This window comes from Anguilla anguilla, chromosome 13 (assembly GCF_013347855.1).
Source record: "Anguilla anguilla isolate fAngAng1 chromosome 13, fAngAng1.pri, whole genome shotgun sequence".
In the NCBI taxonomy this organism is placed as follows: domain Eukaryota; kingdom Metazoa; phylum Chordata; class Actinopteri; order Anguilliformes; family Anguillidae; genus Anguilla; species Anguilla anguilla.
Window position 1 is genome coordinate 22,865,498 of NC_049213.1, and position 110,178 is coordinate 22,975,675.

Genomic DNA, 110,178 nt, shown 5'->3' on the forward strand with positions numbered 1-110,178 from the left:
ACTATAATATGTTTTAAGCTCACACACTGTCAACACAAAAACATTAAACCAAGTTTGCACAGTCCCAATATCCAAATTTTACATGGGCGTGACACCCAGGGGTGTCTTTACCAACAGCTGTGTTCAGTGGAATCAACATGACACAGAGGTGTTTTTAAACACACCAATGCTCACAGCTCGAATGCCATCTCCACTCTAGTTTCTGCGTGTCGTCACCATGAAAAACATTCAGTCAGCCAGTAGACTGAGATGAGAGCATGATTTTCAGTGCAAGAAGTATTCAGGTCAAGAGAAAAACGAAACCCTCCAGTTAAAATCCCGCTTCTTTGACTGAATAGTTTCATGTTATTCATTAAAAGTCAAGCAGCTCAACACTAACCAATATAATGGAAGACAGGTAAAAGATAATAAACAATATTTAAAGGATTTGGTTAAAACTACAGATACTGCTATTTGTAATAAATGGTCACCTTTTCACACATTGTTGGTTCTGAAGGAAAACAGCTACTATCATCTGTTTGTGGCAAGCTATTACCTGTTGCCATAGAAACAGACAAGAGAAAACTTCCAAATGCAGTTGTAGGCTGAAAACAAATACAGTGCATTCCATAAGTATTTGTACAGTGACAATTCTTGTGGTTTTGGCTCTGTATTCCACCACATTGGATTTGAAATGAGACCAGTAATATGAGGTTAAAGCGCAAACTGTCAGCTTTAATTTGTAGGTATTTACATCCATATTCCTTTTTTTATGCGTGGTCCCCCCATTTTGGGCAACCAAAATTAATTGGACAATTGGCTGCTCAGCTGTGTGTTGTTGCATCATTAGTTCAGGCACAAGGAAGCAAATAAAGGGTCTAGAGTTTATTCTATGTGTGGCCTTTGCATTTGGAGTCTGTTGCTGTTGTTTCAAAACAGGAGGACCAAAGATGTGTCAATAGCAGTAATGCAGGCAAACCATTGGGTGTGTCAAAATAAACTGTGTGATGTTAAGGAGCAACAATGCCCTGGTCAGTTCAGCAACAGTAAACAACCATGGAGGACCACTGTAATGGATGACAAAAAACACTATCAATTGTGAAGAAAAAAACTTTTTCAACTGTCGAACAGATCAAAAACACTAAAATAAAGAGAAGTCAACAGTATAACCACAGAGGGTTCACTGCAAGATGCAAACCACCGGTAAACCTCAAGAACAGAACAGCCAGGTTAAAGTCTGCAAAAAAGTACATTAAAAAGAGTTGTATGTCTGTACAGATGAGATGAGTATTAATGTGTACCAAAGTGTTGGAAAAGAAAAGTGTGGATAAACAAAGGATTTGCACATGATCCAAAGCATACCACCATCATCTTTGAAACATAGTGGATGTAGTAATATGGCTTGGGCATGTATGGCTGCCACTGGAGCTGGCCTGCTTGTTTTTATTGATGATGTGATTTCTGAGGTATACATAAATATCTGCTCAGTTTCAACCAAATGCCTCAAAACTCATTGGACAGTGCTTCACCTTGCAGCAGGACAATGACCCCAAACATACTGCTGGCTTCTCATGGATTTGGAGTTTGCTGGCTAACGTGGTATCTAACCTGACCGTGTGTATGAATGGGGAAACCTGGGTGTTTTTCCTAAGTCGGCTCTTGGTTGTTATACCCCTGCTTGGACTTATTGGACTGGGTCGCATGATTTACTGCACTGGACTGAGTCACATTTGTCGTTTTAACCTTATCTGTCCTGTACATTCCTACTGTGAGTGACGGCTCCCTTCTGCATCGCATCTGAACTTAAACTGCAGGGCCGGCTTCCTTTTGTTGTTTACCACTAGGCAATATTCTCACTGTGGATCACGTTGCAAACTGAATACAAACATCGCCGCCAGTGGTGTCCAGCCCATTCAAATTGAGGGGTCAATTTGCATTTACTGCAATTATAGCAATAAACAGCAGTAAAACAAAAGGAGCCTCCCCATCCCGATTGCTTATTACACACTAAACCACATCATAAATGTGTATTTATTTTTTCATGCTTTCTACAGTTATGCTGTCTCATTTAGTTTTGCAGCGGCCGATTGCGATATCAGTTGTTAGTGTCTTGTTCAGGTTCAAAATGTTCCATCAGTGTTAATCAATGGAAAAATTTTTCGATTTAGCTTTGAACTAGGTGAAACTAGGTTTCGCTACTAGCGAAAATTGGTAGGTCTTACTGAAAAGCTGTAGGAGGAGTAGCGTGCTGAAAATTGATATGGAATAAAAATATATAATAATGAGACCACTAATTTTGCTTTTTCAGTAAATTTACATGCCCACCAGCCAGCCTGTCCCTCTATCAAGACCACACTATTCAGGCAGTACTCTACTTTCCAGATCTGAATGTAATACCTCTAATTCAGATCTGCTTTTTCAACTTCATTTAGTTCTGTCACAGTGTAAAACCTTTTTTTCCAATCCAACATAATTATAAATATATTTTATAGCACAATATTAAATTTTATAGCACAATATCAAATTGCTTCAAGAACTATCTTGCTTCAGTCTGGGTGCGCTCTCTGCTTGTCAGCACAATCTACATTATGCTTGGGGAGGGGCGGGGGGGGTGTGAGGTGCAGATATGCACTTAAATTACTCATAAATGGCTGGACCTATACACACTAATGAGGGCTCATTTGAAAGGTTACAGTCTACAGTTTAATTTATATTTTAACTTAATTGACTTAAAAGTCAATCTATTGCTTTTCAGATAACTAAATATCTGTTGAAAAAAAATACTCCTGTATGTAAAGAGAACATTGGATGGTCAGATATACCAACCATGTTCTTAGAGGACGCTTGTTGGATTGAGTTGAAAATGGCATATAACCTAGAAAACAGCTTCAGCTTGAATACGAGCAGAGGCATTTTAGATTACAAAAAGATTTATATGGACAAAAAATCATAAAGACCCAAGTACTGGATATGACGAAAGAGAATATAAGTACATTACACATGGACATTTAAAACTCTTTTCTGAATGATTCATTCGCAGGCACTGCTCTGAAAGAGTATATGATTTTTATTTTTCATGCTAAAATAAATGAGACAGCATAACTGTAGAAAGAATAAGATTTATGATCTTAAAAACTGTTAACTAATTATGGAAATGGAAAAAAACCTGCAGACCTGGCAGTTGTCCAAGATCAGAGTTGAAGGCTTCTGCACTGAAGTAAATAAGTAATTATCAGACAAGGAAATACAACTGCTTCAGTAAGCATTCTTTTTATTCATAAATTTCATACACTATATTATGCAGATTTGAATCAATCTTAAGTTGTAACTCAGTTACATTATAATTACTGCAGCCTCAGATTTGGTAGCAGGACACATGCTAAAGCTGAAAAGCTCAATTTTAGCTATTTAAAACAATTTTCACTCCACTTGTCACTGAATGGTATTACCCCTTCTTAGCCCACTGCTGCCAGATCGGTGTGATTGGTGCTTTCTTGTTGGAAGTAAGGATGGTGATTATGGAGGTCATTGGTCAAGTGGAGTATTCGGACATTCACAGTAAACATCCTTTCATTTAGCAAATGTAAGCTTTTTGTAAGACTTGTAATCACCAAGGTCAGCTATTTACATACCCCTGAGTATGACGGGTAGCTGAGCAGACAGTAAGAAAACAATGTAACTAGATATGTCTATGTTCAATATTGCAAAATGAGTTTTGAAAGCTAACATTTGAACAAGTTTTCAGTTTTCTGTACTAACTACCTAACATCGGCTTACTCATACTATCTGAAGTCATACATAAAAAAATCCTACACATGTAAAATCGTACTGTGATGCTTCCTGCTTGAATTGAATACAGTGTGTATGTTCAAACTTGGTAATTATGTAAGTATTAACAAGAGAAGCTAGGAATTCAATTAGAACACATAGATTTTGCAACTACCTCCTGGACTGATTTTATAATGTAAAAAAATAGGTACGGGACCTCGCTGTAATAGCTTTGGAAGGCCCACAAATTTTACATTTATTCACATTCCTCCAGTTGTACTTAAAATTTTCAGTGTATAACTAAAGCATTTCCTGTTCTTTAAACTGCTCAAGGACATGGTGAGTGCCAGGAGAATCAGCTTCCGGTGAATCCTAAAATGGAGAATATGCATGTTTTTTAATTCACAACATTTGGCTATCAACTGACACATATTTTAAAAATGTATTTAATTCATTCATACATTTGAGCTTTGCACAGTTATTTCATATCCTCCTTTCATATCTTTTATGGTATTCAGACAGAAGGAAATTAGGAAGGATTACAGATAGAGATGGGATCATACCAAAGAAAGCAGGATCAAATCCTAAACAATATTGGGGGGATCTGTATTTGGCTTGAGAGCTGGCCACCCTATGGCCTTGCGACACACGCTTTGGCACAAGTGTGTGTCGCAAGGCCATAGGATGGCCTTGTGACACACTGTCTGTTTGGATTAAAACATGCTTTGATGTAACTATTGTTATAGAAAAGAGTACTTACTCCAAATGGTTCTACAAAAGCACTGTAGCCAGTGTAGAGAGGATTAGGGATGGACACCAGAGAAGAATTCCCTTCTGTCCAGCTGGGGTTGCCTTCGTCATCATCATTCTGTGGCAGGAGAAACACAACCACCACATTTTATCTGACTGAAGTAGAAGAGCTATCTTTCATACAAATTACATTTCCATGAATGTTCCCTCATACAATAAAATATGCAGTATTTTCATTTAGTGACACATATACTGTAATTAATTGAATAACATGTTGAAAAATATGGAGACATTTTCTTCAGTACCTGTCATTGTCATTTTATGTTCTATTGTCATTTTAAAGAGCGCTGGCTTTACTTTAGTCTTCCAAGCTTCTCCGCTACCTTTGCAGAAGCTTAGCTCGGAGTGACAATATAGCATCCATGATACATATACTTGGGACACTGTAGCCCATTCAAACACAAGACAGGCCATGGACTATCTTTGATAGCAGAGATAATACAGTGAATCTGTGGTACTTATTCTCACTCTTGGAGAGCAGCAGGAGGAATATTAATTTATTTGTTTGTTTTTCCCTAAAATCAACGACAGATTCAGACCCAATAAACTCGGTGAGGTTCACCAATTAAGTACCGAGTCACAATGAAAAACTGTACTCCCTTCTGGGCATGAGTGAACACCACTGTATCAAATCAGGCTTGCTTGACACTTATTTACCTTAAAGTACTGAAATCTGAAGGCATTATTCCTGTGCTTAAGAAAGTAGTATCCCAGGCCAGCAACAACAGCGATGAGAAGAAGCACAATGAGGACAGAGGCCACGGCACCCGTTCCAGACTGTGCATGTGATGCGGAGGGCATGGGCCGCACCTGTACAACGCAGGATTTGGCTATGACCCACAGCACTCTTTCAGATATGAAATATACTGAAAATATATTGGGGGTAAAAAATATTACCAAGATATTGTGGCATTTCGTATAATATATGTACACATTTATTGCAGCTTTCAGATACTAATGTGTTTTTTTTTTTCAAATACAGTCCAGTGAAATATATTTGTTATTTTTAAATTACACATATTTACAGTATGTTGCAGTATATTCCATGTGGTTAGCCTTCTGCAACATGGTACAGACCATGCTGCTCAGAGAGGGAGGTCAGGAGAGCACACATATTAATCATAGGTCATTCACCCTCTCACTCTGTCCAGGCTGCAACTAGCTACACCTAGCTACACCACACTTTTACTAGCAAAAATTCTTGTGTTTCATAAACAAATAAAATTATGTACAGTTTTCAGAAAGTTTGTAGCAAACAGCACCAAAACACCAGGGCTTAAAAACAGGTGAACTTCCAGTGGTCACTGCCTCTGACTGGGCCAATGGCAAATCAGGCCAAGGGAGTACATTGTCCGATGAGCTGTCAATGTACTTACAGGTTTGGGAGGGGCCTTCAACGGCCCCTTAATGATATGGATGATTCCATTGGTTGCGGGGATATCCCAGTCTATGATCTGCTTTCTGTTTACCAGCTTGAAAAGTTGTGAACTCTGTGTGAGGAGGAAGCATCTTACATTACACAAACCACCATGAGCTTAATATTGTTTATAAGAAAGCTTCTTGCAATAGTGGCCCACAAAGAAATTGGTTATTTTGTGCAGTGACTAACCTCTTATTAGAAGGTATCTTCAGTGTTTGGAGTTAAAATATTTTAACATATATGTCAAAACATTTTCAAGTTCACTGTAGCTACTACCATACATATAACAGGTACAGAGTTAACCTGACTGGTGTGAATGTCTATGGAAAGTGTATACAAGTTGTCTCACAAGCATCTCACCACCTGCCTTAACTCCTGCCATGACTCCACCAGTGTGTTCTTACCCACAGTTTAGGCACAACTCATTAGTAGTGCAGGTTACTCACATCAGAAAGTGTTGTGTTGCCTGGAGTTATGGTCACTGAGAGGTTATAGCCCAGGCGAGAAGGGATGACTGCACCATGCTTCAGGTCATTATAGAGGTGAATACTGTTGTTGGTAGAGATGTGGTACTCCACGTCCCTCCACGATAAACTCTGTAATATATTTCATGACCATCATAAAACATTCTTCAATTAGCCTTGATTTGGAAAAAAAACTGGAAAGCATTCTTCACAATGATCTGACAAAATCATTACCTCATTTCCATAAAATCCAGCATTTTCTGGGACAAACAGTGTTACAAATGTTGAGCGCTTTAAGAGGTAGTTCATCAGCCTTTCTCCATCTTTTGTGGAGTTTGCGTAGCTCAGCAGTGCCTGGGGAATGGGAGAGTAGGATGATTAACACAATATAAAATGAGCTGACTTTGCTTTTATAATATTTACTGTGTTTTACGATGAGGATAAAAACTAGCTAAACAAGATAGTTAGGAATGCCGGTGCCTTATTACTACTTATTACTAATAGTAGTAGTACTAGTCAGAAAGATGCCATACTCACCCTATAGAACACAGAGAAATTTGAATTGGTGGCAACAACAGTAACTAGGTTTCCATTGCAGTATTCCCCATTACCAACATAATTGGATCCACAGTCACAAGATACATCTGAAAAGAGAGTCCACACAATGTCAGTTAATTAGGAAAACACCCCAATAAACTCTATTAATCAGTCATAACCATGTATTATGTTACCTTTCACTCTGTGGCAGTAAGTGTCGTATTTGCTGCTGGGGTCGACAGGGTTTTTGTAGAGCACAACTCCCACGTGGTTGTCACCGCATTTAACAGAGGGAAATCTGATTGGATAGCCTACCTGTTTCCCATCTATCCACCCTGCAACGCACGAGTGCATCCCCAGCTGGAAATAAAGTTGACATTTCTCTTTAGTCCTAGTTTTACTTTTACTTTCAGTTTTAGCTTTTTTTGGTGTAGTTTTGGTTTTAGCTTAGTGTAGCTTAGTCTTAATGCTCGTCCAAAAATTTAACTATGACATCAATAAAAAATATGCATTAGCCAAAGAAATGCCTAGGAGCTTGTAGATGATCAAACTAAACATAATTGTAATATAAACACAAATACAGCCAGACTAGTTAACTAGTAAAGGAATGTCACCAATTATTACCATGTCTTTCTATCAATATAGGAGACATTACATAACTTGTAGCTGATAACATTCAAAATCTTCTGCATCTGCATCTTGGGTCTCCTCCAATCCTTACCCTCTAACACTCCTACTTTTTGTACTAGTTGATGTTATGGTCTTTTTAATGATTTTAGTTTTTTTTCTTTGGGCTTGTTATCGATGCTGATATTGGCATTAGTGCTTCAGTGATTACATATATAGATACTCATTAGTGCTTTAGTGATGATATGTATACATACTCGCTGGACTGGGAAAGTTGTTAGTCTGGCACTATTTCTCATTCTAAGTTGTTCCATGGATGATAGCACATGCTAAAGGAATGTGATGTAATGTGAAGTAAAAATCAGGACATGATTTGCACTGGCCGCTGGGCTTACCTGCTGGGCATCAGACAGCTGTGAGAAAGTGGCCATGGTAGCCTCCTCGGCCTGGCAGGCTGTCTCAGCGTCTGTGTAGTTCAGCTTGTATTTCCCCAAAGGTGACCTCAGATGGAACACTCCGGCAGTGTTCTCTGAAACGCAAAGAAAACCACTATTTCTTACAAGAGCAGGTAGAGTGACGCACCTATTCCATGTAAAACCACCAACAAACTTGGCGCTCTAAAAAACATCATAACCCTGTGTGGAGTTAATACCAGGGGTGGGTCAATTTGAAATACTTTAACCCTTTAAACTGCAGGCTACTTACAGTTTTGAACAAAACATATTCTTTCACCAATATTCAGAACAAAATTCTTCTTTAATATTACTGTTCTGGTTAATAGCATGCTTCACTGAAAATTATCAGGGTTCTCAGAAAACTGTTCCCATTTTAATTGCATGTAGGGTTACATAATTTAAAATATGCATTTGATGAACCTCTGATAAACAAGCTATACGTTTTTCTCTACCATTGCTGAAGATGCTATTAACCACTTAGCTCAAATAACCACATTCACTATCAGGTTTATAATTCATATAAATATAGTTTATAACTTACTAGGAACATACTGGCTCCTTGTCAAGTGTGTAGAAAAAAAGTAAAACAAACAGCCACCTCAAAATCTCAAGAGTCAAAATACACGCCTTGCAGAAGGCCAAATATAACAGCACTGACTACGATGTTATCCCTCACCATGAAAGTGTAAGTCCTTGCAGTCTGCCTTTGGATCACAGTCTCCATTGTTCTCCAAACAGCGATCGACTGGGGGAACAACCTTTTCCAGGCACTGGATTCCATTTCCCACGTAGCCAGGTAAGCACGTGCAATCTCTCTCATTCTGCCAAGTCCAAATAAAACAATTTATGTATTCTTTCCCTTTTCTATCCAGTCTGAACAAAGAATAAGTCTAAATAACATAATTTCTGTATTTTATTCCCCATATGACTGTGTACATATGTTATTTTTGTATGTACTATACCAGAGGTAACCAACCCTGTTTCTGGGGATCTACCGTCCTGTTGGTTTTCATTTCAACCCTAATTGGGCACACCTGCCTCTACTAATTAGTAGCTCAACAAGATCTCTAGCTGTTGAATGAATTGTGCTGTTATTGTTGAAGTGAAAATCTACAGGATGGTAGATCTCCAGGAGCAGGGTTGGTTACCACTGTACTATACTGTCTTTGTGCCATTTTGTTTTGTGAAAGGCCTATACACAAGCTGGGACTTAATGCTTTTCCCTGCCAACTTTCTTGTCAGGTCCTCAACCCAAAGAAATGTTCTGGTGAAATAAATAAAACTGTAACTCTCTGGTGGGCTTCTTCTTACCGGACCTGTGAAGAGACATGTGGCAAAATCACTGCAGCCACCATTTTCCTCCTCCACACATCTGTCTATGGGAGAGCAGAAGTAGCCATCTCCCGTGTACCCGGACAAACAAGTGCAGGTGACGTTGATGCCAGTCTGATTACAGTCTGCATGCTGATGGCAGCCTCCATTGTTCTCGCTGCACAAATCAGGAGCTGTTGGAACACAAGGACAATGACATGACACACTCACCCCTCAAAGCCTGGTACCTACCCTCAAAATACTAAAAATACAAATATTGTTATGGTTTAGTCAAAATAAGACAAAACTTACCGGTACAGTTTCTTCCGTCCCCTTCATATAATGATTCACATACGCAGACATTATCAGGTTGGCACACTGCATTAGGATGGCATTCAGGCGTGCAGGTGGGTTTCACTTCTGTTGAGCAGCAGATTAGACATATTGCCCAGTCTGGTCAGTGTCCATCCCATTACCAACCATATGGAACTGCTAAGGACATTTACGAGCATGTTCAGTGGAACTCTTATGATGAGCTGGAAGTGCGTTCATTCAAACTGAAGACAAGTTGGAAATAGGTTCAGTGAAACTGAGGACAATTTGGAAATAGGTTCAGTGAAACTGAGGACAAGTTGGAAATAGGTTCAGTGAAGCTGAGGACAAGTTGGAAATAGGTTCAGTGAAGCTGAGGACAAGTTGGAAGTGAAGCTGAGGTGTTGGCGGTGTGTTCTGCGGTAACTCTGAGGATGAGTTGGAGGTTCCGTTACCCAGTTTTGATTCACAGCGCTCTCCAGCCCAGCCCTCCTTACAGAAGCAGCTCCCATCTCCCTCCAGCCCATCCTCGCACTTTCCGTTCTTGGTACAGGTACATTCTGCCGAAGACAAGAGTGGGACAGCCATTTCATAACCAATTCAAACTGAGCATCAGACTGGATTACAAGTTGACTGTGGAATCAACATCAGAACATCAGATATGATTCCAGAGTCAGCTGCTGGACAGGTCACCATGTAGTTTGTTTTATCTATTTTAAATACATTATTTGATACTATTTATTAAAATAAAGAAGGGCCCTGAAATAATCTTAAAGAATCCAGTTTGAGAGTGAAACTGAAATGTTGTTTTCTGAGAGTTCCTTTGTGGAAAGTGGTGGAAAGCTACGTACTTGTGCAGTTGGAGCCATAGTAGTTCTGCACACACAGCTCACAGGCTGTTCCTTCGAAGCCAAGGTTGCAGTGACATGTTCCTTTCCCTTCCATACCATCAACGCATTGCCCATGATTACTGCACACTGCCTCCAAACCCCCAGGACACACTGAAACACACGGACACAGTGTCAGTGTCCAACTACTCCTACTGTTTAAGGCAAATTAATTTCACAGTGATTTCAGTGATTCTGCAAAGTAAGATTAGAGACAGCACACTCACCCTGGCAGTCTCTGCCAAAGTGGTTTTTGCAGCATCGGGGGGTCCAATCAACTTTGATGCAAGTCCGCTGACAGCCTGTCCGCTTGCCTCGGTATGGTCCAATTGAACGATAGGGTACGGAATAAGGGTAAAAGTCATATCGCCGTTGGTACGGAGAGAACGAGGAGTACCTGCTGTATATGCATGAGGTACTTTCATCCTGGGAAAAAAAAACAGTGGCACAAATTTAAACACTGATTTTTTGTGACATTCAAAATGAATTCAACAATGTACTTGTAATGTACATTGCGTTTGGAAAGTTACCGTGTTTTTTTGGCCAAAGAAACACAGAGGGGGTGAAAAGCAGCTTCCACACCTGCCCTGAGGATACAGAATCATTTTTCAAATTAGGAAAAAAAAAGAGCCATACGATTACTCTTTGCTCATTTGTTTAGTTTAAAGTCTGGTCAAGGTTCTCACTTGACTCTTCACTTCTTCAAAAACATCACAGCGTGCTCCCATGCTGGGTGGCTCCAGCAGCTGGTCGATCCCATAAGCAATACCCACATCAAACATCAGGTGGCGCTCAATTAATTTAGCATTTCCATCATCAACCAAAATATCCCCCTGAAATAAAAAAGTAAACATTGATCTACAACATTTTTTTAAAAGCTGTATTGATAAACAACAAAACAGTAGTGAATTTATGTATTATGTTAAACAGATTATGATAGAAACAATATATAATGCTATAGCAGAATACAGCATTATGCAATCTCCAAAAGTAAACAAATGATGATACCAATAACAAATATTGAAGAAGATACAAACAATGTTCAATACTTACAACCCTGTCTTTATCACAGGCGAACGACAAAGTAGAACCATACATTGTTCTGACAGTGTTTTGATGAGGTAGATTGACAGCCAGGAGCTGTAATTACCAGGAAGAAAGCATTATTTATCTTATCTAGCATGTACAGTAATGGCCATTTATGTGCTGTTTGAAAATGTTCTATGTTTAATCTCATTGGCTAAAGGTACATTCTGGAGAGAAGGCAGCAAGCGACTTGCATTGAGGTCCTGATTCCCTGTGCCCATTAGATACCCTGGCACTATGGCCCTGGTGTTCTTCCCACATTCCCATGAAACTGGCACGACCACCCAATCACTCCCCTCCCTCCACATACAACTAGCGACACAATCCCTCGCATTCCCCACCCACATTGATTCCCCCAGTAATTACTGCAAAAGATAACTGATTTGTCAGTAAGCCTGCCTGGCAAATAAAGGTAAAAATAAAATCTAAATGCAAAGGTCTTTGAAAGAGGAAGAGTCACTCACTTCGGTGTCCCGAATAATGTGCGCTTTGAGGTAGGCTGCCAGTTTGTCCTGATGATCTTCACTGTACAGCCACTTTTTCCTCTCCTCAGGCAGAGAGCTGAAAACCTTGTCAGTTGGCCAGAGCATTGTGAAGGGATGGTGGAAGGAGTTCTCGACCATGCTCATCAGGTTAGAGGACTGGGGTCAACAGGAAAAATCATTCACTGCTGTATCTGTTCAAATCCAACAGCACTTGCCACCTCAGACAGACACAAACTTAACCTTTGACCATATGACATCTCTTTACTTACAAACTTCAAGTGAGCTTACAGTGTGGAAATGTGTTCTAAATTACAAGTCCATGTGTGCCGAAATGTAAAATAAATTACATACAGTATACAGTATACAGTACATGCAACTGACAGGTGGACAGACAGATGTGCAGAAAAAATACAATTCATGCTCTAAAGGTCAGACTGTGGGCACCCAGACAGGCCCATCTGTACCTACCTGGAGCAGTTTGCTGAATGTGGTATATCCATATGCCTCTGCAGCAGATGTCACATTTAACTGAAATTGGAAACATATTGTATAAATTGTATAAGGGCATATCTGCACCTGTCCATGAATAGTTTCAACCATTAAGAAACACTGATGTTTGACTTGTCTTTATGATAGACAGTTCAGAACAAAAACATACCGTTGGGACCAATTTACTTCTGTTGCTCAGATCATATGGGGTGAGGACCTTATCAATGAAATGTATCACCCCATTTGAGGCTACATAGTCGCTGGTAATTATCCTGGTATCGTCGTTGATGTACAAAACGCCCTAAAACAGACGAATAATGTTAACAAGAAAACATTCCTTTTCAATTACGATTTATTTTGTTTGTTTATGAAGCAGTTACATTTCACAGAGCAATTCCACCCAGAAGCCTCAAGACTTCCTGAATGCAAACATCCTCCTGTCTCAGGTTACCTCTCGGTAGGTGAAGCGCAGTACATGTCCTGAGAGGGAGACCACCTTTCCGATGGACTGGAGGTCTGACACAAGGAGTTGTTCACAGCCCACTAGGTGGTACCTGAGTAAGTCTCCCACCCTGCTCGAATTCTTCCACGACTCCACCTGCACACATTAAGGACCATCAGAGGTTGGAATGCACAGCTACCAGGACACCCGGGGAAGTCTCCTTCATGTTGCAGTAGAACCTCTGAGCTACAGACTGACTGTTCAACTGAATGGGTTATGACACTGAAAGTAGTATGCACAGTTGCACTTTATCAAGATCCTTATTATCAATGTTCACCACAAAGGTAAGCTTTAAATTGAGTCACAGTTTCCATTGATAAATATCATTTTATCCATCCATCCAAATACCCGCTTATCCCGGGCAGGGTCGCGGGGGGTGCTGGAGCCTATCCCAGCGTGCATTGGGTGAGACGCAGGAATACACCCTGGACAGGCCGCCAATCTATCACAGGGCACACACACCATTCACTCACACACTCATACCTATGGGCAATTTAGAGTCTCCAATTGCTACCCAATGCACCACCGTGCTGCCCCCATATAATTTAATATTACATTACAGGCATTTAGCAGACGCTCTTATCCAGAGCGACTTACATAGCATTTTACATTGTATCCATTTATACAGCTGGATATATACTGAAGCAATTTCAGTTAAGTACCTTGCTCAAGGGTACAACGGCAGTGTCCTACCCGGGAATCGAACCTGCGACCTTTCGGTTACAAGCCCAGTTCCTTACCCACTGTGCTACACTCCGTCCTACATATAATATATAATATAATATATATAATAATATAATCATATATAGTTTTAAAATATCTCTACAGTGATGTAAATAATAATTACAATCAACTGAGAAATGATTCAGCTTGTCCAAAACATAAATTTTGCTATCACTATTAATGTTAGCAACATTTCAAAGTTCAAAATGACCTCTGTTCCTGATAATTTCATATTTACAGGGTTCTAATGTACTCAAAGCAGCTATACAAATTAATGAATACTAATTATTTAATTACATATTCTCCAAACTATAACTGATATATCAAAATACAATCTATTTAAAGGAAAACATGAATATGGATTCAGAGCCACTTCTAAATACAATAGAAGAGTATAAATAGAAATGAAACACGTACCGGAAAATTGGTGGTAGAGTTTTTGTGAGGGACAAACGCTGTCAAAGGGCCCTTGGTCAATGCATCATTGACTTTGGAAATCTACCAAACAAACGATTCAAACGTCATTAACTATCAAAGTTCATTCATATTTTAAACTTAGTTCAATTTATTTGAAATACGTATATCAAATAATTTTCAGTTTCAATTTACCATCAAATTTCTGTTGAACCATGAAGCATCAGCATTCCGTAGGATCTCCTAGAATAACCAATTGTAAACCAAATTTGCCCAATGAGAAAGGAGGTAAATAATCTCTTCATCTTAAAGGATCTTATTTTAGGATGAAGCTCACAGATTTTACGGTGCCTCTGCAGGTGATGCCGTTTCCTATGTAGTTATATCTGCAGGTGCAGTTTCGTTTCCCGGGACCCACATATTCACACCTCGCATTCCAGCTGCAACCGCCATTTTCCTGGAGCACAGAACAAGATTGAGAGGGACTGAAAATATAAGGCAGCAGCCATAGGACCCTGTTCCTTTCCCATGCTGAACTGCTGAAGCTTAAGGCTAATGGAGGGCAGGGGTTCATCCTTTTAAGGCAATGTTCTATAACCTGGAAGGGCCCCACAGACATTTAGGGATTCTAAAGCAAGAAATTACACTTCAAGTAACTCCAAATTAGTATAGTAATGCTTATATTTTCAGATGCTTTGTGTGTATATTTCCCAATTATTTGACAAAGTACAATTACATTTGCTATGGTGGAAGCAGGGATTGTGAGAAAATGCTAAATTAATGTGAACATATTAATTTTATAGCCCCTATACCAGCCATTGTAAAGCCAGCCAGTTATCAGAATCTGTAAGATATCATTCACTGCATATAAAAAACTGTCTGGGCCAATGAAAACTAAAGTTCTAAAACTGAAATATTTTAAAACCCCAGAAAGTGAACTCTCTTAAATCTGATGCCCTGAATCACTTTGGTAAGAAAAAATATCCAAATGCATTTTTCAAAAAAGTTGGGGTGTTAACCCCAGTGTCCAGGGCAATTCTCCATGGAACTGACTCTCCACATCTGGCCAGCTGATAATCTGCATCCACCTTTGCACAATCCCTTGCATTCCATATTCACACTGATTTCCCAGGTCATCACTGTACCAGAGAACTGATTTGCCTTACCTAAGGTAAAGTAAACAAGAAATAAATAGTCACCCAGCAACAGAAACACAGACTTAAGCATATGAGTAGCTTACCGTCCTACATGGGTTCACTGGAAAGCAGAAGTGGCCATTTCCAGAATACCCATCCTTGCAGATACAGGCGACCTGTCAAATATATACATGAACAATGAGGGCATGCCATGCTAATCACATTCAGCTTTAAATCTCAATCAGCAGAGGTAAATGCTAATGCAGGTGGTGGTCTCTCAATCAGCAGAGGTAAATGCTAATGCAGGTGGTGCTCTCTCAATCAGCAGAGGTAAATGCTAATGACAGATGGTGGTCTCTCAATCAGCAGAGGTAAATGCTAATGACAGATGGTGGTCTCTCAATCAGCAGAGGTAAATGCTAATGACAGATGGTGGTCTCTCAATCAGCAGAGGTAAATGCTAATGACAGATGGTGCTCTCTCAATCAGCAGAGGTAAATGCTAATGCAGGTGGTGCTCTCTCAATCAGCAGAGGTAAATGCTAATGCAGGTGGTGCTCTCTCAATCAGCAGAGGTAAATGCTAATGCAGGTGGTGCTCTCTCAATCAGCAGAGGTAAATGCTAATGCAGGTGGTGCTCTCTCAATCAGCAGAGGTAAATGCTAATGCAGGTGGTGCTCTCTCAATCAGCAGAGGTAAATGCTAATGCAGTTGGTGCTCTCTCAATCAGCAGAGGTAAATGTTAATGCAGGTGGTGGTCTCTCACCATGTTTGGCCCAGTCTTGATGCATTCGGCATTCATGTGACATCCGCCATTATTTTCAGAACAGCCGTCGATTTCTGAAAATTCAAAAGAACATGGTAGCAGATGCCAGTCGTGTATCACCATGCAGGGCTGCCAGGTACAGTCAGCATTTGCATGATTCAGATTTGAGAGCACACCGTGGGGCTCATCCTAGCACTGCCTTAAGAGCCCTCCAAGCAGCCAGACCCATCGCACCCTCCCCACCTTCTCCCACCTTAGGATGCCCTCCATGTGCTACATGAATACAATAAATATGCAAATAACTTGTGTGCCCACCAATGACAGTTCATCTGCCCTGCCCAAGACTGAACCCTAGCGACTGGTCTTACCCGAACACACAACGCCATCTCCAGTGAAACCCTCATGACAGGTGCAGGTTCTTTCACCAGGATTTGTCTTTGTGCAGTTGGCATTCTTTGAGCAGTGACCATTATCATTGTCACATGGATTAATCTCTGCAAGAGAACACTTTTTATGTTTTATATATATATTTTATACAGAACAAAATACGTACGGAATGCTCATCAAACCAGACCCACTTGGTGTTAAACCACTGCTAAAGCACTACTAATTAAGTAAAATGGAAAGTTTTGATTTTAAAAATGTTCAAAAGAGTAAATAAGTTAAGCTGCAGTTATGCCTCTGCTTACCTTTACAGAAGGTACCGTTCCCTTGGTAACCAGCTATACAGGAGCAGGTGGGCGCTGTCCCCTCGGCCCCCGTGAGGCAGCTGAAAGAGAAGGTTAATTACGCAGCTGATTTGCCCTGAAAATGAAACAATAAGGGAGAAAGCATAGAGATATGGGCGTCTTCAAACTCCTAACTCCATCAGTGTTCTGAGCTGTGGATCTCTATCGTCTCTCTGCTCTTATCAAGTCCTCCTGAAGACTTGTGTCTATTACTGCTGTTGCAATTGTTCACCACTTACTTTGCATTTACGTCACAGACACCCCCGCAAGCATCCATAACAATTTCTGCAAAAAGAACAGAACAATTTTTGCCGATTTCAACAGTCTGACAAGTTCATACTCCCAGAAATTCTGAAAGGCCAGATTTATAGAATTTCCAAAAGGAAATGTTCTATAAATGTTCTGAAACTGGATGAAGTGTGATTTGACTGACATTGTGTTTTCCCCCTGCAGAATTACAAATTGCATGGTGCATACTAGATATAAATCATATATATATATATATACACAACCATAGCTACCAAAAACAGATTAGATGCTGTGGTTTAAGGCTAAGCTAGTATACAAAATTCCATCAGCATGGTCACATGCAAGGTACAGTACATGCGTTCAATTACATTGCTTTAAATGGGGGAAAAAATACTACAGGAAACAAAGGTTCAGTGGAAAATATTTGATGAAAAAAACACCAAATCACCTGATTTGAGACAGATTTCATGCAGTTACTTAATTTTCCCATGCAGAGAATAATGCAAGCAAACAAGACAACATGTGCACAATGAACAACAAATGCTCAATGTTGGACAGTTCCTATTGCACAGTACTTACCGTCAGAACAGGTATTTCCCCTCCAGCCCTTATAGCAAAGACATTTTCCATTGCCGTCTATACCATCCACGCACTTCCCATGGACACAGTTGCACACTAACAAGCAAAAAAAACCCTTTAATTAAAGCTGAGATTCAGCACTTTAACTACATAGTAATTGTATAGTATAAAATGATGCAGAGTCACAAAGCCAAAGCATGGCTTTGTCCCAATCATTATGGAGCTCACACATGTGAGATCTATACAATGGTGACAGTCTCTTTGACTGGCACCCAGCATCATGAAGATGAGCAAGAAACATCTTATATAAGTCTGGCTTCTTCATATATCACTGCATATACCAACAGTACCTGACTTGCAGTCCTTGCCATATTTTCCTGGCTCACAGTCCTCACATGCAGTCCCATGGAAACCCTCATTGCACAGACACTCTCCACTCCCCAGGATACCATCCTGGCACTTTCCATTGTTGGAGCACCAATTGTCAATCTTCCCTGGGCATTTAAAGCAGTGATGCCCAAAATAACCCGGGCAACAGGAAAGGTCCTTTTTGAACAAGAAGTACACATTGATTTAAATTAAAAAATGTTTTTTTTGTTCATGAAACATTCGGGCATAATCCATACCACAAATTCCTACTGCTTTGACACAGCCGCCATTTTCACATTAACAATAACAGCATTAATAAAATCCGTAATTTATATATGTACATATATATCCAAAAATGTCTTTTTAATTATCCAAAAAGGCAGTTCCAAACAGTTCCCATGGCAGATTAGTAAAAAAGTGAGAATGAATGAAAAACATCTTTTCTCAATGATAATCTTCCAGTTCTCCAAGGGAAATGGCTGCCTATTTGTGTGCCTTATTGGTGTGTGATGTGTGATATTTTTAAGCATCAATATTAGCACAATTACAGCATTAATGTGTCGTTTTCGTAGGGTATATAATAACAGAACATTTACTTCTGAATACCGAAAACAGTCCATGACGCAGCCAGGCATCGTTCTCCTCCTTGCTCCAACTCGCTTCCTGTACTTGCAGTTTGATTTCATATTTGCAGGAAATTCCTTCTGAACCTAAAGATGAAGACATGATTAAAATGGCCCGCCAGTGATTAAAATGACCTGTCCATAGGTTTTGCGAAGATGATACAATGTGAAAAAAGATAATTTTATGTGATTATGTATTTAAAAAATGCATGCATTCATTTAAAATAATTTCATTAAAATGTTCGAATAAAATTTGTGTATTTAGCATATAGATTATTGAGATTGTAATTACCTTATTGTAAACAAGCATGCACACTTGATAAGTACATGTGATATGAATGGATGTAGGTCAAGATAGAAAACAAAAACAGAAATATTACAAGCAAAAGGTAAAAGTCTGAAGATTATCTTACGGGTTTGCTTCTGAAGGAGCATCTTGGCTTTGATTTACAATCAGTGCACAACCCCTAAAACACATGCACAACATTACCCATGACACTCTGATAATGGTCTGACTACGTTCACATCACATTACATCACAGGAACTTTACAGATGTTTTTTTCTTTTTGTAGCAGTTGCAGTGCAGATGTACTCACAAACCATCACTGACCATAACTTTTACAATGAACATAACTAAAAATGCTTTGGAATTTGCAAAAATAAAAAATAAAAAATAAAATAGACATTAACAGTGTTCAGGCTATATTGAAGATTGAACAATACACACAAACATACAGTAAATAAATAAATAGACTCTTACTGGGGACTTTAAGATGATTTCTTTGTTGCAACGATTTTTGTGCAGTTCTAAAATGTGTGGAATGGGTATCACAACCCCTTTGAAGGTTTCACTTAAGTTTCCACTAAGAATAACTTCATTGGCCAGTGTCTGTAAATTAGGGACAAACAACACAATTTTAGAACTCAGACTTAAAATATTTTCTAGGTCTTTGCAATCCATACATTTCAAAACCATCAAAACCCAGATTTTTGTTTCTTTTCAGAGAAATTATAATGCAACCAAATAAATGATACCGTTTGCAATAACGGATTATAATAACTAAAAAACTAATAACTGAGTTTTTCTTAGAATACTGTACCTTATTTTCACGATCAAAATGGAACAAAATCTGGAAGGAGGATCCAAGCAATGTGTTTTTGCTCATACCATGGTCCAAATGTTCAGGATAGACACGTACATCAATAAGTATGTGATACTTGAATAAATCTTCACCCTGCCAGGAGTTCAGAACAGCTTCAGTTGTGTTTCAATAGCTGATCACAAAGAACTAGGAAAATCAATGTTGCCGAGGTCTCTCCACTGAAACCTATTTATGCATGCAGTGAAGTATTTAATTCGTCCAAAATGATTCATGCACAAAAAAAAAAACTTTCACAAAGGTCAATGTTGCTTTGTATATCAAATGAGAATGTACCAGTTCTGTAGAATTTGTCTTTTGCAAATGCTCCTTGATGGCCGCATCGGTTGGCATGAGAACAGTATACTCTTTACCTCCGATAATGTTTGTGAGATTATAAGCCTGTTGGGAGAAAAAAGATTTTACTCGAGATGTAACAGAATGTTTGGCTTACTGAATAAGCCTCGGCGAATAAGTGCAAGACACACCCAATCACAGCAGGAAATGATTGACTCCCCATTTCGATCAAGATAAAAGCTTAACCTTTGCTAATCTGTAATGTGAAGTACATGAATGGGAAAAGCAAGGAAGGCAAAGGGCTTGCTATTATGTAATTAAGACATATAACATAAAAAAGGTTCTTGAACCATGTTTTGATGTCTGGACTTTGTGCGGCAGGTCACTTTTTTTTGTTTGAGAACCAGTTTAGCTGACCAAACATTAGAGAGAGTGTTCAAGGCTGCAAGTGAAGTTAATACATTTGTTTATGAATGCAATCTCAAGTCTTTTATTAGATATACATACATATCTTATACAGCACCTGATACTCCTGCACCTTTCCCCTAACCCTGCACAATATGCAGTTAATCATGGAAATCAACATTTCTTATTGAATGAGGCTTCCCATTTTCTCTCCGATTTGGCAGTGATCAATCATATTCTCCTAATTTGCAGTGTCTAATTGTATTCTCCCAAATTAGACGGCCCAATCATATGCACAAGCCATGCTCATTGCTGCAACCTCCATTATCACTTCTGAAAAGTGACATCAAACTGCTGCTTCTTTTACAACCATAATCCAAGCTGAGCTTTACACAGGCATGAGTCAGAGGAGGACACATGATGAGTGACTTTTACTCCTTTATCACTGTGAGATTTTCATTCTAATATGTGCAGATAAAATGCATTTAATTACTCCAACATTCCAACACTATGGCAGACGTCAGAGCACACACAGCTTACCAGCGCTGCCTGTCTGAAGAGACTGAAGGTGGGGGTGCGGTTGAGGAACTCCATCAGAGTTGGTGGAAGGGGAGGGATGTCGGAGAGGGGTGGCTTCAAAACCTGGAACAGAACATATCAGTGTCTCATTCAGCATGTATTGAATAAATGCAAACTTTTTTCTGTTCATCACAAACATTAAGCAATTTTTAGATATTGGCCTGAAAACATCTACTTTTGCCCAGCAAACAAAAATGGCTGCCATAGAAGAACATGCCAAAAGAACAAGGAAGATTTCAATTATTTGGGTATAAATATCAGAGATTTACCACACCTTTAGAAATGTCTTCATGGTTTACGCAGTTTTAATGTAAATAATAGGAATGTCTACAAATGTGTGCAATACTGGGATCGTTATAGGTATTCCACAAACTGATTCACAGTGCTGCCCCTAGTTACCTGAAGAATTGCTTTTCGAGAGTCCATTTTCATACCAAACATCATCAGTGTTGGCCTCTACATATTTAAGAGCATGATTGGGAGTGTGCTTTTTATATAAAGCTAGAGTGGAATAAGCTGTCGTTTGAAATTGACAGATCTGAGGAGTTTTAAGCATAAATTGTTAGTTGTTGTGCAATGTATGTAATTGTGCTTCGTAATTTTTGCACGAGGGAATATTTATTCACTGATTTATTAACCTATTTATCTTTGATCTGTTTATATGTACTGTCATTTATTTTTTTATCATTTCCATGAAATATATTCTTGCATGATTTTCAATGTATTCTGAGAATGCCACATCATCTGGCCAGGAAGAGGAAAGTGACTTCATTGACTAATCCAAATAAACAAATTAACAAATAAAATACAGGGAATAGCAACGTTGCTAACATGGAGGAGCATTACCTGATCGATGACGTGGATGTAACCGTTCAACACGGGAATGTCTGGACTACGGATGGTTGCATTTTGGATCTTGACCTCCTGTTATGGAAGGGGGTGGGGAGGTAGAACCACATTAAATTAAACCCATTAATAAAATCACCAGTAATGATGACCACAAAGACCCATCCTGTCACTCTCCCTTCCTGTCTATAAATAAACCTTCCCTGGTAAGGTATCCTCCTGCCATTGCCTCTGGCCAAGGCACTGGCCTCAAAGCAGTGGGCAGCCACAGTGCAGCGCTCGGGGATCAGCTCCAGCTCTGAGGCCAGTGCCTTGGTCAGACGCAATGGCAGGAGGATACCTAACCTGACGTGCACGGCTTTTGGTGTGGGAGTAAACTGGTGTGCCCACGCAAACACAGGGAGAACATGCAAACCCCACGCAGAGAGGATCCGGCCGGGCAGAAGCTGCATTTGGAAGCTACAACTGGAGAAACTGCTCTTAGGCAGGGTGGGAATGTTTGAGTGAGCATAATATCTGGTCTCCTTACCCCACTATTGTTCCTTATTTCCCATTTTGTCCCTGGATTTAGAGTTGCTAATTCCTTGTTGAAATTCTGCTTCAGGTCCTCCAAGGTGAATATACCAACCAAAAAGTGCGCTCTGGAACATATACATACTTATATTCAGCCAAACAAAACATAGGGCACGTTGAAGAAAAAAAGTGCATTGATGCATTGATTCCGTGACTCACTTTAATAGGTGTGGCAGCACGAATGGATTTAACCAAAAATCCTTTTCAGCTCCTTTAAGAAGTCTTAGAGCAGCTGGGGAAGGCACCAGTGCAGTTACATTGCCATCAAGGTGCAAAGAAGGGACTTTCTATTTCCAGGGAGAGAAAAAAAATCAATAAAAATGAAGTATTTTCTCTTTTTTTGGCATGTATTTTTAACACAAAGCATACACTAATAAAAAGAGAAAGTGACCTGTAATATCCTGTTAAAGGCATAGAATTCCCAGTTCCCATCCAGTTCCTGAACAAACACATCAGAGACATATTATTGTGATTCATGACACAATACTTGACCCTGTGGTTGTAATAACACAAAAAGAGCAGCCATTTTTTAAACTTTTTTTAAACTTTTATGTCATGTTTCTGGAGCAAGTTTTTAAATTTCAAAGTGTGAGATGCACGCGTTAAAAGGGTCTTCACCTCCATTATGTTGCCGTAGCATATCTTCCCATCACCTCCAAGGCCCTCGGGGCATTTACAGACATGCCCTCCCCCTTCCTGCAGTTCACATTTGGCCTAATGAGGAAAAACACAGCAGGCTTTAAAAGAACATTTTCAATGCATGCTATTCTGGAAACATTCATTATAATGCTATGACAACTTATAGCGTTATTTATATGCATTTTTTTAATTTTCACAAACCAGCGTATGGCAGCCTCCGTTGCCAGACAAGCAAGGGTTAATCAAGTCACAGACTTTGCCATTTCCCATGAACCCAGTCTTGCACATGCATTCATTCTGGATGGAGGAAAACAAGTTTGGATTTAATGACTCATAATATGGACTGTCTGTACCAGAGATTCAGCACTGCAGCTGACATGCGTCCATGCATACAAACTCATGAATGTGGGTGGTTGAGAGAAGGGACCCCTTCACTGTAAAGCACTAAAAAACCTTCAGATCATGAGATTAAATCTGCTATATAAATGCATCATTCATTTATTTATTTCATTTATTTATTTATTTTAATTAAATGAACATGTACTGTTAGAGTTAAGAGGACTTTAAACACATGACTTCACCTGTCCAGGCCCTATAAATATGCAGGTGGCGTTGCCATCGCAGCCGCCTCGACTCTCCAGGAGACAGTTGTTAATTTCAGCACACACCAGCCCATCGCCTGTCCAACCCTCGTTGCAAACACAGGAGACGTTACCCGGGCCCGCGTACACACACTGAGCCTGGGGGAACAGCACAGGTCAAATAATCACACAAAAAACCGGCTGGTGCTCCGGCACCATTACCTCAAGCCTGCATGTAAATGTATGTATTTCTGTTAAAGAGTGCAAAAATGGAAGGGAAAAAAGAGGGTTGAGCGCTTCCTCCTGCAGTGGGACTTACGTTGGAGTCACATCCTCCTCGGTTAGGTCCGAGGCAGGGGTTCACAGCCGAGCAGGAGTGCCCGTCCCCCTCGTACCCCGACATGCAGACGCAGCTAGAGGGGTACATGCTCTCTGTCAATTAAAGCTCGACAAACACATCACTCCAGCACATTTTATCATTCAGTTGACCTTGCCACAAATCACTGGCATGCAAACAATCCATCCTATTTCTTTATTTATATCACAATTTGAAAAAGAATTATGGGTGGTTTCAACTAGTGTGGGTGCTTTCAATTTATTTAACAGAAAAATAAGCATTTTTAATGTTAAATGTGATTTTTGAGTTCATTCCTAAATCCAAAGTACTGACTTTGTGTGGACCCCGTCATAGTTGCAGTAGGCGTGGATGTGGCAGTGCTCGTATGTGCCGTCGGAGTCGCAGGGCTTGGCCTCTTTGTCACAGAAGTCCCCAGAGTATCCAGCCAGGCAAGACCCCGGTCTGCATATCCCCATACTGCCTGGTCTGTTGTCACAAACACCGTGCACACAACGGCAGTCTGGGGAAAGAAATACCACAGGTCACCACAAGGGGCCGACACTAGTAGCGTGCTAGTTGTGGTAGTTGAGTGGTGGTGGTGGGGGGGTAGGGGGTGGTTAGAATGGAGGAGGCATGACAGTGCAATTTTGCCCTGATGAGCGATGTTTGGAAAGTCCAAGTTGTGTTTATTCGACTGGATGTAATATTTAGAATTACACTGAACTAGTTATATAATTTCATTTATGTAGATATTTCATTTTTGTAGATATGAAGAGTTCAAACCTTAATACATTAAATAGTACATACATAGCAATTAATAAAATTTTTGGTATTGGCAATTTGGGGTTCAAACAAATCGATGTGGAATTCTGGAAATCAGATTTGATTGAAAAAATATGACCTCTGGCTTTGGCTCATCTTGTGTGTTTGAATGTGAATCTCACCCACCCTCATCACAGTTCTCCCCATACTTGGTTGCACCAGAGCAGATGTGACAGGCCACGCCCTCGAACCCAGGGTTGCATCTGCATGTGCCATTTCCATAAATGCCATCGAAGCACTGTGATACAGGAGAGCTGTTACACTTTGCTCACAATCCATAGAATTGCTTTTTAAGTGATTAAGCACAACACTGAACACAACACAGAACAGGACATCACATACAGCTCAGCATAACTATAACTATTACTCTTTAGATGGTGGCCAAAATTGGGAAGATTAGTGATATCATTTTGAAAACATATTATGAAGAAGACAAAATTGCAGTCACACGAAGAATTATTTTGTTCTGAACACTGGAGAAAGTCATATGTTTTAAAATGCTCAGCAATCAGCAGGCATATCACTACTGCCTAAAGGGTGAAAGAATTTCAAATAAACTATTTGACCTTGAGGGCTGGTACTTAGCAAGTTAAAATGGCCACATCAAACATTCCTGCTCTAGAAGATGGAAATGGAACTCTCTGGAACAAACTATCTGAAGTGGTCAGAGCAGCAAAATCAGTGTCCTTATAAAACCATTTTAACAACATTTTACATGTGCATAAGCTTTGGCCCCTGATTTTATTGTAGGTGCTTGGGCTTCTGTTACAGTTTTTTCAGCGTTTGTTTTTTTACTGATTACATGCATTATCATTATTATTATCATTGTTATCTATTATTATAATTATCATTATAATTATTATTATAATTATTATTATTATTACTCACAGTCCCTTTTTCGTAACAGGGGTGCTGGAATCCGCCTATGCAGGGCTTACAGTCTGGTCCATAAAAGCCTTTGCAGCATTCAGCTCTCTGAAATGGGCAAATAGAGATGTGACTGAGGGTAGGGGGCTGGGGGCCAGTCGGGCCACAGACCGCGGTGGTGCAGTGGGGACTACTGAGCTGCGTAGGGGGGTGCGGCCGGAAGCATGCTCACCGTTCGAGTGACGTTACAGTACTTGGCACAGCCCTTGCTGCTCAGGACTGAGCTCAGTGGTGAAGACTGATACTCACAGTCCTTTAAATGAGCGTCCTGTGGAGAAAAATAAACTGTCACTCTGTTTCATCTGTCACTTCGACAGCAAACAACACTCACTGTCAGCCTTAGTGTTCTTAAATATTAAAATCCATATAAACGGTATAGTGGTATTATAATGTAATATGTAATTCAGTGCAATGAGACAATAAACTCTCCAACGACAACTTGTTTGGATTGTGCCAAAAATTTAACTGGCTCAATAATTCCTCTCTCTTTACCCAAGTTAATGAGATGAAAATCTAAAATCATGAGATGACAAATAGATGTGATTTATTATTGTTGTTGTTGTTGTTGTTAGTAATATTAATAATAATAATAATAATAATATGTCATCCTGTACATGTATGCCTGATTTTACCAGTTCTTTACTTCCAGGTGGGCAATCAGTCTGATACAGGTAGCTGCACCTCACACAGGGACCCTGCAGATAAGACATTCAAATGTTTCATTTCATGCAGTAATGCCTTGCAGTTGGAAACTTGTACAAAAACTATTCAGAAGTTCCCCTTCCTGGCCTGGACACAGCATTTTGGTATTACATTTGTACAATATGCACTTTCTGTAACCAAATGTAACAGTATTAAATTACAGTTAATCCTTTTCTAGTTCTTTATGTTGCTGTTGAGTACTGAGCGAGAACAGCTTTACCTACCACAATAATCGTGCTCATATTGACATCACACCTGTGAGGCAGGATGGGAAGGATGGAAGGTGGAACTAGAACACCATCAATTGTATGAATAACCCCATTGGATGTAAAGATGTCTGTCGATTCTAAAAGTATTCCTTTCTCTCCTAGCAATACTTTCCCCTGTTTGAAAAAAAATACATAGAGAAATAAAAAAGATCATATATGACCAAGAGGGCAAAGCATTTTTTGGGAAGCCTTCCTGAATTATAATTTAACAGCTAAAATCCCAAAAATGTTTGAATGGTGGTTAACATTGTTAAACCCAAGGAGATTGGAGGATGAGCAATGAAATTGATAAGTGTGTCTGTCAGTCAGGTAATGTAATGAATAGAACTGTATGTTCAGAAATACAAGGGAAGACATTTGAAAGTAAACTAGCAGTATGCAGTCCCACCATCATGTAATTATTAATGAATTATCTTTGCTAAAAGAACAAATGAGTATGCACAGCCGTAAAAGAGGAAGGCAATTAATACAGCAAGATAAAATGAAATTTTACATAACTCACATCACTGGTGACATTAACTCCTACAACCTGATTGGCCATTGTTTGAATCTCAGACATGCTAGCGATCTGATCCACTGTAATCTGCAGAGATTAGGTTGACATCAGATGATGCTGCACACCTAGACATACAACTGCTGAAAAAGGTATCAATCCATAATAGAAACGGTGATTATATCACAAACAACTTGCAAGATCCTGTTATTCCAGTTTGGCTATTTCCAGCTAACATGGCATGAAGACCATAGAAATCATTAATCATGCCATATAAGGTATGGTGCAATCGGTCTAAGGCAGGGGTGTCCAGAAAAGGGCCAGTTTGGATGCAGACTTTTGTTTTAGCCCAGCACTATGACACCTGATTCACCTGGTTAACTACTGATTCAACTGGTTAACAATCAAAAGCCTTGACAAGTTGAATCAGGTGTGTTAGTTCTGGGCTGTAACAAAAGCCTGCATCCATACCCACTCTTTTGAATAAGACTGGAGACACCGCTGGTCTAAGGTTTTACAGCCAAAGCATTTTACTCCAGATCTGCTTTCTCACAAAATAAAAAGGCCAGAGAGTTTCTGAGCATGACACCCTTACCGCTGCGGATGAGAAAATGTGGTGCCTCAGCAGCTCCTGAAGCTTGTGTCTGGCCTTAGGAAAAATGAAACAGTGGCATCTTAAAAGTTTGATACTTTCATACATGTCACAGGTGTCTGAATTAGGCTTTGGTCAAATAATGGCTTGAAATATTCACCATTTAGACAGCAGTAACATTTTAAAGGATACTGCTGATGTTTTAAAAAATATATGCATCATCTAAATAATTAATCTGATAAGAGATGATGTTTCTCAACATCTTTTGTGGTTGGGTGAACGACTGTGTTTAATGTCCGATTCCAACTCACATTATGGCCTACATGCTTCTTAATTGAGGTTTACACCTTCATGCCACTTGCAATCCACAATTTTTATTGAACGATTCCACAAGCAGAAGGGATTGCAGCACAGATTATCATCTCCATCATTGAACAGCTTCGTAAGATTCTGTACTTCTCCCTTTTTACTCTATTATGAAGCACTTGAGGCGCTCGTTTCCTTGTATAAAAGGAGCTCTATGAATAAGACTGAGGATGAGCACACTCACGTCTGTCAGCATGTACATTAGACTGCCGTCCCGGAACCGGTCTATGGCATTGTTGGTCGGGAGGAACACTGTGAGAGGACCAGGACCCCTGAAAGGCATGGGCGCCCCACAGTTCTGTGGAGACAAACAGGAACCGGGCATTTTGCTGAAACCACTGACCTGTCTCTACCAATAGTATTCAAAGTATACAATATTTACTACATCATATACACAGCAGATTTACTAAAAAAAACGACGGACATCGTGAAGGTTCTAGAATGAAAAAATACTAAACAGGTTTTTATTTTTTATTTTTTTATTTTTTTTAAATATTGAACTGTGGCTTTCATCTTGTTTAAATCATGCCACAGTCCAACTATTTTACAATTATTTCTCAGAGAAGGACACTTACATCCACCAGTGACAAAAATCTGTTGTATTTTGGATCCTTTGCAATGAATTCTCCAATGGTCATATTGACATGCTGAAAATCAAATAAAGGCAGAAGTTAGTTGCTGCAGATGAAATTGGTTGTTTAATATCTGAGCCAATATTTCAAAAGCATTACCTGCTCATTGCCAGAATTGGCAATATTTGTGATTGGCAGGTCAATAATGTGGATAATCCCATTGGCTGCAGCAATATCACTCTGGATAATTGAATACAATGTGTCTGGATCTTTCATGAAGATGAATTTCTACCCCAGCCAAAAAACAACAACAAAAACAACAAAAAAAATCATAGAGTTAGACAAGTCAAGCTATATTTCTCAGTCTGTTAAAATGATGCATGAGCTGAATTTTCACATTCTGCACAATAAAGAAATAACAATGAATTAGGTCTACTTCTGTAATGATTGTCCAGTAGTGTACCTTATTGCCTTTAAATCTAACTGCCTCACCACCCAACGTCCAAAAGTCATTGTTTTGCAAATCTTTGTAAAGACGCTGTCCCAGGATGAGGTGATGCTTGCACAGAAATCGCTCAGAGATACCCTTAAGGTACAAAAAATAAAAAGAGAGGATTTCAATGAACAAATAAATAAGACTCATGATTCAAATAAACAGCCACAAGGAGATCTAGGCTGGTGAAAAATTTCTGTTGGGGTAGTAAGGTGACACAAAGTTTCTACTTACTGACAGTGGCAACTTGAGAAGTGGGAGGAGGACTGTGAAAGGGCCATGCTTGCTCATAGTAAGCTCACAGCCCTTTTCTAGAGTGGAGCAGACCAGTTATTAAAATCCGTAATGAGGAACTCATGGAGGTTTAAAAAAACAATATCTCTGATGCATAGCGTTTTCATTGGTGAGTTAAATACTTTCAGATACAGAAATGGCAGAGCACCAATCTAGCACTGGCATTCACATTATTTCCCACTGAAATACAAAATGTAGAGCCGCATTCTATTAGATGACTATCTAACAAATGTTCAGTTGGTAAAAAAGTAGGCTATCATATTGAAATGAGTTAGCCTTTTACTCCATAGTGTCTGCCCATACAGATGCACAAAGGAAGAATATTTTCTACGGAATATCATGGAAATACAAAATTTCAGCTCAGTGCTGTATTGCTGCTGTCAAAATGAAGAGCACAATCCCCAGTCAGGTGAAAACACTTTACCGAATAGTGTGACAGATCCAGTCAGCTTTCCTTTATGATCTCCATCTCTGTTCAGCTCCAAGACTCGCTCCATGATGTTGCCATAACAACGTCGGCCATCGCCAACCTGCTGTGCATCACAGCTACACCTGAAACACAGGGACCCACACACACAAACATTTACAGCTGCACACAAACACAGAAGACCTGCCAAACCTGGTAATGAGTTCACACAAATATTTTATGAATATGCTTTTGCAAATACATAATTAAATAACAAAAAAGCATGTTCTACAGCTCTTAGCTGTAGCTCAAAATAAAGCTGGCATCTCCTTGGTTGGAGAAATTTATGAAAGTCAGAACTGAAAAGGATTGCCCCCCTCCTTCCACATGCTTCACATACCTGGGTAGCCCATCCGTGTCTGTCTGGCAGTTAGCAGTCCTGTCACACGTGCTGTCGGTGCAGGCAGATTTTAGACGGCAGCCCGTGGGGGGAGAAGGGCCCTCCATCCCCTCCCTGCACTCGCAACGAGACTGAGGAGCGCACACACAAGACAGGAGACACACAAACCCAGTCAACTTCACCTTAAAAACCTTTTTTAATAAAACATTTTATTTTCATTCATATCTTTCTCATTTATTTATCCTTTTTTTTATCCAGGCGAGTCCCATTGAGATTGAAATCTGTTCTCTGATCATAGATGGACTATGCCACTCCATTGCAAAGTGCAACTGACGATTCAATCGGTAAGGGGGTCAGTGTTTCATCGATATCCAGCAATCCCCGTAGATCCAGGGTCTGCTTGCCAGTGCTGCAGGTGAAGTGACTTCCTCACTAAAACTTAGATCAGTGAGAATTTGGCCTATGGGCTGCAGTGTGAAAAGAAGCAGGCTGGTGAGCAGGCTAGTCTACGGTCTCCTGAATCAGGCATAGGGATTGCAGCATGAAAGTGTAAATAGCTATTTGGACCTTCCAAACTAGGGAGGGAATTGGGTATGCCAGATTTATATAAAAATTGTTTATTCAAAGCCTAAAATGCAACACAATGCAGTACAATAATAATGAAAGAATAAGAACCAAAAAAACGAAACAGTCATATTTACCCTACATGTCAACAGCACATTGTCTCTCTATCTATTACTTCATAGTTCTTGTAAAGACATACAACATGGAACAAACTCAAATTTTGTGAAGAAAAGATAGTTCTCCAGAAGAGTAAGTCACTCTTTCTTCATTATTACAAAATGTTCAGAGCTATGAGCAGAATTTATGGCAACTCGACTCCACACACACTTTAGTGTTTGACTTTGGTGCTCTCGGGGAAATGGTTCACCTTGCCTGGGCCCGTGTACACGCAGATAGTAGAGTTTGTGGGGCAGCCCCCATTGTCAGTGGAACAGGGATTCACAGGGATGCAAACTCTGCCATCTCCTTCATAGCCTTCTTTGCACTTGCACTGAAACTTCCTCGCTCCCAAATATGCACATTCAGCATTTGGATCACAGGTATTTTTTGAGCAAACACCTGAAAAGAAAATAACTCCAAATAAATAATAAAACATTTCAAATAAAATTAAAAAAACTGTCCAATCCTTATGTCTAAAAAGGTTGTATTAAAATACACGTTGGGCAACCTCATATGCAGCATGTTGAGTGCAAGCTGTTATTGATACCTGTGCAAATGCGTCCCACTTTCTTAAACCCTGGAAAACACACACAGGTTGCCTGGTCTCCTTCCCCTTTGCAGTAAGAGTAGGCGGTGCAGTTTGAGCAGGAGGCTGTCACTGAGTGATACGAAAATTGTGCTGAGTCAACAAAGAGATCACGGAACACTTCAACACACCCTGCACAATTCACTCAGGAATTTCTTTGTAAAACAATGTTTTTTAAACACATGCTTTATTGGTAAGTGTTTACAAAACTACTTTTTTGTATAAAATAAGCTCATGGCGGAGCTGCTCACTGTTCTGAAGTATCGAACCTAGACTGTGTTGGTGCCGACTGAGGCCAGAGTCCTACATCTCACGAGTTGAGCTTTAGGAAGCACATTATTGCAATCACTATTATATATTATAGAATATATATTATATTTTTATATATTATAGAACCACCGACTATACTCAAACTAGTACTGTCATGGCTAAATGACCCGCTCGCAGAGCTAACATCTTCACTAGCTGAGTTGCCTGGGGAAGCACAACATTGCTTCAGTTTCATTGCTAAGTTCATGAATTCCAAATTGACAATGCAGTCCATATTACCAGCTAGATATGGCACAGGTGCAGCATGCATCAAACACGGAGTAGTGAGACAGGCAAGCACGTACCTTGGTCACACTTGGGTCCTGAGTAAGGAGACTGACAGAGACATTCGCCAGTACCGCTGGGACTGTTGTTACACTCCCCATGAACACAGGTGCACTCTAAAGCCAGACAACAGGAATACTCATTTACATCTAACACCACTCAAACAGGGATGTCCACACCGACAGGGCAGTGCACCATACTGAGAAGACTCATTTACATCTGACACCACTCAAACAGGGATGTCCACACAGACAGGGCAGTGCACCATACTGAGAATATTCATTTATATCTGACACCACTCAAACAGGGATGTTCACACAGACAGGGCAGTGCACCATACTGAGAATACTCATTTGGCTTACACACTGCTTTCATTTTTAACAAAAGGATTAAAAGCAATTATCAAATTGTTATTACCAAGATATCATTAAAATACAATAGAAACTTTTTTAGATATCTGCAAGTCAAACAGAGGATCATTTACTTGATTTGCAGTCTTCACCATAAGCGTTCTTACTCTTACACTCATGGCACGCAAACCCAGTGAATCCCTCCTGAACAAAGCAAAAGGACAAAGAACACAGTTATTTCACAATGAGGTGTTATCCTTTTTTAACCTATGGTTGAGCTTAAAATTTGCGAAACATCTCTATCATAGCCTTTGGGTAGTTGCAGATACCTATGTCTGCTTTACATGCTTATCTGTGATTTACATTCAGAAGTGTAGTTTAGAATGTTCTATAAATAACCCAGATAAAGAGTGCCTGCCATAAAAATAAATAACTGAATGAGAAAATACGAAAATAGGAAAAGAAAATAAGCGAATGAACCAATTAAATATCAAACACTTCTTACTACTTAAATATCAACTCATTTTTGGCCACCATGTGACTAGCTTTCAGTAGTGCTTCTAAAAGCATATTGTGCTCTGTGAAACAGGTCCACTTACATCACAGACACAGGTTCCATTCCCTGTATTTCCATGCTGGCAGGTACCGTGCCAGTCACATGGTCTACCATCCCAGCTGGGGCAGGCTGGGAAGAAAACATGCATAAACACGACACCTGCTGAATCTACGAGTGGAGCTGTCACTGCAGGGAAGGAAGATGAGAGGGCTACTCACGCAAACACAATGGACCCCAGAAGTTAGGGCAACACCTGTGATCCGTCACCTGCTTTTCACAGACGTGCCTGCAGCCAGGGAGGGAGACCAGCCGCCCGGCGATATCCACAGTGTAACTGGAACACACACAGAGCTTGGGGCAGTTGGTAAGGCTGGCAGAGGGTATCCAGATCTGGCCTTGTAACTAGTCCTTTAGAGTAGTATGTTCATGGAAAACTGCAATCGGCACTTTTTTGTGAGGCATTTAAGTACAGCCATCCAGTCATCTTTGCACACACAGAATGAATTAGAAAACAGCAAAGTATACAAATGTGAAGAGAACTGGGACATCTTCTGCGTTGGCTGGAGAGCTAGGCTTGTAACTGAGAAGTTGTGGGTTCAGTTCCCAGCTGGGACACGGCCATTTTACCCTTGAGTCTGAACTGCCACATAAAAATATCCAGCTGTATAAATGGATTGTGTGTTTAAAAAATCTAATCTATGTAGGTCACTCGGGATAAGAACATCTACAAAATTTAAATGAAAAAAAAAGTTCCTTTCTTCACAAATGAGATAATGAAATGGTACTTTTCTAATAAAATGGAATGCTCATGGCTGGGCCTTGATTAATTCATATAAATTTGGCCACCCCGGTGGCATTTGGGCCATCCTGCATTAGGATACTGAACAGTAACATGCTCAGTATTAATTTAACGCCAGTAGAGTTCATGAGGGTTCAAGTACACCCTGTCAGAATCAACACTGAACCATGTGCTTGTAAATGGATAGCTGGGTAGGCGGCTGGGTTGGCACAGTACCTGCATTCAGCGTTCCCCATGCCCGCGGTGGCCCTCCTGAAGCCCTTGGGACACAATGAAGCAGGAGAAGCGGCACAGCTGGTGCACAGAGTGGTGAGGCTGACTGTGCGTGGAGCATCACAGCGGTTCACTAGGGTCTGCAATGAAGGGTTCAGCTCAGATCAGGGGTCTGCTAACTGTGAGACAATTCCTACATGAAAATAGACCATGTAAAATATGCAAATAATGTTCTCTAGTATTCATTAATGTTTCCATATAATGCGTATTTCAAACTAAATTTAGTCATCGATTAAAGCTGTGAAATTATTGTGTGATTACAGAAAATGCATGCAATTATTTATAAAATTTAAAAAACAAAGTTTTGTGATGAAAGTAAAATAGTTTCTAAAAAGCACTACCTCAATAAAAAGGTTGCTCACCTCTTGCTGTGTACAAGACACCATGAGCCCCAGAATGAGAAAGAAACGCATGTCTGTATCCTGTGGGTGCAGTGCCTGCTTTTCCCAGTGTAGGCAATAGATAAGAAGTTTTGCTCCACCTTCGAGAGAAGCTCTAATCTCGTGCTCTCAGAGACATGACAAGCAGGCAAAAGCTGGAAAAAAATCTCTTCTGCACATTCGCACACTAACAAAAGATTTCAGATGGGATGGTCTAATGCCCAAACATATTCAAGTCCAATTTCGGGAATGCAGAAGGTGAAAAGAGCTTGGTGCAGAGCAGAGAGGTGTGTGAGAAAAATATCTGTTCCTGACAGGAAAACCAGCGGATATCCCCCTTGAACCGCCTCCATGGTTGGCCGGACATCCTCATGTGTCAGCTGACCACATTGCTGGATTCAGCACTAAAACAATGAACGATTACAAAACAATTAGCAGAATTGTCATCATACGTGTGTCCAAGAACTGTTTTATTGTAAAGGCCATTGTAAGTAGGCACTGGATCTGATTTAGCAGATTTTTCATAATTAGAGAAGGGACTAATATACCTATTGTGTTTATTAATGGGAATGATTTATGAACACACACATGCCACCTACAACCAAGCTTAACTGCACCCACCCAGAAGATACAGCATACAGTAACTGGCTATGCACAAGGCTTTAATGTAAACCACTAAAGAATTTACCAGCTATAAAAGCTATACACAATTACCCTTCTTCTCACTAAAAGTGAAAAAAACCATGAAAGCGCAATAACCATAAAAAGAGCAAAAAAACGACATTTTTTTGCATTCAGAGCATGCTCAAAATAATTAGTGACCCATATATGTACATAGCACAAAAGTGCTGCTTCATCACATTTCTGGATGCGGCTATTTCCTTCTATTATGCACGTGTCTTTAAACGCCATTGTTTCCAATTTGGAAACGAGAGCCGGAGAAAAGGGAAAAGCGGCCATCTTCACACTGTCATTAGAGACATCTGCTTCAGGAAACACACGGGATGCTTCTGTGAGCTCAGAGGTGTGGGAAAGCAATTTAGAATACTCGGAAAATAAACCACTTCCTCACTTCATTTGAAAACTTGCTCGACACATTTGAAAAGACTTTCTGGAACTGTTGACCGAGGATGTGAAAATCGTGTGATTCATGAACTTTCAAGACAAAGTTTAGTATTTCTAGGTTACCGAAATTAATAGGCTACTGGTAAATGTTTTGGAACTGCACTCCACGTACATTGGTTCTCCAGTGTGAGCACTAAATTTTCGTTAGGACACGAGGCTCAGGCAAGCACTCAGCTCTGTCAGCATCGGCCTGAGAGCCAGCTCTCAGGGCCAAAACCTCCACAAGCTGCCCCCGTACATAACCCCAGTGCACATCTGACCTGCAGAAATGAAAGGATGGGCAGACCAGTCACAGAGAGTACAGATAACAGGACTGGGTCCCTGAAACGATCTGTCTAATCATCACATTTCAGCATTTACGGCACAGTACACACCAGTTAAAAATAATATTCCTGAAACAAGAGGAATAGTCCTGCGGGGAAGCATACTGCATAGATCATTCTGACAAAACAAAGACGTGAATAAAAATGAATTTGTGTTCTTTGACAGGTCCATTTCCTGGACTATTCCCGTAAATCAGCGACGGTAAGCCTCTTTACATCATATTTCATTCCATTCCTCAGTCATGTAAGGTTCATAAATACATATTTCTTTTCAAATTTCTAAATTCCATATGCACGTATATTTAAAATCAAGAATACCATGGGCTAAACTTTTGATCTTGTAAAAATAAAGAATGAAAACTTAGTTTATAGGGTGTCTTTGTTTAGAACAAATCTTCATATAAACCAATTCTTAAGAACAATACATTTTTTCCCACAAATGCAACTTTACGGCTTAGTCATGTTTTCAGTTTTGCACCAACTTTATTAGTTGCTGAGTTGACATTTACAGTACATGGATGAAAAAACTCCACGACAAGAAATGGACATACAAGATTTCTGCATGACACCCAGCGATATATTGTAAAATAACTGCAATTACAATTATACACATAAATTCACCACTGCACTTCTAGAATTCCCATTTGTACTGGTAGAGAACTGATTTAAAAGTGACACTCCAAGATTTATGCCAATCAGAAAAGGACAGTCCAGTAGATTTTGTGCACCAGCCAAGAAAGACCAAGACCAAGAAACCACTGCTTTCAGTTCTTGATATTCGTGTAATCTGTATTCTAAAAATGACCAATAATCTCACGGGTGTTTCCATATTCCATTGGCTGGCTGGTTTTTCTTAAGAATCGGGGTGGTGGCCTCAGCAAATCCTTCCCTGGAAGAGCCTCACCGTGCAAGAAGAATGTGCCTATAATTGTTTTATTGACTTTGCATTTCTTCATATTTAGAATAATTTTGCAGCCATTTCTGTTTCTGGTATACGAGACATAAAATAGACATAAAAGCTATCACTTCTTTAAAATTTTTGTCTTCTTATATGATTATAACCTGATATATGCCAAGAAGGAGAAAATTCCAAAATGTATAAAGTCTATTTACTTTTTAAAGTCATTTAAATGAAGTACTTGGTTTTGTGTAAGGAAAACACAAGCTTTTTCAGCTTTTAAATGAGACACAGCACTGCTGGTGTGAAGACCATGAAATATCCAGACGTTTCCTGCAGCAGCGAAATCAGGCAACCTGGTAAGAGAGGTTGGTGGACATGTGTCTGTTACGTCTCCCCGACTTCCCTAGCTGCCTGCAGTCTCACCAGCAAAGAGGAAAAACAGGAAGTGGTAAGGTCAGCGCCAACAATACTGCAAGCTGGTCACTCCATCTACCATAGAAAAAGTTTTTTTTCCACCCGTTTTCAGTTCTGTTCAAAAGCCAAATCATTACTATAGCTTGTCCAATTATCCAATCTCCGCATTTCCATGTACAAAATGTGAGCAGAAGCGGTGTGCAAAGATATTATGACCTTCCTTTTACACCCTGACAGACAAGAGGACACCGAACGCCAGAGGCATGCCACATCAGCACAGACTGTACAGCCCCCGCACCGCCCGCCGCCTGCCCTGTGCCCGAGATAACAAAGACTGCTTTCGCTTCTCTGTTCTAGAACATTCCTGTGCGCAGATCAGGCTTTATTTATCAACAGTAAAAAAAACAGGCATTTTAAATTCCTTATTAATTCAGCCATTATCATGGATACATCATCTTCAGAACCACAGACCTAAAATATAACCACCTAACCAACTCCTTTACGTAAACACATGAAAAGTTGCTTTCCATTGGTAGTTTTAATACATTTAAGAATAAACCTGTAGAGGTGAGCTGAAAAGTTCCTTGGTAACATAAAATACAAAGCAAAAGTTCTGATGACAACATTTTCAAACACAGATGTTTTTCCTTAAAAAAACAAAATTTAACATAAAAAATAAGGGTTGAGACACCAACCTTCCTTGAGTCAAAATATAGATAAGTGTACTTCATTCAGACTAAAATAATGCTGGTCTACAGAAATACAATGTAACACACAGACAAAACATGCCCTCTTGTAATCATTTACATATTGCAGATTGTACACAGCAGCGATATATTACGTAGATATGAAGCAGCAAGCTATCAAGAAGCCAAAGACAGCAATAAATATCAAACTCTTGTGGATTCTTTGTTTAAAAAAAAAAAAGAAAAAGAAAAAAAAATCCCAGGATGCACTGTGAGGAAATGTCACATAAAAAATTTGGAAGTCTAGTGAAAAACCATTTGGGCATTAATGCCCCTTTTGTTTGCTTTGCTGTACTTTGCTGTACTGTGTGCCGTCTGTGTGCTCTGTGGGCGGTCCCTCAGCCTGTCAGCTCCACAGGCAGCTCTCTGCTGCACAGCGCCTCCCACTGGCGAGCCAGCAGCGATATCAGCCGCTCCCTGCAGTCCGCCCCGGGGACGAAGACGCACCACTGCACCTCGCCCTGGTCCCCGCCCCCGCCGGGCCCGCCCCGCGCCCTCTCTGCCCCGCCCCGCTCGTCCGCAAAGTGGTCCATGGTCAGGTGGCACAGGAGATCCGGGCCGGGCACGTCGTCGAACACGAGCGTGAGCGCCTGCGGGTACGTCTGGTATCCCATCAGCACCCGGTCCAGGTCGCGGATGCGCCGGGCGTCCGTCAGGCGGTACTTGTCCCTCTGGGGCGGCTCTTTGGCAAAGGTGGGCAGCGGGTAGCTGATGTAGTCCTCCTCCAGGAGGAAGATGTCGGAGCTGGTGAGGATGAGGGTCCTGGGCTGCAGGAGCTGCTGGGTTTCCTTGGCGACCAGCCCCAGGTCACTCTGCACTTGGAAGGCCAGGACGTAGAACAGGATGTTGCAGGACAGGGAGTGACCCGGCGCCCCCTTTCTCTCAGCCACGATGAAGGTCAGGTCCCCGATCTCCTCCTCGCTGGGGTACACAAACTTCACCTTGCTGGAATGGACCAGCTCGTAGTTCTCCATTTTACCTGCAGAAAATGAGAAACCCAATTTTCGCTCTATAATTCGTAACGAACAGTTATGCTCACGCTGCAGCACATATCGTCACCCTTGCTGTCGACAAGCACATGCTCTCCTCTGAAGTATGCAACGTCAGCTGTCACTATTTATGACACTGAGGTTTGGCTCACACAGATGCATGCAAGTTCATCTGGGACCTCAATTGTCTGGGGATCGGCTAGTTAGCAAAAAGTCAGTAAGCAATTCAGTTAGCGACCGTGGGGCCCATTCATGCATTAGAACCGTGCCTTATCAGGGTGAGCCACCCAGCAGCCCCAAAAAAGCGCATTTTTAACCCCTTTTACATTACAAACTTGAAAGGCAGCATCAATACTGAAATAAACAAATGCATAGGAATCCTGCAGATTACTGACAATTTTAACAAAAAAATAAAAAAATCTAAATAATGCATTCACAAGTACAATTTGGCTAGTAACATTATCAAAATTCCCAGGGATCTTTCAAAAATTTTACTTAAAGAATTAAAGTATTTCAAATGCGTATTTGGCCCAGGCGTACATGTTAAGCACTAGCAAGGTAGCACAGCAGTAGCATATCAAAATAAACTTGCATGCATGCATATACACTCAGAATAATGATTCAAGGCATTTACTGGAATTAAGCAAGCACAAAAGTTATGTTTTCAAATTAATTACAATGAATATAAATCTGCTAATTCTCAAACGAAATGAAGTCAATCAGTTAAAAAGTATGAGAATGGTTATTTTCAGAATTAGCCATATATAAACCAATGTAATTAGTTAAAATCTGTGAATGGTTCACAAACTGATTATTTATAGTTACTGTAGAAATATTATTTATGTATATAAAACACATTGGATTTACTTATAATGATTACATAAATCTGGTTAGTATTTATTTCATTACATAAATTCGCATCACATGAAGTGTATCATTTGGCTTACTTAAAAACGACAATATAAATTAATGGAAATTTCATATACATTTAAAATGTATAAATGGTAAATATCAGGCCTAATATTCCTTTGAGTGTACAAAAGGGTTCCAGCGGATGCTGTGCACATGCCTGTGCTCTTGTTGCCAAACTGGGAGTAGAAATCTGGCTCGGAGGGCTCTGGGGAGGGCAGTTTTTCCAGTAAAGATAACACAGTCATCAGCTGCTGCAGGAAATGGTGTGTTCCGTAACTGTCGCGGGTCAGACATGAGATGATATGATCTGCTGACGGACCTGAAAACACAGAGCAGGTTTGCCCAAAAAAATAAAAATGTAATGATGTTTCAGAAGTTTTTAATCTCATTAACTCCTGAGGGCTATCATTCGTTGAAGCATAAAAATGAATTGTACATTTGCAAAAAAAAAATGTTTTTTTAAATACAACATACATTATGTATTCATTTATTTTTTATACATTATCATGAACTGAGCAAACAGGCCATTAGAAATACCACTTCTGTACAACTTCCCCAATTATTCGACACGGTGGGTAACATTCAGTCCAAAGACATACAACACACTGTAGCACTGGCCTGCCCCTCAGCCAAACAGCAAATGATCACTAACGGGAAGGAGTGCTGGCTTATGGAGGGAGCGACTGCTTTCCACAGCACTGAGAGAAGACCCAACAGACTTTGGGAAGACCCAACAGACTTTGGGACATCGTTAAGGCATATCTCAATACAAGCAATGACGTTTCTTTGTGTATGGTTATATAATTGTGTAGGGGGCCTGTCAGTCACATGCTCTGCTCCTCCTCTTCCCCTTAACAGTAAAAAAAAGCCTGGGCGACTCACCAACCACTCTGAAGTACTGGTCGAACAGCCCAACGTTCACACTCTGCAGATCATTTAGTTTCATGGCGAAACAGTAGGAAATGATGAAGTCTGTCTCCTCGTAATTTGAAGGATTCCAGTTCCACAGCACTGTACGGAAACACAGAAGCACCACACTGTAGGTCATGAACCAACCTTGGACAAGGAGGTAAAGAGATTTCTGTATTCCACAGCTGGTGCTTGTCTTACATGCTTGATCGCTGAGCGTGGACGCGGTGTCGTCCAGGATGAAGTAAATGGCTTTGGTGGAGAGCATGATACAGGCCGTCATCTCAACTTCAGGAGATTTGTAAAACAGCACAGAGGACCAGAGGATGTGTTTCAGCTCCTCGTTCTCCACCTGCAGTTTGCACAGTCTGAGTCAATGCCATTTCCCCACTCTCCTCCATTTCACCTCCACAAGCTCCACAAGCACTGGCATGGCACACACAAAACATGGCCAGTAGCCGGCCAGTAGGGCAGCAGTGTAGTATGATGGGTAAGGAGCTGGTCAATGTAAATGCTAAAAAAAAGATCTGTGCAAGTTGCTCAGGATAAGAGCATCTGCGAAATGTGATGTAATATAAAGTAGCCCTGTTTTCAATAATTTCATAAAAAGTCATGTCTGACCAAAATCCTCAATAGCTCTCCAGTACTGCTACATAGTTAAACATAAACCCAATGCTTTGAGTAGTCTCAACTTGAAATGGAATAAAAAATAGAGAAATTAAAAGTTAAAGACCAGTGAATACTTCAACAGATTGTCAGATTCCTCAAACCATTTGGCTAAACTGAGCTTTTACTCAGTTTTACAATGACTGCTCTATGCATACCTGCTCTCTGTAAGCCTATCTGCGTGCGCTTTGCCAGTCTCCCTGACTAAGGTGGCCAGCTAAAGGCTTTGATGTTACTGTAAACCCAAAGGCCGCGCCTGTGTGACTGTGTGGAGCGTGTTTTCCAGACTACCTCAGCGATGTTGCTGTAGAAAAACTCCACCAGGTCGCTCCCCCTCAGGTCAGAAAGGAAGTGCAGGGAGGGAGAGACAGACAGGTGAGACGGACACTGGTTCTCGTCGGACAGCTTCTGGATGAGGGGATCGGCTGGGTACAGCAAGGACAGGGTTAAATGAGGCCTCTGCAGTCCCTGAGGAACGCTTCAAAGAGGAAGAAGAAAGGGGAGGAGCAGGAGGAGAAAAGGAGGGTCATTCTATTTGGTGGAATTTGCAATTGAAAGTATCAGCTTATATGCAAGGCCTCACCCTTCAAATCAATGAAGAAATATTCTGAAGCGCGTCATTTTAAAAGGTCAGGCATTATTACTGTATTTTTTAATTACAGTTTACAGTAGTGGAAATGTACAAGCCAGTGACCTAGTTTGTTAGCACTGCAAGGCGTGACATTAAGTGAAATCAAGCTATTGAGTTGGAATGAAGTTTGATTCACTTCACTTATTGTAAAGGTCTTTTTTAATTGGCTAAGTTCCCCAGACTTTTCAAGGACAGTGGGATATAAGTTGTATTACTTTTTCCATGACTTTTTCTTTTTCAAAGACCATGGGGAACCCATATTGATATATTTTTTCCCTTTACTTTCTGGAGCTGCCCTTGAATGAAGCAGGAAACAAAGTGTAACCTAAGATTTCAGGCCATCAAAACGTGGAAACATTGACAAAAGACTCTGTGAACAGTCGAACTCCAAAAACAAAACATTTGTGGAAAATGCTGAGCTCAGGTTCCTGTACCTGCTCAACGGCTCCCTCTGGGTAACTTTGGAGGGGGTCGGGTGGCTGTTTGTCTTCCTATGACAGGGGCCCGCCTGCGGGAAGGCGACGGTCTTTATGTCCCTCAGGCTGGAGCGGAGCTGGCCCAGGAGCCTCAGGAACAGGAACTTGTCGTGAGGGAGAGGGAAGACGGCCGTGACGAACTCATGGCCCGCCATGAGCTCCAGGACGTGGCCGTCGCGGAACCAGTGGCCCGGCAGCGAGGCGGCGCCAGGGCAGCCCCGCTTGGGCCTCAGGAGCACGGCCGCCAGCGGGATGCGGGTCAGCCTGGCGCCGGGCCGCGCCCGCGGGTCCTCCGGAGGCTCCCTGGCCAGCGCGGCGAAGTCCAGGTTTAAGACGCAGAGGTGGCGCAGTGTGAGGAACAGGAAGCAGGGGAGGCAGCGGGGCCTGCTCTTCTCCGTCTCGGCGGCGCATACGTGCGACAGGATGTCCAAGCGCGAGGAGCCCTTGGGCGTTCGGAGGCCGTCTGGGGAATGCTGGGTAATGGAGTCCATCATGGCGGGGTCTAAGAGGTGGGCGGAAAAGGCCCCTTTTACCATGCAGTCGCTCTCCTCATCAGTACTGAACTCCCAGGAGGGCAGCAGCTGCCTGAGGAGCTGCTGGGGCGTGGCCGGCCAGCCCGCCGGGGGAGGGGAGGGGTCCGGCGAGGCCGCGGAGAGAGAGGAGCGCATTTCGCTCAAACTCTGGGAGTCTGAGAGGAAATACCACCGTGTCTCGCTGGACCTCACCTTCAGCGAGAGGCACATCTCCGGAACGTCGAAGCGGACGTCCTCCACCTCCGCGTACGGCGCGAGCACTTCGCTCTCCAGGCTCCCCGCCAGGTCCTGGGCGCTTCTGGGCAGCTCTCCGTCTGGAACGCGGAAGGCCGCCAGCAGGCTGTCTGTCAGAGCCACGCAGACTGGCACCTGCGCCACGCCCTTCCCCACCCGGATGCAGTGCGCCCAGATCACCCTGGCGACGCGGATGACCTCCACCCCGCCGTCGGCGTCCTCCGGGGCTTCCGGCGGGCCGTCCGAGGAGGCGGAGCAGACGGAGCCCTCCTCGCCCTGACTGAGGCCCATCTCAAAGTAGCCGTCCCCCGAGCTCTGGCTGCCCCGTTCGTCCTTCCCCCCGTCGCGGTGTGCCTGCTCACGCTGCGGAGGACCCTTCCCCTCCGCCTCCGACGCCGTCCTGCCCACCAGGGCTGCCAGCTGCGCCAGGAAGTCCAGGTTGCCCGTGGTGTAGGCCGCCAGGGAGAAGGGCAGCACGGGGGTGACCCCAGAGTCTGCCCACGCACCTCGGTCCTCCGCACAGCAACAGCAGCTACAGCACAGGAACACAAATCAGCCCTGCCACCAGCCAGCCTAAGCTAGCACTGACAGAGGAGAGCCCTTCACATGAAATGGGGGGACTATGTATAAAAAGTGCTGTAATACATGGTGAAACTAAAATCTATAAAAAATACCCTTTAATAATAGCTGAGAATCCGCACTTTAACCACATGTGAATTGTTTGATTGCAAATTGTGGAGTACAGAGCCAAATCAAGAAAACAAATATATCTTTGACCCAAACATTATGGAGCTCACTGTATCCATCAAATGTAGCATCAAGAATTCAAGTCTGGTTCCCAGGCAACTAGCAGTCCCTAGAGTTAGATTAACCATATTTAAATTTTTCATGGGACCTCACAAGCTTGCTATGTTCTGGAGGGAAACTCACACACACTCCCATACCTCATCTGCTGCTGATCACTGCTGATTTTCCGGGACAAACAGGAAGCAAGTGGTTGTGTCTGAATCTGAAACAAAAGGATCTATCGTCTAAAATCAACCAAAACATAAAATAATCAATAAGCTGTTATATACGAATTAGTGGTTCATCAGCAGTATTGTCTGCAGTTAGTTCAGTTGTAGTTTTTATATTTTTGCAAAATCACGTGAGTTATTAATTACACATCTGCAAAGAAATCATTTTACTTAAATTGCTTAATTGAATACCTGTAAAGCTTCCTCACAAGAAGCATTTTGTAAATTGTAGCATCTCTGGGTAATTGCAGAATCCACAGGAGTCAGTAATTTACTGGTAACTAAGGCTTCTTCTGTACATATTAATTCTGAAAGGAAAAAAAAAAATATATATATATATATATAACTTAATCCTGCAAGTCCAAAAGCAGTAATACAATCGCTTCTCCGGACTTATTAACACATTTTCATCACACTGTAGGCATATCAGAACCAAGCAAAATCAATGGAGCTAAAATCAGATGAGCATAATATAATGAAGTTAATTTATGGGCTGGTTTCCCAGACATAGATAAAGCCAAGTCTTAGACTAAAAACTTTCTTCAAAAGAGATCTTCAGAGAATTTTTCTTTTAGTCTAGGACTAGGCTTAATCCATGTCTGGGAAACCAAGCCCTAAAAGATCAGCAATTTCAGTTAATGCCTTGCGGTTTGTGCATTTATATTAGTTTCGAAATATGTCTCTATTGCTTAGCAAGACACACTCTTAATCACCAATCAATCAAGCTAGTAGCATAGAAAAGAAATCACCTCTTCCATATGGTCACAATACTGAACAATAGTGTTTTATCGTGCTCCATAACAATGGCTATGATTTTCACATGTCAAAACGCAGTAGGGGATACGGAATAGCACAGACCATAAGTTAACAACTCATACCCACATACGAAACCCCTCTAAAGATGGGATTCGTATATTAGACTTCTGGTTCTGTGATCACCGTTTTCCACCATCTGAATACAGAAAGAAATTCACAAGGAGGACGGACTGTCTATTTTCCTTTTAGAAATACAGAAAATAGTAAATACTTAATAAAGCTTATTTACATGTGAGTTTTTATCGAGAACTGAAAGAAGTCCAAATATTTAAGGTTATTTTCAGGAGGACATTTTCAACTGAACCAAATTAAAATGAACAGAAACCACTGGAAAAGATGACTGTGGTTTGAAAAGGGAACAGAGTATGTTTTGTCAACAGAAAAAGAGGCCTCATGCAAGGAACAAGTTCCATTTTAAAAGGATAGTTCATGTTCTGGAGTTTCTTTACAGCGATGTTACATTTCCAGAGGCTGTACATATGAAGACATTGATTTTACAGCATTTGTTCACAATTAATATACACACAAATATCCATTTTAATATTGAGCCAGAACTTCTTTCAGGTGTCAATGAGGCATGAGCCAGAGGAAATGGGTCCAACTGGAAATAAGTCAGTTTTATAATCACGTAAGATACACACGTGCAGCCTCTGGAGGCACAGCATCCCTGTACAAGCTGCTTTGGGGTTACCTGAAATGTTTTCTTGGTTTTAATCCACATACTCACAAATGTTTCTATACCAGCTATTTTAAAAAGTCTATAGGACACCAGAAACTTCTGTGTGTATTTAACATATCCTTCTCACAAGAGTGCCCTGTTAATTTCACAACATTGGCGCCCCCTATCACAATGTCTTGATTCTTCTTCACAGGGTGCTACTGTACTGCATCCACTGGCACTGCATGGAGGGGAAAGGTTCCAAGGGCCCGAACTAACAGGGGCCCTCAAAAAATATTGGAACATAGGATTTTCTGGGGTAGTGGGGCCTGATGTGAGATCTTTTCATGGGCCCAATTTCCCTATGGGTGCCCCCAGACTGCATTTACAGGTCACACATTATAATATAATTATTAAGGCTGGAATTAAGTTCATGTCGAAGATGGTTCACAGAAGCTCTGTCTAGCATTTAAAGACATACTATGTAGGATTTTTACCTTGCAAATATTATAAAAATGACCATGTTCAGTCATATCTATGATGCACTGGCAGTCTTCACACACATATTCCAAATCCATGCTCCTCTGCCTGTATTTCTTCTTCTAAAATGTGTTCGGGACGTTTCTGGGCATGACGCTCTTTTCTGTGCGGGGAGGGGAAGGGGGAAGGTGTGGCTACAGAGCCCGTTAGCTAGCAACTGCAATGGTGGAGGTAAAGAAGCACAAGTACAGCGAAGCAGAATGACAAGCAGACAGGGCTTGTTCAAACCAGAGTCAACTGTGGAATTGCTGTTCCTCAATGGCGACAGCCTAAGTTGACTAAAGGGTTGAAAAGCAACGCGGAATTGGCGCGTTTTTTGTTGGACCATGGCTGAAGTCGGGTACTCGAGGTCAGTGGACGGAGTTGAAGATAGAGGAGGAGACTTTTTTGATTATAAACAAAGGACCACAGCAAGGCTACAAAATCCTTTATAGTATGCCTTTAAATGGCTAACTGTGGACATACTGCATGTATACGAGTTTCATACAAGTCCGTGCTTATTTCTTTAACACACGATTCCAAATGATGAGTGACAGACAGGTCTTGAAGAAGAGTGCTTGTATCTACTACCCTGCCCTTAGAATAAAAAAACAACAGACTTAATAACAGTTTGTGTGTTTAAATATAAAATATGTCCTTAACAATTAACTTTTTGTCCTTAACTTTGGCAAATAAATGTTATTATAAGTGTTATTTTATTTTGGTGCTAAACCTAAATGTAGCACTTGTACCTATTTGAAAAGAAAACAATTAAAGTTGCAATTAATCATGACTCCTTATTAAGGACAAACTATATTTGAATTATTATTTATGAAAGTGTCAGAAAGGGAGCATTCTTGGGAACCACCACAAAGGCAGCCTGAAAGACGGGAGGAAAGAGCTGGAAAGCACTGGTTAGGAAGCGTGTGGGCTGCTTCCACACTGGAATCAGGGCAAAGCAGGCACAGGGGCCTCACTGCAGTCTGAGAGTGACCTCTGGACTTGCAACCTACACGTCCTCCGGGGGGAAAACAGGGCATGAGACACACACGGTGCATTTGAGGGGATGAATGCTGCAGAGCACAACCGCGAGGAGAACAAAAGGTTTGGTTGCTACGGAGATTTCTTTGGGATTGATAGGCAATGGCCCCGCCCCTGCCTCTCAATAGTCTCCTGCGGGCAGGGCACTGCAGAGATCCCAGACTGAAGGGACAAGAGAGGCCACAAGAGAGGGTTGAGCAGCGGGCCAGACAACAGTCATCCCCCCGTTAGCAGCACCCAGTTTGTGAGAGCAGCACAGTGAAAGCAAGCCCCACCCACAGCCCTGCCCATCAGCCTGATACATACATGATTACCTTGGCTGGAGCTGGGTGGGTGGGACAGAGGGGGAGAAGAGGGCGGAGCAGCGAGAGAGGAGGAGGGTGAGTGGGATCCACCACCTGAGAGCCTGGAGTCCGTACAGATCTGACAAAGAGATTGTTAAGACTTTTCTTTAGGGGGGAAAAATTGCTTAAACCAACTACAAGGGGGAAAACAACACTTTAAAGTAACTAAGCGCTTCGTACACATATACTTTAAAAAAAGAATTATTAATCTTCTTTTAATCATTAATAATTTATTCATTCATTTGACAAGTTCCATTTCACTGCATTTAACTGCAGAAAAGAACCAAAAAAAGAGAAAAGGCTTAGCTCACAGCCCTGGCCTGGACATCAAAACCGAAGAAAAATGAGTAAGCCATTCACAGGCAACGGGAGCTGTGAACCCACTTATCTCCACAAGGTGTCATTAGTGGACCTCTGGTTTTGCCTTCATATGTATTCAAGTGTAATATACGCAGATAATATCTGCATTAGCCCACAGCACGCTAGTGCACGCTTTGTGAAGTGAAGCTTTGCATAATAGCGCACAGACGCGGCCCCCGGGTCACGCCACAGATGACCTGAATCTGGACGTCTGCGAGGAGCTCCTCCTGGTGCCGTCCAACGCAGCCCCAGACTGACACGCGCGCGTCTCCGCTCTCGCGTGCCCACGTCTGCAGGGCAGACGCTGCGCGAGCTGAAATGGCGTCTGCAGGGGAGCGGCGAGGAGCGCGGCGTCGGCGCCAGCGCGTAAATCTGCGCCCTCCCCCCGCGGCCGTACCCGAGCAGCGCTTCGAAGTCGAAACAGCCCGCGGGCGAGCGGCCCGCGTCCTCATCTTAGGGGCGGAGTGCGCAGGGAAACACAGAGCAGCTGGAAAACCACCCCGCTGTGCTACGGGTTCATTACTGCAGGCCTTCTGATCGCTGCACTGCACATGCAGACAGTGTAAACACCTACACTCCCCCATTTTGCCTTATTCTCAAATCTCATACTCAACTAAGGGGGTCCTCTAATGCTGAAACTACAGCAGTTATACTGGCAGAAGGGGGGAAATTAAGTGTCATTCTATAGCATCTTAACAAAAAAATCTGAAAGGGCCAAGTTTGATCAGGAATTCCTAATGAAATTCTGTTAGTGCTACTGATACTACTGAAGCAGTGTTTTCAGGGAGGACTGGATATAAAAAGTGACAATCATACATAAAACTGGACTGGCCGCTCTCAATACTGCAGCCACAGTTTTGAAGTGTGATACATTATGTTCTCTTACCTGCAGATACTTTGACCGGAAGTAATGGAATGGTGGAATAAACTAAAAAAAAAAAAAACTCAAACAACAAGAAACTGCAACTAAATCTACCCACTTCATTTCTACACCAGAATTAATAACGGAGGGGTGCCAATTTGCAACACACCTTCTTCTCACTGTTTGCCATTCGGTCCTTCGCTTCTTTGGCTTTCTGTATGGCTTTCAGTACCTCCACCGTGTCCAGCTCCTTTTCGGTCGTGGCAGTGCCGTCTAGGCAGACCTGAAACACACCATATGAAAGGTTTCGCCTCCTGCGGAGCTGAACTTCATTTTAATAGGGCGGGGCAGTGCCAACCAAAGGGCCTACCTCTGAAGCCCGGTCCCAGAACTGCGCCAGAACCTTCGTTCGGTAATCCGGGATGATGCTCAGGGGGTTCTTGATGAGGGACAGCTTTTCCAAACACGGCAACATCCCGATCGGTTTAATCTCTTCAAACTGGGGGCAAAAAGGGAAACTGCACTGAGAGAATCGGAGACAGTCCTTTATACCATGACCATATACATCTTAAAACTGACTCAATTACATGTTTTCGAAGGTGTTTCCTCTCTTCAAGAAGGCAACAGTGACCCTTCAATTAAATGATCAACATTTACTGGTCATTTCTGTTTACAATTCAATTGCAAATGTTAATTATATAACCAATGGAATTGGCTGAACAATCACCAACACCTATCATCTGGGGTGTGCCCATTATGGTGGAATATATTAAAAGAACATTCTTCATTTCACTTTTGAGAAAGGGAAATCATTTAAAATGTTGAAGATTTTAACCCAGTTTCATCCAGTTTTTTAAGATGGAATCAATCTACAAGTAAAGTTATTTATAGGGATTGTAAATATATATCTGCTGCTGTGAACAAAAGCCAAGCATCACCCCCTTAATTTAACACCTAACTTCATTCGTTCTGTTAAAGATATGACACTTCATCATGATGGTCGGAAACTCAATAAAAACAGAGGAAACACAGCTACCACAAAGCCACACAGCTACCATGGTGATGCTGACAATGTTAGTCAGAACTCCTCCCCCTGTCTGAGAAGGAGAAACAATACCTGTGACAGTTTGTTGTTGCTCAAGTCCAAATTCACAAGGGAGTAAAGTTTATTAAGACCAGAGAGACTTTCCAGCTGATTCCCAGCCAAGTTGAGAGTTTTGATGTTTCCAAGCTTTGTGTGAACTCCCTCCAGTACAGTGAGCTTATTGTAGGACATATCCAAATGAATCAGATTATACAGATGCTGGAACGACAATCACCCACAGGATCAAACAATTGCCAACACAGAACCAGGTATTATACACATGTCCTTCCATTATCTTTTGTTCTAGGCCTAAATTGTACATTTAAATGTAAAAAGGAATCCGCAATTGCTTTTCACTCAAAATATTCAGTGCTTCTTTCTTTGTCTGAATCAAAGACAACCAAATGCACTGCACTAACACCAAATGCAACCAAAGGTAAGCAAACACAAAGCTGTGGTCTGTGCCCTCAATGTTATTCTAAGGACATTTAGCTGGTTCTTCCATTTAGAGAAAGGCCAGTGAGTGTGAAACAGTAAACATTTTTAAAACGTAGTAAACAAATACATTATTTTATGAAAATTCAAGTAAAGCATACATCATTACCTGCAAGTTTTCCACCCGAGAAAGTTCATTGTAACTTAGGTCTAGGAATTCTACCTTTGGTATTAATTTCTGAAGAAAAAAGTAAAGCAAGAAATAGCAAAGTCATTCAGAAATAGATTTTCATTAATTTATTTTACATGTTTTCTTTTATTTTTTAACAAATTGAGACAGTGGTGCACCATTTACCCTGTATACTGCTGGAGCACTCCAAATAATACAATTATTTTAAAACAACAAAATGTGTTAAGCACTAGAAGAAAATACAGCTTACAAGACTGATGGAATAGCCGGCAGATCCACTTACCACTGACTCATCAATGCAGTTTATGTGATTGTGGCTCATATCCAGGGTAGTCAATGTCCCCCATGTTGGAATTATGGCAGTAACGGGGCAGTCAGTGGCCACTCCCTCTGCCTCCCATTGGGCAAACTCAGCAGATTCTGGAACCAGGATATCCTGCAAACGCAGCAGTGGGGTTAGCAGCGAACAGCAATAACTGAGTATTAGTAAGACTGTTTTGTGTCTTTCTCCCTCACACATCACAATTCACTGTTATTTCCAATTTCCACATTTCAAGTTGAGTAAATACATAATAAGGTTTATACCTTCATTGATTCCGCAGAGTAATGAATGCTCATTGTAGCCAGAGTTGCTCTTAAAGAGGGAAGCCCTACGATTTGTTTAGAATCACACTGACTGATCTGCAATAATTAAAACATGTTATTTCAGCACATTTCAGAATAATCATTTGTCTACTGCCAGCAAGACAAAACATGCTGAAGTGGTTGCACAGGCTTTGTCACTACCTCAATCTGAAGGAGAGATTTGAAGACTGACAGGTCAAACGGGAGAAGGTGTTCCTGAATGTTGCTGGTGCCAACCACTCCCCTTGTGCCTGGAATCTAATGATTGAAAAACATGACACATTTTTTGCTTTTGTTTCAGCAAAAAATACATAAATAAAAGTAAAAGACATGCATATGTGGATTTCAGAGTTCCAAGAGGCTAATTCCTGTGTAATCACCAAATAAAGATGCATATTTACTTTTTGCACATTTATAAACAGGAAAATATTTTCATAATTTGATATGAAGTATGTTGTTCCTAAATATAAGAGCTGGAGACCTTCACAATGTGTCTATTCTTTATGAATATTAATTTCCAAGTTTACTTATGATTGACTGCCTGTTTGATGGCTGCACTGCAGATTGGTTAAATGCAGGTGTCATGTTACTCAAAAAACATGGTCTACAAATTTACCAATGCAAAATCAGAGAGCAAGTGAAAGAATTTTGTTGCTTTCAGGATTTAAAACAAATTCTTACCTAATCTCAACTGAACAAATAGTATTTTATTTATTTGGTTCTTTGTAATGTAATGTGACTGTTGAAGAATACTTCTGCTGCAACTACTTCAAAATTATGAGTTGGATTGAAGGTTCAACTCACTAAAATGCATGTTTGATAAGAGAAGTAAACCCTTACCTTAAGATATTTCAGCCTGCAGGTGAAGTCCAGAATGTGTCCAAGGTCTGCCGTGGCATCTCCGTTAGCACAGGTGGGTTTGGCCAGTCTCAGCTGCTGGGTTACAGCATACAGCTGCAGCGGGCTCAGCAGGTACACCTCTCCCACAAGCAGCAGCTGCTCACCTGGAAACAAGGAGTTATACACAATGAGGCAAACACACATCTGAAAAACTTTTAATCAAATAGAACTCCACCTGTAGAAAGTGCTGGCAGTTTAAACCGAGGTCCTGACTCACTCAGGACATTAAAGATCCCTTGGCACTTTTTGAAAGAACTGTAGTGTTTTAACCTAGTTATCATGGTAAAATGTCTGCAAAAATTGATCGCTAAATCAGGTCACCCAATCATCCCCTACATCTCACTGGCTACACAGTAGGAGTGCCCACTTTATTTTTGCAGGTCATCACTGCAGAGAACTTCATTACACTGTAAAGTGTTCTTCAGTGACCTATCTGCCTAATTAAAAGTAAAATAAAATGACGAATTCCACAGACACTGGTCAAATTGGAAAATGCTCCTGCAGATCCCTAATAATTATCAATGAAATGTTAGTAATATGCATAAATTTTTTAGTGTTTAAAGTATTTCATATAAACCTTTTGACCCATCTCAGGTTCAAACTGTACTTGGTCAAGAGGTGGATTTTTTAAAACACCATACTCAGATTTATTAGAAAATTTAAAGCTATTTATTATCCCCTTACTCTCTATGTATGCATACGTGTTTGCCCCATCAAAAAATATTAAATAAAAAAATTCACTAGTTCATTATATATATGTGTACAATAGTACTTGGTACAATATATACATATATAATGGCACTTATTGGTATATATGTATGTATAATGGTACTTAATGGTACCTTTGTGAAACAGTTCCTCTGCCAGTGCAGCTGTGATCCCATTGATTTCCTGAAAAAGGGACAGAAAAAGTCATGCTTTTAAGATAACCAAATTTATCACAGGGCAAAAAACAGAAACTGCATTACACAAATCAAACATTCCTATCATTTATCTGGTTACTAAAGATCAAACGCTGGCCCCCACTCCCCAAAAAAACAGTAAATAACCTTATGCAATGCACATTCTTGTGTGGCAATTAAAGACAATAAGCAAAGCCACGGGAGAGACTTCCAGTCATTAAATATATTCATTCCTGTCACATGACTGTTCACCCCTACAGCAGTCATGTATTAACAATGTCGCTCTCTGTAGTGATCCAAAGTCCAGCGTCTCTATGTGCTCAATGATAAAAGGTTAACATGTGGGATATCATTTACACAGACATAGTAACATCTTTTTCTTTAATATTCTTTATTAAACAATGTCAAACTGAGGAATTAAAACAATTTCTTGTCAACAAATCTGCTGATGCAGCGATAAAGAGCTAGACTAGAACAGATTAGTGTGATTAGGAAGATTGCATTTTTTAGATCCGTCGCATAGGATAAGATGAGCCGTTCTATTGATAAAACAACAGATGCCATTCATGAAAATGTGATGACCAATTTGCACACAGAGAAGGAAAAAGGGCCATTTGAAAACCTCTATGAAACAATACATACAAAGATATTTAGCAAACATGAAAATAAAAAGCGCACTTACATATAAATGAAAATGCAGAAAACAGGATAAGACTTTGGGAGCAGCCAAAGGGAATTTGACAAGGAGCGTTTGAAGGTAGACCTCTAGTTCCTTTTGTCGTTTCTCCACCAAGCTTTTGGAATTTTTCCCGATCATCTTCTTGGGTGGTAGCAGATTTTTGTCAATTTTCTTTTCTGTAGTGAGCTTTTTTTTTGCAGGGGGGGAAGAGGTTACATTTTTATTTAAGCAACACTATCAAGTGTCACATCAGTACCGAATACTTAACAGCAGCACATCCAACATCACTAATTATATTTGCTGCAATATAGTTTTTGTGATTACTCAACAGTTTATTTTTTCTATATGTATATGCAATTTGTCACATGAATTGTAAGCATTTTAAATAATATGTTTTATGAGGAGGTCCTACTAATATGACACCTGAAGGATTTCTAATCTCTGCTGCCCTTACCACTTTGGGGTGCTGTAAAACCTGTGATCACCAAAACCGTAAATGTGGCACATTCACCTTTTCATGGAGATCATGGAAATCACTGTAACGATGTTTTATTGTCCACTTGTGATCCCCAACTGTCACTTCAATGACGTAAACCTGAAGGTAGTTAAAGGGATTTAATGAACACATAAAAACGTGTCGCTACTTCTTTCAAATATGCAACGTTAGCTACAGTATTTATTATAGCTACACAACTAAGTTCCTTGGAAATATAATTCGTCTTAACTGTCAGAGATCCAGTTTAAAACATTATGTAACAAACTACCGTAAACGACCTTAATGAATCGACAATGACTAGACTCGTCCGGATTTAGCCACCTGACAGCAACAAGTACAAATGTCATAAAAATCTCTGCTAAGCCAGCTGTTCATTTCGTGAGAGACAACTAGCCCCTTCACTCTCATAATGCAGGAGCTATCTCATTTGTCTTAACTTCTACTGACCCAACATTCAACCGTAACCTTACCGTTTGACAAATGACGGATGTAACTATTAGTATTACATTAGCGTATGCGTTAGCTACATCAAGATAACCTTCAGCTAGCCAACGTTAACTAATCTATAGCGATACTAATTTTCAGCGTTACTATAATATCGTATACATCAAACTAAAACATAATATGGAGAAACATAATAACATACTACCATTAGAGTAATACTTCACATTAGTTCAAATAATTCCTTGTTCTAATGTATAAATAAAGGTAGAGCGTAACGACATTTGCTGCCGAAAAACAGAAGCAGAAAAATCACGGATCTACACATCATACTGGACATTATGACATAGCGTAAGCTACCTAGCTAACAATGTTAGTTATGTACCCTAAGTGCTAGCGAGATGATTGTCTCGGTTATATATTAACATCAGTTGTTAATAATCTTGCTAGCCCAAGGCAACTCTAAATCATATCTTAAAAGTCAGTTACATAGGTAAAGTTAACTAGCCATCCTATATAATTGTAACAAGTTTTAGAATACTGTTAGAGCTAGCTACGTCAGAGTGTTCAACTTACAAGCTAGCCTACCTAAATAAGTATTGTATCGACCAGCTAGCTATCTAAATGTTTAAAAATCAAATTACAAATTCCGTATATTAGCCCTGTCTTGGCCAGCTAGCGTTAGCTTCTAACTATCATAGCTAACAATATTAGCAAACATTAGCACCATTACTGTATTTGCGACCTACAGTGTAGTTCTCCACTAGCTCCGATCCGACGATGCGGATCTTCTTCTGTTCAGTGATGTCCTCAGGGAACAAAGCAGAATCCATTGTCGGTGCCAATTCTGAAACCCGTGTAAAACTAAACTGATGAATGTATTGTGTCGTTCGGATCCTCGGTCGACATCTCTTGTAGCCTATGTCGGGGTGCTTTTTTAGTTTCTTTTCTACTCCATCTTCATGTTGTGTTTTCCTGCAGCAGTCTGATTCAAACTTGGAAAACTTTATTAACAGCATACGTAATAGCACACGAACAATGGAGTTCGGAACGAATCAGCAGTGGTGGAGAAACCGTCTGCGAAATGACAATCATGTGAACGTTTCATCCTGTCCACTGTTTGCCATCCGAGTTTTGCAAACGTTTTGAACATTTACTTTCTCTGTTTTTCAGTTGCAAAACAGTAAAACGGAGGAGACTAATGAGAGGTGGGCAGGGGAAAGGAGGGGTCATGTCAATGTTCAAGTTGACAATTAAAACGAGACGAGTCACATCGCGGTTTGACCACACTCAGGAAGCATTGCCACTTCAGTCTTGTGATTAGAAGCTGCGAATGTCATCTCAAAACAATAAAAATAAATTGTTTACTGCATGAAGACCTTGTTGCAAGGATTAATATCGTTGTGGGAAATACTTCAGACAGGCTGAAGTGTGAAGTAGAATTTTCAAACAAAGCAGTAGTCTATATGCAGGGAGATGCAGGAAACATTCTAGGTCGAATTCATCTCAGTTTAATGAAAACAAATCAAGTGGTCATACATAGAAAAACTGAATCAAAGGTGGTAAAAACAGACGCTGTAAGGCGTCTCCAAAATAGCACAGAAATACTAGGGCTGCCACAAGAAATTAAAATTCATAATTATTTTACGTTTGGACATATCCAACCTATAGGGTATTTACTACTCGTTTATGTTTGCCTAAAGTTAAATGACGGACGTTAATGAGTGTTTGCGTTTGTGAAAAAGGACTGCACATGGGGGGCGGGTAGAGGAGGGCACGTTATTACAGAGGATCTGAAATGTAAAAGTTCGAATGGATGACAACTGAAACGTCTGTTCATTTCTCTACCTTGGAGGTTCCAAGCCTGGCCTGCTGATCGTTGGTGAACAGCTGAGGGTAGATTTTTTTTCTTTTTTTTCTTTTTGTTCATTTCTTTATTTTGTTCATTACTGGTGGATGTTTGGCAGGATTTGTGATTGCTTTATTTTTTTCTCTTGGATGTCTAATCCTGTGGACGACAGCACAACTGCTTCTGGGGAATGTGCCATAGCCCCCAGCAGGACAATGTTATTTTTGCTGAATTTTGCTGAAAATATATTGTACAGTGCCATGAAAAAGTATTTGCCCCCTTTCCTTTAGACCAAATGTAATATTAGACAAAGAGAACCTGAGTAAACACAAAACACATTTTAAAAATTATTATTTCATTTATTTAATGAAAAAGTTATCAAACACCAATATCACCCATGTGAAAAAATAAGTGTTCCCTTAAACTTAATAACTGCTTGCACCACCTTTAGCAGCAAAAATTGCAATCAAATGCTTTCTATAATTTGATATCGGCCTTTCACATTGCTGTGGAGGAATTTTAGCCCACTCTTTTTTGCAGAACTGGTATTATTCAGACAATGTGATTAGCAAATGTGAGACAAGCATTGATGTTTCTCTTGGTTAGCATAGTTACTCTCCCATGAATCCCATTTTTGCCCAGTCTCTTTCTTATTGTGGAGTCATAAACATTGACCTTAGCTGAGGTTGGAGAGACCTGCAGTTCTTTGGATTTTCTTCTGGGATCTTTTGTGACTTCCTGAATAAGTTGTCGCTGTGCCCTTGGAGAAATTTTATTAGGCTGGCCATTCCTGGGAAGATTCACCACTGTTCCAAATTTTCTCCCTTTGGAGATAATGGCTCTGACTGCACTTCGGTGTTGTCCTAGAGCATCTGAAATGGGTTTGCAAGCCTTTCAAGGCTGATATATTTCAACAACTTAAAAAAAAAAAAAAATAGGTGTTTGATAACTTGCTTCATTAAATAAATTAAATAATAATTTTAAAATGTGTTTTGTTTTTACTCAGTTTCCATTAGTCTACATTCATGCTAGTTCAACTAGTGCCTATGAAGTTGGCAGTTAATTATAAGGGTGACATTATATAGTAGCCTACACATATAGGTTATGCAACGATTATCGCTGATAATCAACTATTAGTTAAAAAAACGTAGCACGATTTATTGCCCAAGCAACATGGTGATATATTTTAGGACTTTATGACACACTGCATGAATCCAGTCGATTGCGTATGAAGCATCGGGTATGAACGCAGACTCCTCCCCATCTGCGAGAACGATTCCCTTTCAGCAAACGCCAATTCTTTTTGTTATTCCGCAATGTACGTACATTGTATAGTGGGTTTTCATACGCAGCATTTCAGACGTTACGCATAAAACAACGCTAAAAGAAAAGAAATTAGCGTACAGGCCCTTCGGAACGTCAAAAAAGAACAGATTGTTCCATTACAAAAAGAGATTACAAGCTGTGCTAATAATTTCATAAAACATTTTCAGTGGAGATTTATCAACAGCATCCTTTCATAAAATAAATATAATATATATTATTCGCTAATTCGCAGAATCGTTTGTTTGTAATGTACAGTTTTTCGTTATTCTTAGCTGCAAAACTCTGCTGTGCACCCCCATGTTTTTAGCACCGATTGTAATGATCCAACTCAATATAGCTGGAAGTAAGCGACTTGTGTGTTGAACTGTTCAATGTGTTGTGTAAGAGTAGGTGTAGGGTTAGATAGAACTCGGAGGTGTAAATAAACACCAATGCGGTTTGATGACGGCAGTATAAAGGAAAACATTTCTAAACAAGCACGTTTACAGTGTTTATTCACGCATTAGCCAGTATTTGATTTCTGAATATTCGAGAAAAGAAAAACAGCAGCAGAAGAAAAGAGGCGTGACTGTCACCGTAATAGACAGCCGCGAGCGCGTCAAGCTGCCTGTGTTACAGGAGGCATCCCGGGCTATGTCCTACCAAAAGTCTGTGGTAAAGAAAAAAACGAAAAAGATTGTAAAAAGGTAGACTACTTGGGGACTCGTGTGGTTACACACAATAGAGGAAATCCCTCAACAGAGAAATCATTTCTTTGTTACCTCTCAGCTGTCTGCAGCGGAGAAGATTATGTGATCGAATAGGTAGCTAACGATAGCTAGCCTCTGCTTTTCGAAGAAATGTGTGGTAAAGGCATGATGTGCCAATGGCAAGTTTACACAAACAGACTTGCAAGTAGCGACGCGCAAAATCTGGAGCTCAAGGATGACTCAAGGAGAGGGAGCAACAAGCAAAGCTGGCACAAGTGTGGAAGGAAACCAGGTTATCGTGGGAGGAGGGGTAGAGCACACGGCCACTGCCCCCCTTACAGCAAACATGATCGACCAGGTTGTCAGCCTCCAGGGACGGTGTCGCTGCGTCCTGTCAACATTCAAGGCAACAGAGCACCAGGCATGAGAGCCCCAAGAAACACAAATCAATTCCTAATGCACGAGAAATACCAGATGATGCATATGCGATCCGATTCCATTGGCACAGACAGTGGGTCGGACTGCGAAATGGACTTTGCGGACATGGACTCTTATCTCGGTGTGCTGGAAAACGCCAGAGGCGCTCTAATGGACAGTCCTGATCTATCTCCACCATCTGCCCGATTTTGTTCACGACAATTGGCGAAGCACCAACAGTTTACATTCTTCAGCTTCAGTGAGCTGCACCAAGAGGAGAGTATGCAGTATTTTCCTTCAGAAGACGATGTCATGCAAAGTGAGGATTTCATGCAAAAAGACTTCAATGAGTTCTGCAGTGCAATAGCCACAGTACCCCCTTACGCTGTTGCGTAAGGGACCACCAGCCTGCAGCAAAATTGTTGTCAAGAGAGGTTGACAAGAAAACATGGCTGTGTTTTTGTACAGACCAACAGGTATACTTAATGTATTATAGTAACATGTCTGATAATCTGCTTTTGACAAATGTTACACGTGATTAATTTTTCTGTATGCTATTTTGCAACGGAGAACGAAAGGGTGGAGTAGGAGTTCGCCGTAACAGCCAATCATGCTCGGGCTCGCGAAATTATTGACTTCAGTCATAATACGCCATTGCCTAGTGCTGTCATTGTAAATACTGTACAGGATTTTTGAAAATAAATATCATATAAACTGGTTATTGAGCTTTGTTTCCTTTTTGTGTTGGTGTTGTAATTAATTTACTACAAAATCTGTGAACATAAGGTCTCAGCATAAACCTAGTCAAAGCAGGAATTGTGCATCGAAGAGAATAATGAGACTGACACTTTAATAACAATGGTGTGAATTGTGTGCCATTACAGTATACAGCAATCATGTAACATAAATTCTGTTTTATTTTGTGAACTGCAATACAATCAATAAAAAATCCAATCACATAAACTATTATATTCATAAGAAAATTTCCATTGAAAACAGCCATCAATAAATTAAAAAAAAACTATCAATAAATTCATGCTGAATAATATATAAATATCAACAAATGCAATTCTTATATTGTCTCTTACTTAATAGAACATTTTAATGGAAAAACATAATGACTTCCTCCTTTGAACTACAGAATTTAAGGGAAATATATTTGTTTATTTAAACATAAACTTATTTAAACAGGACATTACCATCAAGGTTTTGAAGTTCAGATGTCAAGTTCTCACAGAGCTGTGAAAGGGGGTAAACATGGATTTGTAGGATTAAAAGTGGTCTACTTGATGTGATTTAACTTTATAATTCCACACAAATAAACATGTTTCATACAGCATGTGGGTGTGTGCAAGAGAAAGAGAGAGTGCTAAGGAAACCTATTTATGTTCATAAGTAAGATTAATGTATGCTATGTGTCTGGCTTTTTGTGAGCAGAAGCACTTGACAGCAAATAAAAAATGTCAGTTATGTACATGCACATATGTTGCTGTAGTTATCTGCACCTTTCTGCATATGCATAACCAACCATAAAGGTTCTATTGGATTAGTCAAATTTGTATTTAGAACTGACATGTTTTTGCAAAATAGATCTGTGTGGGTGTTGAGGTTTGCTGCTATTATGGTCTGCTGTGCTTCACAATTGTCCAAATTTAAATGTATTCCACACAACGCTCATTAGATGTGGGTACGTGTGTTTACACACCCCACTGAAAGGATCATTGTGCTCAACTTGAAATCTTTTGGACGGGGGGTTGGGGGTGGAAACCCCAGCCTTCTTCCTGGATGCTTTTCTTCAACACATGGACGAGTGAACCCCCCCCCCCCCCCCCCCATGCTTTTTTGTCACACTCACCTACTTTGCATTAAAGTAAGTTGCTTAACAGTTTGGATGTGCCTTTTTGTACTTTGAGGAATTGGTGTCAAGATTCAGCTTGTAAGCTGTAACAAGTACCAAGGAAGTACCTGTAGACAGCAACTGTATAACTCCCAGCAACTTTGAACATGCAACTATTCAAAATTAGTCTTTTATGACATGTTACGTGTGATGAATATGTAAAAACTAAATTAATTATTATAATGGAAACTATATATTTAACACCAACAATAAAATTTGTCGTATTTTCGTGAAATTTTTAATGGCTAATAAACTTTGCAGGTGTTGAAATCGTAGTCTGTTAACTGCATGTACAATCCAGAAAGTCCCTCATTATATTAATTCCGTACATATAAATTGGCTTATATCACAAAAACAAATAATTTCCACAATTTCACAGAAAGTAAATATTGTCAAAATGTCGTTTAGATCCTTCTTTATTGAGTTCCTTCTATAAAAAGATATTTTCTAGATTGTCCCTTGACCTTGGTCCTTGGATTCAAGGAGTGTTTCCACATACTTGTTTTAACTCATTTGCCAGAAAAACGCAAAGCACAACAAAATAATACTAAGATAGCTGATGTCCCAATAACCAAGAGCTAAGAAATTTCACACATATATTTAGAGAAGGCCTTAACTCAAAATGGATACAAAAATATTTTTAAATTACTTGATTTTTTCAGTTACATTCAGCTGCAAACATGTCTATTCCTTGTCAAATTATGAGCTTAACCTCGAAGCCAGAAGGCAGAAAACTTCTGATTAGAGTTATTGAGAGAGTTATTTTTTAACCTTGCCCTGGGAAGAATAGGTACACAGGAAATAAGGTTAGAAGTGTGCTTATCTTGATTTTCCATACTACTTTGTACACAGTACAGGGAGTGTGCACAAGGTGGTAAGATTTTGTTACCTAATAATGTTGGAGTAGGTGTGTTCGGGACCATAATTTTCTCACCTTAGCTTTCAATAATATATAGGTTAATTAAGTTGTATATGGTGTTATGGTATATAGATAACCAGCACAGGATATACATTTTCCCATAAAAATGGTAATTTAAATAATTCTGTTCAGTGTCATTTTGACAAACACGGAGGCTTAAGTAAGGGAAAAAATATACATCTGTTTGGATTATTTAAAGAATAATGCATTCAAATCAGTCATAAAGCATACAGGCCTTACTGCTTGATTTAAACTGTTTTAGTAATTGTTCTTCAATGACAGTGACAAGTAATCGTACGCTAATTGCTAATTAATCTAAAAATCATCAGCAGTGGTTTTATTGGTCAGGGTTTTCTCACAGACTTGCAAGTACTATCCTATATTAACCAACAGAATTTAACTCTGGGTGTTGACTTAGGTCTGTGGAACAACTGACATGTGTGATTTTTTATGTTTAGCAGTTTTCCTGGTATATCATTTTGTAAGACTTGAACAGAATTGTTTTAAAGGAATAAAGGAAGCAAAACAATAAAACATTTAGAGACTGTGTTTTTATTGTTCACTACTTTTCATCTGATGAAGGTCAGGGTGGCCAAAACGTGTTTTTAATAAACACTTATTTTCTTATAAATGTCATATTTTTCATTTCGGGCCCAACCCTTCCTATACATAAATGAAATTCACAATCAAATAAGTCAGTCTGAATTCCCTCAAATTTAATTTCTGTAGCAAATGTAACTACAAGGTGTCAGCACCAGCCTCTGATAGAGAACAATGTAACACAAAGGCACCACTGAAAGTGTAAACAGTGTCTCAAAGATGGAGGAAAAGAGTGCACTCTACCTTTAACTGCAGCGGCTGCTTGAGAGATGACACACTGAACAGGCCCAGAGAGGGAGGGTGGGGAATAGGAGTGAGAGAGTGATGTGGGGGATGGGACATGCTGCTAGACTGTCTGCATATTGTTATTGATATATTTTTGCTGCATGCCTCGGTATGGAGGTATACAGGAAAAAATAAAAACATCACAAATAGACAACTGAACAGTGTCTTGCCAAATTATTGTGTAACGCTAAAGAGAGAAGTGTAAACAAGGCCATGCAGGGCAATACAGTGTCGCAGAATCGTGAATGTACACTGGAATGGTAATAAATGCAATAGTCACTGGATGTTAGGAAAATTGACTGCAATGAGAGAATATAGAGCAGTTGACATGATACAGCTTTGCCTTCTTGCCTCAGCAGCAAAGCTCTGGATATCTGGGCCTCTTCCCCTCCCCCATGACTGCTGAAGAATCCTCGAACAGGATTATACACAGCGTTAACATTATAAAGGAAAGCTTCAATAATCCCAATAAAGCCCTCTCAAAGGTCTCTCTCTCTCTCTCTCTCTCTCTCTCTCGCTCTCTCTCTCTCTCGCACGCCCCCTCCCTCTTTCTCTCCCTGTAACAGAAATCATCAGGTTCCACCCACACTCGCTCAGCAGCCAATCAGGGGCCAAGCAGATAAATATGGGGCAGTTGACGACAGGCCTTACATTCTGACTGCTCTAATATGCTGACCCTGGTGTAATTTGAGCTCTTATTTAAATTTGAACTGCCTTGGACAGATAAATTCACAAACAAGTGGTGCAGCAGAATGCATGCAGGGAGGAGAAGTGGGGGGTGGGGGGCGGGGTTGAGTAGGATAGGAAGGCAAGGGAGACGTGCGACTTGCAAGCGTACGTGTGGAAAAGTACAGAGAGTGTGTTTTCAACTTGTAGGGGTGGGTATCATAGAGGAGCCATTGTGAGCAGAGAAGCATGCCATGATGTTTTTATTAAATAAGGGAGCATAACTCGTGCAGCAGGTTCATACTTTTTTCAGTGCATTCTGGGACCTTTCTGTTTTGGTTATAAATACTTTCAAAGATTTGTTTCTTGAGATCATAAACTTGCCCTTTGGTGTCATAACTTTCATGCACATTGTAAAGCTTGCTACAGAATAGGAAGCAAGCTCCTCTCCAGATTCAATTTAGATGGCATGACAAACACTCACTCAGTGACCATGTTTTACGCCAAAACATGCTTGCTTTACTTGATGTGTGCAAAAAACAACAGTTGTTTCAATACCAAAAAATCATCAGATTTTTCAAAAAAAATTATATAAACTGAATCATAAAACATAAGAAATGTATCAATATAATTTGCTGTCAACCTAAATATTATCTATCAGTAATATGAATCTCTAAATGAATGCCAACATATTTCTTAACTGCCATTAAAATTCCACCCTGAAATAACGATTTGACGTGGTCTATTCTCTATAGTAAAACTGATGAGATGGTGTGAATCAATATCCATTCATGAAATGTTGTCTAGAGGACATAGTTCAGCATCTAACAGTTTGACTTTTTAGCTGCAGTAAAAAGCAGTCCTTAGGCTCAAACTCAGTGGTCAGCATATCCAATGTTTTACTCCATGGACGCTAAGGCAATAGAATAATGTAATTTGTATGTCCTTATATACTGTGTCCTACAAATACTGGGAGGATCACATGGATTACATTTTGTCTAAGTTGTAGGACCAGGCTTTAAAATTACAAAAATAAATAAATAAAGTCTAAAATAAACATTCTATACAATAAGATTACCGTAACAGATCATTAAACTACCTAAACTACCTGGTCATCTATAATAGGAAATTCACTTGAGGTCTAAAGTTAGCTCAAAAAAGTTTAAACCTTTTACGACTGTTCTGGAGTAAACCAAGTAGTCCGGAAACCTGGCAATAACGAAACGCTCCTTTTCTCTTAAACAAATGTTATTATCAGTACGCGATAAACAGAGGGAATATGTCAATAGCGTTTGAGAATTTGTTTTGTGCAAATGTGTTTCTATGTCCCGGAGGGGGATGGGATATTACTATATAATATACAATATATAATAGGCTAGTTGAAGGAGGCCACTCTTTTTACAGTCTCTGAGGCCACTTAGGCCCCTTCTGATCACGTGATTTTCCCGGGCCATGCCCTTAGTAACAGATAGACTCTGGCTTGTAGTGAGCTGAATTCAGCACCTCATCGTGAATATTTCAAGCAAGTACTGATCTTTGTTCGACCTGCTGACCATGCTCCAAAATGAACTTCAGTTACATCGATTATTAACTGTCAAAAGTTTTCAAAATCTTATTTACGTTATTCTCGCTCACAAGAACACCCCCGCCTTTTATTTGTTGGAAAGCTTCAGCAGTTTTGAGCCACTGATATACGTCGCATCAGGCTTCTTGCAGCATGTTTTCCTATTTTCTTTTCATGTCCTCACAGGCAGAGCAAACGCTCCATTTCGTTTGGCAGGATTACTGCAGCTAACTGTTAGGGTGGAGTAAAATAATCCTGTTCCTTGTGTTACATAACTTCTACCGAATGTTAAAAGAGCTGTTGCTGTGGGTATAATAATGCCTGAAACAATTTGCTACTAACTTGGTCCTCGTGTTACATTCGGTGTCATTTGCTTCCACAGAACACACATTTTAACAAAGGTATACCTATTTATAAATTAAGATTAACATTAGAGGCCAGTTTAATTAAACTAAATGTAACCTTTAAGCTATCGGTTTGTCCCCTGTTGGAATTTGTCCGATAGCTCCCTTCAAGTAGCCAAGGTCTTAGGCCTTACTAAGCTGATTCTACTTGAAATTTTTGTTTAAATGTCGTCTTTGTCGTCTCATTCGTTCGATATAATTTATTTAATTTATCCAGTTCATCATTTTTGCACAATGTGTTATCTCCTTTTTTAATAGTCTTAAGTTATTTTTTGATGATCTGTCTGCATCAATGCATGTATCGATTCAGCTTGTCTTTTACCAGCGGTATGAGGATTTACATGACTTTTCCTTTCATAGGCTCATACTCATTTCGGAAATCCGTACGACAAAATGGCATACGGAAAGGTTGAACTGTAGTAGCCTTTACTGGCCTACGTCGTCAGCGCTGAGAGCAACCGTCGCCTCCTCCTTGCAGATATTTGACACCCCAATATTCGGCAGTGATGTCAGTGGCGACGAAATAGGAAACCACAGCGTCCTGTTTACCACCGCCATGAAAGGGAAAGCAAGAGCCAGGAACATTGTGTGTGTCTCTCTCTCTCTCGATCGACGGTCTGCGCTTTAACCTCAAATCCATTGTTTTATTTCAAATTGAGTGTGTAGGATTACAGAATAAACACAACAAAAATAGCCATTGTTCCAATACTTTTGCATACACACTAGGCTACATGGCCAAAAGTATGTGGACACCTGACATCAGTTGGTCCACCCTTTGCTGCTGTAACAACCTCCACTCTTCTGGGAAGGCTTCATATTAGACATTGAAGCATTGCTGCAGGGATTTGCTTCCATTGAGCCAGAAGAGCATTAGTGAGGTAGGGCACTGATTGTGATTGGGCAATTATACCTGGCTCACAGTTGGCTTTCAAAATGATTCCAAAGGTGTTGGATGGGGTTGAGGTCAGGGCTCTGTGCAGGCCAGTCAATTTCTTCCACATCATTCTCAACAAAACCATTTCTATATGGAGCTCGCTATGTGCCCGGGGCATTGTCATTTATACAGTATATACACATACAATTGTACAGTATAAACTATTATACAATATACAGTATATATGTAGGCTACTACTACATATACTGTATATTGTTCCTAAATTCACGTCTATCTTTTTTTCTACAGAGGCCTTTGCATGTAGTACCCCACAATTTTTTTAGACCTTAATTAAGGTGTTAAAAAAAGTTGCGTAAATCGTTCTGGATAAGAGCGTCTGCTAAATGCCTGTAATGTAATTCACTGGCAGGTGGAGGTTTTGTTGGAAACTTGATTACAATTTCGACACCATTTTCAGAAAAACAAGAAAGCCCTCCTGAGATTTCATTATAAATTGCCATCTCTTTCAAGTTACAGTTTAATATTAAAGGAAAATGAATGAGAATGCATGCAATGAAGTCAAGCTGGGAACAAAGTTCATTCAGACTTGCATCAGACACTGTTTTTAACACACCCTAGTGGTCAAAGCAGAAAGAGCTCCATTTTATTTGTCATCAGCAATGAAAATAATAGCAATTGCTCAAAGTGTTTTTATATATATATACAAAAAATGTATAGCCTATCCAAAAAAAGACAGAACAATACCAAAATAAATCATTATCCAAAAAATCAAACAACTGAAATTCCCTGCTGATTTTGACTTGAACAATGTTCCAAAATTGAATTCAGTCAAATTATGGTGACAAGGAACTGTGAAACCTCCAAAAAAAAATCTGGCACCATTCAGCATGATTCTGTTCAGCTTTTCTGTGAAGCCTTTAGTCTCCGTCTTGCATCCTTGTGCTTCTTCCTATACTCCTAATAATAAAACAACACAATGGCTGAAACTCGGTCTAAGCTCAAATTAGAGGATTTTAAGCTCTACTGAACAAATACATGTTTAATACTTTTCCCATCAGTAATGTGAGAGGACCTGAAAGTCCATTGGAGTTACCTCGATCAAGGTGGTCCTTTTCTCCTCCCAGTTTTCCCTCTGGTCCTCCAGTTTTGCAGATCTACAGAACATTTTTGGCCCCTCTGCAGAACCAAAACATGAGAAAATCCATTTTATTTGCATGCGTTTAGCCTTTGTGAAAATACTGGGGGAATTCTTCAACAGGTGTGTCTATTCCACATCATTTATGGGCACCAGGCAGAGCCGAAAGTGTCAGAAGAGGCATCTGTGCGAATTGCTCAAGCTCATACCTTTTAACCGTTCATCATCTTGGAAGAAAAAGAAAAAACTTTTCTTTGCTGCCTCTGGTTCCCTATATTGAAAAGAAAAAGATAACATATGATTAGAACTGGCAGTGAAATGCATAAATCTACTGACCCGAGCCATCGGAATGAACTCTGTAGCAGCACTGGCTGATCTGAGGCATTAACGACACCATTACTCAGTAACACTGGCTGATCTCCGGGAGTAAAGACACCATTATCCTGTAACACTGGCTGATCTCAGGCAGTAAAGACACCATTACTTTGTAACATTGGCTGATCTCAGGCAGTAAAGACACCATTACTCTGTAACACTGGCTGATCTCAGGCAGTAAAGACACCATTACTCTGTAACACTGGCTGATCTGAGGCAGTAAAGCCAGCATTACTCTGTAACACTGGCTGATCTCAGGCAGTAAAGACACCATTACTCTGTAACACTGGCTGATCTGAGGCAGTAAAGCCAGCATTACTTTGTAACACTGGCTGATCTCAGGCAGTAAAGCCAGCATTACTCTGTAACACTGGCTGATCTCAGGCAGTAAAGGTAGCATTACTCTGTAACACTGGCTGATCTAAGGCAGTAAAGGTAGCATTACTCTGCAGCATTGGGGGAAGCAAACTGATCTCCAGTGCCTTCCTCAATCTCATCCTCTTCTTCCTCAGAGCTGCTGTCCCGAAAGCAGGGGTTCTCCTGCCACGGTAGTTTTGCTCCCTTTAGTATCTCTATCTTGTAGTCATCTAAGGGAGTAGAAGAAAAACAACAACCTGTTCAACAGTGCATTCACAATAGCCACAATACACATTGCACACAGTGTTTCATAAATTAATAGTCAAATAATGTGTCTGGATGGAGCAAAACAACCCCAGTACTAAAGTGTTCCAAGATAGGAAGGGCAAACGATTCTTATGTTGCATATAAATATACTTTTCTTTAAGTTGGCAAAACTTGAGCTTGTATGTTTTTTAATTTCTCCTGTGGGTATGTTCCACAATGTATAGAGGAAGTACAGGATGGTTCAACATCGGAACCAAATGTCAAATATTCAACATTTTTAAAATATTAAAATATGAAAGATATGAGAAATAAAAACCACATAATTAACCTTTCTCTGTAGTATCCTTTGCGGAATCATTTCCAAAAAATGAGAACTGGAAGCCCGTTGATTCTGCATTCTCGGTGCTCACGTTTGGAGAGAAAAGAGAAAGCTGCACAGATGTGCTCTCCTCTGTGGCTTGCTTCTCCAACTTCTCCTCCCCTTTCTCCTCCTCCACCACCTCCTCCTCCTTATCCCAGGCTACAGCCTGTTTCACCTCAATGCTTTCTTTCTGAGATCCAAAAGCCTCTTTCAGGTCTATGGCCACATCATAGTAGATCTCCTTGGAAACTTCTGGTAACTTCTCTGTCTCCTCGCGTTTTTTGCGTCTCGCAGCTTTGCTACAGGTAAGAGAGTGAGAGTCAGACAGCAAGAGAGATTTTGCAAATAAAATCCAATTTGTGCCTGACCCAGTCACAGTGGCAAACCTGTGGTCGCAGGTCATTCACTTTAAATCTATTTCCTGCTGTAGTTGGATTAAGCAATTAGGATTAAGACTCTGTAAAAGGATATGATAAGAAGCTCTGGTACCTTTCTTTTTCGGGCTCTTCACTCTTCTTTTCAAAGGCTGCATGCTCTTCTCGAGTGGGATCATAGTGCAGGGCGGAAATATCTCTACAGACACAAAAACAGCCAATTTGCAAGGCCAAATTTAACCAATCCCACAGGATCACCATTGCTTTGATGATGATGAGTCAGAAGTCTCCTGAACCTCAAAATGCAACAGTTGCTACAGATTTTGTAATTTATAAAATTGTACAGAATGGCTGTGTGAGGACTGAGGGGGAAATCCTTGCCTGAATTGTTTACTCTTAGCTGCTTCTTTGCTGGTTTCTACACTTTGGACTTGGATGTTCAGTAGACTTTGTAAAATGCCCAGATTCTTCTTCTTTTCTTCCTCAAGCTGCACTTCCACGTCGGCACGAAAGGATGTCTCTTCTGTAATACCAGTTCTGATTATCATAATCATCACCACATTTTTCTTTTTTAGATTGTAACTCTAATCTAATTTACAATGCATCACCCTTGGTTATTTCAGAAACAGAGACAAATTTGCCATTTGTCAGAGACAAATTTGCCATCTTAGAGGACAAGTCTGAACCTGAATCTCACAGAATATTTATGATGATCAGATAGGCCTTACTGAGAAATAGCTTCTGCCCTCATGAACTGTAATGGTTAACAAGGTGGTCAATTCCACTTCAACTAAGTGAATTCAAATAATGAATAAAAGTTCAATCCATAAACAGAAAAATCCTTGTACAACATAATACATAAAATACAAAAAATTTAACATGAAATAACATAAAAACATTTTCACACTGAAATAAAGATTTTCCTCCTCATGGGATCTGAGGGTTATGAACCTTACCTGGAATGTTGGATTCATCATCACTTTCAAGAAACCGAGAATCCATGCGAAACCGCTCATCTGTTCCGAATCGTGACTGCAACTGCATGAGCTACACAACAGGAAAACGGTCCTCCATGTCAACAAAAGATGTCAGCAAATAACATTTGCTGTGGCATTGAAATTCTACTTGGTCCAAAGGGAAACGTGCCCCATTCTAGCCCACCAACACCTCTTACAACTTAAGTTTCTAAAAGAAGAATCTTAAGTTGTAAGTCTTCCTTCCAAGAAACTAAGAAACTAAGTCCACACCTGCTTATCTTCAGCAGTTTAGCATGAGAAGGGTATAGGTTGGTATGGCTGCTTAGCTTCAGCAGTATAACCGGAGAAGGGTACAGGGCAGTATGGCTGCTGGCTATGCACCCCCTCAACACAACAGTCCTATGAAAATCTCCCATGCTCACCTTCTTTCCCGCTTTCCCCTCGAACTGTGGCTTAATCTGGAACCGTGCTTCATCATCACCTTCTTCCTCGTCAGCCTCCTCATCATCCTCACTGCTATCAAACAGCTTGCTGCCAACTTGTTTTTCAAAGTCCTGCAAAAAAATTATCCTATTAAAAAAATTACCAAAAAGGTGACTGTACCCTGTACCCTGTGCTGAAAAATGGCTGTCATAACAGAATGTGTTCTTCATTCAGCTTCCTCTTCCGGAGGGCTGGAACTAACTTATTTAGCCCAGCTAGGAGCAAAATAAATCATTTGAGTTTAAAGGGCCAAAGCAGTGTCTAATTCTGGTTCCCCATCTGCGATGTGTTGCCTTGTGCCACTAACCTTTACCCTGAGGCCTTGTTTATCCCCAGTGCTGGGGCCCAATTCACTGGGCTCCTCTGTGGAAGACTCTGAAGAAGACTCCTCAAACAGACTACTAGTACACTTATGCGGTTCCACTGAGCTCTGTTCAGCTTCCTCCTCACTCTCGCCATCAGAGTCAAACACAATATGCTTTCCTTTATTGGCTGTTGGTGCATCCTGGGAAAAAAATTGAGCATGAAATATTGAATTTACAAATTCCCATGTCTCCCATGACAACCATAGATTAGAGGGGTACAGAGAACCAGGATGCAGAACTTACCAATGCTGAGAGGGCACCTTGAATAAGCTTCTTCTGTAGCTCTGCCTCCTTCTGCTTCTGCTCCAGAGCGGCCAGGCGCTTCTGGTTATCCAGCTTCTGTTTCTGCTGGATGTCCTTGGTGCTGACCCTTTTTTGCGAAGGCTTCTTGCTTTCTAACAACGGCGTGTTCTCTTCCAACTGCTCAGTGGGCGTGCTTGCCGAATCTTTCAGTGAGGCTTTCCCCTTTGCCCCCACCTGTTCAGCGGTCACTGGCACTACACTAAGTGAGCTAGATACCGAACTAGAGGACTCAAAACTGGTTGAGCAAATCCCAGGTTTCGGAGCAGATTTGTCCATTTCTCCTGCAGCTGCAGATGGTTGCTCTTCAGGATTTTCCCCTTCCTCACTATCAGAACAGCTGGAATCTGAATTTGAGTCTGTGCTTTCGGACTCACTGGATTTTATTAACGGATCGTTGTGATCTTTCTGCTTTACCTTCTGGTCACTAGGTAGTGAGAGAGGGGGAAGACCCTTAAATGGAAGGAGTTTGCCATCATCAATCTTGCGCTCACATTCTGAGGCACTGGACTCAGATGATTGAGATGTATGTTCCAATTTCAGTTTCTTCTCAGCAATGGTGGTCTCTTGGCCTTCCTCATCTTTGTTCCTTTTCTGACTGAGACCTAGCTGAGCACCTGGAGCAGTTTCTAAAAGAGCCCTGGTCCCCAAGAAAGCAGGGAGACTTGGGGTTTGGATCTTTTCCCGCCTCTTCTTTTTTTTCCCCCTGCCTTTATCATTTTCCTCATCACTGCTGTCCTCCTCCAAAATGGCTGCCAAAATCTCCTCTGGTGTGTTACCTTTCTTTGCTTGTGGAGCCATTGAGGCCCCCACACTGGAAAATGGTACATCTGTCTCCTGTCCGGATCCAGCTTGTGAATCAGATGCCTGGCAATGCCCTTTTTCCTCTTCCTCAACCATGGAGGCTTCCTTCGCAAGTTGCTCCAAATCTGCAAGGGACAGCTCTATACGGTGACAACCGGCCATCATGGCTTCATAATCCAACTCAGAATCGGAATCAGAATCAGAAGCAGAACACTGAAACTCCTCTGATTCTTCTTTTCTCGATTTAGTTACACTGGAAGGCTGCTTAGATAGGACTTTACTGCCAGGTATCTCTTTTCTTTTGCTGGTGCCAGGTTTAGAATCACATTTGTTTAAAACTGTCCCAGAGGGGCTCGACTGGGTGTGATCTGCTTCCCCCTGCTTCACTGGGACAGCAGGAGCTTTGCTCTGTGTGAGAATTTCATCAGTGTCGGCCGAGTCATATTCTCGGTCGTCTGCTGGCTCCTCACGACTTCCAACAGTGAGTACACCCTTCGAATTCTGACCGGCCCAGAACACACTGGGTTTAACGGTAAAGTCATCACCAACCACCTCCAGGTTATCCTCATCCTCCACGCCCACATCTTTTGTCCGCGCATTTTCTTGCGCTACCAACATATGAATTTCCTCATCAGAATCTGCTTCGCTGTCAAACACATACAGGGATTTTGTTTGCCTTTTTAGAGCAGGTTTCTCCTTTCCATGCACAGGGCCATTTTGCCCAGTCATTTTTTGTGTTAAAAGAGTTTTTGCACCATGGCTGACTTTGAGTGAGTTCCCTTCATTTTTCAGAGAGGCCTCATGATGCTGCTTACCGTGGCCATTGTACTTGGCCACAGGCGGAGAGTGTCCAATCACTTTGCACAATGACTCCTTCCTGATCTTGTTAGGGCGTGCTTTCTGTGGGGGGAACTCGCCTCGTCTTTTCTTGCTGATGTCATCGTCCCCTCCCGGGATTTCCCAGGTTAGCTGAGACACTGGGGTTAGGGCTGGAACATCAGCTGTGCTCTCCAGCCTTTTGATGTTGTGGCTGTGCTTTGAAGGATCATACTTAAACATGTGTTAATGAGTTAAGGTATGGCGCATACATGTACGAAACATACTGTAAAAGAATAATTTAAATATTTGTGATATTGCATCAATTACAAATCAATTATCTCATATTGCGTTATACAATACAATGTCAAAACCATTTAGATTTGAGGATATAAATTATGATGCAATTATTAGATTTCAGGTGTAAGCAAAAGAGAGTATATACAAAAGGATATCTTATTCTTGCCTTGACCTTTAAGATGGAGAACTGGAAGAACCCGCCCAAATTTACTAACAACCCAATCCTGCCAAAACCAAAAAAAAGGGACAATGAAAACAGATTCTGCAAATAAGGGGGGGGGGGGGGGGTCAGTCAGCATTTACTAACAGATGCATATGCTTCATCTATGGAAATATTTTGGCTTTTATATATTCAAAATATTTTTGAATATACTTTCCTTTTGATGCAGTTAAATGTTTTCACGCATATATATATATATATATATATACACCTGGAGTGAACGCGCAGAAACAGGTTAGAGATTATGTAAATTAGGCCAATAAAGTATTCTAATCTAATTTACTAAAGTATGCATTCATTACAACTCCCCTCTTTGTGTGAGAATTTTTATAACTCCTGAAAGCAGGTGGTAATTTGTGCTGATATTTGTAGCCTATAACTCATACACAGGATGCAAGAGAAGGATGTCAGGCTGTACACACATTCTCCGCAGTCAAATCAGTTTCCCTTGTGGGCTGTATGGGGGGGAGTGGAATGAATGCTTACTCTCATACATAACACTCTAGAAAGGTGATGGGATTTAAAACATGTTTCACACATTTCTTCTAATCACTTCTTGTTAATTTTCAGATATAATATGAAATCATGTTATATCTCCTTTATGTTGTACAGTCGGTATTAATATTCTTTCCTTAGTTGGACCACCTCCTGTGTCTTTTTCTTTTTGTACGCTGCCTAACGTCATGCCATCTTTTCTTTACATCCTCCCCAGTTAATTCCATTATACCCAATGTATTAATTTTGTATGCGACGCCATTCCAAATGTTTTATTCTCTCCGCTGGTATTGTATTCCTATGCTATAATGAAGTTATATATACCTCATTGACCATCCTGATATGTTTTTTTTTAATGATAATTTTTTGTACAAAATGTTTCTTCTTCTTCTTATCTTTCTAGTGGTTCCCTCGCTACTTGTGCCTGATTGCTCTGTCCAGTTCTGAAACCACTAACCCATGTTATTTCTCCTCTCACGAGGCAAACATACACACAAAACAATAATCTATTGACAGAAAATATATCAACCCACAACAATCTATTCTGTAAATACCTTATGGCCTGGAATCTCTGTCCCTGGAACTGCTGCTTTCATGTGGAAATTCTCCACGCCAGCCTTCTTGAAGGACTCCACCAACTTCTCTTTTTGTTCAATGTTTGTAAACTGAGCCTTCTCAGTTGTCTGTTGTCGTTCTACAGCCAACCTGAGAAATTGACTTCAATTAATTCAAACACCAAATCATACTGAAAATTGATATCCTCTTCAGTAGACAAGCGGGCAATGGACTCATTTGCTTGACAAACTCAGTTGGGTCATTTAAAGCTGTAAATCTTAAGAGCCCAAAACAGAGGGCATGTAAAAAAAGAAATGACCATAATATTTATTTACACTTGTCACACAGTGAATCTAGAACTATCTGAATACAGGTATTGAACACTCCAGGGGCTTCTACCATTACTGCAACTTTAGGCGTGCTATTCCAAGCAAAAACAAGTCTGAGTGGAAAATATACTTCTGTGATTATTTTCAATGCAAGAAACAGATAACAGATTACAGATTTATAGTGGCTGGTATGAGTCAGACCTCTTGTGTGATGTTGCCCTAACATTGAGACAGTGGATTTTATGCACATTCAACTTCTCCATCTACTATCGGATTATAAGTCAAAACAAAACAAAACAAATTCTCCTGGAACATAATAGGAAATAATCATAACACCGGCAAAGTAAAATTTTACAGCACTTGTATACACTGGATTTAAAAAAAATGTTCAAATGACATACCTGTGTAAGAAGTTTTCCTTTGCCATTTCAATTTGCAGTGTTCCACCTTTCCATTTAGATTTATTTAACACGGTCATGCCTATGAGATGGAAACACGACAAGAAACAAACGTAAATCAACCATGTCATGTCCACAGTAAACTACTCAGAGAAGAAAAAAAGACATACATTTTCTTAAAGCTTCATCCGAGATGTTAATGTTGATATAACCGAAGGTCTTCACGGGGATTCCTAATGGAAAACGAAAAAACAAAAAACAAATCAGTAAATATTTTAGGGTTATACCGTTAAAAGCGAATGATGAGGTCTACACTGCACATTACTCAAATACTTACCGGTTTCATCTTTCCTTGTTATGATTTCCACATCTGACACGTCCCCAAATTTCCCAAATCTGTCTTTAAGATCCTTTTGGGAAATTGCGTGGCCCAATCCACCTATGTACAAACGCTTCATACCTTGTTCCTCCTCGGTAAAACGTTATAATCTACCTAGCACTGCTTAGTTTACAACTCTAAACTTTAAATAGATACGGATTTATCCAAGTAGCTGTCTGCTAGCAAACTCAATACTTCACACGGTTTGCCTTGGCTGACAGATTCATAGAATACAGTATACAAGTTTCAACGACAGCAGCAATATAGAATAGCCCAACTAGTTTTAACTACCAACAATTTAATTTCACGTTGACATTTCAGCCCATTCACACATGTATACCACACACAGCACCCCTTGTGCTCAAACAGAACAGTCCCTGTACAATAACAACCACAGCACCATGGGTTCCGCTAGCAGAAGGTTCCGTCTGATGTTTAAAATGTATATTTAAAAAATAAAAAAACAAAAGCAACACAATAACAGTTGTCTAAGTAACAATCAGTTACTTACTTGGATTAACATAAATGGATTAAACAAACAACCATGACAATCAGCCCTGTTTAAGCAGTTTATTGTTTGTGGTCGCTCGCTTCCGAAACAAACCAAATTCCATAAATATTTGCTGCCATAGGGAGATAATAGTGAATAATAACATGTCCCCTTATTTCATGTTATTTCATGACTATTGATTATAGCTGATAATTCATAGTAAACAAACCAAAATCTTATTTACGGTACTGATTTACGTTCTATTCAAAATATTAATAAATAAATATATGAGCGTCACGAGATTCCCCTCCTAGCTACACTGGTAGATTCCACTTTTGGCGCGACATGTAAATCGCTCGGTATTAGCAGCAAGTAAGTTTGTTTCATAGTCTGTATTCTTTGAATTAATATGTTTTCATGTTTTGGTGTTGGTTAGCAGCTATATGTATTTATCTATATGTAGTTAGGTATTTAGCTAGTCTGGTTGCTTAATCTTTTCATAAGACCGTGACTGATATCCTTCATAACATTGCGTAGCTAATCAGCTTGTTTTGTGATATTGTGCACAGCTGTGCTCATTTAAGAAAGATTGAGAGGATTGTCAGGTCGACAAACTCTGTTTAAATATTTTATTTCGTTGAGCTAAGTAAATACCGAAAAGTAGTTGTAGCTGTCATTTTCTAACGTCAACTACCCGTCCCGTTCTTGGCTTTTCTTGCCAGATCTATCGGTGAGCATCAAACTCCAACACCTGAAACTATGGAGCAAGTGTATGAAGCAGAAATCAAATTGCTACAGGAGGAAATCGCATTGCTACAAAATCAACAAGAAAACAATGAACGAGAGGTGATATTGCACATTGAAGAGCACACACAGCGGACTTTGTGAGTTTCATTATTCACTCTGAACCAAGATTAACTTGCATGGTGCTAAATTGTATATTAAAATAAATAAATAAAAATAAATTCGACAATGGTGAATGACTTTACATCTGTCCATATCTAGTTGAAGGGGGTTCAAAGCTACATGGCATCACCCATCTCAGATTTGTGTATGCGTTTCAGGACATCACAGCCAAACTTCAAAAGAGGAAAGAATGATGCCGTTATGAATCTTGAGAAACTGGAGGAAGATCTGGCCAGACAGACCAAAATCAATGGAATTGTACTGAAAGAGTGTGAAGTGAAAACACTGGAAAAAAGTAAGCACAGATTATGTAATTTGCAAACCTATTTTACAATTTTCCACCCAGACAGGCAATACGATCCTGTGAGGTTTAGTTATTCCTCTTACAGTGCTAAGTGAAGGATGTTCAAATCTTATCCTTGAGTACGTTAGTGCTGCTGGTTTCATTCTTCTTCTCTAATCAGGTGAGTGGAATCTCTGGCCAATGAGTGAAAAACATTTAATTGGATTGAAGAGTTTTATTTGGGAGAACAATGCGAGTGAGAATGGGTAAAAACGGCAGTATAGGGTGGGAAATGGGACACTGCAGAGTAGTGTGATTAGTTCATTACTATTTCATGTTATGGTCAATGATGTTTTTCCCAGGTAGATCCTAATATAGGTAAATCATTGTTTGCAGATGATGTGGCATTGTGGAACAGGTAGAAACAGTCAACACATTGTTGGGAAAGTGCAAGAGGCTAGTGCAAGTAGAAAAGTAGGCATTGGGATGTGGATTCAGATTATCTGTTGAGAAAACAAAATAAATTATTTTTACTTGGTAGAAGGTTGCAGAGGGTTTTGGGTTAAAAATGGGTTTGTTTGTAAAGGTTGTAGTTTTTTAGGTTTTTGGGAGTATATTTTGATACCAGAATGACCTGGGCGGTGCATGTTGGGATAGCGGATTAGTGTAAAAGGAGTGATAGCCTAAATGTAATGCACTGCTTAAAAGGAATAGAGTAGCCAGTATAATTTAGATTAGACTTGGAGCTCATTCCGGTCACTCAGATTGGATTATGGTCTACTGGGATTTTTTTGCTTCTGAAATAAACCAACTTACATAAACACTTGCTGTCATAGGGAGATAATAGTAAATAATAACATGTCTCCTTGTTTCCTGTTATTTCTGCTCTCATAAAGTGTGCTTCCTGTGAGAAACTGTATGTACAAACATGTTCTCATAGTATTGCTTTTTCCACTCTAGGTAGGACAAAAATTGTACAGCGGTACCGAGTTTCTGGTAACTGCAGTTTCTTAAACTTTCAAGTTGAGTTTGAGCTCACAGAAATCCAGGTAAGACAATGTTTTTGCATAATGTCCTACACTGTTGTTGATAATGATTTAGTATACTTCACATTCAGTATTAAATGTACTATTTCAGATGTGAACTTCTTGATTGATTCTAATGCTGCTTATATTACTAGCCAGGGAGGGTTTCATAAATCCATTACAGTCAGGCTTTGAGCAGAAGCTTTTGTCCTGAGTAACTTGCACAGTCTATATTTGTATTGCCCATAAAATACATTTATACATTTGGAGATTTACTGAAGTGTGATGCAGGTGAAGTACCTTCCTCAGGGGTACGTAGGCTGTGCCCCACCTGGGTCTTGTGCCTCTGAGCTACAAGCCTAGTCCAGCCATTGTATGACACTGCCACCCGCTGTTCAGTCTTAGTGCAGTAGTGACTCCTCTGGGATGTCGATCTGCCTGCACCAGCTGCGTTGGGTTTGCAGTGCGGTGGTGTAGTAACTGCACAGCTTAGCTGGTGGATTGTGCAGTGAAAAGCAGACTCGCTCCAGCTGGCTACACTGAAAAACACATTTTAGATGATGATTACAGTGCCATGAGCAATGCCTCACCATGCCTGAGTGGTTATTTGTCTCATTGTCACCAGTTATCACATCAGAATCACTGGCAATTAAATATTAACACACAGTAGGCTTTTGTCAGTGATGTCCATTATGCTTTGAGGATGGAAGAAGAGGAGCTGCTAGATAATTTGACACGATTTTTATAAATAATTACACATCAGTGTAAAAATGTCCTTTACGTATTATTCTCATGATTGCTGTACCAACAATGATCTATCACCAAACACCAGGGGGCAGCAAAAATCTATTTATCCATTATGTAATACATCTTAATCTTTTGTTTTTCAGCATGTTTGTCATTTGAAATGAGTTTAATGATAATGAAAATTTGAAAATGTGCTACCATGGAGTAAAAAAAGAATAAGTCTGCCATTCATTTTCATTCTCTTACTTGTAAACATTGCCTTTTCTATGGACAGACTGGCTTTGAGTTGGTTGTTGGATTAGTTTTAAACAAAAACATTGTATACAAAACCTATAAATTGTTTTTTTTTAGCACAGTGGATTGTGATAGAGAAACTCCTTGACTGAACATTCATATACCATTTTAAAAAAATCTTTAAGAAGACCAGTGCTTATTTTTCATACTGTTTCATTGCTTAACTGTAAATTTGCAGGCAGCTTGTGATTTTATAATACTATTGTAAATACTGTGCACTTTTCTCATCTGTAATGTGTAGGAGGAAGACGGCACTATCGTGAGGAGAATAACAGCCCTAAATATTGTTGTGGATGGATGTGAGTTAATTGATATCAGCACATTCGTATCTGGGTAAGCATCATGTACAATGATCAGTGTCCTGTCAATTTTGTTTCACTTGTCCTTTTTTTATAATTCAAGTTTTATTGAGCAGTTACATCCAAGAAACAGGCACATTTGGTGTTAATACTCTCTGATCACCTTTAATTACAATCCCCTTCATTTGTGTAGGATATTTTAATACATAATGCATAAAATAACATGCATACAATAAAAATATAATAGAATGCATTTTTTTTACAATGTCAATGCAGAATAGGATCCGCCCTCATTCCCCCAATGTACTGCATTTCATTTTGGAAAAGAAGAGCAGCTAGTAGCCTCTTTAGCGTCATTTCCACCAAAACTGCACAATGAAAGCCATTGTTTTATAGCTGTCCTTTAGCGCTGCAGCTCAACTTTCAAAGTGAACATCTGGTCAAAATGAACAACATTTGCCATTTGAAACAATTTGTGATATGTATCAAATAATTATGTTCATGAACCAGAGACTGAAGCAACATAAAGCCACAGAATTGTGTTTTGCTGCAGACTTTATGGTGCATCATAACTGCAGGCTTGAGAGGGTTTCTGTCAGGTGACATGGCCCATTCATCTTTCAACAACTAGGCTGCTCTGGTCGAAAGTTAGCTGCCTACTTTTAAAGTCAAACCAGTCCGTGTAGGCCTACTTCTTCGTGTGTTTACAGGCACATGTTTGGACATTTTGGGGCTCAGGCAGAGCTCAATTTGCACACCCCGATGCAGATTTTCACATCCAATCTCAGCTTCCACATTCCATGCCAGACCATGAGGCCCGTATATACAGAGCAATGTCTTTACAGGATGCGCCACTGAGCAGCCCCTTTAATGGTTAGTCATAAAACTGAGGTTTGTAAAGGGTCGGAAAATGTCTGGTAAATTCCCGGAAACTTTAAATAGGACTTTAAGCTTGGGAATTTTGGACATATTTCCCAATTTCAATCTAAAATGTTTGTTTTTAATAATGAATTATTTTTTTTAAAGTTTCCTCCTCTGAATATTCCGGAAAGTTTCCAACCCCTAGTGGCATCTAATCAAGCGGTTTGTGTACCCAAATTAAACCCTGATGATAATCAAAGATTTGGAGTGTGTGTTCTGTACACATATTCGGAATGAACTTTTTATATGCATGCACTTTTAACATGAACTGTTCCTGTGAATATGGTGTCCAATGTATAGTCCCCTCATACCACAGTCACACCTCAGTCTTGCAAAGAAATGCGCTGGAGGAAGACTCTTCATATGCTGTTCAATAGGTGAACTGGTGAGCACCTGACTGACCAGTGTGGGTGGCTTTTTAGAAGCCAACCCTCACAAATAAGACACATTAGGACATATTTTCATTAAGAGCAGGTTACTAAAGATAAGTAATGAGATTGTTTTACCTATAATATGTTAGTATTTTGTATAATTGAGTTCAATGTGCTCAGTGCTTGAGTTCAATAAGCCTTATGTATTTCTTTCACTTTATTGATATTCTGGGATCACATAAAGAGCACAGTAGAGATAATACCCTGGGGGGGATTTGAGACCCCAGCATGTGCTCGTGTGTTCTTATTCAAAATTCACACGTGCCAATGTTCTCCACGTTTGCAAATCACTCTGCATAAGAACATCTTGTGATGTAACGTACAGTAATCGTCAGTAGTGATTGGCTTGTTACAGTATTGCTGCATGCTCAGTAAAGGCCATCCTCCCAAATTCAGATGTAGGGCGAGGCACAGTAAGAAGCAATTGGGGCACTCGAGTGGAGATCGTGGGTACATGCATGGTACAAAGACCGCTACTTTAGGATCCACACGCCAGTCAGGAATCCATCTGCGAGTCAGTCAGCAGGAGGAGAAGGATCGCCTGTCTCCAGCAGAATTCCCTCCCGCTGCTGTCATGGCACATTTATGCACATGTATAAAATGGCCAATGTGTGTTGTTACAAAGCGTGGCTGCTGTTTTTGGAAAGGCGTGACCCTACCCCAAAGTTCCCTTGTTTTATGCTGGTGAAGAACATACTCATGTCAGCGGACAGGGATGCTTCACAGGCCATTAAAAAATTCTGTTATGGTTTTGGTGGTTTTTACTTCTAAGAATAGGCACATGTAAGTGAGGTGATTATGATGTTACTGGGACAAAAACGGCTTTCATCTGATGTGGCCGACTGTGCAAACACAATCTGGGATATCTGTATTGTATTTGTTTTTTTTTGTTTTTTTATGTCAGCGCAAAGAAAAATAGGGGAATTGCTTCTGTACAAAACAGACTGTACGTGAAACCTACATAAAATGTTTAATTCTATGACAGTTTAGCTGCTAGTCTGTTTCGCTACTGGACGGCTTTAAACTTGTCAGAAGTTTAACTGGCCTCTCATTGTAGGAATGTTTTGGCCAGGCCTTTCCTATATAACTAACTGGCCTCTCCTGAGCCACATCTGGATTATATTGTCTGGTCTGAGATTCGGTCCTGGCACGCGTGTAGGGGAAAATGCTGGAGATACCAGTCTTGCACACGTCCGAGTACTTTCTGTGTTTTTAATACTAGTTTTGGAACAGATGATAATTTGTAATAATTGCACTAAAAATAAGGTTGATCTAAAAAATTCTAATGATAATGATATTTAAGAAGTGCAAACAAATGAAAACCTGCTCCTTTCATTAGGATGGGTTTTTAGAAAATAGGTCTGTTTTTGAATCAGTTTTTTAATATTTCCATTATTTTACAACAGGTTGTTCATTGTGCATACAATGCCTTTTTTACTGGGGTGAAATAATATTTCTAATTCATCCTTAATGGTTTAACTCTGAGAACTCTGAGTTGACTGCATTTTTATTCAAAACATGTTTTGCGTGAATAGCTGCATGCGACAGACAGTACTTTCGAGACCTATGGCTGATTATGGAAAAGAGTCAGAAAATATGTTTTATCCTAAACAACGTGAATGTTGGTTACAGCAAGACAGTCGCTGTGTCTCACAGCAGTGTAATATGTATGTATGTGGTGTTTCTGATGTTTACATGCTCTTCTGATGATAAACAACCAAGGTCTCGTTCCTTCTGTCTGTCTACTGCAAAATATCATTTTTTCTAAATTGAGATCAGTCTTTCTCCATGTATGACACACATAATCAGCATTTCACACTGACTTCTACTTACAAACCACAATTATTATTTTTGCACATGTTCATGATTGTAGTTTGCCAGTATGGATAGTTATGGATGTACAGAGTGAAAATCACCCAGAGACTAACAAAACTTAGATCTTGTGTTAAACACATCAAGGAGAAAGTAGGAATGTGCAAGTCCTATATTTTCAGAATCTGTTCTGTGCAAACCTGCACCTATAGTAATTGCAGGGAAATAATTTTTTGTCAAAATGGGGAAAAGGTACTGCCTCTCTTTAGGGATTAGTGAGTGAGCATCTTTGCAGGGATGAGTGACTGAGTCTTTGCAGGGTTGAGTGAGTCTCTGTACAGGGCTTATTGAGTCTCTGCAGGGTTGAGTGAGCCTCTGTGCAGGGTTTAGTGAGCGTTCGTGCAGGGTTTAGTGAGTCTCTGTGCAGGGTTGAGTGAGCCTCTGTGCAGGGTTGAGTGAGCCTCTGTGCAGGGTTGAGTGAGTCTCTGTGCAGGGTTTAGTGAGTCTCTGTGTAGGGTTGAGTGAGTCTCTGTGCAGGCTTGTGTGAGCCTCTATGCAGGGTTGAGTGAATCTCTGTGCAGGGTTTAGTAAGTCTCTGTGCAGGGTTTAGTGAGTCTCTGTGCAGCGATTAGTGAGTCTCTGCAGGGATAATTGAGCCTCTTTTTAGGGATGAGAAGCCTGCTGCTTTTCCTCCCTCCTGGACTGGCGGAGTTCCATTATTTTTGAGAGACTTGCCATTTTTCCATTGGTGCTTAATGGCATCTCCTGCAGACTGCAGGCTCGCCATGGTGGAAATTCGGCCCCTCGGCCTCCTGCCTGTAGTGTGAATCTATGGAAACTTTTTAATGTCACATTCATGTTCAGCACAAATCCCTGGAAAGGGTAGTGGAAATTTAATAACAAAAATGAAAACATTTTAAAAATGTGAAAAAGAAAAATGTAAGTGTTTTAGGGTCTTAAAACACTTAAACTTTAAAATTTAACTTGTCTGCATATGTTCACGAAATGCAAACCTCACTGCTGGAATTGTTTGAGAGAGAAACTATAGAAAGTGAAGTCATAATACAGTATAGCATCCATCCCATATTACATTATATCTATTTAGTGAAAGTGAAATGAAAGTGAAAATGGCTGATAATGGACGCTAAGTTGCAGATATATAAATAGCAAATTATCTAATCCACAGAAAACCAGTGATAATGAACCCTTATAATAATTAAATGTCTATGCAAATCCAGAAAGCCGGTCCTGTTTCTCTGGCACTGCTGTGTATGTTTACCTGCATGTTGCTTTTAAAATTTCAGAGTGGAGGAGACGAAGAGCCTTCTGCTCTTCTTCCGGGCCCTGAGGGCCTTCTCCGAGAGGTGTGAACAGAGAAGCAGGACGTTCGCGCACTTCAAGGTAGGCTCCCCGGCCCCTATCCGGTCCTCCGCGACTCCAGTTATTCATGCCGATCTGGGTGGCGTGTCTGAGGTCAACTGGGACTTTCCTCCCAGCCTTTTTTCCCTAGAGGTGGCCCTTTCATTGCCTGTTGTAATGGTTAAACTCACGCCACTGTTTTGCTGTTGTACTGTTGGCTCGCTTAGCCTTTCTCAACCCATCTCATACCTCATGCATGAAACAGCCAATCCAATTACTTTTCCCCTTAAGTATATGAAAGGGAAATCTCCAGTTATACTTGTAAAGTTTTAAATGAGAAATGGTAATTAGGTCAAATATGATTAAAATATTTTATGGGGATTCCCAGTCCCCTGTGGCATTACAGTACAATACCCACATCCCCTTTAAATACAGTGTACATTTGCAGGTCATTCAGGTCTGCCATGTTAAAAAATAAAAGAAATTTAAATTCCTGCCAATTATAATGTAGGTTTGGCTACTGCATTGCTGAAAAGAGAGGACTTAGTGGATTTTGCTTTAATGGAACATTTCAGCAAATTAAATCATACTGTTTAAAAATCAGAATAGTGTTAACGAACTACTGTGAAGCACACCAGTAATAAATCAATGTGGCAGTCTAAAAATGGAAGCTTCGTTTATGAAGTTGTGCAGTGGTTTGACCCAGAGTCACAGAACACCTGGAGCAGACTGCAGAGGGATAGGCTGGGGTAGAAGTAGCCATTTACCTGTCAGAAAAAACGAATGAGTTGCCGGCTGCAGACAGGAAGCACCCTGTGAGGAGATGGATTTGAGCCCACAGCATGGGGCGGTCTGTGGATGGAGCTCTCTGGGGAGGATGCTGATAATGCAAGTTTTTTTCCCCCCATGAAACTTTTTCTGAAGTCCCTCTAGTTATAACAAAACAGGGGAAAGACTGATCGGCACCCCTGGAAGGATTCAGTATGTTTGGTCGAAGGATTTAATTTCAAAAGACTTCGGTTTTTGAAGGAACGGGGAACATAGACAGACACTAGACAGAAAATGAATCAACTGAGACAGAGTGTGACGAGTATAATTTTCAGACAAAACAAGTACTCCCTGAAATGTGAGAATGAAGGGCATGTCTCTTAATGCCTTTGACAGAGTTGCACCCGCACTGTGGCCTACTCGCAGATCTGAAGTTACACTGTACATTTGAGAAAACCAAGTCCTCCACTGGACATTTCTTTTTTCTTTCCTTAATTCTGTTGACTAAATTCCATGTGTTTGTTGACAAACTACCACTGTCTGTCCAACTGCCTGTCTTGTCTAGTTTATCACAAAATGCGCATTGATTCCAGACGGCTGTTCCTGTGTCTAAGTAATTCAGCATGTATATGGGTGCCAACGTCTTATGGCCCACATTCATATTGCTTTTATTAACGTTTCTGGAAAATCTTGCGGCTTCTGGTTATCGTGTTTATTTCATATTCTTTCCATACAACAGTCTTAATGTTAAGATGTATATAGAAATATATTTACCACTATTACTGTTAAAAAACAAAGGCATTACCATTATTTCAAAGGTTTATGACGCTGAAAGATTTTTCATAGTCTCGTTTGAACCTTGATGATGGAAAAAAATGCCTTCATGTCCAGTTGAAGATTGTGTTTGTGTAGTGGCAGCAGGGACAAACTGGCACTATTGTGTATTATGGAATATGTATTATGGAAACAATTCCAGTATTTACTGGAATATGGGATTAATATGGTTGCCAACTTGGCCAGCATAAAGAAACAATATTAGTCTCAAGTTTTCCATGGTCACTTGCACAAGTTGCTCTGGATCAGAGCATCTACTAAATGCCTACATTTAAAATGCAAATGCATGCTGCATTTGTAGAACAGTCTGTAGTTCACAGAATATTTATCTAGATTTAGTTTCTCATTCACCACACTCATAAGATAAATTAACATGCATCAGATCATTGTATCATTGTATCAATGTTCAGTGTGACAGTGTGTCAATAACATGTTGATAAAAGTAGTGTTTTCATAAAGAGGTTTTTCAGTATGAGAATGGTAAAATAAAAAAACCCTTAAGGTTTTTGTAATAAAAAAAGTTTTTTATTAAAATAAAGTAGAACATTTGCCAACATATTACAAGCTGTGCTGTACAGCCATACACTGATTGGTCTGTGGGTTCACATAGAAGCAATCATTTACATGTAGGGATAACATAAAATGTTACTGCCAGTTAAATATAACCACGGCAAGTAGTGCTTGACTAAACCTAACTTTCTTTGAAGCAGGACATTTTAATGAATGGAAGCCTACAGTGGGTAATTTCTATTTATTACACTATTCTGTATTAAGTAAAACTTCAAATGGTGTGGACTGCTAGATGATGAGTGTTTTCCTCCCCTCCAACCAATGTTAGATACTTTTTAGGTTTTTTAAGATTACTAACTGTTTAAATGAAGGCAATTCACAGAATTTTGGGGAAAGCTGAAAGGCCAGCTCCACACAAGATTTAATTCATGAAGGAGCTTAATGTATCAGAAAGAGGTTGAGGTTATGTACCCTTGTTTTAGATCTGTTGTCTGTCCAACCTGCCTAGCAAGTTCAAAGAAGTACAAAATACATAGACAAAAAATGCTATTCATTCAGACATTTGACATGAAATTGCACTACAAAATTTCACAATACCCAATGTAACATAGATCAAAGCCATGTAATTCGGAGGCTTGGTTAATATTGAAAACACGTAAAAGAAAATGAAACAACAAAAAAAAGGAAAATTGCAGTTTTTGTGGCCAGTTTTTTTAAAAACTTGCTGTGAGAATTTGCTTGTGGTTTCTTTTTTCCCACCTGGTCATCTCTACTGAGCTGTTTCAGGAGTATTGTCCAATAGGCAGTGAGGACAGGCATGTGAAGCTGTTGGGATACTTGCCCAGGATGACTGGATTCCCCTCCATTCGGATCTCATTAATGTTGGGGCGGATGTAGTAGGTATTGTTGCCCTTGCAGAAGGTTTCATCACTAACTGCGGCGATGTTGTTGTTCTGCAGGTAACAGTGGTGGGAAGGCAAGAGAACGGCACATTTCACATGAACAGTAGCTACCGCACATTTAACCAAACCTTTGAAGATGACTGCAGATTTACTCGAGTGCTGATTTTATTTTGTTGAAGTTGCAGAGTATTCATTTGTCTGGTGTCACAAGGGTTAAGGTTTATGAGAACTGACCTGTAGATGGACAGTGCGCAGAGACTCTGGAAGGGGTGGGACTGCCTCCAGCTCATTGTTGGCAAGATAGAGGTATGTCAGTTGGGTGAGTTTCTGTGGAAAATGATGTATGGGTCAGTTTCCCATGTCAGAATGCATGACCATGATTCAGTCTTCAGACTCTCTCAGATGTAATTCAACGTGCCAATATGGTAAATGCAGACAGTCTGTCTGACAGTATATTGCCCCCACTGCTTTGATTTTGGTAATTGATGTAAAGTATTCTAGCCGTACTAATGTTTTCTATTGAACAGCATATGTGCTTGCATTCAGACATGGTACCTGGAAAATGTTAGCCTTTACTCCAGAGGTTCTGAGCTGGTTGTGATTAGCGTTGAAGGATCTCAGTTTGGCTGGTAGCATTGGGAGTTTGACTAGATTGTTCTCTGCAAGCGTGAGTTCTTCCAGCAGTGTTAGCTTTAAGAAGGCACCATCTTCAATCTCCGAAATGATGTTTCCTGTCAGGTCAATCCTTTTCAAAGTGACTGAAATAAAACATGGGGATATCATATGCATTTGATTATATTGTAGGACCTTTTTTTGGAACATGGATACCTACAAGCCACAGGGATGTTTGAATGCTATGGGTCCGCAAACTGTAATGATTGAATATCTGTGCTTTGTGTCTGAGAAACAGATTGGCCTCAGGGAGAGTTTTAACCAAATTTTTTTCCCCTGAAAACTGGTGTTGCATGATTCACAAGTTAGCTTCCATATGACAGTGCAAGCTAAAAGGCTTAATGATAGAATAGCCTTGATTGCTTTAATGGTTGCTAACAGGCTAACTTGGCTGCATAAAACTGAAGTTCTGATGTAACTGCGTACTTGCTGAATCTGCAGTGGTCTGACTATTGCAATGCTCATACAAATGAATGGTATGTTTGGCTGTTGTTAGTTCAGTGTTACGATATGATTCCCTAGTTGCTAGGTAATGTCAGTGTTTGATGTCAGTCAGTCTGAAGATCTGAATGCTATAATATGAACCGAAACTTTTCATAGCATCTGAGTAGATAAGTTTATAGATGCAAAATACAAAGAGTAAGCTGTTCAATTTTTCAAAACAGACTCATTTACGAAAGACACTTAGAATTAGAATGGTATCGTGCCGTTTTGTACCATCTGAAAATTGGCAACATATGAACAAACCGTCACTGACCGACGTCTGCGAAATCTTTGGCCTTAATCTTCTTGATTTTGTTGTAGCGAGCGTAAAGGTAGGCGGTCTCTTTGGGCAGAGGTGGCACTGCTGTCATGTCAGGCACCACTTCCTCACAGTACACGGAGCCCGTCAGACACACACACAGCAGGCAGGTGGGCAGCTCTGGAACGGTAGAGGAAAAACAAACTGCATAACATGGCCTTTTAATGTTGAATGATCATCAAACTGTTTAACTCCAAGTGTAAATCTGTCAGTTAGTATCGTTGTAAAGATCTTGGCTCTGAAGTTACACTCAAATTGTTAGTTTGTTCAGGTACAACAGCATCGTCTAAAGGGAAAATTAATAACATAGTTTTGGATCCATTTGAATGAAGGGAATCAATCCACAAACTGTCAATCCTGCCATCTATAACTTGCAGGTGTTGCAAGGACTCGGTGCACATTGCACCACTACTTAATACAACCTTCAGCACATAAATTACTATGGTGACTTTTTAATGTCTTTATGGAGTATTTATGATTGGTTAAAATATGTTGCCAGTAATTCTTTGCTGCTGAAGCCCTGTCTACTATACAGACAAGTGGGCATGCATAAATCATGCATAAATAAAGTTTGGATCCAGACCAGCAGAAAACACACACACATACTACAGTATTGCTTGATAGTTCCATGTTAAAGATGTTGTACAAGCACCGTGTGGCCATTAAAAAGGAGTACGCCTTCCCATTGAGCTCATAAATCAGTTTTTAAAAGCCTGGAGGAGGTGACTTAGAGGGCTGTCTCACCACTTCCCTCTGCTGTAGCCAGGCTGTCGTCAGAATCATCAGGGGTGTCGGCCGGTGGCGAACCCGCGTCCGCATCGTAGCCTGCGCTGAGCGCCACCTCTCTCTGTTGAATGGACATGCCATTAGCCTTAACGTGCAAGTGTAATGTGTGTACAGCACGCTAACAAACCCGGTCCCAGTCAAAGTGGACGGAGTTGTGCGTCTGGGACGACTTTGACCAGTCATGGCACAGGAACAGCTGTGCTAGGCTGTGCTGCCTAGCATTTGCTATAAGATTTTTGGGTGACTTTTTCTGCGGCAGATTTACCGTCAGTAGGTTTGGGCTACAGGCTGACTGGAATGTGAACTTTTGAAGCTCCAGGTGGCACGCTGCTGTTTTGCCCCTCGAGCAGGATCTGGATCACTTCAGGATGAAAGCTTGGAAAGTGGAGCATACAAATAAACTCCTGCTGCTCTAGTTCAAGGGGGTATATTGAATTATGGCCTCATTCTCCCTTTGACCTTTGAACTAACCCCTCCCCTAAGGTGAGCAGAAATCTGCCGTGCCACTAGGTTAAATATAAGCAGGAGAAACTACCTCCCCAGTGTCTAGTAGTAGTTGCAAACCAATCAGGCACTCCTTACAGAAATTGGATGTTACTGCAATTGAGGTAAAACATATTTTCAAGATATTACACCACACAAAATGTTGGCTGATACACAAATTATGCCATTTTCAGATATTTCAATTATTTAAAAAATTCAGCAAAATATATTTTTCATTATAATCCCCCCCCCCCCAAAAACAATCCACACGTTTACATTGTATTGCAAAATATGCCATTTCTGTACAGGAGGGGGATTCTTTCTCATTATTTCTCTGTCATATCTAGCTTCATGTGCACACACATGGACCGAAAGGGGTCAGAAGGTCTAAAGCAAATTTTAACTCCTTTCTGTACTCATTGGAATGATTTGGTTTTCATTTGAGAAGCCAGTCAGAAGGGTCTGTTCCAGGCAGCCACGTAAAAGAGGGGCACGCTGTATCTCAGTAAGACCCCAGTCATGCCTCTCACAACACAACCACAAGATTGCAAAAGCAGCGGGTCGTCAAGCATGATCCCTAACTGGAAATAGTGATTTACTGCAGTGTGAAAGCTACACCTCCCTCATGGTGAACTACTGTCTGATGCTCTACCCTAGAACCATCTTAACAGTCATAATGCTCTACCCTAGAACCATCTTAACAGTCATGATGCTCTACTCTAGAACCATCTTAACAGTCATAATGCTCTACCCTAGAACCATCTCAACAGTCATAATGCTCTACCCTAGAACCATCTTAACAGTCATGATGCTCTACCCTAGAACCATCTTAACAGTCATAATGCTCTACCCTAGAACCATCTTAAGTCATAATGCTCTACCCTAGAACCATCTTAACAGTCATAATGCTCTACCCTAGAACCATCTTAAGTCATAATGCTCTACCCTAGAACCATCTTAACAGTCATAATGCTCTACCCTAGAACCATCTTAACAGTCATAATGCTCTACCCTAGAACCATCTTAACAGTCATAATGCTCTACCCTAGAACCATCTTAACAGTCATAATGCTCTACCCTAGAACCATCTTAAGTCATAATGCTCTACCCTAGAACCATCTTAACAGTCATAATGCTCTACCCTAGAACCAGTCAGCAGTCCATGGCCAGAAGCTTTCAAAGTTATATTTTATATAGATATGTGTAAAAATAAATAAGTACATCATGTATAGGACATACAGGTAATCATAAATTGAACTATGTAGCAGATACGTTAAAAACGTACAAGAAAAATAACGTTTACAAGTAGAGCAATGTATGCTAAATACTAAACTTTTCTAAAATAAAAGCTCTTCCACCTGAAAGTCTTGAGGGAAATGCATTTGGTGTAATGATTATTACTTCCTCACAAGACAGAACTTTTTTAAAGGTTTTTAAATATATTTATTATGATTTGCATAGGTAAAGGAAATATAAAAGGAAATGTATTATAAATTTACGAATAACATTTTATTTACTCAGCATCAATATCGAATGACTATTTTCATTATATTAGTGAATATAATGATAAGTAACAGTTGGCAAAATGAGAAATGTTTCAATAGGAAATGGCAGTAGAGCTACAAAAAAAGCAAATATTGGTTTTAAACAAACCCCAACAATTCTGATAAACACATGCAGCAGAAGAAGAAATAATGAGAGCGTACCTTTGCCTTCTTAGACTCCGTGTGGACTTCATCAGTGAGTGAGTCCTGCAGGTTGGCAATCACTGGTCTGTGTTGTGAGTCGCGGCTGAACTGTCTCGCCGTCGAGCACAGAGCACAGGACGCGCATATAAAGGAGAAGAGCAGCGCTCTCTGAGCGATCATCTTTTCCGCGGGCGCCAGCAACGTGTTCAAAAACTACCGTGCGGAGGGGCAGGAGATCAGCTTTGGGTACGATTGGCCGATTTCGTGGTGCCTGTGAGTAAAAACGCGAGCCTGTCAAATCTGTATTTAAAGCCCTCACCAGTGGCTGCGAGGGGATTCTTTAGCGGGAGTTTATGGAGCAGACGTTAACCCTGCGCTGGCCGGCTAGGGGGGAGGTCTCCTCGCTGCTGCTGCTGCTGCTGCCTGGCACGCTGTGCTGCCTGGGTAAAATACACCGTGAGCTCTGAAACAGTGGGAAGCATCCTCTCTCTCTCTCAATCCCAGTAGTGGCCCGCGGTGAAATTAAATTTACTCATTTATTGTGCAGTTGGCTTGTGTTGTCTGGGTCTGGTTTGGTTTCTACTGACTGTAATAAAATTAAATGAATAATAAAAAAGAAATGTTGGAATTAAAAATGAAACATTATATAGTAAAATTGACCCTGAACCATTTTATTTGCCAAAGGCCTCACAGAATTGCATTATAACAGTGAATATTAAATTATTTTTTGAAAAAACTTTTTTGTTGTATTTTTTATTTCATAGTTTTAGTCCGGACAGATTTCAGGTCACAATATTCATTTAGTCTAACCAGAATAAGATTTTACGGATGTTCAGTTATTACTGTTATACTTAACTGACCACATAAACCGGTTTTCATTTAATTTCTGGAATTTCCCCATATAATAAAGAACCTAGTTGTAGTGTGCTTAATTATTCAGGGAAATGTACGACGTGTTTTCTTTTTAATTAGTGTTGAATTTCATGCAGTCTGCATCGGGTCTAAATTTATTGTGGACCAAAAATACCTAAATTAAAAAATGAATGAATGAATGATATAAATAAAGAAAAATGTACAAATAAATTAATGTAAAGATATAAATTAATAGATAACGTGACATAAATGGATATTTCTGCATTTATTTATTTCTGTATTTCTTTGTCCTTATGATAATGAGGGGGTGTGTTTTTTACATTCAGGCATACCAATCAACCCCAGAGGGGGAGAGTAGGAGGTTGGCTCGTAGAGAAATAGTGTGCAGTTCCTAGATGAGATGTCTGATCAACCAGAATGATGCTCTGTAGCCCAATCTTGAGCTGTGCACCATACAATAGAAGCTTGTGTTCAAAAGGGGGTGGGGGGGGGGCTGCAGAAGGGGTTAAAGCAGGGAGCAGTGTATCTCGGGTTTTGACCCAATCACTGATTTTCTTAGAGAGAGGTTCTAGAGAGGTTCTGGCACTGTGCCTTGAGTTCAGTTTATGGTGTACTTCAGAACAGATGGTTATAGGATCAAGGCCCTGTACAATGCTACTGTTCCCTTAATTGAGTTACTGCAGAGAGTAGTAACAGTGTCGTTAAGTAGTTGCACATTTTTGGCCCATCTGTACAAGAGCCATGACCGTTTTGGTATGGTGTTCCTGGTACTGGTCGTGAGCCACCAAAATTTGTCTTCTTCCTTGTCTATGTAACAGTATAGTGTTGTACATGGAATGTTACGGAAATCAGTGTTATAATGGAACACCAAAGGTGGCAATCAGCTGAAGGTGTGTTTTCCACAATGTTGCATTCTTTCACTCATGACTTTGGATCAAAATGAATGTTATCTCTAATCCCTGTGCCCTTTGGGAGGGCTTACAGCTATGTCAGAGGCACCTTATGAACAGAAATCAGTTTGCAACTGTAAATTTGAGTCAAATGTGTTTCAGTGAGAAACGCATGGATACACGTGGAATCCCTGCCCTGCACCTCCAAAACAGAGGATGCACAAGCTTGTACAAGTGTGCTGCACTGAGAAGAATGCCAGTGCCTGTAGTGAATGCTTTTACTGAGAGCTTTTATTTTATGCTTTCCTTCTGTAGAGCATCTCTGTCCAGCCGGTAGACATACTTGAAACATGAGTGAGGTTATAAAGTTGTTGAGCATGTTTTATTTAGAGCCCTCATTTATGGTTCCCCGCCGACCCTCAGCTCTAAGTGAAAGTTCTCCTGGCCCTTCGGTTTTAGCCATCGCCTCAAGGAATAAAGTTAAACTCTGAGCACTTTATGTTGCCCATTATATAAGGCATCCGAATAGTACTTCATAGACTTACCCCTTTTTAACTAGATAGCATTAGCATTATGTACATTTTTGTGGCCCCCCCTTGCGTTATGAAGACCAGATCCTATTAACAGAAGAGGCTTGTGAACTCTGGTAGCCCCCACCTCCCCACTATGTACTGCAGTGTTCAGAGAGCTGGACCTGTGAATCAGAGGGTGCATATTTGATAATATAATTTATTTTTCATATAAGGTATGTTATGTCTAAATAAAAGAGCTGGAGGTTTGACACAGCATCTCTTTTGTATTAATATTCATTTTGAGTTAATTTCTGGCAGTTCACTAAACGGTCAGACCACTGATTGGTTAAAATCTAAATGCCATGTGTTTGAAACCTGGCTTCCAAACGTTCAATAGCAAATCTTCCTGTAGTGGGCAGTGTAAGAGCTTTCTGAATAAAAAAAAAAAATTTACAAATCTCAACTGAACATTGCCTAATATTGTAATGTTTTTCTCCTTTGGTTCTTATTGTATAATATAAATATTAAAAATGGTTATTTTGATTTTACGGGGTCTGTGTTGCAAAATCTTTTAGTGTAACAATTTATAAACTTCCATTAGTGAAGATTTATGGTGTCCAGGTGCTATTTATGGCCATTTTCCAGACAGACAGTAAGAGGGAAGAAAAAAAAATGCTGGCTGTGGTGCCTGGAGGAGATGGATAGGGGGGAAATTCTGTCCTACAGGGAGTGCAGTAGATTCAGTGGAAGTCAGACTCATCACTTCTGTGTGATGCGTTCTGTGTGTCTTCAAGAAAAGGGCCACAAAACGAGGACAACATGGAGAAGATGGACATTGGTCAGAACACCCCTAACAGCATTTGCCCGGACTAGGACATTGAATATTGCAGTCAGCTAAGGCTAAACTGTTGGCCTTTTACGAAATTAAAAAATTAAATAAAATAAATGCATCAAACATGCGACTGTCCTGGCCAGCATTTCGAAAATCGTGAATGTGCTAAACAACGTTTCTGCACATGTCCGCTGTACCCGTCAGGCTGCTTGTGCATGACATTCTCTGTAAATAGGAATGGAAAATGTGTAGCCTGCCTAAAAATATTCTGTGCCCTGTGAAAAATTAATTGGAGAGCGGTTGGTCCTTCATGCTGATTTACAATGTGCCTTGGCTTGCTGTCCTCCTGTGGTCCTCCTGTGAGGGGCAAGGCTTTGGGACACAGTGGGACTTGTTTATTGAGTGTTAAAATTGGGTGAAGGGTGCATATAAACCACTTTTGTGTGTGTTATCCCATTATGTGTTTGTTTATCGGAAGTTTCTTGAAAAGAGTAATGTTGCAATTCCACCCAAGGGGCGAGGGGTGGGGGTTAGGGGGCGGAGGCCCGGGTTGTGAGGGGTGAGGTGCCTATCGAACCACTGGGGGAACCTCGAATGGGGGTTGTTCAGAACTCTGAAATGTTCATAGCAATTGAACATATTTTAATTTGAAATAGTTATTGGAATGTGTGTTGCATTACTTTTTTTAGCAGGCTCATTTTAGCTATAAATCATTTATGTTGACTAATAATCAAACAAGCTGTTAGTAGGATCTCATAATGACATTTTTTGTATGTTGGCTTTCCAAGAGACCACATAAGAAGACTCCGCATAAGAAGACATGGCATAATACTGACCTATTTAATAAAGGACACATTCTCTGTACATTTTTGAATAGGGTGTTCAGGTTCAAGTACACCCCTACTGAGACTCTCATTAACAAAAAATATATTTGATATTGACAGCCAACATAGGGCTGTACATGTCTAATTCTCACCTTAATTTGGAACGTCCAAACGTTTGCGACCGCAGCCGCATTTAAGCACTTAACCCCACTGCCGATTTGGGAGACTGTAGACAGAGCCCTCCTGTACCCTTATGCATGCAGCATGTTGTGGTGCCTTAACTGAATACACCACCTAGCAGTATGGCTCTGTGTCATTCAACCAACACTAATTTACAACTTTCCTTCCAGAGTGTTAGGTCATTTTTTAAATTATTTTTTTCCCCCCAAGGGTACAACATTTACTGGCACATTATGATAAAAATGATTAAAATCTGTAGTTAACTGCAAACTGAACACTGGCCATAGTAACAGAATAAAGCATCACATAATTTTAAAATGATGTGTTTTCTCTTCTGTGTGATTTGTAAAAGTTTGCTATTCATCTATGACTGTCCCACAGACTGACAATAAATAATGACATTAAAAAGAGAAGATCATAACATGAAAGAAAATGCAATGTGTTAACTTATACAGTAAAATGATAGTACCCTATCAGCTTGTGTTCTATTCATGCCTACTGCATCATTGACAAGTGAGCGTAATCCGATCATGCATGCATGTGAGCCTATTCAATAAAATTCAAGCACAGGTTTGATTGGCAGAGTATGGTGGTGAGTATGCTCAAATAAATGGACGTTTGGGTAGCATCCAGGATCAGCCTCAACGCAGCAAACTTGACTGAACTTTTTTGCCATTCGAAAAATCATTTCCTAATTGGTTCAAGATGAGTTGTGTCCTTATACACTAAAGTCTTTACAAATCATACTGCTTTCATTCTTCTGTGGCTGTTAATTGGTTGTCGAGACTGTCATTGGGAAGTGGATTAAAATTAGTTGGCAGACTTAAGCCAACTCATCTAAGACAACTCTGTAACAGCATTGCTGATTTTAGCTCCTGTAAAATATAGACTGTACGCAGTCAGCATTCTCAGCTGCATCCTTAATGCCAGATGACACAGCCCCGAGAACTCATAATAGTCAAGTATGCTGCCACGGAGCGGTGTGGAATGGTGGCTGGTTTGTAGAGGCCCTCCCAAGCTTTGTATTGAAACAGGATGAGTACGGTTCTGTACTCAGGAAAAAGTTACACACTTGAGATTCCGACAGGTTTTTAAAGTCACACCATTTGTCCACTGATTAAAATGTGCCTTCTGTGACTTTGTGTGCATGGTTCATAGTCTATGGCAGATTTAATGAGGGCCTGAAGTCCATGTATGTGAGAACTCGTGTCTTTATAAACGCTCCTCCTAATTTTTCCTGATAATATTTTTTTTTGCATGCAGGGGGTATTCTAGAAGTGTGAACTCAACCTGTGCTCTGTAATGCAGACGATAGATAAATATTATGTGTCTCATTCTGCATCTCCGTCATTGTTTTCCTTGTCTCCCTTTAGCCGGGGACTGGCCTTTTTTGGTGGGGGTGGTCCTTTTTTGGTGGTGGGGGGTGGTTTCTTCTCAGCCTTCTGCTCTCCGTAGAAAATGGTTTGGATGCGAGGGAAGCACGCGTAGATGTAGTAGTCAATCGCTCTCTTCAGCCTGTTGTTGTCGATGCGAATGTAGGTCAGTAGGTTGGGGTTGTCTTGGTCCAGAGAAGAACACATAAGTGAGACATTCAGATCTGGAAAACACAAGGCAACAGTTATGTTTTGAACAATAAGTTATTCACTTAAAAATGTATTATGTAGTATATTTATATTGTCTTGACATTGGCAGTGGTAAACAAATGAAATAATTCAGCTAATTACATGATCCATTAGTCTTTGAAAAACTTATTCATTACAATTTACAGTTTTCTTTGCTGTGTTTCCTAATGTATATGGCCAGTTATTCTCGGTTTATTTTAATGAGAAAGGATTTGATCTAACTCCAAATGTAAGTACAGTCAGTGTCAACTAATATCATCCAGTAAGGCAAAAGAAACACAACAGATTTGACAAGCATTGTTTCCATTTTAAAAGATGGAAAATAATTACAAAGAAGCAAATGCGCGACTGGCATTGTTGACACAAGTATCACCTGCACAGCACAGCATAGCTGCTTTGCTCAGAGTGGAAACTCACTTAGAAACTCATTGTCATTAAGGTACAGGTGCTGCAGGGCTCTGGGGACGTAGAAGGCTCTGGACAGCTGGTTGTGGCCCAGGTTCAGCTCCGTCAGGCTGGACAGGTTGAACACCTTGTAGGGGACGGCCTTCAGTTTGTTGTAGGACATCCTCAGGGACAGGAGGTTGGGCGTTTTCTTGAAGTAGCCCTCGGGGATGGAGGAGATGGAGTTGTTGTCCAGGGACAGCAGGATCAGGGAGGCCGGCAGCTCGGACGGCATGGACTTGAGCCTGTTGCCACACATGCTGATCTGCATCAGGCTCTTCATGCCGGAGAGCACCTTCCCCTTGATGCCGGCATCCGTCAGCCGGTTGTTGCAGAGGTCCAGCACCGCGATGCCGGCCAGGCCCTGCATGGCGTCAACCGACAGCTTGGAGATCTTGTTGAAGCCGAGGGAAAGCTGATGGAGAGTTTTGGGCAGAGAGGGGGGCACCTCCTCCAGCTGGTTGTAGTCCAGGTGAAGGTGCAGGAGGCTCTTGAGCTTGGCCAGCGCCTTGCGGTCCACCAGCGGGGACTTGAGGCTGTTGTGGCTGAGGTTGATGTCCGTGAGGGAGGTGGCGTTGGCGAAGGGCTCGGCCGCCAGGGCCTCGATGTCGTTGGACTGGATGTAGAGGTGGCGGATGTGGCGGGGAATGGCGGGGATGGCTCTCAGCTTGCGGTTGTTGCAGTACATGGCGTACGGGTAGGAGGGGGGGCAGAAGCACTCGGGGGCACACCCCAGGGGGTACGGAGCGTAAATGTCCATGTATTCCAAAGGCGGGGGAAGAAGTACCTCGGCATCATTTTCGGAATAGTTGCTCTCGTAGGCGTCGTCGTAGTCCTGACACAGGACGTTTACCCCGACGAGAAGGGCAAGTAGAAGCCAGCAATTTGGGAGATCCATGCTTCAGTGGGCTTTCACTGTCACTGTTTAAAAAAGAAGAAGAAAAGGGGAAAAAGGGCCTGAAATGTTTAAAGTACCTGCTGGCAAAAGCCACTCTGGCGTTCCGCACAGAGTCTCCCGAACACAGACAAAACTATTTGCCATCTGTCTATGAAGCTGATATTTTTAATTTGTGGCTAACTGCTTCATCCAGAGCTGCCTATGCGGTCTGGAAGCCATTTTCACAGCTGGGTTTTTACTGTTGCACTGCAGGTGGAGCACATGGCTCGAGGGCAGACAGGAGAAATGGAATTCATGACCATTTAGCTGAAGTCACAAGTCCCTGATCACCGTTCCATACTGCAGTTTGTATAGCCTGGTTTTACTCATTTTTTTATAATGGGATTTCTGATAACCATCAGTGAATCAACATTGGTTCAAGCCTCTGTATTACAAAAAATGCAGTTGGAGAAATGGAAATTCTAGAACTGCCAGCTGAGTTGGAAGAAATGCATTAACTGTAAGGTTAAAATAAGTTTTTACCATTTGCTGTCTGGTCATGACATTCTTTTGTACAGTTTACAAGGCTCTAGAGGTTCAAGAGGGGAATGCTTCTTGCTTGTTTCTGTGACATTTCAAGTCCTACAGATTTCTGAAAATCATTTTATTCATTGCAGAAAAATCTTTTCATGCTGTGTGTTATTCTCTGGAATTGCACACTACTTTATTGTAAGGCTAGTATGAGGTCATGTGGTGAGGGACCTGGGCAGTAGGGCTGCTTGAAAGCCTTTCTCTGCTGTACAGGGTCACTCTTTTAATGCAAACGTCACATATAGACAACATGACTTTTACTGTTAACACTTTTGGATTGTGTCCAGATTGGAAGTTCTGTTATAGGTCAAATAAATAAATAAATAAAATAGTGTAAAAGTTAATGATAGAAAAACTACAGGTTGAAACATCATACTGTGAATTTTTCTGGTTGTTCAGCACAAATTAGGAAGCTATCATTCACACAATAATTTGGTATTATGGTTTGGTAATGTAAAAATGCCTGTTCTATTCTTTGTAAAGGATGTTTTCTGCCTAAATATTTGCAGCAACATTTGCAGTATTCCCTTTGAAAGTTTGCTTATTCCGTAAACAGGCATCTCCAGCTGTACTGGAGATTAGTCCACCTACTGTAAATTACCCCAAGCTGTGCACTCAGGGAGCATCTATCTCCCAAATGCCCATGTGGCTCATTAATAATGCAATTGAGTGTCCTGATCACTATGAATCTGCATCTTCAGACATAATACTCTGGTTAGAATTATGCCACTTTTGGAAATGCATCTGCACTGAAACAAGGGTTCAAAAATATTTTAATACAAATGAGTAATGTGTTTATCTTATTTTGTACTTTCTCGGTGGAGCGGTTTTAAAATTATTTTATAATGGCACTACATATAGATGCTTGGACCAAGCGTTCGATGCCTGATTGTTGGGGAAAAAGCAACAGCAATCAAATGAAAGTCGGTTGTCTCTTAAGTAAGATTTCTACATTTATTCTGAGAAAAATGTCATAACTTGCACTGAGGAGCAATTTTTAATGCAACAAATATAGAATATTTGTTAAATATTTCAGATATTTTGATTGTTTGGAGTACTACAACTGCACTTTATTTCCTTTTATATAAGCCCAAGTCAGCACTTGATAACTTCTGTTTTTGCAGATGGTGGACGCGCACTCTCACGCGCACACACACACACATACACACATACACAAAGAAAACTGCAATACTATTCCGTAGTTCAAATTGAATTCTTACATTCTCATTAGGTTAATGTGGAAAACTTAACCTTCCTGTATAATCTGGGCTTTCTGTTCCCTAAATTACAGTTTATGTTGTTAGTGGTCAGAAAATGTCTTCCCCAGCTGTCTAATGAGGCAGGTTGTGCGTAGTTTTACGTATGCTTTTCGAAGGAAATTGCTGAAGTTTAGATGTCTTTTTTTTATTACTGGAAAACTATTACAAAAATATAGAGATTTTTCCCTTTTCAAGTAATGATACTATGTCTGTGGGTAACTTCAGTAATTTATTATGATGTTAATGAGCTTTAAATTTATGGTTGTCATCTGAGAATAAAGAAATTCTCTTACATATAAAAGGGACATCGCCCCTTTATATATGGTATTTGGATCTATCCCCTTTGTGCTGGTTCAGCAAATGCAAGTTTATATCAACAGTATCAAATATGAAAAATGGGATTGAGTTACTTGTGATACTGTATCTGAAATCCAAATACCTTTAATAATTATTTTGAAGCTTTATTTCCCCAAACCTGAGGCAATGCTTGACAAAGCACACCTAATTTAGCAAAGCACTATTTATATTTTTTAAATTTCAGTTGAATTATTCCCATAATAATTTTAACAATACCTGTCCCCCCCCCATTGCCAAAAGCAAATGTTAATATCATACCTGCTGGTGAGTTACTCTTTCTGTGTGTGGGGGGCGGGGGGGGGGAGGACGCAGATCCCCCTGTGCCTTTAGAGCGATGCCAGACCCCCTCTTTGTGTTGGGGTATCCCCTGCAGGCTGAGTTATCGCTCCAGGGGCAGGCTGCAGGATCCCTGAGGCGGCTGTTCACCGTCGCGCCTGGTGCAGTTCGGTCCAGATCCCAAACGGTCTCCCTCCTCACTGTGGAAGCGGTGCTGAACGTTTTGGGCCCATGTGCTCAGTGACCTCAGCTGAGTCTTCTGGCTCGCTCATCTCGCTCTGTTTTTTTAATTCCCCCCCCCCCCCCCCCCCCCACACCTCCCTTTATTTTATTTGAGGAGAGGTGAAGACCAAGTTTCCTTGAAGATCAAACATAAGGGATCAATCAGAGACTTTTTTTTTTTTAATAATGCCATGTGTGTTTTATTATTTCATCCCTGTCTGGAATGTGGTTCTTCCTGATTTTACAGTGAGTGCATTCTGCAGACCTAAAACCCATTTCATTTGTGTCCAGGATAATGACGATCGAAATGTGGAGTCATGTGAGCACATTTTTTTCAGCTACTTAATCATCTGGTCTGTCTAGGTTGACATGAAGAATGGGCAAATAGGATTTAATTGATCATTTCTGGGGACAAATCTCCAGACTGTTTAGTCAAATTGTTAAATGTGTACCAAAACTGTAGGTTTAATCATGTGCACTTATTCGTACTTAAGGTGCCAGTGCTAATGTATGTTAGCATTGGCACCATTTAAGATTCCAAATGAATGAATCTTAAATGGTGCCAACGCTTTCGTAAAAGGTTGCATGTGCGTATAATACAGATGCACAGATGCAATGCGCAGGTACTTGCCATGGTAAAGCGTCAAACACGTGCACTAAAACTGAAATTATATCATAAAGTTCAGAAGGTGAACTATCCCTTAAGAAGCCAAAAGGACAATATAAATGTAGGAGCCGAGCTAATAGAGAACATTTCTGTATTTTTATTGTAACTCTATAAGTCTAGAAATGAGAATAGATCGGTATAAAACAGCTGTTCAGATGAGTATATGAGCAAATCAACTATTATGGGTTGCAGACGTGGTTTGGACTGAAACCTTGAATCTGATATCTTTGTCTTGTTGATGAAACTGCCAGCCAAATCAGTCACGTTTAAAATATTTAATTTAATTAAACTGCTATTTCCCCCCATATCTAAGACACTTACAGTATTATTTAGGCAGTCCTGCAGAAGAAGTGCAGATGGTCTCCCTTGACCCATATTCTGTGTTGACTTTCTTTTTGGCCGGAAGGATCCATCAGCATTAATTCTGTCAGTAGCCAGATTTATTTTTACAGAACTACACCCAACATTCCCATTTATTTGCCTCACAAGAACTGTTTATGGAGACTTGACCAGGCACTTGGATCCACAGTGGCTGTACACGCTCAGTGATTGTGAATGAATTAGTTCCTGCATTTATGTTATACTCTACTGAGCAAAAAATTAATACAAAGCAAGCTCAGTGTAAAGAACACAAACCATGGCTGCGTGCTGAGTTATTGCATCAGTGTTCTTTTTTATAGTGAAACAGAATGAAAATCTGTGCAAAATATTACCAGATACTTCATTATGGATTTCTTGATGATTTTCTGAATAAATCCATGATGAAGTACCTTCTGGACCAAATTATTATATGAAATGCTTTAACCCTTTAGATACCAGTAAAATTCCTGCAGGCTACAATCAATTATAAAGAAACCTCAAGCAGTTTGCCAGTAAAGTGACTTAGGCAAAGTGACTTAGAAAAGTGAATTTCATATGGTAAGCAAGCACCACAAGAGCTGAAGATATTCAGTTACAGTTGTGCAAGTGCCACCATCAAGGTGCATACCTCAAGACCTATAAGGTACATAGAGAGGTTGTTTTGATATAGAGACATTTAGGTGTTGTCTGAAATGGGGAGTCAAATGTGTGAAGATCTGTCTTCCTGCATGATTGGAGGTGGTCGCTCCACCATTCAGGGGGTAATGTCCGAGAACAGCCGGGGGCCACAATAAGCTCAACTTACTGATGTTTTGCAGGAAACAATGTCTAAGGTGACGTCAGCATGAACTTGGTGGGAAACACACTAGTTAGAAGTGCATTCTCCTGGTTTGTAGTATCCAGGCAACTAATTCAGTCCACTGCTTTTTCAGTCAAGAGCATGAGCAGGCAAGTGCATCAGGGAAAGTGCATGGAGAACTCTGAAGCAGAGCAGGAAAGTAATGGTTGAGTTGCAGTGCCCAAACTGCTCATTACAATGGACTACCAAGCAGTGGAGAAATGTGATATGAACCATTCTTCACCATGTGCTCAAAGAATGGCCCACATATGGCACACACCTAAAAAAAGCCTTCATGCCATGTTGCTGCAATTCCTCCCTTCCAAGAGGATTTCCTTCCTTTCCACTGAGCATGTGCGGTCACCCAGTGGTTTGATAAGTATAGCAACAATGTATTCCATATTGGACTCCATATTTATGGTAGGTTCTGGAACAACATGCGAGAGGTCATTTTCCACCTCCTTCAATGAGGCATGAGATTGGCTTTCTTGTGGATGAATGGTACCACATCCCTCCTGCAGCATTCAAGATGTTGGTAGATTCTGTACCACAGCTGATCCAAGCTCTCCTGGCAGCACTTAGTGGCCCATTGCTCTATTAAGTGTCTTCATGGTGTTTCTACCTTCTTGGCCAATACCTGTGAAATCTGAATTTGACCCAGACCTGGTAAATGGTTGACCTGAAAGATTGAATCAATATGGAATGCACTTTCAAAAAGCCATTACGTCTACTTTGTAGGAAATGTATTGAGAGCAGATAATCTATGTACAGTACATATTTTCTGCATATTGCCTCCATATGCAGAGGTGGAAGCTGATGAAGTGCCAGCTTTCAGTAACAAATTGGCGGCCGTTTTAAAGCCAGGTGTACAGCCTGCTTGAATAGTTTGGGAGGTGAAGCCACGTCTGGGGGTTGATTTTGGATTTTCATCTTAAACTACCTGCCAATCCTCTTCTGGCTAGTGACGTGCTGCTGGAGATCCCACAGAATTTTACTGTCATCATTCAAAGACCAGCAGAAGTCACTGAGACAATTGATGTTTTTTTCCAGCAGTATATCAACAAAACGTGGGTGCCGGAGGGAAAATGAGAGGCACTCAAAGGCAGATGAATGTACATCAGTGAGGAGGGGAGCAACCTTTGTGATGCAAAAACTGAGGGTTTTTTTGGGGGGGAGATTAATACCTAGTGGAAATCTGATGTCCCAGCACAGTGATGGCCACACTGTGCTGTAGGATGTGCTGTCATTTGGATGAGGTGGTAAAAAAGGCCCTGATTATGCTCTTTGGCAGATTCCATGGCACTTTTTGAAATCATTAGCAGTGTTGTGTTCTCTTACTCTGTAGGTCACTCGGGGTAAGAGCGTTAACTAAATGACTAATGTGATGTCATTTAATGCAGCGTTCTGGAGAAATAAGGAAGTGTAGAGCCTGGGGCTTTGCCCCTTGTGTGGGTGCTAGTGGCACGGCAGGGATTTTGGAGGGATATTGGGCCCATTCCACGTCGAGTAGAAAAAAAGTTGTGGGTGGGGAGTGTGCTTGAAAGAGAAGGAGCTCACTGCAAAAGATCAATTCCTTATGCCTTGGACCATAAATAAAAAACCCTTATTTACATGTGAGGAATGTACTGTTTGTCACAATTATTTTCAAGTGGCTTTACAGACTAGACGCTGCCAAACATGAATCTGGCTACAGCAACATCAATCGGTCCCTAAAACAAATGTCACATTTCTGCCATAGCCAAAAGGAATTTCTTTAGTGTTGACACGTTTGGGAGTGTCGTCAACATATAGGAGCAATAGTAAAAAATCCATGGGCAAGTTAGAAGTGATTAACACCTGTCAGACACCCCTCTGCCATATGTCAGAGTTGGGCATTTAGCAGATACTTCCTGCACAACAGAAGTTTCATTGTGCCTGTCAGAATGAACTGTGGCTACATTTTTACTGACTGTTTGGTATCGGGTGTCTTCATCTTTCCGCCAGGTGGAATATCTTACGCCAAAAGTATCATTAAACAAACAAAGCAAACAATACTTGGATAATACTTATAGCAATTCATTGGATTATGTTGTTTTGCGCATGTAAACAGACATCTGATATGCTCATATTTTATTTGAGTTCATTAGCATTTGTATGGGAAAGTTAGATTTAGATTTGGTGACTGGTTAGATGTGGTTAGGCTTAGAATGCAGAATATTACCTTTAATCTTTTGTTGTCTCAAAAAAAGACATACTCATTATTCAACAACAGAACAGTGAAATTAGATGAGTACAATGCTGCAAGAAAAACTAACAAATGCAAGTCAGTGGAAATGTTTTTTTTTTTTTTTACTTTGCATTTCTTATGTTTTTTTGTGGTTTCCTGGCTTCTTCACATAACTCTTGACAGAATTGCCCATTTCTGTTCAAGCTGGTGTATTTCGTGACTCAAGCTCATAGATATAGATGTTTTCCCCATAGGCATGTTTTTACATGTCTCTATAACCTTCATCTCATACTTGTTACTTGTACACGTACTTGGTGGCGTGGACTGTACATGCATAGATTGTTTGTTGTGACTGTTGATGCTTGCCCCTTCCCAGCAACACCCATATTCCTTTAATCCTTATGTTGTCTTCATATTTTGCATGCACTACATGTACACTGAGTCTAAAATGACTTGCCCTTGAATTTTATACCCAAAATCAATATTTTTAATGTAGCAACAACCTGTCACTAATCATTAGATAATCATTATTTATTGTATATTGTTTTCTGACTTCACAATCCTAAGAAATTGTATTACTTCAGTCTACACCACTCATTTGTACTGCAAAATGCATGTCATTATTGATTTTTCTGCTACATTAGATGTGTGGCGACTAACTTTGATTATGCCTTCTGATTTTATAACTACAGGCTTATGAAAAGACTCATAGGACAATCTTTGTACCCTGATGGAGTACCACTTTTAGAAAAATATGAAAGACCAATGTTTTACTCTTCAAGGTGTAAGACCACAAATATGTGATTAGAATGTTCTTAACTGAACATTCTAATGGCGATGTAACAATCACTACTGGTAATTGAAAGCAATAGAGGTGTAGAACACTGGCTTAGAATTTTGAAAGAACATTCTGAAAAACCTGATCTTCAATGGGGTTTATCTATCTTTTTCTAATGGTAGAGTCACTCCAGGAAAAGTCATCAAATTTTATGCTGAAAAAAATTACATTCCAGGGGTTTCCACTGGTGTTAAACTCAGGATAGGGTAATTTTTGACTGTGGTGACAACAGGAGGGTTAAAACATGCGTTTTGTAACCTTGCACAGAATTGTCTGATTTGTTGGAATTGCTTTGATGCATGTGCAGTGCTTATCATCACCATAGGCCGGTGCTTATTTGACCGGTGGCCTGGGGGGTAAATGTTTGTTGTGCCTACACGGGTTTAAAATAAAATAAAAATATTGCCCCCATAAGTTGAAGAGCCCTGCCGTAGGCCATACACCACTCCCAGTATGTCCACCAAATGCATATGCTGAAGATGTCAGAGCTCAGGAGGTTTGCAGCCCTGCAGCAGTTGTTGTTCTGACTGATGGATTGTAGTTCAGAGCTTTGGTCATTTATTGTAAAAGCACCAGTCTGTGCTTTCTGCCCTTGTGGGATTTGTCATCTGGCCCTGTGGTTTTGTGAAGTTCAATGTTTTTACATTCTGGAATAGAGATGTTTCCCCTGAACAACTGGCATTAGTTATTGTTTTCATTTCAATGGGTTTCGACTATGTTTCAGCTCGAGGCTGCTTTCTTCAAAGACCAGATGGACCTCTGTGATAATAAGATTCCTAGGCACTCCCAACCACTCAGCTTGAACAAATGTGTCCAGAATGTATGGTGTTAGATTGGAGAGAGTAAACACATTGCTCTCAGCCAGTTGTCTGTAAGGAGGATTCATCACGTGGAAAAGTCCACTGGAAAGCCAGCTTTGTCACGGTTAAAAAGCAGCACTGATTATTCCCTAGTGCCTGCAGATGTACAGAACCAGACACACCAGAAGCCAAATGTCAGAACAATGTAAAACTCCAAAAAAAAAGAAGAAGAAAAAATAAAGGCCTGAATTCCAAGACCCCAAGGTTATCAGATCTGATGGCCCAGGGTTGGACTTACTTCTGTAGTTCCATTTAACACTGAGAGAAAACAGATTTACTGTTCCTGTGTGGAAGGTTGTTTCTTAAGCTTACCCGTTGATATAAAGTTTGCAGTGAGTACAAGCTCACATAGGCGGGCCCAACATTTTTTACTTTTTATTCACTTGGAGTTCAAATTCAAATTGGAGGGCTCCATTGCGTGCAGACTTTATAAAATGATTACTTTGCCATTTGTTTGTGTTTCAGAGCTTGCATCGGCAGTTTGAGAATATCATAAAGGAATTGGCTGAATACAGACATGATGATAACTCAATGAAGGATATTCTATATGCTGCATCTGCATAGTGGTGTATGAGACCTCATCAACAAACTGATTTTCAGTCAACTTTCAATGGGATTTTACATGCATTCATGGGCAGTTTAGGGTTTTGTGGAAAGTCAAAAGTGTCTCTAAAGGTGCTTTAGATTGTGTGGTCCTGCACACTCCCGTGAGATTGAATGCATAAACATCTGCCGTGTGTTGCCCACAACGTCAACAGGAAAACAGGTTCATGTTTAATTGCCTCCAAGTGAAATCCTGAAGTCCCCTCATGAACAGTGGAAGTGTTTTGTAGACATTGCGTATTATCAAAAGAGCTTCGTTTTTCCACTCCACTCTCCTTGGAATGCGAGGTTGTGTCGGGCTCCTGAACGGCCGTTCAGTACTTCGTTTGTGGTCAGTGTGTAAGATGTTTTTACAGCTCCTGAGGTATTTCCAGGAAGGCTCCTGCTTTAAGGGTGAGGTTCTGGGAAACAATTTGAGCATTATTACAGGGTGCTGATGAGCTCTGACACATGTCAGGCTGTTAAGGGTTAATGGGAAAAAGCTGCATGCATGTGGAGAAGTGCTTCTGGGAAGCTTTATTGGAGGGTCTGCCGTCTCACATGACTGAGTGAGCTTTAAAAAGCTTAATACGGTGTTTGTAAAGACTGTGATAAATAGGGGCATATTTCCAGTAAGGTCAGTTTTTCTCCAGCTATATATTCTCATAAATCACTTCATTGTAAAACGGAATTTATAAAACAGTGAGCAGTGAGCCATTGCTGTTACACTTTGACAACCAGACGGAGTCTGCTGGTTTATGAATGAAAGCTAAATTACATTATCGACACAGTGGTACTGTCAGTTATCAAGAGGGGGTGTGCACAGTAAGTAGCTCACATTCTGGGTTTTTTTTTTTAAAGAAAAAGAAAATAACATTTCTGTCAAGCATGTGCAGGCCAGTCAGCCTGGCTCAGGTGTGAATGTAGGTGAATGGTGCTGGACCTGCTGCTGGTTTTGGGGAGACGTCTGTGTGAGACGTGGCAGAGGCAGCCTCAGCCAACCTGCAGATTTGTTCCATGTGTTTCCTGAGCCTCCCTCCTCTGCTGAGGGCCCGGCCGTCCAAGCCCTGATTAGCAGAAGAAAACAGGCCGACAGAGACCTCCCCCCCCCCCCCCCCCCCCCCCCCATGCAAATGTGCTGTGGAAAAATATTTCCTTTTCCCTTCTCGCTCTATTTAAAGCAAATACCAGAGTGTAAACCTTTATGTCACTGTTACTTGGTAAAGGTTGCGTAGATGTAGGACAGGTAATTGAAAAATTGTGGAATTTATGGAATCCTTTTGTGGAATAGTAAGGGAACACTTGAACTCTGTGGTGGACATGAGAAGAAAAAATGTAATGATGAGGAGAATGTTAGGAGCTGCACGGTGTCATTGATTGAAAGTATACTGACATGATGTGGAATTGCAGGGCAATCTAAGAAGAATATTTCTGTGGTTCTTGAACAAGCTGAACCCTCATCCATTTTAAGGGAACACAAACACATGGTGATGCTGCAGAGCAATGCATGACCTCTGAGGGCTCGGCACATTGACACATACACGGTTCACATTTTGATCCTGTTTACAGTAGGTGCACTACCAGGCTCTCCACTAGATGGCAATATTTGAAAGGGCTTTGCTGTAAGATAAATTTTCTTAAAGGATAACCCTTGTGATTTAAGTAAGTATTGTGAACATACTGTGAAAACACCAAATCCGAAAATGTCCAACTCTAAGTGCTTTTTGACCTTTTCCTACCCCAGCGTTCAGCCATGAGCCATTCATTTCAGTTGTGCGCTGAAGTCAATTAAATACAGGAAGACATATTTTCATTTTTCAGAAAATGTTACCTATTATCACGAAAAATATGGGCAGTTCCGTTTCAACCAAATTTACTGCAAAACGGAGCATAGAAACATTATCGGTTTTGGTCTTTTCATTGGATATGTTGGCGATACTGGAAAAAAAATGAAAATGACTGTTGTTGTCCTTTAAAATAAAAACAAATAACACAGAGAGTTTGCAACGAGAAAAAGCTGAGGATTTAAACATAACAAGGAATCAAAATGCTGCCTGTGAAATAGTTGAACTACTTTTATATATTAAAACAATATGTACCCAATGTGTATCTTATGAAAAATAATTATGTCAAAACGATTAATATATAACCATCAAAGGTTTTCTAGTTAATGCAAAATAAAAAATAAAAGCAGTCCATTGAAACTGGCACACACAAAACAAATGAAGTTTTGATTTTTATGTGCCTGCTTACAGACCCTTTTCTACCAAATCGCACACACTGCCATCTAGTGGATATACATGAATTTCCTGCAAAG

General features: G+C 40.4%; 7 protein-coding genes across 12 annotated transcripts; 2 read left to right on the plus strand and 5 right to left on the minus strand.

The window, feature by feature from the left end:
- Positions 1-3,224: 3,224 nt before the first annotated feature.
- Positions 3,225-35,016, minus strand: stab1 (stabilin 1). Its single transcript, XM_035388878.1, has 69 exons — positions 34,695-35,016; positions 34,276-34,412; positions 33,479-33,594; positions 33,304-33,389; positions 32,839-32,908; positions 32,375-32,470; positions 31,722-31,832; positions 31,383-31,573; positions 30,452-30,582; positions 30,070-30,197; positions 29,586-29,662; positions 29,322-29,444; positions 29,018-29,146; positions 28,862-28,933; positions 28,471-28,584; positions 27,924-27,977; positions 27,338-27,418; positions 26,791-26,949; positions 26,497-26,559; positions 26,037-26,132; positions 25,826-25,912; positions 25,064-25,175; positions 24,449-24,635; positions 24,098-24,191; positions 23,779-23,937; positions 23,399-23,494; positions 23,177-23,272; positions 22,950-22,997; positions 22,718-22,845; positions 22,515-22,626; positions 21,986-22,063; positions 21,101-21,202; positions 20,156-20,260; positions 19,820-19,954; positions 19,480-19,608; positions 19,132-19,185; positions 18,692-18,805; positions 18,077-18,272; positions 17,727-17,822; positions 17,138-17,183; positions 16,860-16,939; positions 16,539-16,664; positions 16,171-16,244; positions 15,510-15,581; positions 14,607-14,726; positions 14,465-14,512; positions 14,273-14,353; positions 13,082-13,228; positions 12,800-12,931; positions 12,610-12,669; positions 12,121-12,297; positions 11,624-11,710; positions 11,257-11,403; positions 11,101-11,157; positions 10,798-10,996; positions 10,535-10,684; positions 10,139-10,243; positions 9,684-9,791; positions 9,372-9,565; positions 8,737-8,881; positions 8,001-8,134; positions 7,173-7,338; positions 6,979-7,085; positions 6,676-6,795; positions 6,424-6,573; positions 5,934-6,047; positions 5,215-5,367; positions 4,508-4,615; positions 3,225-4,119 (listed from the first exon to the last, which is right to left on the minus strand). The coding sequence occupies exons 1-69, from the start codon at positions 34,743-34,745 to the stop codon at positions 4,048-4,050; spliced, it is 7,692 nt and encodes a 2,563-aa protein (XP_035244769.1). The 5' UTR covers positions 34,746-35,016; the 3' UTR covers positions 3,225-4,047.
- A 1,602-nt stretch (positions 35,017-36,618) lies between these two features.
- On the minus strand, positions 36,619-56,113 carry nisch (nischarin). 5 transcript variants are annotated; one of them, XM_035388028.1, is made up of 21 exons: positions 55,688-56,111; positions 54,513-54,596; positions 54,005-54,187; positions 53,263-53,311; positions 52,361-52,524; positions 51,683-51,778; positions 51,482-51,577; positions 51,180-51,332; positions 50,876-50,944; positions 50,305-50,490; positions 49,558-49,686; positions 49,357-49,470; positions 47,936-48,044; positions 44,780-44,895; positions 44,516-44,580; positions 42,763-44,103; positions 41,989-42,175; positions 41,233-41,383; positions 41,005-41,133; positions 40,280-40,441; positions 36,619-39,200 (listed from the first exon to the last, which is right to left on the minus strand). In XM_035388028.1, the coding sequence occupies exons 1-21, from the start codon at positions 55,955-55,957 to the stop codon at positions 38,560-38,562; spliced, it is 4,494 nt and encodes a 1,497-aa protein (XP_035243919.1). In that variant the 5' UTR covers positions 55,958-56,111; the 3' UTR covers positions 36,619-38,559. The 5 variants fall into 5 exon arrangements, 4 of the variants coding, with proteins under 4 accessions (XP_035243919.1, XP_035243920.1, XP_035243922.1 ...); XM_035388029.1 differs by lacking the exons at positions 36,619-39,200; positions 40,280-40,441; positions 41,005-41,133; positions 41,233-41,383; positions 41,989-42,175 and having other exon boundaries at positions 43,968-44,103; positions 44,516-44,602; positions 55,688-56,113; XR_004761967.1 differs by lacking the exons at positions 36,619-39,200; positions 40,280-40,441; positions 41,005-41,133; ... (1 more) ...; positions 41,989-42,175; positions 42,763-44,103 and having other exon boundaries at positions 44,562-44,580; positions 47,928-48,044; positions 55,688-56,110.
- A 2,362-nt stretch (positions 56,114-58,475) lies between these two features.
- Positions 58,476-59,940, plus strand: wu:fb55g09. The gene has a single exon (XM_035386722.1). It carries the CDS (start codon positions 58,953-58,955, stop codon positions 59,613-59,615), a length of 663 nt encoding a protein of 220 aa, XP_035242613.1. The 5' UTR covers positions 58,476-58,952; the 3' UTR covers positions 59,616-59,940.
- A 7,067-nt stretch (positions 59,941-67,007) lies between these two features.
- Positions 67,008-76,258, minus strand: nol8 (nucleolar protein 8). Its single transcript, XM_035389350.1, has 16 exons — positions 75,698-76,258; positions 75,531-75,593; positions 75,364-75,442; positions 74,633-74,783; positions 73,519-73,587; positions 71,387-73,306; positions 71,086-71,283; positions 70,718-70,849; positions 70,275-70,365; positions 69,700-69,841; positions 69,434-69,517; positions 68,912-69,243; positions 68,405-68,546; positions 67,794-67,855; positions 67,543-67,625; positions 67,008-67,406 (listed from the first exon to the last, which is right to left on the minus strand). Exons 1-16 carry the CDS (start codon positions 75,816-75,818, stop codon positions 67,347-67,349), a joined length of 3,729 nt encoding a protein of 1,242 aa, XP_035245241.1. The 5' UTR covers positions 75,819-76,258; the 3' UTR covers positions 67,008-67,346.
- A 513-nt stretch (positions 76,259-76,771) lies between these two features.
- cenpp (centromere protein P) lies at positions 76,772-87,606 on the plus strand. Its single transcript, XM_035389358.1, has 6 exons — positions 76,772-77,113; positions 77,294-77,430; positions 78,379-78,467; positions 79,726-79,817; positions 84,252-84,348; positions 87,378-87,606. The coding sequence occupies exons 1-6, from the start codon at positions 76,989-76,991 to the stop codon at positions 87,495-87,497; spliced, it is 660 nt and encodes a 219-aa protein (XP_035245249.1). The 5' UTR covers positions 76,772-76,988; the 3' UTR covers positions 87,498-87,606.
- On the minus strand, positions 87,022-92,263 carry ogna (osteoglycin, paralog a). The gene is made up of 6 exons (XM_035389357.1): positions 91,770-92,263; positions 89,539-89,641; positions 88,750-88,914; positions 87,876-88,078; positions 87,555-87,647; positions 87,022-87,371 (listed from the first exon to the last, which is right to left on the minus strand). Exons 1-6 carry the CDS (start codon positions 91,929-91,931, stop codon positions 87,201-87,203), a joined length of 897 nt encoding a protein of 298 aa, XP_035245248.1. The 5' UTR covers positions 91,932-92,263; the 3' UTR covers positions 87,022-87,200.
- A 3,216-nt stretch (positions 92,264-95,479) lies between these two features.
- On the minus strand, positions 95,480-101,523 carry omd (osteomodulin). 2 transcript variants are annotated; one of them, XM_035389352.1, is made up of 3 exons: positions 101,271-101,523; positions 97,902-98,849; positions 95,480-97,459 (listed from the first exon to the last, which is right to left on the minus strand). In XM_035389352.1, the coding sequence occupies exons 2-3, from the start codon at positions 98,824-98,826 to the stop codon at positions 97,194-97,196; spliced, it is 1,191 nt and encodes a 396-aa protein (XP_035245243.1). In that variant the 5' UTR covers positions 98,827-98,849; positions 101,271-101,523; the 3' UTR covers positions 95,480-97,193. The 2 variants fall into 2 exon arrangements, with proteins under 2 accessions (XP_035245243.1, XP_035245244.1); XM_035389353.1 differs by lacking the exon at positions 101,271-101,523 and having other exon boundaries at positions 97,902-99,018.
- Between the last annotated feature and the right edge of the window lie 8,655 nt (positions 101,524-110,178).

Excerpts from the sequence above, each read along its gene's own strand:
- stab1 (XM_035388878.1), bottom strand. The coding sequence starts at position 34,745 with ATGCGTTTCTTTCTCATTCTGGGGCTCATGGTGTCTTGTACACAGCAA. Across the intron at positions 29,663-30,069 it reads TGGATCTGTCACACTATTCG|AAAAGGGCTGTGAGCTTACT; the intron begins GTAAAGTGTTTT and ends GCTCCACTCTAG. Across the intron at positions 14,513-14,606 it reads GCAGAGGCACCGTAAAATCT|GAGATCCTACGGAATGCTGA; the intron begins GTGAGCTTCATC and ends TGGTTATTCTAG.
- nisch (XM_035388028.1), bottom strand. The coding sequence starts at position 55,957 with ATGCTGTTAATAAAGTTTTCCAAGTTTGAATCAGACTGCTGCAGGAAA. Across the intron at positions 44,581-44,779 it reads CTTGTGAGGAAGCTTTACAG|ATTCAGACACAACCACTTGC; the intron begins GTATTCAATTAA and ends CTTTTGTTTCAG. Across the intron at positions 39,201-40,279 it reads GTTTGGCAACAAGAGCACAG|GTAAAATGGAGAACTACGAG; the intron begins GCATGTGCACAG and ends CATTTTCTGCAG.
- wu:fb55g09 (XM_035386722.1), top strand. The coding sequence starts at position 58,953 with ATGTGTGGTAAAGGCATGATGTGCCAATGGCAAGTTTACACAAACAGA.
- nol8 (XM_035389350.1), bottom strand. The coding sequence starts at position 75,818 with ATGAAGCGTTTGTACATAGGTGGATTGGGCCACGCAATTTCCCAAAAG. Across the intron at positions 75,443-75,530 it reads GGATGAAGCTTTAAGAAAAT|GCATGACCGTGTTAAATAAA; the intron begins GTATGTCTTTTT and ends TCCATCTCATAG. Across the intron at positions 74,784-75,363 it reads AAGGAAAACTTCTTACACAG|GTTGGCTGTAGAACGACAAC; the intron begins GTATGTCATTTG and ends TCAATTTCTCAG.
- cenpp (XM_035389358.1), top strand. The coding sequence starts at position 76,989 with ATGGAGCAAGTGTATGAAGCAGAAATCAAATTGCTACAGGAGGAAATC. Across the intron at positions 77,114-77,293 it reads GAGCACACACAGCGGACTTT|GACATCACAGCCAAACTTCA; the intron begins GTGAGTTTCATT and ends TATGCGTTTCAG. Across the intron at positions 78,468-79,725 it reads TTGAGCTCACAGAAATCCAG|GAGGAAGACGGCACTATCGT; the intron begins GTAAGACAATGT and ends TGTAATGTGTAG.
- ogna (XM_035389357.1), bottom strand. The coding sequence starts at position 91,931 with ATGATCGCTCAGAGAGCGCTGCTCTTCTCCTTTATATGCGCGTCCTGT. Across the intron at positions 88,915-89,538 it reads GGCTACAGCAGAGGGAAGTG|AGCTGCCCACCTGCCTGCTG; the intron begins GTGAGACAGCCC and ends CTACCGTTCCAG. Across the intron at positions 88,079-88,749 it reads CAAAGATTTCGCAGACGTCG|TCACTTTGAAAAGGATTGAC; the intron begins GTCAGTGACGGT and ends GTTTTATTTCAG.
- omd (XM_035389352.1), bottom strand. The coding sequence starts at position 98,826 with ATGGATCTCCCAAATTGCTGGCTTCTACTTGCCCTTCTCGTCGGGGTA. Across the intron at positions 97,460-97,901 it reads TAATGACAATGAGTTTCTAA|ATCTGAATGTCTCACTTATG; the intron begins GTGAGTTTCCAC and ends TGTGTTTTCCAG.